Genomic DNA, 137,651 nt, shown 5'->3' with positions numbered 1-137,651 from the left:
GGGCAGGGCTTAAGCTCACTGAATGCTATCAGAATACAGCAGAGGAGGCAATTGCACAGAACACAGAGATCTGTCTGTCACCTTCCCCCAGCTACGGCTGGCTATTGCGGCTGATTGCGCACCGCCACCCCCCCCCCCCCCCCCCCCACCCACCCCCTTATAGTTATGCCCCCTAGTAATAGCTACATCCACCTGAGGAAATAGTCTCTGAATGTCCACTCGACCTATCCCCCTCATCATCTTATAAACCTCTATTAAGTCGCCTCTCATCCTCCTCTGCTCTAAAGAGAAAAGCCCTAGCTCCCTCAACCTTTCCTCATAAGACCTACCCTCCAAACCAGGCAGCATCCTGGTAAATCTCCTTTGCACTCTTTCCAAAGCTTCCACATCCTTCTTATAGTGAGGTGACCAGAACTGCACACAATATTCCAAATGTGGTTTCACCAAGGTCCTGTACAGTTGCATCATAACCCCACGGCTCTTAAACTCAAACCCCCTGTTAATAAACGCTAACACACTATAGGCCTTCTTCACGGCTCTATCCACTTGAGTGGCAACCTTCAGAGATCTGTGGATATGAACCCCAAGATCTCACTATTCCTCCACGTTCCTCAGAACCCTGCCGTTGACCCTGTAATCCGCATTCAAATTTGTCCTTCCAAAATGAATCACCTCACACTTATCAGGGTTAAATTCCATCTGCCATTTTTCGGCCCAGCTCTGCATCCTATCAATGTCTCTTTGCAGCCGACAACAGCCCTCCACCTCATCCACTACTCCACCAATCTTGGTGTCATCAGCAAATTTACTGACCCACCCTTCAGCCCCCTCCTCCAAGTCATTGATAAAAATCACAAATAGCAGAGGACCCAACACTGATCCCTGTGGTACACCGCTGGTAACTGGTCTCCAGTCTGAAAATTTTCCATCCACCACCACCCTCTGTCTTCGATGAGATAGCCAGTTACTTATCCAATCAGCCAAATCTCCCTCTATCCACACCTCCTTACTTTCTTCATGAGCCGACCATGGGGAACCTTATCAAACGCCTTACTAAAATCCATGTAGACGACATCAACTGCTCTATCTTCATCCACACACCTAGTTACCTGCTCAAAGAATTCAATCGAATTTGTGAGGCAAGACTTACCCTTCACGAATCCATGTTGACTATCCCGGATTAAGATGCATCTTTCCAAATGGTCATAAATCCTATCCCTCAGGACCTTTTCCATTAACTTACCGACCACCGAAGTAAGACTAACTGGCCTATAATTACCAGGGTCATTCCTATTTCCTTTCTTGAACAGAGGAACAACATTTGCCACTCTCCAGTCCTCAGGCATTATCCCTGTGGACAGTGAGGACCCAAAGATCAAAGCCAAAGGCTCTGCAATCTCATCCCTTGCCTCCCAAAGAATCCTAGGATATATCCCATCTGGCCCAGGGGACTTATCGACCCTCAGATTTTTCAAAGTTGCTAATACATCTTCCCTCAGAACATCTACCTCCTCCAGCCTATCAGCCTGTATCACACTCTCATCCTCAAAAACATGGCCCCTCTCCTTGGTGAACACTGAAGAAAAGTATTCATTCATCGCCTCTCCTATCTCTTCTGACTTCATGCACAAGATCCCACGGCTGTTCTTGACCAGCCCTAACCTCACCCTGGTTATTCTTTTACTTCTCACATAAGAGTAAAAAGCCTTGGGGTTTTCCTTGATCCGACCCGCCAAGGACTTCTCATGCCCCCTCCTGGCTCTCCTAAGCCCTTTTAGCTCATTCCTTGCTACCTTGTAACCCTCCATCGAGCCAACTGAACCTTGTTTTCTCAACCTTACATACGCTTCCTTCTTCCTCTTGACAAGACATTCCACCTCTTTTGTGAACCATGGTTCCCTCACTCGGCCATTTCCTCTCTGCCTGGCAGGGACATACCTATCAAGGACACGCAGTATTTGTTCCTTGAAAAAGTTCCACTTTTCATTAGTGCCTTTCCCTGACAATTTTTGTTCCCATCCTATGCTTCCTAATTCCCGCCTGATTGCATCATAATTACCTCTCCCCCAATTGTAAACTATGCCCTGCCGCATGGCCCTCTCCCTCTCCATTGCAATAACAAAAGACACCGAATTGTGGTCACTATCTCCAAAGTGCTCTCCCACAACCAAATCCAACACTTGGCCCGGTTCATTTCCCAGTACCAAATCCAATGTGGCCCCACCTCTTGTCGGCTTATCCACATACTGTGTCAGGAACCCCTCCTGCACACACTGCACAAAAACTGCCCCATCCGAACTATTCGACCTATAAAGGCTCCAATCAATATTTGGAAAGTTAAAGTCCCCCATGACAACTACCCTGTGACCCCCCACACCTATCCATAATCTGCTTAGCAATTTCTTGCTCCACATCTCTATTACTATTTGGGGGCCTATAGTAAACTCCTAACAACATGACCGCTCCTTTCCTATTCCTAACCTCAGCCCATATTACCTCTGTAGGCAGATCCCCTTCGAAATGCCTTTCTGCAGCTGTTACACTCTCCTTGATTAACAGTGCCACTCCTCCACCTCTTGAAGGTCCTTGAAGGTGGAGAAGGTGGTGAAGAAGGCATATGGTATGCTTGCCTTTATAGGACGGGGTATAGAGTATAAAAGCTGGAGTCTGATGATGCAGCTGTATAGAACGCTGGTTAGGCCACATTTGGAGTACTGCGTCCAGATCTGGTCGCCGCACTACCAGAAGGACGTGGAGGCGTTAGAGAGAGTGCAGAGAAGGTTTACCAGGATGTTGCCTGGTATGGAGGGTCTTAGCTATGAGGAGAGATTGGGTCAACTGGGGTTGTTCTCCCTGGAAAGACGGAGAATGAGGGGAGATCTAATAGAGGTGTACAAGATTATGAAGGGTATAGATAGGGTGAACAGTGGGAAGCTTTTTCCCAGGTCGGAGGTGACGATCACGAGGGGTCACGGGCTCAAGGTGAGAGGGGCGAAGTATCAGAGGGACGTTTTTTACACAGAGGGTGGTGGGGCCTGGAATGCGCTGCCAAGTAGGGTGGTGGAGGCAGGCACGCTGACATCGTTTAAGACTTACCTGGATAGTCACATGAGCAGCCTGGGAATGGAGGGATACAAACGATTGGTCTAGTTGGACCAAGGAGCGGCACAGGCTTGGAGGGCCGAAGGGCCTGTTTCCTGTGCTGTACTGTTCTTTGTTCTTTGTTTGTTCTTTTACCAGCTACCCTACACTTACTGAAACATCTATACCCCGGAACTTCCAACAACCATTCCTGTCCTTGTTCTACCCATGTCTCCGTAATGGCCACAACATCGTAGTCCCAAGTGCCAATCCACGCCCCAAGTTCACCTACCTTATTTCGGATGCTCCTTGCATTGAAGTAGACACACTTCAACCCACCTTCTTGTCTGCTGGTACCCACCTTTGACCATGATACTGAAGGAGGAAATTTTCCAGAAAACCATATTTGTATCATTAAACATATTTTTATTGGACTAATTGGCACCACTCATAACGGGCCAACAATGCAGAGGGGCACCCCCGGATGGATATTCGATCGGGTCTCCCCCTGCACAGCTGAGAGACTCACGAATTTCAGAAACTACGGAAGATCCCTAATCTGCCTAGCAACAGCACGTAGCTGCATTTTTAAACTGGCCAAGGCAGACATAAAAATCTGATAAACTAAGAGATATGGATAAAAGGTTAAGAATGAAATACCCCAGACACCCAACAGGACAGGATGATATTAACACTCAATCTCACAAGCAGGAAACACAGACACGGAACAATAGGATCAATTTAAATAAGAAGACACATAGAGATGGTAATGGGAAACGCATTTAGACACCGGGGCAGGACCAAGTAATCCCATTAACACAAACACACACCATACAAATGCTAATCCATGAAACTTCCTAGGGACTTTTGAAACTGACAGACCACTTTATACATTGTGTAAAAAAAGGCATAATCAAATGTTCCCGCGTGAATTTTGGATCCCTATAAAGATCCAGAGCTGATGTGATTTAATTGAGATCAACGTGGCCAAGCCACTGTTTCTGAGCTGGCTACGGGGGTCTCCCTGGGATCCCAGTAATTGTACAATAAAGACACGCTTTGAACCTTGATTTGCGACTCAACTTCTATTCTGCACTGGTAAGGGATATTTCCCTACAACAAAATGGCGTAGTCACAGCAGGATTTGATATCTGACTTCTGACTGATGGCCACAGTTTGAAAGTCGGGATCAAATTTAAACGAATCTGATACAAATCCAGAGCAGTCAAAGGCGAGTGCAGGTCTCCGTTCAAAGTGAGGTACCTTTAAGGGTTAGGGTTTGTCTGTTTTAAGTATTGTTGTCTTGTAGAACTGTATAATCTTGCCTAAGTTTTTAAATTGAAACAGAAGTCCGCACTAAAGAGGTACAGGTCAGAACGACCGCGTGGAAGAAGGTAAGTAACTTTTAACTTTAATAGGAGTAAAGGACCAGAGGTAAAGATAACAGGTTTTGGGCTATTTGATAACAGGAATTAAGACTAATATAAAGATAAGTACCGCATGCAGAACTAATTGGTGTAACTAACCCAGGATTGTAAATGAAACCGCTGTCTGTGCCAAGGCAATAGGACAAGGGAGTGCTTGACTCAAGGTGCCCTACCCTAAACTGGACGTTAAGAGGAGAAATCTCCCACGCTAAGGTTGGGTTTTGAAGCGGGCGCTAAGAGGCACAGGCACTCAGGGTGCAAGGCACGGACAGTGTAAATCGGGTAACAACACTGACTCTGAAGGGACGAACAACCTCAGAGTCGATACAGTTACTAACTATAACAGGGGCTTTGATAACAGAATACATGTGTGTAAGTGTTGAGGAAAAGGGGACCCGATCCATCCTGACCAAGAGACACGACGACGGAGGATCCATTAGGGACCCGGGCGGAGTTTGATAACCTTGTTCGTCTGTAGGGAACACCACAGCCCATAGCAGGATACCCGGTTTTGGGGTAACGGATCAACCCTGCTAGTGGGGGCGGTGGCCGAGCGGGAGGCGTTGTACTTAGAGGGGCTGGGAACAGGGGCCGACAAACCCACTAAACAACCAGCACACATCCCAATAAGACAACACAAAATAGTCCAAGCGTGAGGTGTCAGGAATAGTTGGGGGAGCCCAGGGGAAAGAGACCCACTGGAACCTCACTACGAGGACCTACAGCAATACAGACGGTGCTGGGGCAGTATCAGTGACAGGAGATAAGGGAGAGAGTTGAGGCACTTTTACTGTAGCAGCCAGCATACGGGGGTTGCAGGACTGCTAGACAGAAAAATGGCAGACCACGTTGTTAAGGGAGAAACTGCAGTAGCTCTCATTTTGAAGTATCTGTTAGCCAGAGAAGCGATTGTTGCAAAGATGAAACGGAACGGGTGGAACGCATCACAAACTTTAGAAGATCAAAGAAAGTGGGTAGACGGAGTTAAACGGGACAAAACAAAAGTAATGGGAGTAATATTAGTGACCCAGTTAGCTGGACTAATTGAGGAAGTAAATGCCTCAATGGAGGAGAGACACAAAGAGACAGAACAAATTAAAGTATTACAGGAGAGAGTGAGGGAATTAGAACACAGAAGACACACTGCGGAGATAACGCAGAGATCAGAGGAAACGGACCCTCGGCGCCCATACGAGTCAGTGCAGAAACATACAACCGCTCCAGCATCAGAAGAAAACGTAGAAAATTATAATCTAGCGCCAGTCACGAGAGGAGGGACGTTAGCACAACCAAAGGCAACCTATAAGCCTTTTACGCCAGGGGAAAGGCAGCAGATGGATAGGAGAGATCTTAGTTTTTGTATTTCAGTGTGTTTGTGAGATCTGGTAGCTTGTCGAATGTAGGTGGTTGTTGTTGTAATTAGATTGAGAGCAGGGAGCTCTTTGTTCCTGTGGAATGTTTGCTACAGGCAGTGGGTGCAGTACATTGCACCTTGGTTTAGCCTCAGGGGGCTGGGAGAGTGTTAAAACTGTTAAAAATTAAAGTGATAGGATTTCTTGAATTTACTTCTGTTTTGAGTCAATTACAGTTTGGAAGAAAGAAGAATAAAAGCGATTGTCTTAATCAATGTTCTGTATTCTCTTTGAATGTTTTACACTCATCCCAGTCTGAAATGATAAGTTTGAATGAAAAAGGATGTACTGTGGAATGACTTTTGGAAGCTTCCATGTGTGTGTGTGTGTGTGTTTAAACAAAGTGGTTGCGTGGATGCTTTGTTGTTGTTTGTTTTAATGTTAAGAAAGGATTTAAACCTTTCTTGAAGTAGAAATTATAAGAGTTAGTTGAGGAGTTAAGAGAAGAAAATAAGTTATTTTGTGGAAAGGTAGAAAAGCAGGAACAAAAGACTGAGGTCTATGAATTAGTTTAAAGTGTATCAAGTCAGTGAAATACAGTATTAATCGCAGAATATCGCGATTTGCGAACGTCAGATAGTTTAGTATTCTGAACTAGTTAAAATTATGTACTGCCGTCGGAATTTCATGAGCCATCAAGGTTCAAGGTTTGCCAAATATAAAAGCACTGCAAAGCTTAAAACCTAGTCAGTTAAGAAACCAAAATGTTCCTAATCAAATAACTGGTATGTATTGTACCTGCTTTGATTTTGATTCGGCGCCTGTTACTTTTCCTAGAGTGCGGGGGTTTCGATCTGGAGCTCAGTTTAAAAAAAGAAACGGCTTAAATTAAAAGGGTTTGGATATCACGGGTACGATGTGTAAAGTGGTATGATACAACTGCCGCTTGATTATTTTTATTATACAGTATAGCACTGCCATATAGACACAAGAATAACATCAAATCCTGAAAAGCCTTAACCAACTTTGTATGATATATTCATATACTATATTGAATATTGATAAAGACATAATTATTTTGTGAAGTACTGTGGTGCGGCACTTGCACGCAAACAAATGATCAAATTAGAGATAATGTAAGAGTACATCATATAAAGATATGGCATGTGATTTTAATGGGGAAAGCGATGTCTTTTGATAAGATTACAGACAAATGAATGGATGTCCAATTGCAGCCAAAAAAGGCCAGTACAAAGTGTTATTTAATTCACACTAAGCTTGCTATGGATGGGGGATGCCAATTCAAGTTGATTCGGACCAGGGAACACATTTCACAGGAAAGGTTCTGAAAAACATTTGCCAACTATTAGGAATAAAACAAAAATTTCACATCCCCTATCACCCACAAAGTTCCGGGATGGTGGAGAGGATGAATCGGACTCTAAAAATAACAATGGCAAAAGCAATGCAATCCTCAGGTAGAAATTGGACAGAAGTCCTACCTGCAGTTCTGATGAGGCTTAGGGCGACCACAAATCGAACTACCGGCTTGACTCCATACGAGCTGATGACCGGGCGAGCAATGCACTTACCCGAAAACATTATTACAGGCTGGACAGATGTGGGTCCGATAAAAGATAGGATCCGACGATACATCCGAGACCTTAGCACCCAATTGAAGGGGATGCGCCGGTCCGTAATTTCTAATCAGGCACAGGTCGACGCAGAGGGGGACTCAGAAATATTACCAGAAGTCCCAAAAGCCGGGAGCCGGGTATTAACAAAAGTGCTTCCTGCAAAACCAGGATTTGCCCCAAGATGGCACGGACCTTACGAGGTCATTATTAGCGGAGATACCTGTGCCTGTATAGATATAAGGGGACAAGGGGTCTGGAAACACTGGACCCAATTGAAACTATATGAGGACAAATGAACTAAAAAATACCGTTTTGCTCATTCAACTTCCACAGGAACCAGGACCAGATCTATCAAGACGTCGGAACCAACTACTTTTAATTTAATTGCCTGTTTATTTTCTGTATATACTGTAATTGTAAAATACTGTTGAAAAAAAAAAGAGCGATATGGGAACAGGGACATATCTGATAATAACCCTGACCATTGTAAATACACTCCAACATATGGGGGTTAGGGGAGCAGAACCACCAATCATGGAAGGAAACCTATTCCTGAAAACACACATCCAGATCTATGGGAATAGGACCGCTTGTTACCCCTCAGCGCGATCAGTAAACTCCCTATTCATCGCAACACCAGGGTGGCTCCCACAAGAGTTATTCACTATTGACACATCGGGGGCACCCTGCAAAGAACATATTGGGTACTTTAAGCAAGGGATACAAGGAAGGTGTGTAGAGCTCACTGAGCCGGGAATTCTAAGGGGGACGGGACCCCAACCGGAGGAGACACTTGGGAACTACCCACAATGTTTTAAGGGAGAGGGATGGGGGTGCGTGCATGCCTTTGTCCCTAAAAATGATTCGTGCGCTGAGGCACATTGTGCTCTCCAGGAGTGCCGGGTCCGGGAAGGACACTTCACTTGTGACTGCAAGCAACAAAAATGCATTGCAGTCACCGCGGGTAGGCAGCTTATGTGTGGCAAGTGCAACAGCACCCACGTAAGCTCAGCCTCAGGGACATATCCATTTGATTCTCACCAAGAGGTACAATCAAGTGGACAGTCCAGGGGGAGGGAAGGTTCCACAAGATGGGGCCATGCGGTCAAACGACACCGGGGTAATGCATGTTATCGGGTTAAAGACGGGTACGTGTTTTTATTTAAAAATGTATATATGACGGCCACAGACAGGCCTCCAAGGTTCTTTTCCGTAGGGACAATCAGACCTCTCACGGTTCCATGCCCAAGTGAAGGGCATGTCCAGAAACGCATAGTGACCAGGGCCATCAGCGCAGAATTTTGCTCCGACTGGCAGGCCCCTGTCACACTAGGGTCTTCTTTAGGATATGGATTTCTGGGGACACTATCCCTGGGAGGCGCCGCAGGGGTGATCAGTGCCAGTAATAGGAACTTCTTCATATGTGGACTGACCATTTTAGGAAACAACACCCTACAAGCATTAGGCGCAATTGACCAAGAACTCGCAGAACTCAGACTATACACACAACAAACGAGATATGCGGTGGACTATCAGCTAGCCAGACAAGGGGGGGTATGCACCATCATCAAGGAAAAATGCATCACATACGTACACGACGAGACACTAAACATAACAGCAGCCATGTCCGGGATACAAAAGCAATTGGATAACTTTAAACAGGGGTTAACAGGGACTGATGGGTGGTTAGGATGGCTGTTTAACACAGTTTGGGGAGCATATATTATGAAGGGATTAATCCTAGTAGTAGCCATCCTGTTCACACTCTGCCTTGGCCTAACCTGTATTAAAGTGATATGTGCAAATATTACATCAAGAATGCTACCCACTGCCAGTATCCAGATGCAAGAACTTAGCAACGACCCAGAAGAGGAGGAACAACGGCAAGGACAACAGCTGTACAAATCACTGTTCCTCTGAAGGTCGTCCATGGGGGGTCAGCCATGAATGGCACCCCCTGGACGAGAGGAGGGACTGAAGGAGGAAATTTTCCAGAAAACCATATTTGTATCATTAAACATATTTTTATTGGACTAATTGGCACCACTCATAACGGGCCAACAATGCAGAGGGGCACCCCCGGATGGATATTCGATCGGGTCTCCCCCTGCACAGCTGAGAGACTCACGAATTTCAGAAACTACGGAAGATCCCTAATCTGCCTAGCAACAGCACGTAGCTGCATTTTTAAACTGGCCAAGGCAGACATAAAAATCTGATAAACTAAGAGATATGGATAAAAGGTTAAGAATGAAATACCCCAGACACCCAACAGGACAGGATGATATTAACACTCAATCTCACAAGCAGGAAACACAGACACGGAACAATAGGATCAATTTAAATAAGAAGACACATAGAGATGGTAATGGGAAACGCATTTAGACACCGGGGCAGGACCAAGTAATCCCATTAACACAAACACACACCATACAAATGCTAATCCATGAAACTTCCTAGGGACTTTTGAAACTGACAGACCACTTTATACATTGTGTAAAAAAAGGCATAATCAAATGTTCCCGCGTGAATTTTGGATCCCTATAAAGATCCAGAGCTGATGTGATTTAATTGAGATCAACGTGGCCAAGCCACTGTTTCTGAGCTGGCTACGGGGGTCTCCCTGGGATCCCAGTAATTGTACAATAAAGACACGCTTTGAACCTTGATTTGCGACTCAACTTCTATTCTGCACTGGTAAGGGATATTTCCCTACAACAATACCCTTCCCAGTACCTCACTACACTCACTGACCTCCGGACTACAACTCCTTTTCCCATCCCCCTGACAAATTAGTTTAAACCCCCCCCGAAGAGCTGTAGCAAATTTCCCTCCCAGGATATTGGTGCCCCTCTGGTTCAGGTGCACCCCGTCCTGTTGGTACAGGTCCCACCTTCCCCAGAAAGTGTTCCAATTATCCACATAGCTGAAACTCTCCCTCCTACACCATCCCTGCATCCATGTGTTTAACTGCACTCTCTCCCTGTTCCTCAACTCGCTATCCCGTGGCACCGGCAACATACCAGAGATGACAACCTGTTTTGTCCTGGCTCTCAGCTTCCACCCTAGCTTCGAACTGCCTTTCTGCAGCCGTTAAACTATCCTTGATTAGCAATGCTACTCCTCCACCTCTTTTACCACCTTCCCTACTCTTACTGAAACATCTATAGCCCGGAACTTCCAACAACCATTCCTCTCCCTGTTCTAACCATGTCTCCATAATGGCCACAACATCGTAGTCCCAAGTACCAATCCATGCTTCAAGTTCACCTACCTTATTCCGGATGCTCCTTGCATTGAAGTAGACACACTTCAACCCACCTTCCTATCTGATGGTACACTCCTGCGAACTTGATTCCCTCCTCAGTACCTCACTACACTCAATACTGGCTTCTGGACTACAGCTCGTTTTCCCATCCCCCTGACAAATTTGTTTAAACCCCGCCGAAGAGCCGTAGCAAATTTCCCTCCCAGGATATTGGTGTCCCTCTGGTTCAGGTGCACCCCGTCCTGTTTGTACAGGTCCCACTTTTCCCAGAATGTGCTCCAATTATCCACGTAACTGAAATCCTCCCTCCTACACCATCCCTGCAGCCACATGTTTATCTGCACTCTCTCCCTGTTCCTCAATTCGCCAGCACGTGGCACCGGCAACAAACCAGAGATGACAACATGGTTTGTCTTGGCTCTCAGCTTCCACCCTAGCTCCCTAAATTCCTGTTTTAAATCCCCGTCCCTTCTCTTACCTATGTCGTTGGTACCAATGTGTACCACGACTTGTGACTGTTCCCCCTCCCCCTTAAGGATCCTGAAAACACGGTCCGAGACGTCACGGACGTTGGCACCCGGGAGGCAACATACCATCCGTGAGTCTCTTTCACTGCCACAGAACCTCCTATCTATCCCTCTATTGAGTCCCCAATAACTATTGCTCTCCTGCAACCCCCCCCCTTCCCTTCTGAGCCACAGGGACGGACCCAGTACTGGAGATCCGGTCACCGCGGCCCACCACTGGTAGGTCGTCCCCCTCAGCAGTATCCAAAGTAGTATACTTGTTGCCGAGGGGAACGACCACAGGGGATCCTTGTACTGACTGCTTCTTCCCAGCCCCTCTCACCGTTACCAATCTATCTTCATTCTTCGGAGTAACTACATCCCTGAAGCTTCTATCTATGGCCATCTCTGCCTCCCGAATGATCCGAAGTTCATCCAGCTCCCGCTCCAGTTCCCTAACGCGGTTTTTGAGGAGCTGCAGATGGGTGCACTTCCCACGGGTGAAATCAGCAGGGACACTGATGGCGTCCCTCACCTCAAACATTCTGCAGGAGGAACATTGCACTGCCTTCCCTGACATCCCCTCTAGATAACTTGCGGAAACGAAAGAGTGAAAAAAAAATGCTCTCACTCCGGGTCTTTTTTTTTAGGTTAGAGAAGGGGGAGGGTGGGAGACTCTACAGGTGTAGTGTCTCAAGTGTAGAGAAAGTCTGGATGCCACAGCTAAACTATAGCTCTCCGTGTTTTGGGAAGAGGAGAGGCAGGGGACAATAGCACAATGAGGCTGCCAAGGATAAAGCATATGGGACCCACGGCATTAGAAACATATGAAGCAAGGAAGTTATTCTCACCTTCATGAACCATTAGTTAAGCCTCAGGTGCAGCCACCAGTTCAGGTACTGGCACTGTGTGTATTTTAGAGAGTCCTATAGAGAGTGCACATGGCGGGTTGAATCTAGTGCATGTGACATGGCTCACATCGGTAACACTGAAAACAGGTGTTGTTACAATACAAGTGTGGCCATCTGACCATGATCAGATGGCAACCAGTCAATTAATAGCTGGAGGCATGGGACCCCTCCAATGCCCAAGCAGGGGCAGACCACAAGGCACTGATTTCAGCATTACCTGAGGTGGAGGCTGCCTGCCAGCCCTGTAATCAGTCCTGTCTTGTAGATTATAATCATCGTCGCCCCTCACCTGATGTGTCAGTACACCTCCAGATTGTACACCATTTGGAAGAAGCAGCGGGTGTAACAAAGTAGAATTTATTCTTGGTGGGGTCTTCAATGTCCATCAGCAAGAGTGATTTGGTAGCACAACTACAGATCAAGCTGGCCGGGTCCTAAAGAGACAGATCTGTCAGACTTTGCCCGTGGCTGGTAGCGAGCAAACCAACAAGTAAATCTCCTTTATATTCTGTATTATTATTTCGTAAGCTCATCCTCTGTTGGTGTCTATTTCATTGTCTCCATTGGTAACAAATGGAGGTGAGGTAGATTTTCAGTATGTCATTTCTGTCATTACCTGTGGGTTTATCATACTCATTCTTTGGTGGCCATGTGCCTATTTTACTTGTTGTTTTGTTAATACAGTTTTCTACAAATCCACTTTTTTTTTACGCCATGATAATTTGATTTTGCAACTTTTATACCTTGATGATTTTTAAAGATTTGCTCCCAAGTTCTTTTTATTTCCTTTTGCCTTCCTCTTTAGTAAGTGCACTTCTTTTATGCATTTTGATTTAGATACGATTTTCCTTTTAGTGCTTTGCTCTTGTAATTTTCAGCCGTTTAAAACTCAAATGTGGCATCAACTAATTAGTCCCCATTTATCAACTCTTCAATCTTTGGTCTTGATGCTTTATCTCAGTTTTTCAGAGAGAAAATTCTTACTTACTATGTATTTTACGGCTGGGCAAAATTCAACATCATGAAAATAAAATAAACATGAACAACCGTACATTGTACCATTAATTGCATTTCAGAGTGCCCGACCACTTATCTTTTTGGTCCAGTCCATTCTAATCATTTCACCGTGCAACCACATGACTGAACAAAATTGCAGTTTATTTTCTTCATGTTAAAATGAAGCATGAACTGTAACCCAAAAGCTAATTGGAACTGGAGTTTGTCTTGTGATTTTCTTAAATTGAATTTCGAATTTTCAGAAAAAAACCACAACCAGCTTACCATTCAAAACAAAATAAATTAAAAAGCTTGGAGCTGGGGGATGGAAAAGAGCATCCTTTGAAGCCAACAATCGCTTGAGCAGAACACACAGCATTAAAATTCATCACCACCACAGCATCATGTACTGACATACAAGAAAATACCAGTACTGCCTGAAAATTATAATCTTAAAAACCGTCTTAATCTCAAAGTAAAAAGCTAAACAGATTTTATTTTAAACTTTGGAGAATGATTACACACAGAATTGCAGCTATCCACAATTAACATTCTAAGAATCAATATTCTGACCAAGTATAGCAGACATTTTACGAGAGATCCAATCACTGCATTAGTATTGATTTCAGTCGTCTAATCAAAATGAAAGCCCTGCAGAGTGTAATTGCTCTCAAAAGATACTCCACATGCATGTTGTATTGATGCAGTGATAAAGTTCTGCTTAAAACAGAAAAGGTTGTGATTCATATTAATGCCCCAGCAATTTTCTGGGTTTGATCTCCAATTTCACTGCCCTTTTAATGCCTATATGGACACTGCCACTTTCCGTAAAAAACTTAGTTGGTCCAGTTAAATAAAGACCGTGGCTACATGAGCAGCTTAAGAGCTCGAAATTCTGTGGTGAATGACTCACCACCTGACTCAACAAGAACCTGTCCATCATCTACAAGGCACATGTCAGAGGTGTGATAGGATATTGCCCACATGCCTGCATGATTGCAGCTCCAACACACTCAAGAAGGTCAACATTATAGGACAAAGCAGCCCACTTGATTAACACCCCATCCAACACTGACTCAGTGGCAGTAGTGATTATCAACTACACAATACAGCAATTCCTCCAGGCTAACACAAGATCCCTACCAATTAAAAGGGCATAGGCAGCAGGCGCATGAGAACACCACCAGCTGCAAACTCCCCTCTAAGTCATTTTCCATCCATATATGAAAATACATTGCTATTCCATCATCATTGGGTCAAAATCGTGCAGTCCAAAGATGTGCGGTTAGGTTGATTGGCCAGGTTAAAAATTGCCCCTTAGAATCCTGAGATGCGTAGGTTAGAGGGCTTAGCGGGTAAACATGTGGGGCGTAGGGCCTGGGTGGGATTGTGGTCGGTGCAGACTCGATGGGCCGAGTGGCCTCCTTCTGCACTGTAGGGTTTCTATGATTCTATGAACTCCCTAACTAACTGCAATGTGACAGTACTTTCAATACAGACTACAGCAGTTTTGGGAGGGCAGTTCACCACCTTCTCAAGGACAATTAGGGATAGGTGATAAATCTAAACCTTGTGAGCCACAACTGTATTCCAATCAAAAAAGTGGGATAGATCACCCAACTCCAAATTTGCTGCACTTGAACCAAGAATTACATAACCTCACTACCAATGGAGCATAATGTTGCCAACTCCATTTACACACATTCCAGAAGGCGACTTCCTGCATCGATCCCAATCATATGAGGATTTGGAAAAAAATTGGGGAAGTGACCTGCTGCAGTGTTACAATGAAACTCCTCAACTTTTGACTTGGCATCTGCAAGCTTCCAATTAACAAGGATTTTGATTTGCTGGTTAGATCAGATATATTCTGAAAGCCAAGTCTGTGTCACAGTTTTATAGTTCTTGGTGCTCACATTCCAATACACTGCTTGGTACAGTCCTCAATCACTGATGTTGCTTTAGCACATACATCATAATCTAATCAATGAATGTTTACCCAAACTGTGAAGGCCAATAAGTTTTCTGACTAATGATCTGCAGCTGAGTTTCCACAGTAGTGGCTACATATCAATTATACCTACCATGTTGGCTACATTTCCCATCATTCCTAGAAAAAGCTCTCATATCTATATTTGTGTATTCTAGAGCTATTAATGTATGAATATGAAATCATTTGTTACCCTACATCAGCACTGAACTGAATATCAGGTTTAATGATTTTAGATTATAACTTCTGCTTCAATTTTGTTTCTTTTTTATGCTCAGTTAAGATTTTTCTAATTTCTTTATTCCTTCACTTTGTATGGCTGCTATCAAGCCACTTACACCTCCTCTGGACATACCTTTTGTTTTATTTTACTATACTTTTTTTTACTATACCCATTACCACTCCCTGTGGCTTTTGTACCATGAAACCCTTTGCCATTTAATCTCTCGTGCTCTCCACCCTATCACAGATTTTCCTTTTTGTTCTTCCATTCTCCCTTTCACTTGCTCAGAGCCTGTTACATTTTTGTAGTTCTGTGTCAGGGATGGGTGAGGAAGAGAGTGTTCAGCAAGTTTAGCTTTAAAAACAATTTGTAGAAGAAGACCTTCCCAATACAGCTTCTATCATAAATCATTTCCCATGTTGGTGCTGCGTCGGAGGTTAATTTTATGCAAAATAGTGAGAATTCCTGGGCAACTTCACAGTGGGTTCAATGTCCGGCAGCACAGTGGTTAGCACTGCTGCCTCACAATTCCAGGGATCCGGGTTTGACTTTGGCCTTGGGTAACTGTCTGTGTGGAGTTTGCATGTTCTCCCAGTGTCTGCGTGGATTTCCCCCAGGTGCTCCGGTTTCCTCCCACACTCCAAAGATGTGCAGGTTAGGTGGATTGGCCATGTTAAATTGTCCCTTAGCGCCAGGGGGATTAGCAGGGTAAATATGTGGGGTTATGGGGATAGGGCGAGATTGTTGTTAGCGCAGGCTTGATGAGCCGAATGGCTTCCTTCTGCATTGATGGGATTCTATGACTGTCAGAAGGTTCCATGCAGTTCATCTCCACCCACTTTAAGGTTCACCATGCATGTGTGCACATTGAGGTTTCCTCTGGGTATCAGTGCGCAACAAAAGCCACAGTCTCAAAGCTCCCCGATACTTTAATCAGAAGATCTGGCCCATTGTGTGAAGATCATGGCACTAAACAAGTTTATGGGCGGCACGGTAGCACAGTGGTTTAGCACTGCTGCTTCACAGCTCCAGGGACCTGGGTTCGATTCCCGGCTTGGGTCACTGTCTGTGTGGAGGTTGTACAGTCTCCTCATGTCTGCGTGGGTTTCCTCCGGGTGCTCCGGTTTCCTCCCACAATCCAAAGATGTGCGGGTTAGGTTGATGGGCTATGCTAAAATTGCCCCTTAGTGTCCTGAGATGCGTAGGTTAGAGGGATTAGCGGGTAAATGTGTAGGGATATGGGGGTAGGGCCTGGGTGGGTTGTGGTCGGTGCAGACTCGATGGGCCAAATGGCCTCTTTCTGCACTGTAGGGTTTCTGTGATTTCTATGATAAATATTGCTGGCATTGCAAATTGCATCAATTCACCACCCAAGTGTAGGTTAGTTCTTGTATTCAAATTGTGTAATTCTCATCTATGTAACAACAAATCAGGGTTTAAATAGATACACAAGTTATCACTAAAAAATAAATGCTCCGTCCAATCTTCAACACCTTATAACAGATGTTAATTAACAGTTGTTGGAAAGGGCGGTAAGGAATTGCTGGTTCTTCAGTCAATAAATTGTATAGAGGGGGAGATGATCCTTTTCTCCTCCCCAAAAAAGTTAACAATCCTTTCAAATTATGAAATGCATTAGGATGCACACAGCCTAACCAGAATCCTAAGGGAACTTGATTCTAAACGCAGGGAAATAAAAAGATAAATATAATTTAACTATCATTTAGTCTTTAAAGAATGGTTAATTTACAGAACAGATTGCTATACAGCACACTGATTTAGCTAAATAATTTCAATGAAGGATGGGCAGCTTTCTGCTTTTGGAATTAAAGAAAAACACTGCTGAAACAAGAGGAAACTGAAGACAGTCCAAGCAAATATTGGACATACATAGAAAATAGAAGCAGGAGTAGGCCATTCAGTCCTTTGAGCCTGCTCTGCCATTCCTAATAATCAAATTCAGTATCCTGATCTGTCTTCTCCCCCACCCCCCCAATATTGCTGGAGACTTTTAGCCCCAAGAATTTAATCTGATTCCTTCTCGAAATCTCACATTTTGGCCTCAACTACTTTGTGTTAAGTGAATTCCAGATTCAACGCTCTCGGTGAAGAAATTTTTCCTCACCTTAGTCCTAAAAGGTTTACCCCTTATCCTCAAACTTTGATCCCTAGTTCTCTCCCACCATCAGGAACGTTCTTTCTGAATCTACCCTGCCTATTTAGGTTCCTACGAGATTTCCCCTCCTTACGCTTCTGAACTAACCGACTTAAGTCTCTCCTCACAGGACAGTTCTGCCATCCCAGGAATTAGCCTGGTAAATCTCCCTCTATAGCAAAATCAGATAAGGATACCAAAACTACACACAATGCTTCTGGTGTGGCCTCACCAAGACCCTGTAAAATTGCAGTAAAACATCCGTATTCCTATACTCAAATCCCCTCGCTGTGACATAGAATCAATGGAATATTCAGCTGTGTTAAATGATCTTTTCCCATTCTCACCTTCTTTGTGTTAGAAATCAAGATAACTTCACAACAGTTAAAAATCTTATTTGGTGATACAAACATATTTTTAATTTTTGCTTAATGTGAGTTAGCACTGCATTTGGTTGTCTAAAATTATAATTTAAAAGGTCACCAGTTGTTAAACTGGCTTGAAGAAGAATCAACTCAAATGTAAATTTCCCCATTGAAGTAATATCCCTTTTAACACTTAGGGGACGATTCTCTGGCCTTACTTCACCTGGGGCAGATCGCGCTGATCTCAAAAAATTGCATGCAGGTCCAAAAATTGGTTTTGCGACCAGTCCCAAAGAGTTTGCGAGTCTCCCCAGCCATTTACTAATGATGCGAACCGGATCTTACCCAGAAAGGATGAGTCTGATTAGCATATTTAAAGTAGTATTGAAATATGCATGGCCCATTCAAATTCCAGCGCCTGGAAGGCTCCGAACTTCAAGTGTGGCGTGGTAACAGTGAGAATCACTACTGATCTCCAGTAGCGTAGACATGGAGTGACAGTCAACCTGGGGGGCTCGGAGGCCATTGAAGCTCGGGTGGTCACTGGACACCCCAACAGTGGCCACCAGACAACCTGGTAGTGCCAGTTGGGCACCCCAGCAGTGCCAATACCAAAGGAGTGGGGCCTGAATGGGGTCTATGAAAGAGGGGGGTCATGCAGGGGTAGATCATGTCTGGGGTCGGGGGATCCATTTGGAGGGCCCCGATACCAGTGCCCCGTGTCAGGGAAGGGGAACATGCTGTCAATGGAGGAAGGGAGGGGGTCTCCCATTGCACTGAGGTCGGGATGCCCAAGCGCTCTGAAACCAGGCTCACTTCCGCTGCGCAAAACTCCCAACTTTCCAAAGAAGTGACTGAGTGTGGGAGGATTGCAGTGTGGCACATGCCTGAGAGACTGGCACAGATCACTCCATTATTCTTGCTGTTATGGCACTTCCACCCCTTAGTCTGCTACAAATGATTTTCTACCAGTTTTTTTGAAACAGATTTTCAGATCAAAAACATCTATAAACTCCTTAATTGGCTTTTCTATAAAATCAGATATTACAATAGTTTAAATTTCTGACATTAGAATTTAAACATGCTACAAATGAATTGAGTGGCATGTTTATTTATTTGTGGATGTGGGTTTGTAGAAAAGACAGATTGACTGATTATGTATCTGATCTAGGATACCAGTCTTTTAATACAAGGCTCCAGTATCAATAGCTTCACAATTCATTGAAAAGACCGTGTGCCATCACCTCCCTGCTATCTGGTCCATCTAAATGGTAACTGAATAATAGAATTCAAATAATCCATACTATTAAATATGTTCCTTCAACCGTTAGTGATTTTGGCTCAGTGACAGTACAATGTTCAATTGCTACAATCTGTCTTGAAGGAAGCTAGGATGAGGGATTTAAAAAAATGTTCTCATTCAAGGATGGAAAAAGTGTCTAACACCTGAAACATAAAAAGACTGCTCAGTGAACTCCCATTTACCTCACTTGATTAATAAAAACAGAAACACTCCCAAATCACGACAAACAAGTTTCCAGCAGGTTGAGCCATGGATATCAACATGGAAAATGGACAAGTGTATTTTGCCAAATTTTGTGAAAATAAAACTATGCTGCAGAAATGTTTAAGTATTCATCTTCATGAACCAGATAACAGTGAACTGTAAAGTTCTAGGGCTCATGCAAAGATGAGAATTTCTGCTAGGTTGCACCTATCAGTGCAGTTCACCCAAAAATCAGTCAAACTAGAGTAAAAAAGGTTGAGGATAAGCACAAATTTCATCCAGCATCAATAGTTTTCAAATCTTTTGTGCTAATTGAAGAAACATGGTGCAAGAAGCTGACCGTACCCACAAAACTCACAAAACCACTAGAACAAATGAATCATGATTGCAGTTTCTGCTAGTTGTTCCTGTTTTCTGACCTTCAAGTTCTTAAAAATAAGTTGGCCCTTTTGGCGAGGTTACTAATGGACATGCTTTAAAAGCTTTTGAATAGATTTTTTTTTTAAATCAAGAAACTGACTATTACACATTATTATAACCAACAAATGGCTCCAGATAGCCTTTTAGTCATTTGAAAATCAGATTACACACAAATACTGGACAAGACATTCAAATTGAAATGTCATTCAAATTTAAATCTCGTCATTAATCAGTTTTCAGCTGTACTAATCAAAATACAAAGTTACCATTTCTATTAAGAAGGAATATATTTATATATTTTTTAAATCTCTAAAACGTTGTCTAATTGTGCTGGGTCATGGCAGATTGTGTATGGCGATATGCAAATGAGTATGGAAACAAAAAAACATTTCAAACAGTGCAATCTGTACCTGGATTACCGATTGCACAGTAAGTGGCAACTCTACCGCAGAAAGTTTAATTTTGTGTTCCTGCTAATTTAAACATATATCTGCTGCTACAATGGACTTTAGAATGTGTCATCAAGGAGGCAACAGTACTAAAACCTCCTTTTCAAAGATTTAGCCAGACAAATTTCAAACAGGATAAATCAACAAATAAATATAAGCTCAAAAAGATCTATGTTGCAGGGTTTTAAAGACAGGATTGTCAGGAGCTGCCATTGTACAATTGCCATTGTACATTATGAGCAAATAAATTCAAGCTTAGTGTTCATTAAAGGCTTTATGTTCTGAAGTAAACACAAAACAAATAGAACACGAGGTAGAATAAAGGGGCAATCTGGTGGTTAGCACTGCTGCCTCTCAGCACCAGGGAACTGGGTTCAATTCCAGCCTTGGGTGACTGTGTGGAATTTGCACATTCTCCCCGTGTCTGCGTGGGTTTCGTCCAGGCGCACCGGTTTCCTCCCAGTCCAAAGATGTGCAGATTAGGTGGATTGGCCATGCTGAATTGCCCCTTAATGTCCAAAGATGTGTCATTTAGGGAGATTAGAAGGGTAAATTTGTGTGGTTATGGGGATAGAACCTGGGTGGGATGCTCTGTCGGAGAGTCAGTGCAGATTCAGTGGGCCAAATGGCTTCCTTCTGCACTGTAGGGATTCTATGAAAGATAGGATTAATTAATAGCTCTTTCCAACAGCCAGCACAGATATGAACTGAAGGGATCTCTCAGTCCTATATGATTTTATGATCTCATTTCAGGCCTTAATCTTAAGACATTTACATAAGATGAGTTGTCACCAGTGCTCCAAATCTGCCACACACAGTGAACTTTGAGATTCCAGAGTACTAGCAGCCTAGGTAAATAATCAGCTCCTTTTCATAGAATCCCGACAGTACAAAAAGAAGCCATTCGGCCCATTGAGCTTGCACTGACTACAATCCCATCCAGGTCCTTTCCCTGTAATCCCTTGTATTTACACTGCTAGTCCCCCTGACACTAACGGACAATTTAGCATGGCCAATCAACCTAATCCGCACATCTTCAGACTGTGGGAGGAAACTGAATCACCCGGAGGAAACCCATGTAGACATGGGAAGAATGTGCAAAATCCACATAGACCCATGGTTGGAATTCAACCTGGGTTCCTGGTGCTGTGACGCAGCAGTGCTAACCACTGTACCACCCACAAATTGGTCTGTACGGTATAAGTGATAGAACAGTAATCACATTAGCAGGAATAGAATATCTTGGGAGCACTGATTTGGCAACAATCCCATTTGGATTTTATATTGCAGGCAATGTTACTTAGATAACTGAAAACATTCCAAGGTTTTATTTTCATAAAACACACTTTTCATGCCAACGTGATTTCATCAACTTTCTCCCAAAAAATTGCATTTTGACAAATGCCAACTCCAATCTGGTTTGTTCCATGCAGCAATCATGAAAAACTTGGCAATAGATTGTAGGCGTGTAGTAGTTCAATGTCATATTGAATGCTCAGAATATGGTTTGCTATTCCATACATGTTACAATCCTGTGGGGGTGGATGGGGTTGGGGAATGGTGAAGAGACAAACAATATCAACTGATTACTGCATTCTCTGCAACAATTCCAATTTTCACTGAACCATCATGGGGAGGAATGAACAGAAGAAGCCTTATTTTCCCAAAGGGAGAAAATCTCAGGCTCCCCAGACATTTCCTTATACTGTGACAGAAGCAAAGCAACATTAGTAAAGCAAACAAATTTTGATTCAATGATGTTGACCCATGTTCAAACAACTTCCAAAGTCCAGACACAAGTCTTTGCATCCAACCATCTGGATGGCAAATGCCCAATTGCTTATAACACCTAGCTGTGGAGCTAAATTCAATGCAGAAATAACAGACTCTTGGATATAGCTCAATCAATTCTGGCCAGGTTCTTGCCTAGAATTGGATGCATAGTATAACGGGGAAGTTGGAAAATAGAGATTCATTGTTTGATAATTCTCATTTGCAAATAATCTGTTCAATGCTCAACAGCAACAGTGAACCCAAGGATGGAGATGTGAACTGAATGTTTTAATTCACTCAGAATATAAACTGGTAGGATTTAATCCTCAAATGTGCCAAGAAGTTCATTCGTAAGTCTATTTTTTCCCCAATAGTATTCTGGCTGACTGCCATTCTTGGGCTTATATTTGAACCAATGAGTTTAAAAAATATATTATTTACAAAGCTTACCTGGAGCCTAGAGACACAGCTACATCAAATATTTTATGCAGAATGTTCATTTACATACATCATCACAAGCCCATCTTCAAATGGCATGGCTCTATCAGGAAGTCATTGACAATATTAAGATAAGACAAAATGTCTCAACTTATTTAAGTAAAAATAATGCTTCAGAGTCACGATAGATATAATGCACCTGAACAAATGTTTCTCCTTCTGTGGGATTCTTTTGATGCATGGAGAAAAACAAAAAAGGGTAGCAGTAGTAAAAAGGAACCTTTGGTAATGTAAAAGTCATTTTTTATTTGTGTTTACATTATTCTTCATGTTCCCAACTCAGTTTTCAGGGCACCTAACAAGTTTAATAGTTAAAAATCATAAAACATGCAATTTATGACAAAACGAATAAATAAAGGCAATATTTTAGAAACAGCTAGTAAAAGGAAGTGTAAATGCAGAAACTTAAGTTATTATTTATTTTCATTTTACATATTAAAACAAATTTATACGTACATATCTTGAATGCATGATACAAACCAAAAAAAACTGCATGGAACAGGTTACCATGCACTTGGTTGACTCCCATAAACCGAAGTAAATAAATATTGCATCACACAGTCAGACAAATCCAGTTTTCTTTTCAAGTACCAAAAGAACTTAAAAGTCACAATATGCACTGTACCGACAGGAGCTTAAATAAAATTAGTCGATGTATTGCACATCTAGCAGACAAGCAAGGATTCATCATCACTGGCTTCACTCTTCAGTGTTGCTTCGAGGCACTCTTCAGGTATCTGGGCTGTATGGACTATTCCACAGTGCTCACAAGGCCCATCTCTATTGTTGGACTGTTCTCTGTGAGGAGTTGAAACATAATGTTGTCTAGTTCCCTGTACCCTATTGGGGCTAGGCTCAGTTATTGGTCTGCAACGGTCCCTCGCATCCATATCTGACGCGGCTTCAGAAATTGGAATCAACAATTCAACATCATCATCATCATCATCTCTTCCATGCACTCCATTATCAAGCTGTCGCAAGGGACTCTGGTTCTGACCTGTTGAACTGTATCGCCCAATAGAAAACCGCACCCAGCGCAAACTCTGAGTTACCCTGCTCAGGGCACTGCTCAACTGCTGTCTTGCGGGACTAATGCTTGGCTGCTCTGAGCTTCTCGATTGTGAGGGAACTACTTCAGTGGCAATATTAGTGTGGCAGCCAGCAGAAATTCCTGTTGCTACTACACCAGCTTCTACTGCAGAGGTTGGTGCAGCCTTTTGAGGTAGAGGGGCTGCTACACCACCAACTGCACCTGGCATATCTCTCTGCTCACCATCTCTATCTGCTTCATCAGAGTCGAGTGCCAGAAGACTTCTGTGCAGACTGTTCCTTTCTGGTTCCCTTGTAACGTTTTGCTCACCAGCAGCATCACCTCCATCTGTTGACACAAGTGCCAGAGATCCCGAATTCCTGGATCTTGCAAAGCTAAAGACACGGTTCCACAGGTTAGATCGCCTACTGGATGTATTGGATCGAAAAGAGGTCAATCCAAGTTGTGACCGCACTGCCAATCGGAGGTTTTCCAAAATAGATGCCTAAAAAGTAATTGAACAAAATTAGGTTCAGAAGTAAATCCTTAAAAACTTTAATTTATAAGGCTCCACATTACACCTCTCAAAATCCTCAAGCAACTTATTGCATCAAAAATAATAAAAATTCATTTTGCAAACATTAATGTACCAAAAAGTAGTTAATTTATTGTGGTTCTGTTGAGTGAAGGAAGAACATTAGGTTATATGTTAAGACATTTACGACAACAAGTCCGATGAATCCAAAACCTTTTTTTATGCTAGGTGCCGACTGGGCTGTTGTATAACATCTAGCACTTCCTGCCTCCTATCCATACACACTGATTGACGGTTTTCAATGTGCTTCTTTTTAAACACAGTATGTCGTCTCACAACACCAGGTTAAAGTCCAACAGGTTTATTTGGTAGCAAAAGCCACTAGCTTTCGGAGCGCTGCCCCTTCGTCAGGTAAGTGGGAGTTCTGTTCACAAACAGGGCATATAAAGACACAAACTCAATGTACAAAATAATGGTTGGAATGCGAATCTTTACAGGTAATCAAGTCTTAAAGGTACAGACAATGTGAGTGGAGAGAGCGTTAAGCACAGGTCAAAGAGATGTATATTGTCTCCAGACAGGACAGTTAGTGAGATTTTGCAAGCCCAGGCAAGTCGTGGGGTTACAGATAGTGTGACATTAACCCACGATCCCGGTTGAGGCCATCCTCATGTGTGTGGAACTTGGCTATCAGTCCCCCTCTGCTCAGCGACTCTGCGTTGTCGTGTGTCGTGAAGGCTGCCTTGGAGAACGCTTACCCAAAGATCAGAGGCCCCCAGCTTTCAGAGTTAACACTTCAAAACACTAGATCATTTAGCAAAGTGCTTTCAAAATTAAAAGATAGTGTAGTTAAAAAGAAAATTTATATAGAATTTAATAAAGAACAAAATGGATCCCAATTACACCAACATTTTCAGTATGGTCACGTTTTAGAATAGGGTTCAAAACTGACTTCCAATGCTGCAGGTTAATGTGGTGGTGATGGTTATCACGTGAAAAGTTTACAATTTTCCAGATTCACATAATTTCAATCCCTACATTAAACTGTGCACATGTCACATCAGGGAAATTACAGTGTAAGTTATGTAATGGAGATGGCAGTCCACTAGACATTTGTATTATTTTATGAACTGAAGTCTTCAAAAGAAATACAGTACTAGCAAAACAGTAACAAAATGAATTGTATTTTTAAATCATATGTTTCCAATCAGAGAATATGCAGAGGATGACGCAGCAGAAACTAGCAAGTTACTGGGAATTAAACAGGCAAAACTCATGTGGTGGTGGTGTTGTGTTACAGATCACTCGGAGTCAGAATTGCTATTGCAACATACACTTACACGCATGTTGTAGTCTAGAGCTATGGATAGAGATGGTAGAGGTGCCAACTTACTTTCCATCTCATGGATGACCAGAAATATGTCTTGCTCTTACCCTGCTATTGGTGTGTGTTGGAAGGATTTGCAGGTTGATAGTCTATTTGGCTGCAGTATAAATGTATCTTCCATGGCCTCAGGATGGCATTTGACCTGGAGTTTCTGATTCAGATGCACTGCACCACAAGACCTTATAAAAACTCATGTTCATGCATCTGAAGGCTGAAAACATGCAAGGATGACTCTGGGCATCCAACTTTCAAATCCCAGAGCACTTTCCTGATTGTTGAGGTAAAGTGAACTATCAAGCATTCATACACAGCTATTAATCCTGAACAATGAACAAAACCCTTTTTATTTATGTTGAACAGCTGAAGTGCAGGTGGCATTAACTTATACTACACTGCTATCTTCAGGCTTTGCTTTGATAAATGAAATTTCACACCCACGAGACACTGAATAAAAGAACAAACATGATGCAGCACCACAGGAGTTTAAACTAATATTGTAATTACTGTATCTATAATTAACAGGGAAAAGAAAAACACTTTGAAACAACTACATATCAAAGGGAAATGTGTGCTGTACTGGGAGCTCCTGTATTAATCTATTGTAAATGTTGAAACTAATTTGGTGAGTTTCAAAACTAATCTGCTGAATTCATATAACTGTAATTACTGGTTATTACCTGTTTGTAAATCTGAAAGTAGCTGAAATTTATAATTAGTTTTTTTTTAATGGCTTACATTTTCTGTACTATCCCAACTAATTTGCTGTATCTGAGAAGCATGCTATTTTATCCAAATACTCTTGATATATACTTTTTACTTCCTATGTGCATGACTTTCAAAAATATTGTCTTTCTTTCCTTTCTTTGATCCAGCTGCCTGGCGTACCATGCTAGATTTTTCCTCTCCCATACCTTGCAAAATTAGCTCTAGAAAATTAAGAGTTGTGAAATCGGGTTGTGAGCCCCACCAGCTGTACCTTTCCCTCCTCCTCTATCCCAGGGATACAGTCTCTTAAATCTTGTTCACCATGTTGCATTTAAATGTTGGAGGGAGCAGGACCCAGGAACCTTCCCGATTTCCATATCTCTATGAATGCCAACTATGAATTCCCAGGAGAGAGGTGGCAGCAGGCCTCAGGACAGCAGTGCCAAAGATGGAAGGGGTTGAACCAGAGGGAACTTTACCTTGTCCTTGGAGAACTGCATTAATTGAGAACCCCAAGTTTTAAAAGGGTCAGCTGGCAGAGTATTTGCCCCTTTAACTTACGTTCTGCTGCATCAGATGTCCTGCACTTTTGTTTGGTTGCAGTTACAGGGTCTTTCAATGATCATGATCCTGTTCTGCTGGTGAAATGACTGCAATGCAAGTAGTGTTTCTTCAACAGGGCACGAAAAATCCAATCAAATTGCCCAGCTTCACTCTGATCCAGAGTGCTCCCTTCTGATAGATTTCAGGCAGGTGTACATAGTTAATGTTGGGGAGTCGGTTAGCTCAGTTGGCTACACAGCTGGCCTGTGATGCCAACAGCGGGGGTTCAATTTCCGTACCGGCTGAGGTTATTGATGAAGGCTCACCTTCTCAACCTTGCCCCTTGCCTGAGGTATGATCCTCAGGTTAAATCACCACCAGTCAGCTCTCCCCCCTCAAAGGGGAGAGCAACCTATGGTCATCTGGGACTGTGACGACTTTACTTTTTAACCTATTTTACATAATTAATAAGGAAACACACACTCCACAAATTGGTCAAGCTTCATCCAGCTGGGTTCATAATTCACAGAATGGTCATAATTAAGACAAACCCAGAGTGTGCATTTTGTGCCTGCGTGTGTTAGCAGTACAGCTATGTGCTGCACTAATAAACTTGCCATGTTTGAATTTTTGAATGCAAAACACCCAAATGGCAAATACTAATCTTGATTAAATTGAGCTAAAAAGCTCAACTTCACGGAGACACTAATTTTCTCAGTTTGCCAAATCATTCTAAATAATTAACAACTCTAGTTGACATCCTGATCTAATACAAACAATCCATTACAAGAGTTGAACGCTATTGCATTTCATGAGTTGGTTAATCCTCTTGTACTTGCTAATCACAACATTCGAAAAGAAATTTCCAATTGTCTATTAAAACTTGAGTGATGTGCAGTTTTCCATTGCAAAATGTCCTGAAAATTCCTATGCCATACAATCCGAGAGAAAACTCATAACAAAGGTGTCAAAATTTAATCGCAGTAAGTGTTGGAGCTTTTGAACTTCAATAGTCATATAAATGTAGGTGATCAACCAACAATTATAATACAGATCAACAGTTAAATCAAAAATGGTTGTATCTACTTGCAGTTGAAGATTCTGTCCATTGTATCAGAGATTAAAAGGATCTTACAGCATAGAGCGTTGACATTCCATTTATCGCTACAAACATGATATCCAATTAATCCTACTTCCAAGGCTTTTCCAATAGCCCACAAAATTTTCTTTCCTTCGAGTATTTATCCAATTCCCTTTTGAAAGTTACTATTGAATCCGCTTTATCCGCCCTTTGTGCAGTACATTCCAAATTACCATAACTTGCTGCGTAAAAACATGTCTCTCATTCCACCACTTCCTTTTGCCAATTACCTTCAATCTGTGCCCTCTGGTTACCATCCCTCCTGAAGAAGGGGCTTGCAGCTCCGAAAGCTTGTGTGGCTTTTGCTACCAAATAAACCTGTTGGACTTTAACCTGGTGTTGTTAAACTTCTTACTGTGTTTACCCCAGTCCAAAACCGGCATCTCCACATCATGACTACCATCCCTCCTGCCAGTGGAAACAACAAAGAAATGTACAGCACAGGAATTGGCCCTTTGGCCGTCCAAGCCTGTGCCAATCATGAAGCGCTAACTAAAAAAACTTCTGCTCTTGCAGGCATCCACCACTCTCTGTGTGAAAAACTTCCCCTGCACATCTCCCTTAACTTTTCCGCATCTCAACTTGAACCTGTGCTCCCTTATAATTGACACTTCCACCCTTGGAAAAAGCCTCTGACTATCTACCCTGTCTATGTCTCTCATAATTTTGTAGAGCTCTATCAGGTCTCCCCTCAGCCTCCTTCTTTCCAGTGAAAACAATCCTAGTTTATTCAACCTCTCCTCATAGTCAACACCCTCAAGACCAGGCAGCACCCTAATGAATTTTCTTTGCACTCTCCCCAAAGCTTCCACGTCCTTCTGGTAATGTGGTGACCAGAACTGCATGCAATGCTTCAAATGCAGCCTAACCAAAGTTTTATATAGCTACAACATGATTTCCCAACTCTTCTTCTCAATGCCCCAGCTGATGAAGGCAAGCATGCCATATCCCTTCTTGAATCACCTTGGCCACTTTTAGGGAACTGTGGACCTGCACACTCAGATCCCTCTGTATGTTAATGTTCCTAAGGGTTCTGCCATTTACAGTATAATTCACATCTAAATTTGATCCTCCCAAAATGCATCACCTCACATTTATCCGGATTAAACTCCATCTGCCATTTCTGTGCCCAAGTCTCCAATCTATCTATATCCTGTTGTATCCTCTGACAATCCCCGGCACTATCAGCAACTCCACCAATCTTTGTGTCATCCGCAAACTTACTAATCAGACCACTCACATTTTCCTCCAGATCATTTATATATGCTACAAATATAGTTGCTCCTTATTTACTCTATCAACAGGTGTTGATTTTAAACACCTGTATTAAATCTCCCTTTTATCTTCCCAGCACCATGGAGAACAATTGTAGCTTCTCCAATCTCAGCACATAACTGAAGTCCTTCATCCTTGGAACCATTCAAGGAAATCTCGTATCATTGACATATCCTTCCTAAAATGTGGTGCCCAGAATTAGACACAATACTCTGTGGGTGAAGCAGAGATTTATAAAGTTTTAACATGAGGTCCACTGCTCCATTCCCTCTCCCTCAAGAGTTACTTTTGAGATTCAGGGAAAACGTTTTGGTTCTCAGGGACTCCTTATTCATTTTCACAAGTTCAAGATATCATTCTTCCTCGAATTCCAACTATTTGACGCAATGAAACAGGAATCACAAAGCTATAGAGACAGAGCATTGGTGCAAATCTACAGAAAAGGTTTAACAAAGAATAGGATTCAATAACTTCAGTGACAATTTATTTGAGTGTTTCCTCACTATTCAGGATAAATAACATCCTAGCAATTCTGGTTTATGACACCTTGTTAGAAATATCACTCAACATACACATATGCACAGTCTAGGCTACTGCCCACCAGAGCCAGTCATTCCCATCCACGTTTTCAAATCCCTTTATAGCCTTTCCCTCCCATACCTCTATAACCTCCTCCATCGTGGGCCGAAGGGCCTGTTCTGTGCTGTACTGTTCTATGTTCTATGTTCTATCTCCAGAACCCTCCAAGATATCTGCACTCCTTTAATTCTATCCCCAATTTTAATTGTTCCAGCATTAGTGGTTGTATCTTCACTATCAAGGGCCTCAGCTCTGGGATTCCTTCTCCAAACATCTCCTTTCTACCTCTCTTTTCTCCTTAAAGAGACTCCTTGAAATATAACTTTTTGACCAAGCTTTGGGTCATCTGCCCCAGTATCTTATTGGGCTTGATGCCAAATTAAGCTTTGTGACATTCCTGCAAGATGCCTTGGGACTTTTTAATCATATTAGAGGTTCTAGATAAGTATGAGGTGTTGTCATGGCCAAACCTCTCATCAATGCCTTTGTAATACCTGGATTCAACTATTGCAATGTTTTCCTGGCCAGTCTTTGCAAACCAGTGCTCACCCAAAACTCTACTATCTATATCCTTACTGCAGCAAATCGCATTCACCCATCATCTTGATCTTATTGACCTGCATATGAGGATTGAAAAATCCTCATCCTAAATTTTCAAATCCCACCTTGGCCTTGCTTCTTCCCATCTCTGTAAACTCGTTCAGCCCCATTATCATCTGAAATCTCTGCACTCCTTCAAACCTGAACTCTTGTGCAATTTTCATTCCTCCACCATTGATGGCTGTGCCTAGACCCCAAGCGCAAACATTATTAAATCAACATTATACAATATTATGACAGGTTTAGATAAGTTAAACAAAGAAAAGCTGCACCTATTAGCTGATGGTAAAATGACCAGGGGACACATATATACATGAGGAGCAAGGCAAAGAAGGCAATAGTTCCCAACTTCCGCAATGAAATAACAAAACCTATCATGATAAATTCAGTTGCTATAGTGTCAGAGGTGGTGCCTTTCTGATGTGTAGCTAAACAGAAGGTTCATAGATAGCTTATAAAAGATCCCATGGCACTATGCAAAGGAAAGAGAACTCTCCCATTGTCCTGGCTTATCGCTCATCCACCAAATATGGATTGTCTGGTCATTCATTTTGTTGCTTGTGGGATCTCAATGTGCACACTACTACAGTTGTTACATAACAAGCGGTTTCACTTGTAAAGCAATCGAGTTGCTGTAACCTCTTTAAACCTTCTTGAGGTTTCTTAAGCCCTACATAAATGCAACTTTTTCTTGTATTTGCTTCTTTCTTTTTAAACTCTTTCTGACCTACAGCTACAGTCTGTGCTGCAGCTCACTCACTCCCCAATTAAACTTTCATCAGGAGTTTTTTCACAAAGCTCAGTCTCAAAATATTGTCTCTTCTTCCTTCTAGTTATAGACACACGCAATTCAAGCTGCTAGGATGTAGTTATCACTGCTGCCTCTCAGCACCAGGAACCCAGGTTCGATTCCTGGCTTGGGTGACTGTGTGGAGTTTGCACGTTCTCCCCATGTCTGCGCGGATTTCCTCTGGGTGCTCCGGTTTCCTCCCACAGTCCAAAAGACATGCTGGTTAGGTGCATTGGCCATGCTAAATTCTCCCTCAGTGTACCCAAACAGGCGCCGGAGTGTGGCAAATTAGGGAGTTTCACAGCAACTTCATTGCAGTGTTAATGTAAGCCTACTTGTGACACTAATAAATAAAGGAAACCATCTTCACTCAATGATGTGGAGTTGCCGGCGTTGGACTGGGGTACATAGAACATAGAACAGTACAGCACAGAACAGGCCCTTCGGCCCACGATGTTGTGCCGAGCTTTATCTGAAACCAAGATCAAGCTATCCCACTCCCTATCATCCTGGTGTGCTCCATGTGCCTATCCAATAACCGCTTAAATGTTCCTAAAGTGTCTGACTCCACTATCACTGCAGGCAGTCCATTCCACACCCCAACCACTCTCTGCGTAAAGAACCTACCTCTGATATCCTTCCTATATCTCCCACCATGAACCCTATAGTTATGCCCCCTTGTAATAGCTCCATCCACCCGAGGAAATAGTCTTTGAACGTTCACTCTATCTATCCCCTTCATCATTTTATAAACCTCTATGAAGTCTCCCCTCAGCCTCCTCCGCTCCAGAGAGAACAGCCCTAGCTCCCTCAACCTTTCCTCATAAGACCTACCCTCCAAACCAGGCAGCATCCTGGTAAATCTCCTCTGCACTCTTTCCAGCGCTTCCACATCCTGTAGGCACAGTAAGTAGTCTCACAACACAGGTTAAAGTCCAACAGGTCTATTTGGTAGCACGAGCTATCGGAGCGTTGCCCCTTCATCAAGTGAGTGAAAAGTTTGGTTCACAAACAGGGCATATATAGGCACAGACTCAAGTACAAGGTAATGGTTGGAATGTGATTCAATGGATGCATTCCAACCATTATCTTGTAATTGAGTTTGCATCTATATATGCCCTGTTTGTGAACTGAACTCTTCACTCACCTGATGAAGGGGTAATGCTCCGAAAGCTCATGCTACCAAATAAACCTGTTGGACTTTAACCTGGTGTTGTGAGACTACTTACTGAATTGACGATACAGAGGCTAAGAAGATAGTTTGAATTTAAAACTGCAACAAAAGAATTGATATTCAAAAGTTTGCATTTTCTGATTTGTTTCAACATGCACAGACCAGTCATGTATGTTCCTATAGTTAGCTAGTCTGAATTGCACCAAGCAGTGCTCTGGATATCAAAGTACTGAAAGATAAAGGCAAAAATGTGCAATAGTTCTCAACTTTCACAGCGAAACAACAAAATCTATTATAAATTCAGTTGCTATATTGTCAGAGATGGTGCCTTTCTGATGAATAGAGTCATAGACAGCCTACAAAAGATTCCACGGCACCATGTAAAAGGCAGAGAACTCTTCCAAAGGTCCTGGCTTATTTCCCATCCAATAAATATGGATTATCTGGTCATTCATTTCTTTGCTGTTTGTGGGATCTTACTTTGCATTCTATCACGGATGCTACATAACAAACAACTTCACTTATATTGCTTGCAAAGGCACTTGAGGGAAAGCAACTGTAGGCCAAATGCATTGCTCTATAGAGAGCTGGCATGGACTCAATGGTTCAAATAGTCTCTTTCGGAGTCTTAATGGTTCTCTGACATGGTTCCTTTCTAAACCTCTCCATCCCTCTAATTTTCTGATTGAATCATAAAATCTATAATGCAGGAGGCGGCCATTTGGCCCATTGAGCCTGCACCGACAACAATCCCACCCAGGTCCTATCCCTGTAACCCTATATATTCACTCTCCTAATCCCCCCGACACTAAGAGGCAATTTAGCATGGCCAATCAACCTAACCCGCACATCTTTGGACTGTGGGAGGAAACTGGAGCACCCAGAGGAAACCCACACAGATACAGGGAGAAAGTGCAAGCTCCACACAGACAGTGACCCGAGTCCGGAATTGAACCCAGGTCCCTGGCACTGTGAGGCAGCAGTAATAACTACTGTGCCACCGTGTCCTCCTTTAAGATGTTTCTTATAGCCCATTTATTTGTACTACTTCTTATATGGCTTGCTGACAACTTTGCTTGGTAATTGCTCCTGTGAAATGCTTTGGGTGTTTTACAATGTAAACACTAACTGTTCTCTGCGAGAAACTATACTGGTGCAAATAAATAAATCAAGTATGTTTTAAAGTCTGGAAATAAAATGAAATATGTATCAATTCTTTCAGTGTCCAATTGATCCCTTGGGCAGATGTAAGACAGCTTTCCCCTCACAGTGAATCTAATATTTTTGAGCATCTGCCCGTTATTGAACATGCACATCCAAAATTTACTCATTCTCTATTTATGAGCTTTCTCCCCCATGTCCAATAAATCCCTGAGTTGACTGTGACATTCCCCACTTCAACCTGATCAACTTGGGCTCCATAACTTTCCTCCAAGAAGCAGTTATTGGGAACATACAGACAAATCTCTACGCCACCACCATCAACGGTGCATTCTCCATGGCAACGCCTCCACCAGAGTCCACTTGCCAACCAAGCAGCCTTCTCTTCTCAAACAACAAATTATTTTTCCCTTACATTGGTATGCTTGTGAAGTGTACTGATGAGTGCAAGACAAAAAGATTCAACATCTGTTTATTTTCAGCAAATGTTGTACTCTTGTTCATAAAAGAGTGCAAAGATAAACATAGCCACTGCAGTCCAGTAAGCTTACCCTTGGTGGTGGAAAATCTTGTAGAAATGATAATCCAGGCCAAATAGAACTTGCACTAATACAGGTTAATAAAGGAAACCTTGCATGAAAGTTTAACTAAGTTGATTGAGTTATGAGGTAATAATAAAGGGTTGATAAGGGTAATGCAGTTGATGTGGTATATTTAATACCACATAATGCAACATAAAATGCATTTGTGAAAAAGCAAATGATCAGCTTGTCAGAAAAGTTTAAGTCATGGCCCCGAATTTTCCACTCCCGTCAGTGTCAGGCAGGCTTGGCAGAAACTATTGCAAACAGTCCAAAGTTGCAACTTACATCAGCTTTAAAGCTTGCCAGGAAGGGGAGGGGGGGTAAGGAGACGGATGGCCCCGTGCCGGCGAGGGGCAGGCGGCCCAAAAGATTAGATAAGGCTCCAGGTAGCACAAGTGGTGGTGGGGGGGGGGGGGGGGGGGGATTTGGATTACTAACCACCTAAAGCTCTCTGCACCTCCTCATTTGCTCTCTCCATGCTATCCATCCATCTTCCCCAATCTACCTCCTCGCCCCTACCCATCCCATTGCCTATTCTTCTCCAGCTTTTACTTACATTGTGGATGGTATGTATGGAAACATTCTATTCTCCTTTCTCTCATTCCATGTCTTGTGTAGGTCTAAGTGTCCACTCCATCATCTAATCCTGCTCGTTTTGTATACTGCACATGATCCAGGTGCCTTGTTGCTCATTGACTATAGATTTACATTAAAATTGCTGAGTGGGTTGTTGCATTCCATTTCAACATTTTAAAAAAACCTCGGCCACCTCCCCTTTCAGCTTTTTCCATTATGAATATGCCCATTGTCACCTCCAGTAGCTCTGTTATGATAAGCTCATACACTGGAACATTAGTTATAATTTCTGCAAACACCAAAGCCAATAGCTGCACATGCGGAAAATGTTTTCCTGCTCTCCATGTGCCAAATTTTATTTGATTGAAACTGTTACATCCTCAAATCCCAATTTGTGCATTTAATATCTAAACTCCCCCCTGAGTCGATCCCTCCTTCTATGCCATCAGGGTTGTGCCATTCGCAGAATGATCTCAGTATGCCAATGACTCCCTGCTTCACTGTGCTGGCAGAATTCTATCATCCAGTCACCAAGTATTGACCATGTCAGTTCAACACCCTCCCATCCATTATTAACTGAATTCTCTCGCTTATAACTTTTTAAAACCGGTCTTTTCTCTCTCAGTTTAATTATTCCCCCTAACCCGTAATCCTATTTGACCCGATTTACATTTAGTCCTGGCAGCAGATATGCAAAACTATTGATCAGCAAGCAGAAAAAAACCTACCGAAAACAAACTCAGCTGAACACCCTGTGGTTAGGCAAATATGGTTCCAGAAAAAGAGACTGCGGAGTTAAGTCCAGTTCTGTTCAATGACACTGCTGATTATAATCACTGATTGTACACATCCCACTGGTTTACAGCAAGATCATGATTCATTTAATTATAATTATACTGAAGACGACATTTGCAACCCCAAAATCTTACTTGTGCAAAAAAGATAGTCAACTCTAGACATTCGCAGGGATTCCATTCCATCAAAATCTCACAGCGGGTGAAATCGTAAAAGGTGAACTTACACACGCACAAAGACGGTACATACACAGTGTACACTTTCTACGTGGGAACGGTGAGAGTTTAACCTTCCTTCTGCTAATTCTTTAACACATCTAATAAAGTGAGAGTTATTGATGCACTTACATTTCTCTGTGTAGTCCAAGTTAAGCAATTCATTGTAATGTCTCCTGCACTGGTATATGCCAAATCGTGGATGAGTGAACTTTCAGGGGTGTGAAGCACGATTAGATACACAAACAGATTAATGTGGGTAAACCAATTTGTGATAGAGGGGGTCGCAAACAACAGGAGTTGACTGTCACTGAAACAACACAGCTCAAGTATAAAGTAACTCAAGAACTAGAAGGCATTACCTGATTTGATGAGCAAACGGGGAAATCTTCCACTGGGGGAATTAAGCCTTGTGCAATTAACTGGCCATAGGATGGAGGAGCTTCTCTTCGCAGCAGTTCAGCTTCAACTCTTGACAAATGGGTTTCAAAAGACCTTATAAAGAAGGATGAAAACAACAAAGTTCTCCTGATACTGACATAAACACATAGCATTTGTTGAAAAGTCATATTTGACTTGAAACATTGACCGGAATTTTCCCGTCCCGCCTGCCACAGGAATCGTAGCAGGCGGGGAGCGGATCATTGACCTCAGGTGGGATTTTCCGGTTTTGGCAAGCACGGCCGGTAAATCCCACCCATTATCTCTGTTTCTCTCTCCAGATGCTGCCAGGCCTGTTGAGTATTTTCAGGACTTTGTTTTAACTGTATCAATAATTGCTATCTATCCATGATCTTTTTTACAGATCAAAGGGGACAATTTACTTACTGGTTTAAAGATATTTAATTAAAATACCTCAAGCTAAACCAGATAACTATCTCACTGCTTAAGCGTGCAACTGGTAATACAATACACAGAACCCAGCAGTGCTATTGTATCATTGCTTAAGAAGCAACATGACATGTGGCATAAATTCTTCAGCACTGTCACAACAATTTGCATCCAAAATCACCATCTGTCACTCTAAAGTTTTTTTTTTTAACTGGTCGGTGCAACATCGTGGGCCGAAGGGCCTGTTCTGCGCTGTAATGTTCTATGTTGTTCTATGTTTAAAGAGCACCACAGTTTATACAATTTGTAGATGACCAACCACTTTTTCTTCAAAAATACATGCACATATCTGCAGAGAGTATTTTAAAATAATGATAATTGGAAGATGTAATCATTTGTTTATCATAGAAGAAATCATAGAAACCCTACAGTACAGAAAGAGGCCATTCGGCCCATCGAGTCTGCACCGACCACAATCCCACCCAGGCCCTACCCCCATATCCCTACATATTTTACCCGCTAATCCCTCTAATCTACGCATCCCAGGACACTAAGGGGCAAATTTAGCATGGCCAACCAACCTAACCCGCACATCTTTGGACTGTGGGAGGAAACCGGACCACCCGGAGGAAACCCACACAGACACGAGGAGAATGTGCAAAGTCCACACAGACAGTGACCCAAGCTGGGAATCGAACCCAGGTCCCTGGAGCTGTGAAGCAGCAGCGCTAACCACTGTGCTACCGTGTCGCCCAATGGATTATGGTTTATCAATGGATTTCGTCTGCAGAGGGCATTGCTTTCAAGTTTTTTTTTATAGAAACCCTACAGTGCAGAAGGAGGCCATTCGGCCCATCGAGTCTGCACCGACCACAATCCCACCCAGGCCCTACCCCCACATATTTACCCGCTAATCCCTCTAACCTACGCATCCCAGGACTCTAAGGGGCAATTTTTAACCTGGCCAATCAACCTAACCCGCACATCTTTGGACTGTGGGAGGAAACCGGAGCACCCGGAGTAAACCCACGCAGACACGAGGAGAATGTGCAAACTCCACACAGACAGTGACCCGAGCCGGGAATCGAACCCGGGACCCTGGAGCTGTGAAGCAGCAGTGCTAACCACTGTGCTACCGTGTTAACAAACAAAAAGCTCTTCTCCCTGCTTGCAGTTGGATTACAAATGGACTGTCAAGTGAGGAGAGTGCAGGTGGACAGTGACAAGAGAGGAAGTTTCTTAAATGTGAAGCATAGGCAGGACTGAATGATTACCTTTAAAAATCCACAGTTGCAAGCAGATTTCCTCCCACATATCACTTCATACCAATTGTGCTATTCGATGCCAAATAGGAGACATCACAAGAGGGTGGACATCAACACCCTGTGACTGGCAAACTTTAAGATCCATGCTTTATGTGGAAAGAGGGATGGGAAAACTAAAGGGAGAAAAACTATGGTCCTGTGGTAACCTCTGAAATCCTAGTGAGGAGCTTCCTCACCAAGATAGTTCAGATTGGAGACGAGAGAGAAAAATGACCACCATTCCTGACAATTAATGTTGCTGAAAAGAGAGACATATTGCAAAACAAGTTTGTGGTTTAGTTGCCAATCAATCAGTACTGTTTACTTCTGTGGTATAAATTGTTGCCAAATTTCAAATAATCGCATTCTTGCATTTGTCCTGATGAATACAAGACAAAAGAGGCAACATGCCTCTCTTTTCAGAAATATTCTGCATTATGAAGCAACAGGGTATATATTTACATTAACATTACACTGTGAATGAATAGGTTTTTAAAGACATATATACACAGCTTAGGTGTATCCGTAAAATAAGTTAAAAATAAAAAGATAAATACTTTGCTAACTTTTAACCAAGATTTAATTGCATGATAGAGAAGATTAGAGAAGTTCAAGCTCTATAGATTGAACAAGAGGACAGCATTGATGTATAAAAATATCAAATGAGAGTAAAAAGTTAGCAAACTGTAACTTTAAAATGAACGTATATAAAGAATTTCTTTACTCAAATGATTATTGATTATTCTGATGGATAGGCACTGTAATAAAATGTAACTGGATGCAAGGTTAGAAGAGTAAGTGTAAGCAGACAAACGTACGCAGGCTGCATGGCTCTCTCTTATACTTTACTGTTCCTATATAGACTTTCCTTCTCCTCTAAAAAAAGACCTGGATTACTGAAAGCAAGTAACATTCACACCACACAAGTGCCAGGCAGTAATATCTCCAACAAGAGAGAATCTAACCAACCCCCCACACCTTTGGGAATTGGCATCACCAAAGTCCTCCACTGCCAACATCCTGGGGTTACTGTTGACCATAAACTGACTGTACCAGAGAGATACATTCTGTGGCAACAGCAGATGAAGGGCTGGGAAATCTGTGGCAAGTAACTCACCTTCTGACTCTGAAACCTGTCCACTATCTACAAAGCACAAGTCAGGAAGATAAGTGAAACTCCAATGGCACTCAAGAAGTTCAAGAATAAAGGATAAGACAGCCACACTGGATCAGCATCTCATTGCCACCTAAACATTCAGTCCCTCCATCACCTGTACACAGTTGCAGCAGTACCTACCATCTATAAGATGCACTGCAGCAACTTGTGAATGCTCCTTTGGCTGCACCTTCCAAACCCACAACCTGTATCATGTGGACAAGGATAGCAGACATGAGAACACCATCAACTGCAAGTTTTTCTCTTCACCCTCCACCACAAATCACACACCAGGAGATGAACTATGCTGGCCTTGCGAACGAGGTATACCTCCCATGAACAAATAAAAAAAAATACTATCTCTACCTTTTCCCATATGACCTTGTTTCAATAAAGGTACTTGATGCTTGGTAACACCTTGTGCTGAACTACTTTTAGAAGTGTAAACTTAATTACAGGGATAAAGCAATAAGTGTGTTGTTGAGACCTTACTGCATTGCTTAAAGTATTATTTGTGTCCACCCTCTATGTAATTAGTCTCAGGACTGTCAATGGTGTTGCTCATATTAATTTATAGCCCATCCATATCATATTAAAGTTATTTTCTAGCTTTAATAATCACCAGTTGCATCATTCAGTATTTTCTGTCCAAACTGTTCTGTTGCAGAACACCACCCAAGTTACTGCCCTTTATTGTATGAAATGCTTGAAGACTTTGATATGGTTACACACTTTCACACAAGTATTAATATGCAAGTGTATGATGTTTCATACTGCAGACAGTGCATTTTGCCACTTCTGATTATTGTCAATTGGCTAAAATTTAATAATTACAGTAACATTGATTTTACCCGTTAGAAATCTTTACTGGACAGGCAAATCAAGTATTCCAAATTGCTGTTCCTGATCAATATCGATACAGTAAAAAGATCCAAAGATGTGCAGGGTAGATTGATTGGCCATGCTAAATTGCCCCTTAGTGCCTGAAGATATGTAGTTAGGGGAATTAGTGGGATAAATACATGGGGTTATGGGGTTAGGATCTGGAAAGATGCTCTATCGAACAGAGTTGGTACAGACCCGAGGGGCCAAATGGCCTTCTTCTGCACTGTAGGGATTCTATTCTACAAAACACAGTCACCCTTGCACTCCACATTCAGATTGAGATAAGTGGGCTGCTTGCAATAATTCTATTCATTAAATATTGCAAATTCCAAGGTGAGTGGACTATAATCACCCTCAAAAACAGTGACCTACAAATTACCTGAACAAAATTGCAATTTTACATACAACCACATGAAATTCAACTGGCCTTCACAAATGCTGGATTAAGGAGCCCTCAACTTACTAAGCATAGGCACCCACCTCCCTCTTTATTATAAACTTACTGGTACTCTATTCCAAACATCTAAAGTACAAGATACTACCACTCATAATCGATACAAATAAACAATCTTAATTGAGAGAATCCAAGGGTAACCAGTGTGAACATACAGTAATCATTGTTGTTGTAAGGTTAGGATTAAATTTTGTTATCAAGCATAGAAAACAGGGAGCTTTGTTCTGCCACTGGATTGTGCTGTATCTGGACACAGATTACATCATCCTGATACTGGGCATGACAGTGAAATCTACAATAATCTTATATTTTGGGAACATTAAAAGTGGAAACAAAAGGCTATAAATTATTGACTTGTTATTCAGAAGTATTAGGGGCATGACTCTTGTTCAATAATTGCCACCTGCAGATACAAGTGCTATGGCCATAAAATGATCCATCCCCGAGAGTGATTAATACATATATTCAAGTGGTAAATTTCAGACCAGAAATACCTCAACTTTAAGGAAGGGACGGCTTTGTAAGGTTGATAAATGAGAGGCGCAATACAAGAATAATACTATATCAAATCTTTTAGGATTGCAACCTAGCTTCCATACATTATGTAGGAAATGGAAAAGCACAGTATGAATCAATATTTGCTTTACTATTTCTATCACACAGTTTCTTCCCATTATTTACTAGTTGTAGTGTTGACTTACTGCCAGCTGACATTCTATAAACACTGACATTGCAAAATTAGGATTGTAACACAGTTATTATAACGGTGATCATATGCTCCAAGATTTCTGCCTGAAAATATTTGTCCCTCCAGCAAGCCTGCTGACATTCTTGCCAGATTTCCCATCCAACCAAAAAGTCCCTTCCTTGCTTCCAAGCTTCGTTTTTCCTGCACATCAAACATCACTGCTTGGCCAAGATAAGGCCCAATAATTACTTGGGCCGTACTTATTTAATTACTTAATAATTCTTGTTTACTGGGATCATGCAGTGGCTTCGTTCCTATTTTTTCCTCTTCTATTCCTTATGCAGCTATTCCAAACTTCAACTTGATAAACGACCAAAATGTTTAGAACTTAACAGATACAAAATATTTACTCCTTACCCCAATACAAAAAGTATGCCCACTACTATATTTCTTCAAATTGTCAAAAGATACACTTGAAATAAAGAATCTGACAATTGAAATGAAGGGACTGTACTTCAATTTTACAGAAATTAATATTTCATTTTCACATTAATATTTCATCTCCACATTCAATACTTACCTGCGTTCAAACATTCTCAGAGAGTACAGTTTGCAGGTACACCCCAGCGCAATCACAAGGAGTAGTCCACAGATTAAACTGCCAATGACTGCTGCAGTTATCACCCTGGTGGGTACAATCACAGGACAGTGCTCTTCATCACTTCCATCACCACAGTCATCCTGTGCATCACAAACCCAGCTCTCAAATACACAACGGTTGTTCTTGCAGTGAAAGTTACCAGGCTGACAAAAGAAACAGTTCTTCTCATCTGAGCCATTTGGACAATGGTTCTGGTAGTTGCAGCGATCAGACAGAGGGTAGCACACACCATTGCGAGAGCAGGGGAACTCATCCTTCTGACAGGAACTACAATTATGCTCATCTCTGCCGTTTGGGCAGTGCCAATAACCGTCACAGTGCTGTTGCTCTGTATAGCAACCCCAATTGCCTCCGCAAGGAATCTCCCATGGAAGGCAAAATCCTGCAACTTGGTAGGTTGCATTAAAACCTCTGGCTGCGTTTACTTTGTCAGCATAAAAATGTACCCGCACCTGTCCAGAAGAGGAAATGACCGTGATTGGTGGTTGGGAATCAAAAGACGTCAGGACACGTAGCAACTTGAGAGAGTTTTCCTCCAGGCCATCGTACACTTTGACATAATCCCCATAGCCAGTGCCATCCAGCTTAAAGTCAGTGATACGCAAAATGATTTTCCGCCGATCTCCAGTATCTATTAGCCATGTGCAGTTGCTTCCAGGTGGATAAAATGCAGGATAGTTTGGAGAACTAAATGTGCCATAGAAGTTTCTCAGCCAGTCCCCACAACTAGGGGCATCACAATCTATTTCGTCTTCCAAATCAAGGCAGTCAATATTGCCATCACAACGCAAGGCCTCAGGTAAGCACGTATAAGCAGCAGTATATCTTGAGAGACATTGGAATTGATCATAGGTGCAAGGTTGAAATGGAAAGGCAGTCGGGGGCATTGATCGCTCACATAACTCTTCATCAGAATTGTCACCACATTCATCCATTGTGTTGCATTTCCAAATATCGGGGATACATTTTCCATTATCGCAGTGGAACTGATCCCAGTCACAGCCTGCCTCATCAGATTTTCCTGAAAAGAAAATATATTCATAAGTCACATTGTGAAAAGCAGCATTGGTTCAGGCAGCTGGCTCACTTGCACCTTCATCAAACTGGAGGAGCATTAAATGTCAATCTTTTCATCAAAGTATACTTTCTTGTATCATAACCATTTCAGGAAAAATTCTCAGCAAAAAATATCTCACACAGGGCCAAGCTTTCAGCTCGAATTGCTACAAATACCGATGGTACTGTGGCATGCCTCTTACTGAAATGGCTTACTGCTTTCCGATATTCGAAATGTACTTTATGTCTCTAGATAGGTATGGTTGCGAACACTAAGGATGTGATATTTAAGGTGAGAAGGTACAGAATGGGCAAGGTTATTTTCAATTCTTTCCCAATAAAGTGTGGGCGCAAAACGCTGCAGGCAGAAATGTTAACTGCAAAAATTAAAGCCTTTGATTTAATATAGACCACTCCTTCTTTCCTACTGTTAAAAATTTCTGATGGCAGGCACCCCTCACCTTCCCAAAGTAACCAGTATTGCTTCTTCCTCCCACATCATGCTTCTTTTGTATTCAAGGGGCAAGACAAGCTACCAGCTTTATGGTCATAATCAATTCAACTGCTATTACTTTAGGAAATACAAAAGAATAGCCCTTTGGAGATTATCTCACTTCTTTCTCCATCAGGTCACAATCTCAGGTAAAAAAGGTGTGGGGGAGAAAAATCAACATCTGCCATGGTGCGTTAACCCTCCAATTGGCAGTGTCGCTGGACATTGTGAGCCACACTCCTCTTAAATTTTGATGCAAAAATACTGTAAGTGTTCAGGACTGCAGATCTACAGTCAGTAACTTGTTAAAATCTCAGTGACAGCAACATAATCAGAAAGATAACATAAGAGAGGTTTCTTTAGAAATCTTAGTGGCAAAAAGATGTTGTATTTGGCCAGCAATGAGTGAAGGAATTTGAGCAACATGGAAGTAGAGGAAGATTTTAACCCTTCATGTTATTTTTGTATTTCCAATTACACCTACAGCAATTGACATTCGATAATGAGTATAACGTATCCGTTCATTCATTTAATATGATACATATAATTGCTAATTAAATTAGATATGTTAGATGAGAAGCAACAGCTATTTTGACACAAATAAGAAATTAAGGAAGTCTTTCCATAGGAGGAGTAGTGCTATGTTAATTATACATAGGTTTTTAACAGGTGTTCAAAAAATGACTTAATATTGCAATAAACACCAGACTGAGGGTAAGAAAGTGGCAGTTAAGTTGAAAAAAAGCAGGATAAAAGATAGCATCTCGACCTTCAAAATTAACTAACAGGGCCTCTGATTAGGAATGCCAGCTATGACAGCCATTAACTCCTATTCACGTTATCACTGTGGTGATAACAAATAATTCATCCGGATTAGTTTAAAATGCTTTCTTTAATATTTGGTCTAGAGTACTTGCAACTATTAGTTCAGAGTTTAATAATTCTATAAAAATCCTATAAAAAAGGTGTTAATCATTGGCTCCAGTGCACTGTTCTCTTTGATCTAAACAAACTCAATGAGCTGGTGCTCAAAGCCCTCTAAATTCTAATGAAAGGTTATGATCCTAAAACACAAACTGCTTCAGTTTGCACAGATGCTGTTTGGCCTGCTGAGTGTTTCCAGCACTCTGCTTTTATTTCAGATTTCTGCTTTTGTTTTTCTAACCTTAAACTTATTTTTTGGTCAAAAACCAAACACCAATTCATAGTAAATTAGACTGTGTTATTTTGCGAGGTAAAGCAGTCATTTTCTGCATTCATCGATTTCTTTCTAAAGGACAGCATCAATTTCAATGTGAGAGAATGATCAGCATGCATGCTGATCGACTCCAGCTAAGTAGCTGCTTTCAGTATGTCTGCACTATTAGTGGCAATGGATTCAGATGCTTCACAGATTGATTCCAGGATTTTTTTCAACCTCATTTTTCAACCTCAATTTGTCTTCTTGAAAATGTATTCCACTTTTCTCTTTCTTCCATGTCACAAACCTCTGGGTGAGGAGCAAATGCATCCTCCAGATTGCTGAACATTTTCATTATGTTTAACACTAACTTGAGCTCAGTATTGCTAACAGAATTGAACCACTGAAACAGACTCTTTATATATAGAAAACGTACATTACCTGGATGTTGTACATCAAATTATTTCTTACTGTTAAAAAAAAATCAAAAGTCTTATTTCAGGACAGTGCAGAATAGTTAAATTACATGGATGGTAGAAAAATAAGACCTTCAACTTATGTCCGTGTCAGGAGAAGAGAATGGGTTTTCATGACAGTTGAGATTTCTTTTGATATATTTATTGAAAATTTTCTTATATTTTACACAGCAAACAAACACAGATACAGATCCACGCAGTACTCGCGTATACATTCCAACGCGACTGGGCTCAGGGCTCCCCGTGGCCAGGGGACAAGCCCCTGGTATCCCCGGCACCCACTCCACCCAAGTCCTGTCTAATTGCACCGGGAATGACAGTGATAATATGAAAACAAAAAGGCAGAGGGAACATCACTGGAGAATCAACTGGGGGGGCCTCTAACCTTTGTCTCTTCACTGGACACAGGTGAGGTCCCAGAGGATTGGAGGATAGCAAATGTAGTACCGTTATTTAAGAAGGGTAGCAAGGACAACCCGGGTAATTATAGGCCGGTGAGTTTGACGTCCGTAGTAGGGAAGTTGTTGGAGAAGATTCTTAGAGATAGGATATATGCGCATTTAGAACTGAATAATCTCATTAGCGATAGACAGCATGGTTTTGTACGAGGGAGGTCATGCCTCACAAATTTGGTTGAGTTTTTTGAGGAGGTGACAAAAACGATTGACGAGGGAAGGGCCGTGGATGTCGTCTATATGGATTTTAGTAAGGCGTTTGACAAGGTCCCTCATGGCAGGCTGGTGCAAAAGGTTAAATCTCACGGGATAAAAGGTGAGCTAGCTAGATGGATGGAGAACTGGCTTGGCATAGAAGACAGAGGGTAGCAGTGGAGGGGTCTTTTTCCAGTTGGAGGTCTGTGACTAGTGGTGTTCCGCAGGGTTCTGTACTGGGACCTCTGCTGTTTGTGATATATATAAATGATTTGGAGGAAGATGTAGCTGGTGTGATCAGTAAGTTTGCGGACGACACGAAGATTGCTGGAGTTGCGGATAGTGATGAACATTGTCAGAGAATACAGCAGGATATAGATAGGCTGGAACATTGGACGGATAAATGGCAGATGGAATTTAATCCAGATAAATGCCAAGTGATGCATTTCGGTAGATCTAATGTAAGGGGGAGCTATACAATGGCAGAACCATCAGGAGTATAGACACACAGAGGGACCTGGGTGTACAAGTCCACAGATCCTTAAAGGTGGCAGCACAGGTGGAGAGGGTGGTCAAGAAGGCATATGGCATGCTTGCCTTTATTGGACGGGGCATAGAATATAAAAGTTGGCATGTGATTTTGCAGCTGTATAGAACGATGGTTAGGCCACATTTGGAATACTGCGTCCAGTTCTGGTCGCCACACAACCAGAAGGACGTGGAGGCTTTGGAGAGAATACAGAGAAGGTTTACCAGGATGTTGCCTGGTATGGAGGGTCTTAGCTATGAGGAGAGATTGGGTAAACTGGGGTTGTTCTCCCTGGAAAGACGGAGGATGAGGGGCGACCTAATAGAGGTGTATAAAATTATGAAGGGCATAGATAGAGTGAACAGTGGGAAGCTTTTTCCCAGGTCGGAGGTGACGAACACAAGGGGTCACGGGTTCAAGGTGAGGGGGGCAAGGTTCAACACAGATGTCAGGGGGACGTATTTTACACAGAGGGTGGTGGGGGCCTGGAATGCACTGCCAAGCAAGGCGATTGAGGCGGACAGGCTGGGATCGTTTAAGACTTATCTAATTAACCACATGAACAGACTGGGAATAGAGGGATACAAAAGAATGGTCTAGTGGGCACATGAGCAGCGCAGGCTTGAAGGGCCGAAGGGCCTGTTCCTGTGCTGTATTGTTCTTTGAGTGCCCAAACAGCCCAGGCTATAAATTAGCGAGCGGAGAAAAGAAAGAGAGAGACAGCAAAGGAGAGGGAGGAAAGAGAGTGAGAAGGAAATTTTTTTTAAAAAGAGAAAAGTTCTCATGTTGGTCCCACACCTCAGCAGGGCAGCCGGGCGTACTCAGGTAAAGGGCCAGGGCACGTCCATCAATCAGAGGGGGGCAGTTTCTGTGGAGCACCCAGGGTCCTGGGCCATCGGGTATCTACTCACCCAGCTCCAACTGCAATGTCCCAACATGCGCTATAACTGGTTGCCAGTTATTATAGAACCTAGCAGTGGACCCATGTAGCTTGCAACTCATCTTCTCTAGCTTAATGGTGAGATTTTGAATGTGTGATTTTGACTTTTCAAGTGAATGCAAAGAAGAGCGGGAGAGTTCTCAGTAAGTTTTCACAAACGACTGCCAAAAGGAGATCAAACGGAGGGTAACCTATTGACATGGATGGGAAATTGATTCAAAGGTAGAAGACAAAGTTGGGTCAATGGACATGCACTACAACTGACAAGATTTGATTAGTGGTATCCTCACGGACCCGTACTAGAGCTCATGATTTTGCTATATTTGTAAAGGACTTAAGATAGAGAGTTTAAGATCTAATTTTTCTGACTACACAAACTTAGCATAGCAAATGACATAGATGGGAGCAGAAAGTTGCAAAGGAACACTGACAGATTAAGTGAGTGGACAAAACTGTGGAAGATGGGAGTTAAGTGTGGGGAAATGCAAGGTCGTCCACTCTATACCCAAGAAAGACAGACTGGAATTTTGTTTTAACATTTATTTATGGGATGCTGGTGTCATTGGCTAGTCTAGCATTTATTGCCCATTCCTCATTGCTCTTTAGAAAGTGGCAGTGAGCTGCCTTCTTGAACTTCACAGTCTAAGTGATATAGGTACACCCACAGTGCTTTTTTGGAGGGAATTCCAGGATTTTGACCAGCGACAGTGAAGGAACAGCGATATATTTCCAAGTCAGGTTAGTGTTTGGCTTGGAGGAAAACTTGCAGGCGCTGGTGTTACTATGCATCTGTTGCCCTTTTCCTTCTACATGGAGTGTTTGTTGGTTTGGAAGGTGCTACATAAGAAGCCTTGGTGAGTTCCTGTATTGGTGTGATTGTATTTACAAATAGTGAGAAGCTAGGTAGTGAGGAACAGAACAATTTAAGAATCCAAACCAACAGGAATCACTAAAAGCTAGTGGACAGATATAAAAAAAATTTATAAGGCTAATGAAATGTTGGCCTTTTTCACAAGGGTACTAGAACACAAGGAAGCGGAAGCTAATCTATAACTATATCGAGTCATAGAGGTTTACAGCATGGAAACAGGCCCTTCGGCCCAACTTGTCCATGCCGCCTTTTTTTTTCAAAACCCCTGTTAATTAATCCCAATTGCCTGCATTTGGCCCATGTCCCTCCATACCCATTTTACCCATGTAACTGTCTAAATGCTTTTTAAAAGACAAAATTGCACCCGCCTCTTCTACTACCTCTGCGGCTTGTTCCAGACGCTCACCACCCTGTGTGTGAAAAAATTGCCCCTCTGGGCACTTTTGTACCTTTTCCCTCTCACCTTAAACCTATGCCCTCTAATTTTAGACTCCCTTACCTTTGGGACAAGATATTGACTATCTAGCTGATCTGTGCCCCTCATCATTTTATAGACCTCTACAAGATCACCCCTCAGCCTCCTACGCTCCAGAGAAAAAAGTCCCAGTCTATCCAGCCTCTCCTTATAACTCAAACCATCAAGTCCCAGTAGCATCCTAGTAAATCTTTTCTGCACTCTTTCTAGTTTAATAATATCCTTTCTATAATAGGGTGACTAGAACTGCACACAGTATTCCAAGTGTGGCCTTACCAATGTCATGTACAACTTCAACAAGACGATCTGGTTAGACTCCCATTTAAAGTACTGCATTGGTCCTGGGCACTGCAGCTCAGGAAGGATATGGACAGATCCAACAGAATGGTACCAGGGTTAAAAGGGTTATGTTTTGAGAACAACTTGCGAAAACTGTATTTCCTCAAGCAAAGAAAAATAAGGAGCCATTTACTTTGTGCTTAAGATGACGATTGAAGATTTTAATAGGGCAGAGAGGGGAGAGAGAAAAACAGAAAGTGTTTACGCTGGTGGGGAAATCAGGACAGTGGGCATATAATCAGAGTTATGTCATTCAGGATATTGTCAAGAAGCACTTCTTCACACAAGTAACGGAAATCTGGCACACGCTCAGAGTCATAGAGGTTTACAGCATGGAAACAGGCCCTTCAGCCCAACTTGTCCATGCGGCCCTTTTTAAAAAAAAACCCCAAAGCTAATCCCAATTGCCCGCATTTGGCCCATATCCCTCTATACCCATCGTACCCATGTACCTATCTAAATGCTTTTTAAAAGACAAAATTGTACCCGCCTCTACTACTACCTCTGGCAGCTTGTTCCAGACACACCACCCTCTGTGAAAAAATTGCCCTTCTGGACACTTTTATATCTCTCCCCTCTCACCTTAAACCTATGCCCTCGAGTTTTAGACTCCCTTACCTTTGGGAAAAGATATTGACTATCTAGCTGATCTGTGCCCCTCATTATTCTATAGACCTCTATAAGATCACCCCTCAGCCTCCTATGTTCCAGAGAAAAAAGCCTCAGTCTATCCAACCTCTTCTCATAACTCAAACCATCAAGTCCCAGTAGCATCCTAGTAAGTATTTTCTGCACTCTTTCTAGTTTAATAATATCCTTTCTATAATAGAGTGACCAGAATTGCACACAGTATTCCAAGTGTGGCCTTACCAATGTCTTGTACAACTTCAACAAGACATTCCAATTCCTGTATTCAATGTTCTGGCCGATGAAACCAAGCATGCCGAATGCCTTCTTCACCACTCTGTCCACCTGTGACTCCACTTTCAAGGAGCTATGAACATGTACCCCTAGATCTCTTTGTTCTGTAACTCTCCCCAACGACCTACCATTAACTGAGCAAGTCCTGCCCTGGTTCAATCTACCAAAATGCATCACCTTGCATTTGTCTAAATTAAACTCCATCTGCCATTCATCAGCCCACTGGCCCAATTGAGCAATTGGAGATAATTTTCTTCACTGTCCACTGGGCCACCAATCTTGGTGTCATCTGCAAACTTACTAACCATGCCTCCTATATTCTCATCCAAATCATTAATATAAATGACAAATAACAGTGGACCAGCACTGATTCCTGAGGCACACCGCTGGTCACAGGCCTCCAGTTTGAAAAACAACCCTCTACAACCACAATTGGCTTCTGTCAAGAAGCCAATTTTGTATCCATTTAGATACCTATTCCTGGATTTAATCTTGTGCAACAACCTACCATGCGTACCTTGTCAAAGGCCTTGCTAAAGTCCATGTAGACAACATCAACTGCACTGCCCTCATCTACTTTCTTGGTTACTCCTTCAAAAAAACTCAATCAAATTTGTGAGACATGATTTTCCACTCACAAAGCCATGCTGACTGTCCCTAATCAGTCCTTGCGTCTCTAAATGCCTGCAGATCCTGTCTCTCAAAATACCTCCCAACAATTTACCCACCACGGATGTGAGGCTCACTGGCCTGTTGTTCCCAGGCTTTTCCCTGCAGCCCTTTTTAAACAAAGGCACAACATTTGCCACTCTCCAATCTTCAGGCACCTCACCCGTGACAATTGATGATTCAAATATCTCGGCTCTCCCTCAAAACTGTTGTGGTTTGGTCAATTGAAAATTTTAAAAGAGAGAATTAATAATGCTGTTGTAAAGGTTTTAAGGACTATGAACCGATGTCAGCAGATGGAGTTAAGTTACATATCAGGAATGATCTGTGATGATTATTGGGGAGGTGGTGGTGTAATGTTAATGTCACTGGATTCACAATCCAATATACGTCTGAGGCCCGCAATTACTAATTTGGGCAATTTTATATTTTTTGAATTTTATTTCTTTGCTTTCTTTTATTCATTCATGGAATGTGGACTTTGCTGACTCAGCCAGCATTAATTGCCTATCACTTGTTGCCCTTGAGAAGGTGGTGGTGTGCTGCCTCCTTGATTTTAAGAGAACCTGTATTAAAACCATATTGAATTTTTGAAGTTACTTTGTAGATTTTGATTTAAAACCAAATGTATTTTATTTTACTTGCTTTGATTAAGTAAAATAAGTAATCAATAGTAATTGATTAAAGGGGCAACACGGTGGTACAGTGGTTAGCACTGCTGCCTCACAGCGCCAGGGACCCAGGTTCAATTCCAGCCTTGGATGAATGTCTGTGTGGAGTTTGCACATTCTGTTCAAACGTTCAAAGACTATTTCCTCGGGTGGATGGAGCTATTACAAGGGGGCATAACTATAGGGTTCGTGGTGGGAGATACAGGACGGATATCAGAGGTAGGTTCTTTATGCAGAGAGTGGTTGGGGTGTGGAATGGACTGCCTGCAGTGATAGTGGAGTCAGACACTTTAGAAACATTTAAGCGGTTATTGGATAGGCACATGGAGCACACCAGGATGATAGGGAGTGGGATAGCTTGATCTTGGTTTCAGATAAAGCTCGGCACAACATCGTGGGCCGAAGGGCCTGTTCTGTGCTGGACTGTTCTATGTTCTATGTTCTATTCTCCCCATGTCTGTGTGGGTGCTCCGGTTTCCTCCCACAGTCCGGAAATGTGCAGGTTAGGTGGATTGGCCATGCTAAATTGCCCCTTAGTGTCCCAAGGTGTGTAGGTTAGATGCATTAGCCAGCTAACTGTGTGGGGTTACAGTGATAGAGTGGGGAAGAAGGTCCAGGTAAGATACTTTGTCAGAGTCGGCGCGGACTCGCCTGCACTGTAGGGATACTATTCTAAACTGGGGACTTGTTTCTCCTCAAGGTTTTGTTTTCATCTGGTCAGACTACATTCATCGTTGTTTGTTTTGTCCAAACTACTTTCTTTCCTTTTTGTGCTATATTTACTAAAATAAAAATGGTTTTCTATTGTTTAACAGGAATCAATTCTTATTGCATTTAATGACCCTTGAACAAGGTAGGAAATGAACTTGCGCATGCGATGATTAGTTATGGTGTGGAATCAGGAGATGGAGTTTAATTAATGGACAGTATAAGGGCGGCACGGTAGCACAGTGGTTAGCACTGCTGCTGCACTGCTGCTTCACAGCTCCAGGGACCTGGGTTCGATTCCCGGCTTGGGTCACCGTCTGTGTGGAGTTTGCACTTTCTCCTCGTGTCTGCGTGGGTTTCCTCCGGTTTCCTCCCACAGTCCAAAGATGTGCGGGTTAGGTTGATTGGCCATGCTAAAAATTGCCCTTAGTGTCCTGAGATGCGTAGGTTAGAGGGATTAGTGGGTAAATATGTGGGGGTAGGGCCTGGGTGGGATTGTGGTCGGTGCAGACGCAATGGGCCAAATGGCCTCTTTCTATACTGTAGGGTTTCTATGATTCTAATGGCAGGTTGGAGACACCATTTTTTATTTTAACACAGGGAAAAGTGGAAAGCATGGAGATATATACTACTTCAGAAATGGAGTCAATGTCTAACTCAGGGCAGCTGCATTATTAGCTTCACATGATCAGTTCCTGAAGAGGCACTAAAATGGAGAATTCAAACCTGCAACAGGAATTCAAGGACGACTCAAGCCATCTAACACAGCTAGAGACAGAGACATTCAAAATGAAGGAGGTCCTGAAGCAACTGCAACATAGCATTGAAGACGAGGCTCTGGCTCCTGATGAACAGATTGACTTAATGGAATGAATAAAAAAATGGAGACACCATCAAAGAAATGTATAAACAGCCTGAATACTGCCAAGTCTGTAAATCTTGCAGTGTTCTGAAAAGAATCTGATAAGGATTCATGGTTGCTAGACTCTTGTTTTGAGATTGTCTGGATAGAGGACTCAGAAGGCTGGAATGAAGCCAGAAATTAGACTTAAAGGGGTAAACACCCATATTTAGGGCTGCAGCCAGAGTGGAATAGTCAACCTCTGAAGGCTACAGACAAGGGATGTGAAAAAGTGACTGACCGCAGAGTCCATCTCAGTGCTGGGTTATTCGGAGACTTGCTGATGTGTGAGCCAAGGAGAATTTCACCATTCTAGGGAACAGTCTAATTAGGGATAAGACCATAAGAAATAGGAACAGGAGTAGGCCATTTGGCCCCTCAAGCATTCTCTGCCATTCAATAGGATCATGGGTGATCCAAAATTCCTCACACCCACTTTCCTGCCCTTTCCCAGTAACCCCTGTTTTCCTTAAATCTATCTCAATCTTAAATGTACACAAGGACTCTGCGACTACAGCTCTCTGTGGAATTTCAACCCTCAGAAGAAATTCCTCCTCATCTCAGTCTTAAGTTGGCTCCCTTTTATTCTGAGACTATGCCCTCTGGTCCTAGACTCTCCCATGAGGGGAAACATCTTCTCAGCATTAATCCTGTCAAACCCCTTAAGAATCCTATATGTTTTAATGAGATCACCTCTCATTCTTATAAATTCCCATGAGTCGGATCATAGAATCCCTACAGAGCAGAAGGAGTCCTAAACTGTTTAATTTTCCTCACAAAATAATTCCTCCATACTGGGATTCCACTTTATGGAAGAATCTTGAACAGAACAATTTGGAATTACCATCTGTGCTACAATAAAATTGTCTTTCTTCCTTTCTTTATGTTTATACTTTAATAAAGTGATTTATTTTGTTTATCATTCATAATTGTTCAATAAAAATTGTTGCCTTCACACATTATTTGGTATCGAGTCACTCATTACTGTTACGTCCAGAGTATGGCTCCGAACCTAAGTGAGACTCTACAAAGAAAGGACTCTCAGACCTCTATATCAGAGGCCTAGGAAAATTCTCTGGGACATTGGTTCAAATCCCACCATGGCAACTGATGGAATTTACATTCAAATTAACAAAACGAAATCTAGAATTGAAAGCGAGTCTCAGTAATGGTGACCATGAAATGATCATCGATTGTTGTGAAAATCTATCTGGTTCACTAATAGCCTTTAAAGAAGGAAATCTGCCACCCTTACCTAGTCTGGCCGACAGGTGACATGCCAATGTAAGTATGCACACGTTAATTTGTTTTTGTATAGGTCATTCCACAATCTAAAGTGCAACTCAACCATCTCATTTCCTTTGAAGTCTAATTACTATTCTGCAGGTAAAGTATCCAGCCAATTTGCATAGAGCAGGTAACTGCTACGCTATACAACTTTAGATTGTTTTTATATAGTTCATTCCATAAATTCAGAATTTGCTGATGATGGTGACCCATTAATGTGTGCACACATACATTGGCATGTCACCTGTAGGCCAGACTAGGTAAGGATGGCAGATTTCCTTCTTCAAAAGATATTAGTGAACAAGACAAATGTTCACAACAATCGATGATCGTTTCATGGTTACCATTACTGAGACTCACTTTCAATTCTGTGGCCTACAGGTGACTCCAGATCCACAGCAATGCGGTTGACTCTTAACTACCCTCTGAAATGGCTTATCAAGCCACTCAGATCAGGGGCAGTGAGGGGTGGGCAACAAATGTTGGACTTGTCAGAGATGTTCATATCCCATGAAAGATTAAAGATTGAATTAAATGCCAATAGGTTCAAGATCGAATGAATAACTTTGTTGCCAATGCGAAGGGCAATATTCATCACTCAGCCAACACCACCAAAACAAATGATTTCACCATCTTCTATGGGACCCTGCTCTATGCAAATTGGCTGGATACTTTACCTGCAGAATAATAATTAGACTTCAAAGGAAATGAGATGGTTGAGTTGCACTTTAGATTATGGAATGAACTATATAAAAACAAATTCAGAATTTGCTGAAGATGGTGATCCATTAATGTGTGCACACATACATTGGCATGTCACAGATTTGCCAGTGCAGGTTAAAGATACTGTTCATGATGCTGAAGGAACTGAAATGCATCTTTCTGCAAAACACATATAGAGTCATAGAGGTTTACAGCATGGAAACAGGCCCTTCAGCCCAACTTGTCCATGCTGCCCTTTTTTTTAAAACCCCTAAGCTAGTCCCAATTGCCCACATTTAGCCCATATTTGGAAGAAATAATGTAGGGAGGAGTTATACAATAAATCATTTTGGAAGAAATAATGTAGGGAGGAGTTATACAATAAATCATTTTGGAAGAAATAATGTAGGGAGGAGTTATACAATAAATGGCAGAGTCATCAAGAGTATAGAAACACAGAGGGACCTAGGTGTGCAAGTCCACAAATCCTTGAAGGTGGCAACATGGGTGAAGAAGCTGGTGAAGAAGGCATATGGTATGCTTGCCTTTATAGGACGGGGTATAGAGTATAAAAGCTGGAGTCTGATGATGCAGCTGTATAGAACGCTGGTCAGGCCACATTTGGAGTACTGCGTCCAGTTCTGGTCGCCGCACTACCAGAAGGACGTGGAGGCGTTAGAGAGAGTGCAGAGAAGGTTTACCAGGATGTTGCCTGGTATGGAGGGTCTTATGGAGGAGAGATTAGGTAAACTGGGGTTGTTCTCCCTGGAAAGACGGAGAATGAGGGGAGGTCTAATAGAGGTGTACAAGATTATGAAGGGGATAGATAGGGTGAACGGTGGGAAGCTTTTTCCCAGATCAGAAGTGACGATCACGAGGGGTCACAGGCTCAAGGTGAGAGGGGCGAAGAATAACTCAGATATTAGAGAGATGTTTTTTACACAGAGAGTGGTGAGGCCCTGGAATGCGCTGCCAAGTAGGGTGGTGGAGGCAGACACGCTGACATCGTTTAAGACTCACCTGGATAGTCACATGAGCAGCCTGGGAATGGAGGGATACAAAGGATTGGTCTAGTTGGACCAAGGAGCGGCACAGGCTTGGAGGGCCGAAGGGCCTGTTTCTTGTGCTGTACTGTTCTATGTTCTTTATATCCCTCTATACCCATGTAACTATCTAAATGCTTTTTAAAAGACTAAATTGTATCCGCCTCTACTACTTGTTCCAGACACTCCACCCTGTGTGTGAAAAAATTGCCTTTCTGGACACTTGTGTATCTCTCCCCTCTCACCTTAAACCTCTAGTTTTAGACTCTCCTACCTTTTGGAAAAGATATTGACTATCTAGCTGATCTGTGCCCCTCATTATTTTATAGACCTCTATAAGATCATCCATCAGCCTCCTATGCTCCAGAGTAAAAAATTCCAGTCTATCCAGCCTCTCCTTATAACTCAAACCATCAAGTTCCAGTAGCATCCTAGTAAATCTTTTCTGCACTCTTTCTAGTTTAATAATATCCTTTCTATAATAGGGTGACCAGAATTGCACACAGTACTCCAAGTGTGGCCTTACCAATGTCTTGTACACCTTCAACAAGACGTCCCAACTCAATGTTCTGACCAATGAAACCAAGCATGCTGAATGTCTTCTTCACCACTCTGTCCACCTGTGACTCCACTTTCAAGGAGCTATGAACATGTACCCCTAGATCTCTTTGTTCTGTAACTCTCCCCAACGACCTACCATTAACTGAGCAAGTCCTGCCCTGGTTCAATCTACCAAAATGCATCACCTTGCATTTGTCTAAATTAAACTCCATCTGCCATTCATCAGCCCACTGGCCCAATTGAGCAATTGGAGATAATTTTCTTCACTGTCCACTATGCCACCAATCTTGGTGTCATCTGCAAACTTACTAACCATGCCTCCTATATTCTCATCCAAATCATAAATATAAATGACAAATAACAGTGGACCAGCACTGATTCCTGAGGCACACCGCTGGTCACAGGCCTCTAGTTTGAAAAACAACCCTCTACAACCATCCTCTGGCTTCTGTCAAGAAGCCAATTTTGTATCCATTTAGATACCTCACCCTGGATCCCGTGAGTTTTAACCTTATGCAACAACCTACCATGCAGTACCTTGTCAAAGATCTTGCTAAAGTCCATGTAGACAACATCAACTGCACTGCCCTCATCTACCTTCTTGGTTACCCCTTCAAAAAACTCAGTCAAATTTGTGAGACATGATTTTCCACTCACAAAGCCTTGCGTCTCTAAATGCCTGTAGATCCTGTCTCTCAAAATACCTTCCAACAACTTACCCACCAGGCTCACTAGTCTGTAGTTCCCAGGCTTTTCCCTGCAGCCCTTTTCAAACAAACAATTACCACTCTCCAATCTTCAGGCACCTCACCCGTGACAATCGATGATTCAAATATCTCGGCTAGGGGACCCGCAATTTCCTTCCTAGCCTCCCACAATGTCCTGGGATACATTTCATCAGGTCCCGGGGATTTACCTACCTTGATGCGCTTTAAGACTTCCAGCACCTCCTTCTCTGTAATATGTACACTCCTCAAGACATCACTATTTATTTCCCCAAGTTCCCTAACATCCATGCTTTTCTCAATAGTAAATACTAATGAGAAATATTCACTTAGGATCTCACCCATCTCTTGTGAATCTGCACATAGATGACCTTGTTGATCCTTAAGAGGCCCTACTCTCTCCCTTGTTACTCTTTTGCCCTTTATGTATTTGTAGAAGGTCTTTGGATTCTCCTTTGCCTTATCTGCCAAAACAAACTCGTATCTCCTTTTTACCCTCCTGATTTCTCTCTTAACTCTACTCCTACACCCCCTATACTCTTCAAGGGATTCACTTGATCCCAGCTGCCTATGCATGTCATGTGCCTCTTTCTTCTTCTTGACCAGGGCCTCAATGTCCTGAGCCATCCAAGGTTCCCTACTTCTGCCAGCCTTGCTCTTCACTCTAAGGGGAATGTGTTTACCCTGAACCCTGGTTAACACATTTTTGAAAGCCTGTCACTTACCAGACGTCCCTTTGCCTTCCCACAGACTCCCCCAATTAACTTTTGATACCATCAATATTGACCTTGCCCCAATTTAGAATTTTAACTTTTGGGCCAGGCCTATCACCCTCCATAGCTATCTTAAAGCTAATAGAATTATGGTCACTGGTCCCAAAGTGATCCCTCACTAACACTTCTGTCACCTGCCTGCCCTTATTTCCCAAGAGGAGTTCAAGTTTTGCCCCCTCTCTAGTCGGGCCCTCCACATACTGAATGAGAAATTCCTCCTGAATACACTCAACAAATTTCTCTTCGTCCAAACCTCTAATACTATGGCTGTCCCAGTCAATGTTGGGAAAGTTAAAATTTCCGACTATTACCACCCTATTTTTCTTGGAGCTATCTGTAATATCCTTACATATTTGCTCCTCAATTTCCCGCCAGCTATTTGGGGACCTATAATACAATCCTATCAAAGTGATTAATTCCCCCTTCTTATTTCTCAGCTCTACCCATATACACTCAGTGGTCGAACCCTCGGATATATCCCCTCTCAGTACGGCTGTGATGTTTTCCCTAATCGAAAGTGCAACTCCCCTCCTCTCTTACCTCCTGTTCTATCTTTCCTATAGCACCTGTACCCTGGAACATTGAGCTGCCAGTCCTGTCCCTCTCTTAGCCATGTTTCAGTAATTGCTATAATGTCCCAGAGCTGCGTACCCATCCATGCCCTGAGTTCATCTGCCTTGCCCGTCAGGCCTCTTGCATTGAAATAAATGCAGTTTAATCTGGACTTCCCTTGCTCTCTGTCTTGCTTTTGCCTGATACTAGGATTTCTGATACTGCCTTTATTACTTAATGTGCTCTCTTTAACTTCTGTGCTGTCCTCAAACTTCTCGTGTCTCCCTACTGCTTTGGATCCCACTCCCTTGCCAAACTAGTTTAAATCCTCCCGAGTGGCTCTAGCAAATCTCCTCGCCAGGATGTTAGTGCCCCTCCAGTTCAGGTGTAACCCGTCCCTTTTGAACAGGTCAGCCTTTCCCCAGAAAAGATCCCAATAATCCAAAAATCTAAATCCCTGCCCCCTGCACCAGCTCTCAAGCCACACATTAATCTGCCTAATCTTCCTATTCCTATTCTCACCAGCACGTGGTAGTAGTCCTGAAATTACTACCTTTGGGGTCCTGCACATTAGCCTTCTGCCTAACTCTCTATATTCACACTTCAGAACCTCATCCCTTTCATATAGTCTTATCTTTCTTTAGAAACCAGGTTCAAAAGGTTAGCCTAGAATATAATAACCATGTCAGAAAAGAAACTTGCTGCCTAATACCGCTTGGTCATTTCTGAAGCTGGAAGGTGGTCAACAATTTGCACTTGTACAGCACATTTACAGGAGTGTTATCAAATAAAATCTGACACTGAACCACATCAGCAAAAACAAGACAGGTGAGGGAGCTTTTTCAAAGTGCCTTAAAGAAGGAAAGAGGGCAAGAGATGGAAAAGTTTTAGGGAGGGAATTGTAAAGGAGTGATTAAAATCAGGGATGCACAAAAATCCAAAACTGAAGGAACACATAGATCTCAGAGGGCTGACGGGCTGAAAGAGATTAAAGAAATAGGGAGGGGCAGTAGAAAAGACATTAGATTCCCCTTTATAAAAAAAAATACACCAATTCTATACATACCTGTGATATAAGAGAGCCGGAAGCCTTTTCCAGTGTACCTGTCATCTGAATGAAACTTAATCCAGACATGGTCTTTTGAGGATATGTAAGGTGCTGGAATGGAAGAACCACACACCCGAGTTCCTTCAACACTTTTGTATGTTCCTATAGTTAGCCAGTCTGAACTGCACCAAGCAGAGTTCTGGATATCAAAATCCTGAAAGCTAAAGACAAAAAAAGGTAATAGTTCCCAACTTTCACCGCCAAACAACAAAATCTATCACAATAAATTCAGTTTACAAAGATATGTAGAGGGACAGGTAGTATTGAGGAAGCAGAGGGGCTGCAGAAGGATTTGGATAGGTTAGGAGAGTGGTCAAAGAAGTGGCAGATGGAATACTATGTGGAAAAGTGTGAGGTTATGCACTTTGGAAGGAGGAATGGAGGCATAGACTATTTTCGAAATGGGAAAATGCTGAGGAAATCAGAAACACAAAGGGACTTGGGAGTCATTGTTCAAGATTCTCTTCAGGTTAACGTGCAGGTTCAGTCGGCAGTTAGGAAGGCAAAGGCCATGTTAGCATTCATATCGAGAGGGCTAGAATACAAGAGCAGGGATGTACTTCTGAGGCTGTATAAGGCTCTGGTCAGACCCTGTTTGGAGTATTGTGAGCAGTTTTGGACCTCATATCTAAGGAAGGATGTGCTGGCCTTGGAAAGGATCCAGAGGAGGTTCACAAGAATGATCCCTGGAATGAAGAGTTTGTCGTATGAGGAACGCTTGAAGACTCTGGGTCTGTACTCGTTGGAGTTTAGAAGGATGGGGGGGGGATCTTATTGAAACTTACAGGATACTGCCTGGCCTGGATAGAGTGGATGTGGACAGGATGTTTCCACTAGTAGGAAAAACTAGAACCAGAGGGCACAACCTCAGGCGAAAGGGACGAGCCTTTAAAACAGAGATGAGGAGGAATTTCTTCAGCCAGAGAGTGGTGAATCTGTGGAACTCTTTGCCGCAGAAGGATGTGGGGGCCAGGTCATTGAGTGTCTTTAAGACAGAGATAGATAGGTTCTTGATTAATAAGGAGATCAGGGGTCATGGGGAAAAGGCAGGAGAATGGGGATGAGAAAAAAATCAGCCATGATTGAATGGCGGAGCAGACTCGATGGGCCGAGTGGTCTAATTCTGCTCCCATGTCTTAAGGGCTTATGGTCCTATGGTTGCTATATTGTCAGAGGTGGTACCTTTCTGATATGTAGCTAAACAGAAGCCTCATTTACAGCCTAAAAAAAAAACGGCACGATGCAAATGGCAGAGATCTCTCAGTCATCCACCAAATATGGATCTTCGTTTCCTTGCTGTTTGTGGGATCTTACTTTACTCAAATTAGTTACCACAGTTGTTCCATAACAAGGGACTTCATTTGTAAAACAATCAATTTATTGTAAACCTCTTTAGGGCCTGAGGGCATTAAGCACTTAGGCCTGAACTTTACACAACAGCAGGTTTATAGCTGGGGGGTGGGCGCAAAATTCCTTGGATGGGCTTCCCTTTGGATTCCTGCCGTCCTCAACCTCACTGCAGTTTTACCATGGAATGGACGGGGCCTCAGAAGGCCACCCATCCTTGCCCCGTTGAGGAGCTATAGAGGCCAATTATTATCCATTTAAGGACCGTTTCTGCCCAGTCTAAATCTTCAAGGTGGGGAAAGCCCGAAAATAATCAGATTCAGGCCTCAGGCAGAACAGGGGAAGGGGGATCACTGCCTCCATCAGTAACCCCTTTTAACTTCAGGTGTCCTCCCCTCAAGATCCGGTAACTGCAGGACTGTCACTCCCCAACTCCCACAACACCCCAGTCTCCCACTATCCATTTCCCCAGGGCTCCATTACCTTCCCCGAAACCCAAAAGCTCACCTCTTCCTGGAATTCACCATCTAAGGTTCCAGGGAATGCATGCAGTCTCGATCCTGATGTGAAGATGCCGGTGTTGGACTGGGGTAAACACAGTAAGAGTTTTAACAACACCAGGTTAAAGTCCAACAGGTTTATTTGGTAGCAAATGCCATTAGCTTTCGAAGTAAAACTTGATTAGTTGTAAGGATTCGCATTCTAATCAGTATTCTGTAACTTGATTTTGATTTTGTGTCTCTGTATGCCTTGTTTGAGAGCCGATATTCACTCCATCTGACGAAGGAGCAGCGCTCCGAAAGCTAATGGCATTTGCTACCAAATAAACCTGTTGGACTTTAACCTGGTGTTGTTAAAACTCTTACTGTCTCGATCCTGCCCAGTGCAGTTTCTGCCAATGCAGGAACTAGTGAGCTACTGGCCAGATTGGTGGGCAGCTCTCTAAGGTGGGAAATTCTATAAGGTGGGACTTCCTCCCGAGTGAGGGGCAGAAGTCCAGTCTACAAACGATTAACTCTCAGTAGGAGTGTGAAATGACTGTGGGGCAGACAGTGTCAGCGGGGATGTGTTCCCCACTCACTCTTTGGATGCCGGGACAGGAAACCCTGCCATCCTAAATATCCTGGCCTATGTAAATGCAAGTTTTCCTTATAATTTCTTCTTTCCCTTTAAGCTCTTTCTGATATTTAGCTCCAACTTGTGCTGCAATTCACTCCCCAATTAAAAAGGTCACCAGGTACTCTAAAAAGTTTTCCACAAAGCTCAGTATCCAAATATTCTTGCTGTCTCTTCCCTTTTAATTACAGATACCAAGCAGATACGCTATCTTCATTAGATATAGAGGCTAAAAAAAGTTTGCATTTAAAACTATAACAAAAAAGAGATATTCAGAAGTTTGCATTTTCTAATTTGTTCCAACATGCACGGGTCAATCCTGTATAGCATTAATGTTAAGTATTGTATCACCTGGCAATTTATTGAAGAGCTTCAGGAAATGTTGCAAATTGAGATATTATCCTCAATTTTGATTCAAAAGCAAAACACTACAAATGCTGGAAGCCTGAAATAAAAACAGAAAATACTGGATAAATTCATTAGGTCTAGCAACATTCTTTTTGCAGGAGAGAGAGAAACAGTTTGGAGTCCATATGACTCTTCAGCTCTGCAGAGGAGTCATACAAACTTCAAATGTTAACTCTGTTTCTCCTCCCACAGATGCTGCCAGAGCTGCTGAATTTATTCAGCATTTTCTGTTTTTATCCTTGATTTTGAGTTGATTCCAATTCCATTCACAGCATTTTGAAAATTAATTCATAGAAACATAGAAAATAGGTGCAGAAGTAGGCCATTCAGCCCTTCGAGCCTGCACCACTATTCAGTATGATCATGGTTGATCATGCACTTTCAGTATCCCACTCCCGCTTTCTGCCCCGTTATCCCTTTAGCCACAAGGGCCACATCCAGCTCCCTCTTGAACATATCTAATGAACTGGCCCCAACAGCTTTCTGTGGTAGAGAATTCTACAGGTTCACAACTTTGAGTGAAGAAGTTCTTCCTCATCTCAGTCCTGAATGGTTTACCCCTTATTCTTAGACTGTGACCCCTAGTTGTGGACTTCCCCAACAATCGGGAACATTCTTCCCACATCTAGCCTGTCCAATCCCATCAGGATTTTATATGTTTCATGAGATCCCCTCTCATTCTTCTAAATTCCCGTGAGTACAAGCCCAGTCAATCCAGTCTCTCTTTATATATATATATATATGTCCTGCCATTCTAAGAATCAGTCTGGTGAACCTTCGCTGGAGTCCCTCAGTAGCAAGAATGTCCTTCCTCAGACTAGGAGACCAAAACTGAACACAGTGCTCAAGGTGTGGCCTCACCAAGGCCCTGTATAACTGCAGCAAGACATTCTTACTCCTGTACTCCAATCCTCTCTCTATGAAGGCCAGCATGCCAATAGCGTTCCTCACCGTCTGCTGAACCTGTATGCTAACCTTCAGCGATTGTTCCACCATGACACCCAGGTCACGTTGCACTTCCCCTTTTCCGAAACTGCCACCATTCAGATAATAATCTTGCTTCCTGATTTTGCCACCAAAGTGGATAACCTCACATTTATCCACATTATATTTTATTTGCCAAGTATTTGCCCACTCAGCCACCTGTCCACATCACCCTGCAGCCTCTTAGCATCCTCCTCACAGCACAAACTGCCACCCAGCTTAGTGTCATTTGCAAATTTGGAGATATTGCATTCAATTCCTTCGTCCAAATCATTCATGTATATTGTGATGAGCTAGGGTCCCAGCACTGAACCCTGCAGTACCCCATCAATCACTGCCCGTCATTCTGAAAAGGACCTGTTTATTCCCACTCTCTGCTGCCTGTCTGCCGACCAGTTCTCTATTCATGTCAATACATTACCCCCAATACCATGAGCTTAATTTTGCTCGTTTGTCTCATGTGGGATCTTGTCAAAAGCCTTTTGAAAGTCCAGATACACAACATTCACTGGTTCACCCTTGTCACATCCTCAAAAAATTCCAGAAGATCTGTCAAGCACAATTTCCCTTTAGTGAATCCATGCTGACTTGGACCGATCCTGTCTCTACTTTCCAAATGCTCAGTTGTTACATCCTTAATAACTGACTCCGGCATTTTCCCCACCACTGATGTCAGGCTAACCGGTCCATAATTCAATTCCCGGTTTCTCTCTCCCTCCTTTTTTAAGAAGTGGGGTTACATTAGCTACCCTCCAATCCACTGGGACTCTTCCTGGATCTATAGGATACTGGAAAATGATCACCAATGAGTCCACTATTTCTGAGGGCCACTTACTTGTGTACTCTGGGATGCAGAGCATCAGACACTGGGGACATATCAGGTTTCCCCAATACAATTCATGGGATGTGGGTGTTGCTGGCTAGACCAGTATTTTTCCCCATTCCCAATTGCCCTTGAGAAGGTGGTGGTGAGCTGCCCACTTGAACTGCTGCAGTCCCTGAGGTGTAGGTATGCCCAAAGTGCAGTTAGGAGGGATTTCCTAGGCAGTGCCAGAGGTAGGTCCTTTGGGAAGCCCCATGGGAGAGGTTCCCCTTGTGTGTGTTGGGGAGGGCTGATGTCTGAGAGGGGGGAATAGTGCTCCCGAGCCAATAGTGGTGGCGGTGGAGGGTGCCCTGATGTTGGCTTTGTGTGCATGTGTGTGGAGGTGGAGGGTTATAACCGCTATATGGCGTTGGGGGCTGGAGACCGCGATGCTTGCTTCTCAGCAGGGGGTTCCTAACTTTTACTGGGGGGGTTCAGTTTCAGTGCTGATTGGGGCAGCCTTTAAAGATAACACCCCAATCTCTGAGGAGACGACCTTGCCCCATCAGACTGATGGCATAAACTGCACCCACTTATGTTTTTTTCTCTGAAGAAACCCAAGATCTGGAGTAAAACCTCAGCAGTGCTACTGGAAAGCTACATGCCGGTTTTCAGTGCCTGACACTTTGAAATAAAATATGGTAAAATTCCACCTGGTAAATCTTAAAGGGAGTTGCAATCCCTTTAAGAAAGGTTGTGTGCAGAGGCTATCTCTTGTGGTTGTATGGCTGCGCTGGAATCCACCTGTTTGATAGATGATCTGATTAGGTTCAATACTGAAGAGTGCACCTTAATGAGGCCAATGGCAAGTTAGACAAGGAGAAGGATTTGGTGGCACACACACTACAATTAAAGTTCAAGACTAAAATTTGTTTTCTTTTCATACTCTTTCCATGGAGGAGAATATGAAATAGTGAAAGGATGTGCAGACTGATGAGCTCCAATTTGGTGGAAAGCAGAGAGGTCTGTTCACTATATTAATTGATGTTAAGCCTATGATTCAAATAGCTGTGGGTCTGCAGACCTTTTGTGTTCATTACTTTCTGGACATCAGATTGTTTCAATACATTTTTCACTTTGGGATAATGTGACTGATCTCAAATGAGGGATCTGCTGGGATGGAGGTACTGTGCTTGTACCATTCACTCATAGCTCACTCACAGTTATCTTTGGTTTAGTTGGTCTTTTTGGGTCTAACGTGGTCTCCAAGGGATAATGATCATTGCGATTTTGGATTGAAGTTCTATTATGGATATTGATGAGTGTTTGGACCCTTCGTATTTAACAACCAAGTCTGAAGAAGGGAAATCCTTGGCATTGCAGATTCCAAAGCAACTTATTACAATTAGCAGGGAATACATCGTTTCAAATGTCCTTTTGGTAGAGCCAGTAATAACTAATCATACAGATATATCAGGTAGTGCAAAATGTGCAAATTGTTTATGATAGGAACTTATAGCACAATGGTCTCTCAATACTTGTTTCATTGATACACAGAAGATTTCAAAGGTTAAATTAAAATTCATAGAATCATACAGTGCAGAGGAAGCCATTTGGCCCATTGAGTCTGCATCTACACTCATAATACCTGACCTCCCACCTAATCCCATTTACCAGCACTTGGCCCATAGCCTTGAATGTTATGTGCTCATCCAGGTACTTTTTAAAGGATGTGAGGTGAGGCAACCCACCTCCACCACCCTCCCAGACAGGGCATTCCAAACTGTCACCACCCTCTGAATAAAAAAGCTTTTCCTCACATTCCCCTGAGCCCTCACCTTGAACCTATGTGCCCTCATGACTGACTCTTCAACTAAGGGGAACAGTTGCTCCTTATCCACCCAGTCCATGCCCCTCAATCTTGTACATCTTGATCAGGTCGCCCATCAGTCTTCTCAGCTCCAACGAAAACAACTTAAGCCTATCCAACCTCTCTTCAAAACTTAAATGTTCCATCCCTGGCAGCATCCTGGTGAATATCCTCTGCACCCCCTCCAATCACATCGTTCCTCTAATGTGGCGACCAGAACTGCACACAGTACTCTAGCTGTGGCCTCACCAAAGTTATATAGAACTCCAACATGACCTCCCTGCTTTTGTAGTCTATGCCTCGATTCGTTAAAGGCAAGTGTCCCATATGTCTTTTTCACCACCCTACTAACATGCCCTTCATTTTATTTTGGTGGCTTTAGTTCAAGTGTGCGTAGCAATGAAGGACGCTTAGGGATCTAAAGACATTCTGCCGTTCTGCGGTCCAAAGTGCATGGGCTTTCTTTTCTGTGGTACTATCCAGACCAATGGATGCACCTTCTGTGGGTGGGTGGGGGAGGGGTGACCTGCCGGCCTGGGCAGTGTCCACTTGAAAAGCCTAACTGAAAAGGAGACGTTGTTGTTTTTGGTAATTCTTTGTCCTCTGGCAACATTCCTTGAGAATAACTCTTGACCTTTGATTTTTTTTGTTTCTCTGTGTGCGCGTGCATGATAGAATTGGGGACGCTTGGCTGAAAAGAGGACAATTCCTTTGCCACCAACGAGAATACCTAAGAAAGAACTCACCTTGGCCTATACAAGTAGTAAAGATAGTGAAGAGAGCGAGAAAGCAAATGCTGACCGTCCTTGTGTGGCAAAACAGGAAGAGGAGATACAGGCTAGCACAATGAAAAGAAGGTAACAGTTTACTAAGTGTTTCACTTATGTTGGAAGATAGATTAATGAGATTATTGTGTATGGTGTGCCAAATATGATGCATTGTCATCTGTAAAATTAGGAAACCATGGTTTTCACTATTGTCAGTAAGATGTCTCACAACACCAGGTTAAAGTCCAACAGGTTTATTTGGTAGCAAAATCCACTAGATTTTGGAGCACTGCTCCTTCGTCAGGTAAGTGGGAGTTCTGTTCACAAACAGGGCATATAAAGACACAAACTCAATTTACAAAATAATGGTTGGAATGCGAGTCTTTACAGGTAATCAAGTCTTAAAGGTACAGACAATGTGAGTGGAGACAGCGTTAATCACAGGTTAAAGAGATGTGTATTGTCTCCAGACAGGACAGTTAGGACATTTTCACTATTGTATCAGGGCAGTGGGATTGGCGTTTTAAAAAAATATCCATTATACTGCCAATTTTGTCACAATGAATCCGGGGGCTCGTGATTCCAGGTGGACCTATTGGACTTTGACCCTCGTGTTGTGAGGCTTCTTACTGTGCCCACCTCAGTCCAACGCCAGCATCTCCACATCATCGTCTTAGTGCAGCAGCCATGCTGCACTATGATAAAGATCCAATTTGTTGAGTCGGTATAACTTGTTCGGTAATAAAATGCCCCAGAAGAGGTGGCACTGTGGCACAATGGGTTGGCACTGCTGCCTCGCAGCGCCAGGGACCCATGTTCAGTTCCGACCTCGGGTGGCTGTCTGCGTGGAGTTTGCACGTTCTCCCGTGTTGACGGGGTTTCCTCTGGGTGCTCCGATTTCCTCCCGCTGTCCAGGGGTGTGCGGGTTGGGTTGATTGACCATGCTAAATTGCCCATTAGCGTCGGGGGACTGGTTTCAAGTTTAAAGTTTATTTATTACTGTCACAAGTAGGTTTACATTAACACTGTAATGAAGTTACTGTGAAGATCCCCTAGTTGTCACACCCCGGCGCCTGTTCGGGTACACTGAGGGAGAATTTGACATGGCCAAGGCACCTGGCCGGCGCATCTTTCGGGCTGTGGGGGGGAGGCCGAAGCACCCGGAGGGGACACACGCGGACTCCGCACAGACAAGACCCAGGCCAGGAGTCGGGCCCGGTCCCTGGCGCTGTGAGACTGTGAATGTTGGCCACTGTGACACTGTGCTACCCTGACTAGCAGGGTAAATATGCAGGTTTACGGGGGATAGCGACTGGGTGGGATCTCCAAAGATGTGCGAGTTCGGTTGATTGGCCATGCTAAATTGCCCTTCGTGTCAGGGGACTGGGGCGGCACGGTAGCACAGTGGTTAGCACTGCTGCTTCACAGCTCCAGGGACCTGGGTTCGATTCCCGGCTTGGGTCACTGTCTGTGTGGAGTTTGCATATTCTCCTCGTGTCTGCGTGGGTTTCCTCTGGGTGCTCCGGTTTCCTCCCACAGTCCAAAGATGTGCGGGTTAGGTTGATTGGCCATGATAAAATTGCCCCTTAGTTTCCTGAGATGTGTAGGTTAGAGGGATTAGTGGATAAAATATGTAGGGATATGGGGGTAGGGCCTGGGTGGGATTGTGTCAGTGCAGACTCGTTGGGCCGAATGGCCTCTTTCTGCACTGTATGATTCTATCTATCTATGACTGGCTGGGGTAAATACATAGGGTGATGGGGATAGGGTTTAGGTGGGGTTGTGGTCGGTGTGGACTCGATAGGCAGATTAGCCTCCTTCTGCACTGTATGATTCTATGATTCCACATACAGCTGGAGGGGCAGTTATTGGTTGATTATTTGAGTTCATGCACACATATAAATGAACACTTGCTGACAAGAGTAGAGTGGAGTCAAGAGCAATATAGCTGCAATGTTTCACCTTGTGAATAAATCTATTCCAAATAAAGGCCAGTTCTGGTTTCTTCTTTCAACAACTGGCTGTCAAGAGTACATAACAAGGTCATCGACTTCTACCAGTTACAACTGTCCTTACAAGATGCTAATGCAGAACTCAGAGCACCAGTCTTTTCTTGCCAACACTATCTGGAGTGGGGTTTAGTCTAAGAGGCACAAATGCCAACACTAAGACAAAAGTTTACTTCACTAATTGAGATGATTTCCACATATTGTAGACAATTGAATGTGGTTGTGTTTTGGGTCCCTTCCTTCTCTTGTGCTCCCCTGCCTTTGAAACATTTACTGCACTTGACGTTGTGCTCCACATTTTGCAGACCATGGATGTAAACAATTTGCTCAAATCAATGAATAATTCTTCATTGTACATGGAAAGGGTTCAGGCTAATGCAGCCCTTCAGTTTGCCTCCCCCACTCAATTCCCTTTTCCATTGAGAAACTGCTTGTTTACTGAGCATCTCATTTGAGATTTAGAAAGTAGTAGATGTAAAGAAACAATATTTTTTTCATCCAATGAAAAATGAATAGAGGCAAGGTTAAGAAAAGGGGGGGGGGGGGTCGTGGAATTCTCTAGTCATACACCACACTGTTTAACTTTGTAACAGTTCAGGTTTCTTTAACATTACATCCTTTTAATTCACATTTGCTCCAAATTCACAACATTTCAACATTTGATCTGGTTATGTAACACTGCAATGCAAACAGAGCCTCAACAGATGTAGTGGAAAAACATAACTCCTCATCCCGTATTTAGGTCTGCTCTTCAACAGTTTATTCAATTTCTGCCTGTGTAATCTGTAGGAAGAATCACAGATGGAAATCAAAAGCTGAAGGAGCAGGACTTTCCTTTCACTTCACCACCGCCACTCCATTGATCATTTAAATACTGCAGCTGGCAGTATGGTTGTTTGAAGCCTGATCTAACCTTACAAGAAAGGAAGGGTTTGTTACTGTTTATAATTTGATTCAATTGAATTGCCACCTGAACTCTTAAAAGGGCATTTTCTGCCAGCCTTTTGACTTGAATAAATCTATCCGACTTCTACAGGAGACACAGTCACGCTGTGGAATTCAAAAGCAGTATTCTGCCACACAACATGAGATTAAGTATATCCAACATTTGAAAATATAACAGCTTTTGCATGTTGCGTCTAGATAATATCTTTACTGTACAGAATTTGAACTTTATAGATTCATAGGGCATTTACTGCAATGAATCAAAATTCTCATTAAAAAGAAAAGCACAACCAAACAGTAATGAATGAACTAATATGTAACTACACATTTGTATGAGGCTTCCTATTACTTCTACCATGCACAAAATGACCCTTATGTCTCAGCATGTTTATCTACTGAGAAGCTGAGCTATACAGAGTAGAAAGGTCCCACAATCAATTGCGAGTTACCTGATCTCAAAGAGGATAGCAGTACATGTGTTGACAACTGGCCTCAAGTGTCCCCGGGTTAGAGAACAGGAAAGGAAGAAAGACAGCTAGCTGCCCATTCCTACCACAATAGAATCATAAAATCTTAGTGTTAAAGGAGGCCATTCAGCCCATCATACTTCTGCCAGTTTCTTGGAAGAGGTATTCAATTAGTCCTATTACATTGCTCTTTTCTAATAGCCCTCAAATTTTCATCCTTTCAAGTACTTATCAAATTTCCTTTTGAAAGTTACTATTGAATATGCTTCCAATATCCTTTCATGCAGTGTACTCTAAATCATAACTTGATACATAAAGCATTTCTCCTATCCCCTCTGCTTTTTTTGCCAATTGCCTTCAATCTGTGTTGTCTGTTTATTAACATTCCTGCCAATAAAAACAGGTTCACCAGACTTAACAGTGGTTAGCACTGATGTGCCAGGGTTCCGGGTTCAATTCCAGCCTCGGGTGTCTGTCTGTGCGAAGTTTGCACATTCTCCCAGTGTCTGCGCGAGTTTCCTCTGGGTGATTCAGTTTCCTCCCACAATCCAATGATGTGCAGGTTAGGTCAACTGGCCACAATAAATCGTCTTTCAGTGTCAGGGGGATTAGCAGGGTAAATACATAGGATTGGGGTAGGGCCTGGGTTGGATAGTTGTCAGTGCAGGCTCGATGGGCTGAATGGCCTCTTTCTGCATTGTAGGATTTACGATTTGATGATATATTAGCTAAAGCAGTAAATAAATGTGATACAACTTGTAAAATTACAGCAGTGGCAAATTACGAAAATCAGCTTGTTCAAATTTTGTTGGTCTTGAGTGGCAGATGCAGTTTAAGTTAGATTGTGTAAAGGGGTCAATTTTGTGAAAGTACCTGCATTATTGACTCACTTGAAGTGTACTGAAGGCAGAGCAGGAGACATATTCAGACTATTAATGAGAGATTATTCACACCATTGGTCCAGTGATCAAGGTAGCAAATAAAATGTTAGGCTCCACCGTGGATAAAGATATAAATCAAGAGGGGATTTTAAAATTGTGCGAGAGTGGGCAAGACTATGTTTAGAGCATTATGTCCAATTTAGTTTCCAACTTTGTTAGTATAATTCCCTAGCCATGGATCTGCCACTTTGTTGTCCTCTCTTTCTATTCAGCACTGTACGCAAAAGCCCTCTAGTATCTCCTTCAAGTTCTCTTCATTTTGAGCATAGACATTTAATTTTGGGCAATGAGGCAAAGTTTAAAGCCAACCCTTAACCTGTTCGCATCCAATGTCCACAAACATTCACTTCCAGCAAAAGTCACTGCACTACAAGCAGAAATACAAATCATTTCTCTTTCTTAGCCTTGAGACACTGATGCCAATTATAATGTGGAGATGCCGGCGTTGAACTGGGGTAAGCACAGTAAGAAGTCTCACAACACCAGGTTAAAGTCCAACAGGTTTATTTGGTAGCAAATACCATAAGCTTTCGGAGCGTGCTGCTCCTTCGTCTGACGAAGGAGCAGCACGCTCCGAAAGCTTATGGTATTTGCTACCAAATAAACCTATTGGACTTTAACCTGGTGTTGTGAGACTTCTTACTGTGCCAATTATAATGCCATCAGTGCAATCACAGTTGAGATTCACCAACACCGGCCAGGGGTTTGAACCCCAGACGCTCCTGGCCAGATGAGTAACACACCATGGGCAATTATCCCCCCAAAAAAACAAAGTGCCCAACAGGTAGGAAAACAGGAGGTTTACCCACCTATTTTTTGGGCATACTTAGTTGAACGAATCCCTGGAACTGTGCTCCAGAGTGGGCCACTGCGCACATGCTGATGTGTCAGTGGGAAGATTGACACACATACACTGCCCCCCCCTCCCCCAACCACCAGCCTTCTCCACCCTCGCCTGATCGTTGGCCTACCTGACCCCATCCCTGGCTTCCCAACAACCCCCCGCCCTTACCCCCAAAATCACCAGAATACCATCCCGGGTTCGCTAATCATATGGAAATGTGGATTTTCATATTGTAATCAGCCTCACACTGATTTGCGGTGAGAGACTGATTACTTCAAAAAAATGGGCCTGCGAGACTTGTGATCGGCCGGACGCGAGTCCCTCTACAAGCCACCCGCTGATGTCCAGCAGAGCAGCAGGCCAAGAGAATCTCCCTCTCCCCGCATATATTCAACCACCATCAGGGACATCCATCACCATCCTGTTTTGTTTCCACATGCTAAATAGCCAAAGGTTTCGGCAAAATATTTGGTCCTGAATCTATGCTGGGTATTGCACACAATGAGATACATTATTTGTTCCCAGTTGTTCATGCTTACCTGATGGTGATGACTTCCTCCCGATTAGCCTGGATGTGCCAACTACAGTTCACTCTAGTTTGATAATGGAAGGGCCAACCTGGACTTGTAATTATCCCACTTGGAGCCCTGAGCTGTTCTGGTGCATCGCCACAAGCTAAGAGAAGGACAAGTTGGACAATTATAATTAATGCAGCTAATACTACAGCGCAACTTTGTCTAATAGAAACATCACTGCATTAATAACATGGAATTCAGTTATTTTTTAAGTTTGAAAGCGACATACTCCATTCACAAGCAAAAGTTAAACTTAAAACTAAGGTTTGAGGGGGAGAACTGACAATGATTAATTGGGTAAATAAAATAAATAGGTATGGTGGTAAATGAACAGTGGGCAACATTTAAAGAAGCAATTCAAAATGTTCAACAAAAATACATTCCATTGAAAAACAGAAATTCAACAAGACCATCTGCGGCTCATGGAGGAAGTTAAGGATAATTATTAGATCAAAAAAGGTTGCAAAGACTGAGAATTTGAAATGTTTAAGGAAGCAGTGTAGGGCCACCAAAAAGTTAATAAAAAGGGAAAATAGAATATAAGAGCAAACCAGCCAGGAATACAAAAACTGAGTTTTTACAAGTATATAAAAAGGAAGAAAGTAGCTGAAATAGATGGTAGTCCCTGAGAAACAAAGATGGGAGAAATTATTATGGGGAACGAGGAAATCACAGAGACAGTGAACAAATATTGTATGTCTATCTTTGCAGTGCAAGATGCAAGTTTCATAACAGAAACAGAGGGTATCTTAGTTGCTACAAATTAATATCAGCAGAGATAAAGGACTAGAGCAACCAGAGGGGCTAAAATTCGATCAATTTCAAGACCTGATTGCCTATGTATATCCTTGAATTCTTAAATGAGATAGCTACAGATGTTCTGGCAAAGACTTTCCAAAATTTCCTAGAGTCTGAAGCAATCCCAGCAGATTAGAAATGAGAAAATGTGACATTGTTATTCAAAAAAGGAGAGAGAAAACAGGGAACGACAAGCCAAACCAAACATAGTTGCCAAGAAAGTGCAGAAAACTCTTATTAAGGACGTCTTAATGATGCACTTAGAAAATCAAAGCATGATGAGACAAAGTCAACATTTTTTTTAAATGAAAGAGAAATCCTATTTGAGAAGTTATGTGTTTTTTGAGGATGTAACAACAGGCTGGACAAAGGGGACGAGTCGACGTATTTCTACTCAATAAGAATGCACAGAAGTTAAAGGGCTCATGGAGTTTGGGGTGATGTTTTAAGATATTATATACAGAGGATTAAACAAAGAGTAGGCATAAATGGAGCAGTCTCAAGTTGGCAGGCTGTGCTGCAAAGATCAGTGCTGGGGCCTCAGATATTTGCAATGATTTCGACAGACTAGCAGTAATGCGTCTAGATCTGGTAAGATACAAAGCTAGGTGAAAATGTAAGCTGTGGGGAGGACACAGAGGCTACAAAGAGATATAGATAGGTTAGGTGAGTGGGCTACAAGATGGCAGATCAAATATAATATGGTCATTCATTATGGTCGTAAGAATAGTAAAGCAGAACATTCAAGGAAAGGTGCAAAACTTGTAAACGTCCACGTTCAAAGAAACTTGGATTTACTCATACAAGGAATGCAGAAGGTTAGCATGCACATGCAGCATGCAATAAGGAAGGCAAATGACATGTTGGCCTGTATTGCAAGGGGACCTGCTTACAAGAGTAAAGAAGTCTTGCTGCAATTGTACAGGGCTATGATGAGACCACACATGGAGTACACTGTGTAGTTTTGATCTCTATATTTAAGGAAGGATACACTTGCATCGGAGCAGCACAAAGTTTCCTAAATTGTTTCCTGTGATGTGACGGTTGTTCTATGCTGAAAAACTGAGCAAATTGGAGGTTAGAAGAACTGAGGCTTGGTGGGGTACATACTGGGAGGTTGTTTCCATTGACCGGGGAATGCACAGTCTCAGAATAAGGGGCCAATCATTTAGGACAGGGTGGAGGAGAAATTTCTTCACTCAAAGCATAATGAATCTTTGGAATTTTCTACCAGAGAAGGTTGTGGATTCTCCATTGTTGACTATATATTTTTTCTTTACCCTTTAATGGGATGTGGATGTTACTGGCAAGGCCAGCATTTGTTGCCCACCCCTAATTGTCCTTGAACCAAGTAGCTTGCTCGGCAATTTCAGATAGCAGCTAGTCAAGCATATTACTGGAGATCTGGAGTCATATGTAGGCCAGACCCAGGTAAAGATGGCAGGTATCCTTCCCTAAAGGGATTTAAAATTTCATTCACAAAATGACATTACTGAATCAGATAGGTTTTTACAACAATTAATAATAATCTCATGGAAACCATTACTGAGACTAGTTCTCAATTCCAGATGTTATTAATTGAATTTAAATTCCACCAGCTGTTGCACTTGGATTTGAACTCGTGTTCCCCCATAGCATTATCCTGGGTGTCTGTACTAGTCCAGCGAAATTACCACTACACCATCATCTTCTAAAGGCTCGGACAGGCAAATCTTTGCTCTCTCGGGGAATCAAGGAATGAGGGGAGGAAGAGGGAAAGTGAAGTTGAAGCCCAATATCAACCATGATCGTATTGATTGGCGGGGCAGGCTCAACAGGCCATATGGTCTCCTCCTGCTTCTCTCTCTCTCATATTTAACGATGGTAATCATAGAATCCCTACACTGCAGAAAGAGGCCATTTAGCCCATCAAGTCTGCACTGACACTCTGACAGAGAATCCCACCCAGGTCCCTTTTCCGGTGACCCCACGTATTTATCCCACTAATCGCCCAATCTACACATCCTTGGACACTAAGAGGCAATTTAGCATGGCCAATCCACCTAACCTGAACATTTTTGGACTATGGGAGGAAACCAGAGCACCCAGAGGAAACCCGCACAGACATGGGGAGAACGTCATTGAATGTCAAAGTGCAGGGATGATCAAATTCTCCTTTTCTGTAAATGGTCATTGCCTGACATGGCACAAATATTACGCCACTTATCATGCCAGGTCTTGCTACATTTTTTAAAAATCCCTAGTTGCCCTAGAGGTGTGGTGGTGAACTGCCTTTTTAAACCACTGCAGTCCCTGAGGTTTAGGTACACCCATAATGCTATTATGGAGGGAATTCCAGGATTTTGAACCTGCAATAGTGAAGGAACAGCGATATATTTCCAAGTCAGAATGCTGAGTGACTTGGAGGGGAACCTCCAGGTGGTGGTATTCCCAGATATCAAGGCTCTTGTCCTTCTAGATGGCAGGGGCCATGGGTTTTGAAGGTGCTGCCTATTGAACCTCAATGAGTTCCTGCCGGGCATTTTGTAGAGAGTACACACGGCTGCCACTGTTCGTCGGTAGTGGAGTAATTGAATATATGTGGAGGAGGTAGCAACCAAGCAGGCTGCTTTGTCCTGGATGGTGCCAAGCATCTTCAGTGTTGTTGGAGCTGCACTCATCCAGGCAAATGGAGAGTATTCCATCACACTCCTGACTTGTGCCTTGTAGATGGTGGACAGGCTTTGGGGAGTCAGAAGGTGAGTTACTCACCACAGGTTTCCCAGCCTTTGACCTGCTCTGCTAGCCATACTATTTATCTGCCTTGTCTGCCTAAGCCTGGATATTGTCCAGGTCTTGCTGCATTTGTACATGGACTGATTTAGTATATCAGGAGTCGCGAAAAGTGCTGAACATTGTGCAAACATCAGCGAACCTGTCCACTTCTGACCTGATGATGGAAAGGAGGTCATTGATGAAGCAGCTGATGATGGTTGGGCCTGGATCTTCACTGATGATTGCAGTTCTGTACTATTCACGATTTCTCAGCTGATGAAGCAGTCCAAGTCCGTATGGGCAAGGCCTGAATTCCAGAGGTGAGAGTGACTGTCCTTGACATCAACGCAGCACTGACTGAGTATGACATCAAGGATACGTCCTTGTGGAACTCCTGCAGTGATGTCCTGGAGCTGAGATGATTGACCTCCAATCACCACAACTATCTTCCTTTGTGTTGGTATGACTCCAATCAGCGGAGGATTTTCCCCCTAATTTCCATTAACTCCAGTTTTGCTGGGGCTCCTTGATGTCATACTCAGTCAAATGCTGCGTTGATGTCAAGGACAGTCACTCTCACCTCTGGAATTCAGATCTTGCCCATACGGACTTGGACTGCTTCACCAGCTGAGAAATTGTGAATAGTACAGAACTGCAATCATCAGTGAACATCCAGATTCTGGCTTTCAGGGAAGGTCATTGATGAAGAAGCTGAAGATAGTTGGGCCTCAGATACTACTCTGATGAACTCCAGCAACAATATTCTGAGACTGAGATATTTGGATTCCAAAAACCACAACCATGGCGATGGGCATTGAACACCCCCAGCCACAATAAATTCTACTCCCAAGTTATCCTTAGTACTTCTTCTAAGTGGTGTTCAACATGGAGGACTACTGATTCATCAACTGAAAGAGAGTTGGAAAGGTTAATTGCAGGTTTTCATGCCTATTTTTGACCTCAAGTCATTGGAATTCATGGGATCCAGAGTCAATGTTGAGGACTCTCAGAGCAGCTGAGGTACTGCCACCTTTGCCAGATTGGCCTTGCCAGAGGGATAGAACATACCCAAAAATGGAGGAGTGTGGATCATTGGCTGCAAAGAATGATTTGGTACATATGACTATGCCAGGCTGTTTGACTAATCTAAGAGAAGCTCTCCTAATTTTGGCACAAGACCCAGTGCTAATAAGAATCCTTACTCCAGGGTCAACTGGGCACAGTGTCGTTACCTTTCCCAATGTCTAGGATGATGTCTGGAGGTCCATCCAGTTTTAATTATTTTTTGATTTTTCTGTGATTTGGTACAACTGGTGGCTTGCTCAGCCATTTCAGAAGACAGTTAAGAGTCAACGCATTGCTGTGGGTCTGGAGTCACACGTAAGCCAGACCAAATAAGAACGGCTGATAGCCCCTAAGGGCAATAGTGAACCAGATGGGTAAAAGACAATCCAATAGCTTTATGATCACCATAACTGAGATTAGTTTTTAATGCCAGATTTTATTCATAAATTGAATTGAAATTTCACCAGCTACCATGGTGGGATTCGAAACCCTGCCCCCCAGAGCATTAGCCTGGGCCTCTGAATTGCTAGTCCAATATCATTGCCATCACCATTGTCCTTGGATTATGAAGTTTCAAAGGGTCTGGTTCAGCATAAGACTGCGATCAGGTAGGAGAATGTGATTGCTATTGAAGATATAATGTTTCTGCCAGGATGATCTTCTTGACAGCTAGCAGAAATTATAGTTCATCCAAGACTGGATGTCAGCCAAGGGCTCTGAAAGAATGGAGACTGGGAAGCTATCAAAGTGGAGGCGAATAGATATGTATCTGAGCTGACTGTGTGTGGTAATAGCTCAAGGTTGGTGCATTCATAAGAGGAAGGGAAGGGCCGAGGATGGATCCTTGTGGGTTACCACAATGATGGCGCAGGGTTGCAGAGTTTCTGTGACAATGGCTAGATAGGCAAAGGTATACCAAGTGACGACTGTCCTCCCAAACTGCACAATGAAGATGTCAGAGGAAGATGGGATGATTCGTTAAAAATCAGGGTTTTAAAGAAGTACAAAAGAGATAATGCACCATGGTGAAAGTATGTGTGATTTATATAGAATCGTAGAATGGTTACAGCATTTTAATTTGAAAAGGGAGCTCTAACTCCACTCTCCCTGAATTGCTGGTCTATCAATGCCATGAACTGAGAAGCTGTGAATTAATTGACACCCTGGCACACAGAGCAGGTTGAGACCACAGATTGGGGAGAAAGATTCCTTGTAAGCAGCTACTAGCCAAATTTTGAGTGCCACTGGTATATAACTATCGCTCATGAAGTGTTTTCTTCATTTCTATAGTTAATGCTGGATAAACAGATTCCCAAATTAGATTCTAATTAATAAAATAATGTTGTTTGTTACCAACACCTTGGTCTCACTTTAGTTTCATACTGACCAGTGTGGGTCTTGATGCAACTAATGCTGGTATCAAGAGACCCTTCAAAAAGTTTTAAAAATGTAAACTTCACAATCACTGCCACTGTTGGGAAAAGTCTATTAGTTTGTGCAGTTGTTATTCTACTTTAAAATATTGCAACAATGAAAACTAATGTTTTTCTTTACTGATCCAAGTGAGATTGAAGGCTACAATAAAATCAAGAGCCTTACATATAGAGGGGATTTTCTAAATACACAATTGAAACATGTTCTTTGGCATGTAACAAGAGAATAAAAAGTTCCTGCAAAATGAAATATAATCATCATCCCTAATCCATTAGGACCATCAAAGCACTTTGGTACGGCTTGTTCAAATGGACTTAATGATACCAAAAACATTGGGTCATATGAATCAAACAAACTGCTATTTATAACGAATGCGGCTTTAGATGGCATCTGGAATGTCCATTAATTGTAACAATGCAGGGTAAAATACTTCAGCAGAGAAACTCTTAGGACAGTGTTATGGATGAGTCTAATGCATCTTTCTCAATGAATATGCTCACAGTGAGCTGATTACTCCACCAATATCAATCTCACTCTGATCTAATAACTCACTTCTATAACCACCAACATAAACTGCACAGCATTTGCACTTATAACGTACATACTGAATTTATTGACTCTCCACTGCCAAAATTAAAATAATCCCTTAAATTATCATAGTCTCATATATCAACTTCTACATCCATTGCTAACTTCCTTTCAACATCTGTCATGCAGCCCAACAAACACAACACACTTGGAAAACTGCCAAATAAAATTGCAGCTGAAATCCTTGAACCCTAGAAGAGAAAGACTTTTACCCAATGGTAGCTCACTCCCAGAGCAATCAATCATTTGAAAAAAATAGAAATATACCAGCTGAGATCTGTGAAATTTGTGCATTTCCTGATCCATACTTTCCTCCTAGAACACTGTCTCCTGAAACAAAAGTAAAAAAGAATAAATTTAGCACATTAATAACTTCAGCAAGCAAATCTTGTTTACTTCAATTTTTTAAAAAAATTTTGTAATTGAACTAGAAATATGTATATATTTGTATGCCAATGGTTTGCTATCCAAAGTATGTTACAAATCACATCACCCAAAATAAGTTAAAATGAAAACATCTTAGCAAGAAATGATGATCAGTAACAGCATTTTAACTATACAGTGTATGGCTAATATTACATCTGAAGTAGTTAAGGCAGTGAAAGAATAACTGATCATTGCAAATCATGTGACCAGCTACAATTACTTCTGCTAAATTTAAAGTTATACAAAAATACTGCTCCGACAGCAATAAAACTATTGCAAAACAGGACATTCCCTCTAATGCAAGCAGTGTGACAGAGCATGTTGCTAAAAACATGAGAGCTCAAGCAAGGTCTCAGAATTACAAAAATCGCAGGAAGGCATTCAACCCATCGTGTTTGCACAGGCTCTTTGAATGAGCAATTTATTTAGTGCCATTCTCCCGTCTTCTTATAACCCTGCACATTGACTGTCCAATTCCCTTTTGAATGCCCCGATTAAACGTATTTCCACTACTCTCAGGCAGTGCATTCCAGACCATAACCATTCGCTGCATGAAAAAGGTTTTTCTCATATTTCTTTTGCAAATTACTTTCAATCTGTGTCCTCTCATACATGACATCCAGAAGCCACACCACAGACTTGTGAGCAAAGTTAAAGCTCATGGAATGAAAGGGACAGTATCTACACGGATATGAAATTGATTGAGTGACAGGAAACAATGATCCTTTCATGAGTGGAAACAGTTTCTCTTTATCTATTTCATCCAGGCCCCTCATGATTTTGAATACCTACCCAAATACCCCCCTCGGCTTTCTTTTCTCCAAGGAAAAACAGTCCTAATTTCTCCAATCTAGTTTCATAACTGGTTCTAGGGTTGAGGAACTTCATTCTCGCGTATCTTTTCCTGCACTCTCTGCAATACCTTCACATTTTTCTTAAAGTGCGGCACCCAGAACTGGAGGTAATGTGCCATCTTAGGGCAAACCAGTAGCTTATACAAGTTCAACATATTAATAAGCTGAGGATACTGTATGCTTTATTAACTGCTCTCTCAACTGGTCCTGCCACCTTCAATGACTTATGCACCATGTTCCTCTGCTCCTGCAACTGCTTTAAAGATGTAGCCTTTATTTTTTATTGTCTCCCCATGTTCTTCCTACCAAAATGAATCATTTCACGTTCCTCTGCAGTGAACTTCATCTGCTACCTGTCCACCCATTCCACCAACGTATCTGTGACATTCGACAACGTCCTCTTCACAGTTTACAACACTTCCAAATTTTCTATCATTTGCAAATTTTGAAATTGTGCCCTGTACATCAAGGTCTAGGTTATTAATATATATCAGGAAAAGCAAGGGTCCCAATACAGACTTCTGGAGAACTCCACTACAAGCATTCCACCAGCCCAAAATCACTACTCTCTGTTTCCTGTCACTTAGCCAATTTCAGTTGCTACTTTCCCTTTCACTCCGTGAGCTATAATTTTGCTAAGTCTGTTGTGTGCCACTATATCAAATGCCTTCTGGAGGTCCATGAAAACCACATCAACAGCATTGCCCTCATCAACTCCAATCTCATTCTTCAAAAAGCTCATGCAAATTAGTCAACATGATTTTCCCTCAAGAAAGCCATGCTGTCTTTCCTTAATTAACCTGCATTTGTCCATGTGACTATTAGTTTTGTCCCAAATTATTGCTTCTAGGATTTTTTCCACCACCAAAGTTAAACTGACTGGCCTGTAGTTGATGAACACATATTTACTCCCTTTTTTGAACAAGGTCATAATGTTGGCAATTTTCCAGTCCTCTGTCACCACCCCCGAGTCTAAGACTGGAAAATTATGGCCAGTGCCTCCACAATTTCCATTCTCAGTTCCCAGTATCTTAGATGCATCTCATCCATTCCTGGTGCCTTATAACTTTTAAGTGCAGACAGCCTAACTCATACCTCCTCATCACCCTTTCTAGTGTCTAACTGACCTCTTCCAACACAGTGGCCTGGGTAGCATCTCTTTCGTTGGTAATGATAGATGCAACATATTCATTTAATATCTCAGCCACGCCCTCTGCAAATCTGTCAAGTTTAGATATAAATGATCAAAGATAAACTCCTCTCGCTAAAAGTAGCTGTGAAATTTTTGAGAAGGAGCTGAACTTTCTGAGTAATCTGTCAAGGGCTCAAAGATAATTTTATATTAGGGTGGCCTGATAATATTTTCAGCATAATGTTAGTCATGGTTTTAACTATATCTACCCTTCCCAGAGACCATTGCAACATTGTGGAATTTCGTATCCTATTGTAGGCTGCAAAGAGACATAGATAGGATGCAAAGCTGGGCTGAAAAATGGCAAATGGAGTTTAACCCTGATAAATTTGAGGTGATTCATTTTGGTAGGACTAATTTAAATGTGGATTACAGGGTCAAAGGTAGAGTTCTGAGGACTGTGGAGGAACAGAGAGATCTTGGGGTCCATATCCACAGATCTCTAAAAGGTTGCCACTCAAGTGGATAGAGCTGTGAAGAAGGCCTATACTGTGTTAACTTTTATTAACAGGGGGTTGGAGTTTAAGAGCCGTGGGGTTATGCTGCAACTGTACAGGACCTTGGTGAGACCACATTTGGAATATTGTGTGCATTTCTGGTCACCTCACTATAAGAAGGATGTGGAAGCGCTGGAAAGAGTGCGGAGGAGATTTACCAGGATGCTGCCTGGTTTGGAGGGTAGGTCTTATGAGAAAAGGTTGAGGGAGCTAGGGCTGTTCTCTCTGGAGCGGAGGAGGCTGAGGGGAGACTTAATAGAGGTTTATAAAATGATGAAGGGGACAGATAGAGTGAACGTTCAAAGACTATTTCCTCGGGCGGATGGAGCTATTACAAGGGGGCATAACTATAGGGTTCATGGTGGGAGATATAGGAAGGATATCATAGAACATAGAACAGTACAGCACAGAACAGGCCTATGGCCCACATTATTGTGCCGAGCTTTGTCTGAAACCCAGATCAAGCTATTTCCTCCCTATCATCCCGAAGTACTCCATGTGCCTATCCAATAGCTTCTTAAATGTTCCTAAAGTTTCTGACTCCACTATCACTGCAGGCAGTCCATTCCACACCCCAACCACTCTCTGAGTAAAAAACCAGAGGTAAAATATAAAATATCAGAGGTAGATTCTTTACGCAGAGAGTGGTTGGGGTGTGGAATGGACTGCCTGCAGTGATAGTGGAGTCAGACGCTTTAGGAACATTTAAGCGGTTATTGGATAGGCACATGGAGCACACCAGGATGATAGGGAGTGGGATAGCTTGATCTTGGTTTCAGATAAAGCTCGGCACAACATCGTGGGCCGAAGGGCCTGTTCTGTGCTGTACTGTTCTATGTTCTATTATATAGGATACTTCCTAGTGTACTTCTGAATGAATTTTTATATAGTTACAGTGTACCTGCAAACTACATGGTCACAAAGGAGGTAATATGCAAGGCCAACACAGGAAGCCTAGACTCAGAGGTGTTGGTATCTATGTTGGACATCAGGGAATGAATCATAAGCATATCTTCCACAGTGCATAGTCATCAGTACCCAAGAACAGCCCATTTCAGCATCTCCCTGAAATTCCCAACATTTTATGCCAGTCTTCAGCTAATTCAATTCATTTCACTCAAAAAAATGCTGAATATGGTGAAGGTCCTGACAACATTTCACCTGTCGTATTGAAGGTTTGTAGCTCCAGAACTAGTGTCTCTAACAGAGCTGTTCCAGTATAGCTACAATGCTTACATCTATCCAGCAAAGTGGATAACTGCCCAGGTACACCCTGCCCATAAAAGCAGGACAAATCCAATCCAGCCAATTACCACACCTATCAATCCAACCACTCTCAGCCATTAGTATTATGAAAGTGTCGCCACTCTTACCTATGCTCGTTTTCATTTCTGCCAGGACCACTCAGCTTTCATTAAGAATGTGAAAGGTAAGGTGGGAGTGACAGCCCTTGACATCAAAGTAATATTTGACCTATGACATTAAGGAACCCTCATAAAGTTAATGTCAATGGAAATCACTGAAGAAACAGTTTACTGATTGGAGTCTTCAAAGCAAAATGATTGTGGTTCTTGGATGCCAATCACTTTGGTCCTAGGACATGGTCACAGGACTGTGATTTCGACCCAACCATCTTCAGCCACTTCATGAGTGACTTTGCCACCATCACAAGGTCAGAAGTGGGAAAGTTCATTGCAATTGTACAGTGAACAGCCATTCACAACTTCTCAAATACTGTAGCAGTTCATACCTATTTGCAACGATACAACATGGACCAATAAATGGCAAATAACAGTGTGACACACAAATGCCAGGCAAACACTATTTCCAACAAAAGCGATTCTAATCACCTCCTCTTCACATTCAATTGTACGACTATCACTGAATGGCCCACCATCTGATGGGCACTGGCCATAAACTGAACTGCACCAGCCATATAAATACTGTGGATACAAGAGTAGGTCAAAGGCTGGGTAACCTCTGGAGTGCAAGTCACTTCCAGACTCCTCAATGCCTTTCTACCATCTATAAGCTACAAATTAGGAGTGAGAGTGCACAGAGTGTTGTTGGAGCTGCATTCATCAAGTAGTTCAATTCCATTCAAGTCAAAGCAGTCAATTGAATCCCGCACTCGCCACCTTAAACATTTATTCCCATACACAGTAGACATAGTGTATACCATCGACAGGATCCACTGCAGCAACTTGCCAAGACTTCTTTGGCAGCACGTTCCAAACTCATGACCTCTACAACCAAGATGATCAAGAGCAGTAGACACATGGGAAGATTTGCAAGTTCCTCTCTAAATTACACACAATATATTGTCATTCCTTCATCACTGATCAGTTAGGAACTCCCATCTAAAACACAACATTACAGCGCAGTACAGGCCCTTCGGCCCTCGATGTTGCGCCGACCAGTGAAACCAATCTAAAGCCCATCTAACCTACACTATTCCAATATCATCCATATGTTTATCCAATGACCATTTAAATGCCCTTAAGACCATAAGACATAGGAGCGGAAGTAAGGCCATTCGGCCCATCGAGTCCACTCCACCATTCAATCATGGTTGATTTCAACTCCATTTACCCACTCTCTCCCCATAGCCCTTAATTCCTCGAGAAATCAAGAATTTATCAATTTCTGTCTTGAAGACGCTCAACGTCTCGGCCTCCACAGCCCTCTGTGGCAATGAATTCCACAGACCTACCACTCTCTGGCTGAAGAAATTTCTCCTCATCTCTGTTCTAAAGTGACTCCCTTTTATTCTAAGGCTGTGCCCCCGCGTCCTAGTCTCCCCTGCTAATGGAAACAACTTCCCTACGTCCATCCTATCTAAGCCGTTCATTATCTTGTAAGTTTCTATCAGATCTCCCCTCAACCTCCTAAACTCCAATGAATATAATCCCACGATCCTCAGACGTTCATCGTATGTCAGGCCTACCATTCCTGGGATCATCCGTGTGAATCTCCGCTGGACCCGCTCCAATGCCAGTATGTCCTTCCAGAGGTGTGGGGCCCAAAATTGCTCACAGTACTCCAAATGGGGCCTAACCAGTGCTTTATAAAGCCTCAGAAGTACATCCCTGCTTTTGTATTCCAAGCCTCTTGAGATAAATGACAACATTACATTTGCTTTCTTAATTACAGACTCAACCTGCAAGTTTACCTTTAGAGAATCCTGGACTAGGACTCCCAAGTCCCTTTGCACTTTAGCATTATGAATTTTGTCACCGTTTAGAAAATAGTCCATGCCTCTATTCTTTTTTCCAAAGTGCAAGACCTCGCACTTGCCCACGTTGAATTTCATCAGCCACTTCTTGGACCACTCTCCTAAACTGTCTAAATCTTTCTGCAGCCTCCCCACCTCCTCAATACTACCTGCCCCTCCACCTATCTTTGTATCATCGGCAAACTTGGCCAGAATGCCCCCAGTCCCGTCATTTAGATCGTTAATATATAAAGAGAACAGCTGTGGCCCCAACACTGAACCCTGCGGGACACCACTTGTCACCGGTTGCCATTCTGAGAAAGAACCTTTTATCCCAACTCTCTGCCTTCTGTCTGACAGCCAATCGTCAATCCATGTTAGAACCTTGCCTCGAATACCATGGGCCCTTATTTTACTCAGCAGTCTCCCGTGAGGCACCTTGTCAAAGGCCTTTTGGAAGTCAAGATAGATAACATCCATTGGCTCTCCTTGGTCTAACCTATTTGTTATCTCTTCAAAGAACTCTAACAGGTTTGTCAGGCACGACCTCCCCTTACTAAATCCATGCTGACTTGTCCTAATCCGACCCTGCACTTCCAAGAATTTAGAAATCTCATCCTTAACGATGGATTCTAGAATTTTGCCAACAACTGAGGTTAGGCTAATTGGCCTATAATTTTCCATCTTTTTTCTTGTTCCCTTATTGAACAGTGGGGTTACAACAGCGATTTTCCAATCCTCTGGGACTTTCCCTGACTCCAGTGACTTTTGAAAGATCATAACTAACGCCTCCACTATTTCTTCAGCTATCTCCTTTAGAACTCTAGGATGTAGCCCATCTGGGCCCGGAGATTTATCAATTTTCAGACCTTTTAGTTTCTCTAGCACTTTCTCCTTTGTGATGGCAACCATATTCAACTCTGCCCCCTGACTTTCCTGAATTGTTGGGATATTACTCATGTCTTCTACTGTGAAGACTGACGCAAAGTACTTATTAAGTTCCTCAGCTATTTCCTTGTCTCCCATCACTAGATTACCAGCGTCATTTTGGAGCGGCCCAATGTCTACTTTTGCCTCCCATTTGTTTTTAATGTATTTAAAGAAACTTTTACTATCATTCCTAATGTTACTGGCTAGCCTACCTTCATATTTGATCCTCTCCTTCCTTATTTCTCTCTTTGTTATCCTCTGTTTGTTTTTATAGCCTTCCCAATCTTCTGACTTCCCACTACTCTTTGCCACATTATAGGCTCTCTCTTTTGCCTTGATGCATTCCCTGACTTCCTTTGTCAGCCATGGCTGCCTAATCCCTCCTCTGATAACCTTTCTTTTGTTTGGGATGAACCTCTGCACTGTGTCCTCAATTACTCCCAGAAACTCCTGCCATTGCTGTTCTACTGTCTTTCCCACTAGGCTCTGCTTCCAGTCGATTTTTGTCAGTTCCTCCCTCATGCGCCTGTAATTACCTTTATTTAACTGTAGAACCTTCACATCTGATTCTGCCTTCCTTCTTTCAAATTGCAGACTGAATTCTACCATATTATGATCACTGCTTACTTACTTTAAGATCTTTTATCACGTCTGGCTCATTACATAACACTAAGTCCAGAATAGCCTGTTCCCTCGTGGGCTCCATCACAAGCTGTTCCAAAAAGCCATCCTGTAAACATTCAATGAATTCCCTTCCTTTGGGTCCACTGGCAACATTATTTACCCAGTCCACCTGCATATTGAAATCCCCCATGATCACTGTGACCTTGCCTTTCTGACATGCCCTTTCTATTTCGTGGTGCATTTTGTGCCCCTGGTCCTGACCACTGTCAGGAGGCCTGTACATAACTCCCATTATGGTTTTTTTGCCTTTGTGGTTCCTCAACTCTACCCACACAGACTCTACATCGTCTGACCCTATGTCGTTTAGTGCTATTGATTTAATTTCATTTCTAATTAACAAGGCAACCCCGCCCCCTCTACCCACCTCTCTGTCTTTTCGATAGGTTGTGAATCCCTGGATGTTTAACTGCCAGTCCTGAACCCCCTGCAACCACGTCTCTGTGATGCCTACCACATCATACCTGCCAGTCACAATCTGGGCCACAAGCTCATCTACCTTGTTCCGGACACTGCGGGCATTTAAATATAGCACCTTTAATTCCCTATTGACCGTCCCTTTTTGTTTTCGTAGTGTGGTGGACCTTGGTTTACTGAGCCTTTCCAGACACTGTGTCATATTTTGTGAGATGGGGACTATCGTAACCTCTCCTGAGCGCTGTCTTTTCGTGATTTTTTGTAATCCTAAGCAGCTACGCTTCCCACTGATTCCTTCACCTCTCGGTTCCCTGACTTTCCCTTCCCCCCCAATCTCTAGTTTAAAGTCCTATTGACCACCCTATTTACTCTCTTCGCCAGAACACTGATCCCAGCTCGGTCCAGGTGGAGACCATCCCAACGGTATAGGTCCCCCCTGCCCCAAAACTGATGCCAGTGTCCCATGAAAAAGAACCCCTCTTTCCCACACCACTCTTTCAGCCACGTGTTAACTTCCCTTATTCTTGCCTCCCTATGCCAATTTGCACGTGGCTCGGGCAGTAATCCGGAGATTATGACCCTTGAGGACCTGTTTTTTAATTTGAATCCTAGCTCTTTATAATCTCTAATCCCTTAATGTTGGCGAGTCCACTACTGCTGCAGGCAAGGCATTCCACGCCCTTACTACTCTCTGAGTGAAGAACCTACCTCTAACATCTGTCCTGTATCTATCACCCCTCAATTCAAAGCTATGTCCCCTCGTCTAGCTATCACCATCCGAGGAAAAAGGCTCTCACTATTCACCCTATCTAATCCTCTGATCATCTTGTATGCCTCTATTAAGTCACCTCTTAACCTTCTTCTCTCTAACGAAAACAACCTCAGGTCCCTCAGCCTTCCCTCATAAGACCTTCCCACCATACCAGGCAACATCCTAACAAATCTCCTCTGCACCCTTTCCAATGCTTCCACATCCTTCCTATAATGCGGCAACCATAAGTGTACGCAATACTCCAAGTGCGGCCGCACCAGAGTTTTGTACAGCTGTAACATGACCTCCTGGCTCCGAAACTCAATCCCTCTACCAATAAAAGCTAACACTCCGTACGCCTTCTTAACAACCCTATCAACCTGGGTGCCAACGTTCACGGATCTATGCACATGGACACCAAGATCTCTCTGTTCATCCACACCACCAAGTATCTTACCATTAGCCCAGTACTCTGTAATCCTGCTACTCCTTTCAAAGTGAATCATCTCACACTTTTCCGCATTGAACTCCATTTGCCACCTCTCAGCCCAGCTCTGCAGCTTATCTATGTCCCTCTGTAACCTGCAACAACCTTCCACACTGCCCACAACTCCACCAACTTTAGTGTCATCCGCAAATTTACTAACCCATCCTTCTACGCCCTCATCCAGGTCATTTATAAAAATGACAAACAGCAGTGGACCCAAAACAGATCCTTCCGGTACACCGCTAGTAACTGAACTCCAGGATGAACATTTCCCATCAACCACCACCATCTGTCTTCTTACAGCTAGCCAATTCCTGATCCAAACCGCTAAATCACCCTCAATCCCATGCGTCCGTATTTTCTGCAATAGATTACCGTGGGGAACCTTACCAAATGCTTTACTGAAATCCATATACACCACATCAACTGCTTTACCCTCCTCCACCTCTTTGGTCACCTTCTCAAAGAACTCAATAAGGTTTGTGAGGCACGACCTACCTTTCACAAAACCGTGTTGACTATCCCTAATCAAATTATTCCTTTCTAGATAATTATAAATCCTATCTCTTATAATCCTTTCCAAAACTTTGCCCACAACAGAAGTAAGGCTCACTGGTCTATAATTACCAGGGTTGTCTCTACTCCCCTTCTTGAACAAGGGGACAACATTTGCTATCCTCCAGTCTTCTGGCACTATTCCTGTGGACAATGACGACATAAAGATCAAAGCCAAAGGCTCTGCAATCTCCTCCCTAGCCTGCCAGAGAATCCTAGGATAAATCCCATCCGGCCCAGGGGACTTATCTATTTTCACACTTTCCAGAATTGCTAACACCTCCTCTTTATTAACCTCAATCCCATCTAGTCCAATAGCCTGTATCTCAGTATTCTCCTCGACAACATTGTCTTTTTCCTGCGTGAATACTGACGAAAAATATTCATTTGGCGCCTCTCCTATCTCTTCAGAATCCACGCACAACTTCCCACTGCTGTGCTTGACTGGCCCTAATCTTACCCTCGTCATTCTTTTATTCCTGACATACCTATAGAAAGCTTTAGGATTTTCCTTGATCCTACCTGCCAAAGACTTCTCATGTCCCCTCCTGGCTCTTCTTAACTCTCTCTTTAGGTCCTTCCTGGCTAACTTGTAACTCTCAAGCGCCCTAACTGAGCCTTCACGTCTCATCTTTACATAGGTCTCCTTCTTCCTCTTCACAAGAGATTCAACTTCTTTAGTAAACCACAGTTCCCTCACTCGACCACTTCCTCCCTGCCTGACAGGTACATACTTATCAAGGACACGCAGTAGCTGTTCCTTGATCAAGCTCCACATTTCAACTGTGCCCATCCCCTGCAGTTTCCTTCCCCAACCTATGCATCCTAAATCTCGCCTAATAGCATCATAATTTCCTTTCCCCCAGCTATAACACTTGCCCTGCGGTATATACCTATCCCTTTCCATCGCTAAAGTAAACGTAACCAAATTGTGGTCACTATCACCAAAGTGCTCACCTACCTCCAAATCTAACACCTGGTCTGGTTCATTACCCAGTACCAAATCCAATGTGGCCTCGCCTCTTGTTGGCCTATCTACATACTGTGTCAGGAAACCCTCCCGCACACATTGGACAAAAACTGACCCCTCTAAAGTACTCGAACTATAGCTTTTCCAGTCAATATTTGTAAAGTTAAAGTCCCCCATAACAACTACCCTGTTACTTTCGCTCCTGATGTGGAGATGCCGGCATTGGACTGGGGTAAACACAGTAACTTTCGCTCCTATCCAGAATCATCTTTGCAATCCTTTCCTCTGCATCTACATGGTCTACAGAATTCATGAAGGTGGATCACCACCATCCAATGAGCAATTAGGGATGGGAAATTAATACTGTCCTTGCCAGTGAATACAAAAGACAATGCTTTGATGGTATACATATTAATTAAGGCTTTGCCTATGGTTCTAATGTGAAACACAGATGTCATTTTCCTCCTTTTTCAATGTCATCATTAACCAATAAGATGATGACTGGTACCATAGAGCATCACCCTGTACAAGAATCAGCAAGTGATATTCTTAATTTCATTCCCTGGAATAAAAGGTAGCATATACAAAAACCCTTTCCCTCCAAGTGCACAACACAATAAAAGCTGAAGTGAACCTGGATGTGGGCAGTCCTCCTACAACATTTGCTAATGTATACTGAACTAGTGTTGAAATCTGCCGTGATTCATCAGAACTCTTGGCAAATGAGTCAACTTAAATCATGAATACAATGTACTCCACGTCAACTGTTTTTAGCAACAGTATAAAACCTTTTGACTTCCAGCAGATTGCTTAAAGCTGCAATCTTCTAATCCTAAAAAATGACAGGCAGATCACTTGGGGGCAATCTACCTCCCTCCCTCAATGACATTTCTTGCTGAACTCTATCTGCACCCTTTGCAACTGGATTCTCTTGTGTGTTAAGTGCTCGCTCAGCAAGATTAAAATGAAATCAGTCTGCAAAGGATCAAACTTTAGGATGACTACAAAGCAAAGTTTGGGTTAATAAAACATTAGAAGCTTAGTTGACTAATTTCAACTGAGGAAGTATTTATTGCATTGAATGCCTGCTCTCCAATTGTTAAGTGGTTGTCAGGTGGAAATGACCTCAGCCTGAATATATAAAAAGTTGGGCTGAACAGAATGATCACATAACAAAATATCAGTACCAAAGTAGGTTATCAACTACTAGTATAATGTGAGTAGCCCATTTGGTTGTTAAAATAAATTATCCTTGACAATGATGAGACCATACATTGCATTCAACACTTTCAAAAACTGCCATTTTTATAGAAAACGGTCCAAAAACGCAAGCCAAAGAGCAAGAGATAATGGAAAAAGATTAAAAGCCTGGTTAGAATCTGGACAGGGTTTAGGGAGGTGTATGAGGTCTAAGAAATTCACGGTATGGTGATCACATTGGAAAAGCACAATATTAGATGTCATGATGTACCAAACAGCACTGTTATTATGCTTTAGAGAATGACAATCATGAGCATGCAAAGTTCCCCTATTTCCAGGTGAATATATAAAACACTTAGTAATACATGGTTGGATTGCTGGTTCGTGGCACAGAGTGACACCAACAGCGTGGGTTCAATTCCCGTATTGACTTAGGTATTCATGAAGGCTTGCCTTCTCAACTTTCCACCATATCTGAGGTGTGGTAGTACTCAGGTTAAATCGCCTTCAAAGGGGAGAGCAGCCTATGGTCATCTGGGACTATGGTGACTTTAATTTATAGATGCTGGTCATTTAAACATAGGTTGTATCAGGAGAGAGAGCTTTGAGCCACAACAGAATGAAGTTGCAGGTGGCTATAAGGCAATATTGTTAATTTATGGCAATTATTTAAACATATTTAAAGATAATGTTTCATTAAAACATTCATGAACAACTTATTCTTCATAAACTGCAATTGTACCAATATGTTAAATCTGCCCAGGAACCATACAAGCTTTTTCACTGTTGCTGCAAGGATCACCATACAAATTAGCTTCAAGTTGCAAGCTTCCAATCAAGAAAACTGAATGAAAATTCTAGACATGTACATGTTGTGCTTCCACAGTCTATGGGTCAGGTAGGTAATTTAATATAATCTGCACATAAATGTTTCAATATCCCAACGGAATATTTTTAAACTGCATTAGTCTACCACATTAATTAAAGGCATACTATGGGCAGAGAGGCAAAATCAAAAAATTACAACAAGAACAAATCTCAAATAGAAAACGTTTCATAATTTTAATATACTTTCAACAAAAGGGTGGGGGTAAGAGGAGACATGCACGCCACACCAGAAGAAGAAATACAGATTCACAGCCACAACCCATGGCAGATTCATGATCCCAAACTGCTTCTTAAGGGGAATATCAAGTGGAGGCTCTTCCCCAATAATAGAAAACAAAAAGCAGGAAGGTCAACCCAGACTAATCAAATATTGTCCAGCATCTGCTTATAGAGCAGATCTCGAAGAGAGACCTTGAAGCAAGTTAACTAATAATTGTCGGCTCAGACATGGACACCTAAACATAGAGACGAGAGAAAATAGCAAGGGATTAAACCATCTACTATCTGTAATGTTCACATATTATCACATGAAATCACTCTCTTTGTTTCCTCATTGAAGAACATCAGGCGGATCTGATCTTACAAATTTTAAAACTTCAAGTCCCCCTTTGTGTGCCAGAGTGTGTGTGTTTACATGTGTGTGCATGCCTCGAGATCTCACAGGGTTTACATTGAATACAAAACAGAATAAAAACCAATCCAGAGAGACTGATTTAGCAGCTGGAAAATGAGCAGGATACAACAGCGTCGGTGTCCTCTCTCCCTGAAGTGGAACAAGACAGAACAATGATCTCTCTCTGTGTCTCTGGGTGAAATGGAATCAGATTAAAGCTCAGTACTCACCAGTGAAGGTGAAGAGAAGAATGATGAGCGTTAATGTCCCAATCCCCAGAGTCGGACAGGGGGATAAGAGAGTTCTCTGGCCGCAGCGGCTAAGGGCCATAACCAGGGGCTGGGAGGGCAGTGAGGGGCCTGGAGACAGGGAGAGCTTCACAACAACTGGCAGCCGACAGCGGCTGCCCTCCGCCCGCCGCACACAGACAGCATCACCCCTGCCGGCCCTGCAACCGCCCCCCCCCCCTAACACACCTCCCCTGCCCGGCCCCAAACACACCTCCACTCCCCGGCCGCACAAAGCACTGCGGCTCCGGGCCTCTCCTGCCCCCCAACCCGGCGGTCCCGGAGCCCAGATACAGCCCGGCACAGAGCGATCCTTCTCTCAGGAATCACTCTCCGTTGTCCGGCCTTCCACACCGCAGGCTGTCTCTGTCTCTGTCTCTCCCTCCCTCTTCCTCACAGTCTCCTCCGGATCCCCACTCACACTCTCCCCCTCCTCCTCGCTCCCTGGCAGGGGCTCCGCCGGGGGTGAAATGTCAGCAGACGGAGAACGTCAGCAGCAGACAGAGGGGGCGGGGCTGTGACTGCCCCGCCCCCAACGCACATCCCAACTCCAAGCCCTCCCCCCACAGCCCTAACACAACCCCTCAACCGCTCACTCCCCCCCACCCCATCAGACCCTCATCCCCTCACTCCCCCCCACCCCAACACACCCCCCCCACCCCAGCACAGCACCCTCACTCCCAACACACCACCCCCAACACATCATCCCCTCTCCCCCCACACCCCCAACACATCATCCCCTCTCCCCCCACACCCCCAACACATCATCCCCTCACACTACGCCACCACCTCATGCCCCACCACCCCCTCACTCCCCCCCACCCCAGCACAGCACCCTCACTCCCAACACACCATCCCCAACACATCATCCCCTCTCCCCCCACACCCCCAACACATCATCCCCTCACACTACGCCACCACCTCATGCCCCACCACCCCCTCACTCCCCCCACCCCAGCACAGCACCCTCACTCCCAGCACACCACCCCCACACTCCCAACACAGCATCCTCATTCCCCCCACACCCCCAACACATCACCCCCTCTCCCCCCACACCCCCAACACATCATCCCCTCTCCCCCCACACCCCCAACACATCATCCCCTCACACTACCCCACCACCTCATGCCCCACCACCCCCTCACTCCCCCCCCACCCCAGCACAGCACCCTCACTCCCAACACACCACCCCCACACTCCCAACACAGCATCCTCATTCCCCCCACACCCCCAACACATCATCCCCTCTCCCCCCACACCCCCAACACATCATCCCCTCACTCACCCCCACCCCCTCACTCAGCCCAGCACAACACTCCCACTCCCCCCCACACTTCCAATACAGCACCCTCACTCCCCCCCACAACCCCAACACGCCACCCCCACATCAACGCAACACTCCACCCCCTCACTCCCCACACCCCAACACAACACTCCACCCCCTCATTCCTCCTACCCCCTCACTCCTCCACATCCCCCAACACAGCACCCCCATCCCCTCACTCCCCCATCCAGTACACAGTATCCCACCCCCTCACTCACCCCACACTCCCACTCCCCCTTCCAACAAACCACTCACCCTTTCCCTTCCATCCACACTACACCCAACTTCCAACCCCTCAATTTACACACAGTGACAGCCCTCTTCCCTGTTAACTCAATCCCAGTGACAGCCCTCTCCCCTCTAAACAAAATCTACACTCAGTGACAGCCCTCCCTCCTCTCCATTCAGTCTACACTCAATCTCTTTATCCAGGCTTTGTTGGTATTCACTTATTCATCCAAGGCTTTTCAAAATCCAAAATTGCAGTTTTTTTATTCTCATAACATTTGAAATGGGGATTTTCAGAACCTTATTCCTCCTCGATGCTAATTGAATTCTAGTTTAGTTTTCAAGCAGCTGTTGTATCTTTTCATTGGAACAAATAATAGGATTTGTTTGAAGATAGTACCTGCAACTTGATGCAACAATGTAAGATAAATTTGTCAGTGAGTAACAAAGCCAGTGCTTTAGTGTAACATTTCAGATCACAAACTTTTAGTGTGGTTTTAACTGGCTTAGGAACCTGATCAGGACCCTTTCAAACATATGTCATATATTGTCATACATATTGTAATAACAAGCTCTTCCTGCTTACATTTTGTTGGCATTATAAATAGAAAGATGGAAAAAAACTTGCATATTGTGCCTTTAATGTGCTCAGCTCCTTAAATTGTTTTCCAGCCAATGAAGTACTTTTGAAACAGTTGTAAGAAAACACAGCAGCCAACTTGTGCACAGTAAGCGCCCGGAAATTGCAATGAGATCCTGAGCAGATAACCGGTGTTAGTGATGTTGATTGAGGGTTAAATATTGGTCGGGGCACTGGCATTAATCCCCTGCTCTTCTTTGACTAGTGCCCTGGGGTCTTCCACATCCATATGAGAGATTAGGTTTAATGATCTAAATGATAACGCTGCCAACAGTACTGAACCCCTGATTATTCACTCAAGTGTCAGTCAAGATGAAGTGCTCAAGTCTCTGGATTGGAAATTGAGCATGCAATCTTCTGATTTAGAGGCATTTGCTACCACAAAGAGAGATTTGACACCTTTATGTAGCAGGAGGACTGATTGTCAGATAATCTTTTCTGATGTTTAGAATGACTTTCTGGAGAGGAAACTGTTCAAATAAGAGGGTTGAGAATATTTTTAAGTTGGACAAAGTGAAACCAGTTTCTCTTTAATAAAATAAATTACTTCAGTTTGTTTAGTGACATGTGTGACTTCTAATGCCAGAGTGAAGTGTGATAAGCATGCAGCATTCCAAATATCTGGTTAAAACATTTAAGTAAAAGAAAGATTTTGGATTTTGTTTTACTTTGCAATTGTTCCAAGTATTGGGTTGTTCAGAAACTTGATGAAATAAATATAAATTCACAACAAAGTAATGTAAATGGAAAAATGATTCATTTTCACAGTCACAGTAAACCCGCCAGGAGGCAAGCTGTGAGGGTTACTGATAGTGTGACATAAACCCAACATCCCGGTTTAGGCTGTCCTCATGTGCAGAACTTGGCTATCAGTTTCTGTTCAGCGACTCTGCGCTGTCGTGTGTCGTGAAGGTATCAGTAACCCCCACAGCTTGCCTCCTGGACTTGCAGAATTTCACTGGCTGTCCTGTCTGGAGACAATACACATCTCTTTAACCTGTGCTTAATGCTCCCTCCGCTCACATTGTCTGTATCTTTAAGACCTGGTTGGTTGTAGAGATTCGCATTCTAATCAGTATTCTGTAACTTGACTTTGTGTCTCTGTGCCCTGTTTGAGAGCAGATTTCCACTCCATCTGACAAAGGGGCAGTGCTCCGAAAGCTAATGGCATTTGCTACCAAATAAACCTGTTGGACTTTAACCTGGTGTTGTCAAAACTCTTACTGTGTTTATAATCCTGGTAAGAAGTCTCACAACACCAGGTTAAAGTCCAACAGGTTTATTTGGTAGCAAATACCATAAGCTTTCGGAGCAATGCTCCTTCGTCAGATGGTCCATCTGACGAAGGAGCATTGCTCCGAAAGCTTATGGTATTTGCTACCAAATAAACCTGTTGGACTTTAACCTGGTGTTGTGAGACTTCTTACTGTGCTTACCCCAGTCCAACGCCGGCATCTCCACATCATTTATAATCCTGGCCAGCCTCCCATCCTCCTCTTTCTGTAAATTTCAGCTCATCCAATGCTTTGCTGTCTGCATCCTAATTTACACCAAATCCTTACCATCACCCATGTTCTCACTGATTTACATTGATTCCAGCCCAGCAATACCTCACATTTACAATTCTCATCCTTCTGTTCAATGACATGACATTACCCCTTCTTTCTGTAACCTCCATCAACTATACAATCTGCCGAGAACTCTTGTGTTCCTCTAATTCTGCATGTGCACCTTTGCCCCAAAATTTGAATGTTGACTTCAATTGTCCAGGTGACAAACTCTGATATTCCCTCCCTTAACCTCCCAATCTCTCTCTCTCTTTTAAGACATTCTTCAAAGCCCTCCACTATAAAGCTATTTGCCAACTGTCAGAGTATCTCCCCATGTGGCATGGTGGCAAATTTGAACTGCTAATGCTTCTGTGAAAATCCCTTGGGACATTTCACTATGTTGGACATGTTATATAAATTTAAGTTGTTATTGGAAGATTTTCTTACAAAATGCCATTACAGCAAAAATAATGTTAACGGCCATTAAAATGAGTGCTGAAAGGTTATTGATTAAACGGCATAGAATGTGTATTTATATTACACATTTACCAGAGAAAACATCCCTACTCAGCAACAAATGTCAAGCAGTAGAAGAGTAAGAAAAGATGAATGAATGCATGATTTAAAAGATAGAGTTTGATAAAGTTTCTAAAGGTCAGAGGGAAGTAGCAAAGGATAGGGGGTAGGGTGCTAGAGAGTAGGGTCAAAACGCTGAGCATTGTGCTTTCAAATATGGAGCAGACTAATGGCACAGGGTGGGACCATGGGTTTTTCTGCATCACCTGGTCTGCAGAGTTCAGGCAGCTCACCACCACCTTGTCAAAGGTAATTAGGGATGGACAATAAATGCCAGCCTAGCCAGTGATGCCCACATCCCATGAAAGAATAAAAAAGGAATCCATATTGGAGCATAAATTACACAGATTGGCATGTAAGGTGAAGGAGTTTGCAAGGGTAAGTTGGGGCCAGGTCCTGGAGGGATTTGCAAACTCTAATGAGGATTTTGAAAGATATGAATGACAGATAAGGAAGCCATAGACCAGGGCAGGATTTGGGAAGCTTTGGATAAGTGAGAGTTTGGTTGAATTGAGCTGAGGAGAATGATAAGGAGGGCACTGGAGAAGTTAAGTCTGAAAATAATAAAAGCAGAGGTAAAGATTTCAACGCAGACATAGTTAATGTCACAGAGGTAGGAGGAAACAGTTAATGATTGAATCATAGAATAGAATATCTATAGTGTAGAAGGAGGCCCACTGAGCCTATCCTGACAACAATCCCACCCAAACCCTATCCCCGTAACCCCAAATAATTACCCTTCTAATCCCCCCGATGCTCAGGGGCAATTTATCATGGCCAATCAACCTAACCCGCACATCTTTGGAGTGTGGGAGGAAACTGGAGCACCCGGAGGAAACCCACACAGACATGAAGAAAATGTGCAAACTCCACACAGTCACCTGAGCTGGAATTGAACCTGTGTCCCTGGCACAGTCAGGCAACAGTGCTAACCACTGTGCCACCAAGATACTGTTCAACATCCAATTGGAGATTGAGATTGTGAAGACCCAGTTCAGCCAGAGTAAACAGACAGTTTGAGAGGTGGAAATTAAATCATAGAATCCTACAGTGCAGAAAGAGGCCATTCGGCCCATCGAGTCTGCACCAACCACAATCCCACCCAGGCCCTATCCACATATCCCTACATATTTACCCACTAACCCCTCTAACCTATGCAACCCGGGACACTAAGGAGCAATTTAGAATGGCCAATCAACCTAGCCCGCACATCTTTGGACTGTGGGAGGAAACCGGAGCACCCGGAGGAAACCCACACAGACACAGGGAGAATGTGCAAACTCCACACAGACAGCGACCCGAGCCGGGATTCGAACCTAGGTCCCTGGAGCTGTGAAGCAGCAGTGCTAACCACTGTGCTACCGTGCCGCCCGCATCAGGAATCAGGAATGAAGTGCAGTTTTGCTGAGAAAGCACTGGGCAATGAAGACTGGGGTGAAAGATGGACTAGATAATTTGACAACGCAACCCTTTGCAGTCCGGAAGGAGCAGTAGTGCAAAGTGCAGGTGCTTGAGGCAGTAAGAGTCACTACTTGTGAGCCAATTTCTTTCAGATGCAGGATATCAATAAACTTTTTCAAAATGAGGTACTGGATAGTTTTATTTGCAAGAGAGAAAACATTCTGGAGGGCAAAATGGAGTGAGGCAGTGATTGAAAACCTGCAAAGGGGTCAGAAAATGGATAGCGGAAGATGAAAGAGGGATGGGGAGAAGATTAGAGGAATTAACTTACGGGAATCTGTGATGCAAGTGATGGATATGGTAGTTTGGATTGTTACTGTAGGAGACTAACTGATGATTGCCAAAACTGATAGAAAGGGACGTTAGGATTTAGGATCCACTTGACCTTGGATGACAGCAGATGATGTGATGTCCAGGTAACATCATGTAGAGTGGAAGACAGAGAGGGGTTACTACTGAAACCAATCTATAAAATATTACTCCCATCAATAACATAATACTAAAACTTAATTTTCGAAAGGAAATAAGTGTCCTATAATCAGCATACAAGTTAGGGCTAGTTGAGACAACAGAATCACACATTGTAGGGAGTTGATATTAAGGTTACGGTTTAATCTTCAGAATTCCATGATGTCATAAATAAGAGCAGATAAGATTAAACAAAGCTCTATTACTAATTCTTTATCATCCATTATTTTCTGTTGAATTATCATTAGTTATTTTTAATTTAATTATTGCCACTTGATCCAGAGACACTTCAAAAACTTTGGTATCTAGGTCCATGCCTAACCCAGAGTGAAGAGTTTGAACAGCCTGAATACAGCTCCTTGTGGGCATTGTCCTACAATTCAAAACCTCCTCCAACCTGACACTAATTGGCACAAAATCTCTTGGAAGCCACAAGCCTATTGTAAAAGATTAGAAAAAAAAACGCACTAGTGTAAGTGAGAGTGCTCAACTGGAGTTGGGGCTGAGGAAAATTATTCAAACATGGTAAAGAGAGATTTTACTCTGCATCTCACCTCATTACACTTGATCTAAATATACTTGACGCTCACAGTGCTTAATTAACAAGTTTTTCATTCCTCAGTACAAGTGTCCTTTGCCTTGAATTGCAAAGAAAAATATTTTCTCATAATGATACTGACCACTAATTGACAACCTTGGCTAGTGAGTGGGTTGCATGAGTGGCCCTCCTTCATCTCAGCAGGCTGCAAGATTGAAATCGAGCTCATTGACTAAGCATGACTTCATAAATAAGATGAAGTACTCGCCAAATATTTCATAGTTATAAAAAATGCTTAACCTTTCATAGAATCATAGAAACCCTACAGTGCAGTGCCATTCGGCCCATCGAGTCTGCACCGACCACAATCCCACCCAGGCCCTACCTCCACATATTTACCTGCTAATCCCTCTAACCTACGCATTTTAGGATTCTAAGGGGCAATTTTTAACCTGGCCAATCAACCTAACCCGCACATCTTTGGACTGTGGGAGGAAACTGGAGCACCCGGAGGAAACCCACGCAGACATGAGGAGAATGTGCAAACTCCACACAGACAGTGACCCGAGCCCGGGATCCTGGAGCTGTGAAGCAGCAGTGCTAACCACTGCGCTACCGTGCCGCCCACTGCTTCATATATGTCATCAACTTCAAATGGTAAAAACAAAAGAAATATTTACACTTCGGAAACAGAAAGAAAACACGGCTCTCACAGTCAACGTTGTGTGAGATCAGCACGCACTTCGCTTCACTTACCTTTGCTTTATGTGGGTATCACTGCAGTCATACTGGTAGGAAGGTGGAAACCTTGCGCATGGACAACGTTCACCAAAATGACTCATGGGCCACACTCAGAATCCAGATGAGCTGTAGGTTGACCAACACTGCTACTGACAGATTTAGCTCTGAACTTTGGTTCTGTGGTAGAATTCCTGATACAGACATTTTGTTATTCATTATTCCCTAATTGGATCATGGTAAGATCTAATTCAACTCTGTGACTGACAATTACAGTGCTACAGAACCCCTTGGTGTACTCACTGAGAATGTCTCATTTAGATTGTTTAATTTTGTCCTACGCTGGGGGCTGATGAGACTAACAGTTTAGATTGAAAACATTAGATAAGGATTACAATTACATGTTTAAAAAAATGTATCTTTCCCCAAAATTGAGAGTCGTGGGTAGAATTTTCCATTTTTCAGATGAAATGCAAAGCATATTTCGCTGCTCAGAATGGCGGGAATTCATGCCTAGATTCCACGCTTGGAAGTTCATTAATTATGCACAGCTGAGCATCCCTCCAAATCACCTGCAAGTCTTGAGCTGTTTCGTCCACCCACCGTTAGCTGTCGAGACATCAGGCTGAGCCTCCTGTTGAAACTGCACTCTGCAATGCCTCCCTTCCTTCACCTCCTTCATTGCAATAGGATCCTCCAAAAGCCAGCATTGAGCCCTGGATCCATTTCTGCTTTTACTTTCCCTTTGAAATGCAACATTGACATTAATGAGGACAAGTTTAAGATAGCGAATCTCACAATCTGCTACCTATTGGAACTGTACTGGTGTACAGTGATTGGTATGAAAAAGTTTGAATGACAAGTGCTACCCAACCTAGTTCAGTGCTCCAATCTCTGATCTGGCATTGTAATTAGAATAAATTGTTGATGATTAATTTTCTCTTTGTTCAATTGCCTCACAGCATCACTGTCTGTGTGGAGTTTGCCCGTTCTCCCCATGTCTGCGTGGGTTTCCTCCAGGTGCTCCGGTTTCCTCCCACAGTCCAAAGATGTTTGGGTTAGGTTGATTGGCCATGCTAAATTGACCCTAGTGTCAGGGGGATTAGCAGGGTAAATATGTGGGGTTACGTGAATAGGGCCTGAGTGGGCTTGTGGTCGGTATAGACTCGATGGGCCAAATGGCCTCCTTCTGCAATGTAGGGATTTTATGATTCACGGGATGTGGGCATCACTGGCTAGGCCAGTGCTTATTGCGCATCCCTAATTGTTCTTGAGAAGGTGCCGGTGAGCTGCCTTCTTGAACCGCTGCAGCCACGTACTGTAAGTACACCCACAATGCTGTTAGTGACGGAGTTCCAGGGTTTTGACCTAGCGACAGTGAACGAACAGCAACATATTTTCAAGTCAAGATGGTGAATGACTTGAAGGGGAACTCCCATGTGTCTGTACCATTCACAAAAGCAGCCGTCCATCATCAAACACCCTTTGCTTCCTATTAACAAAGCAATATTGGATCCAATTTGTCAACTTGCCTTGGATTCCATTGGTGCCAATCTATGTCTTCCATGTGGGACATTGCTAAAAGCCTTACTGAAGTCCATGTAAACCGCCTCAACTGCACTACTCTCATCAATATGTTTAGTTACCCTTTCAAAAAAATCTCTTAAATTAGTTTGACAGGATCTCCCACCACCAAATCCATGCTGACAATCCCTGATCAATCCTTGCCTTTCCAGGTGTTGATTAATCCTGTCCCTCAGAATTTTTTCCAATAATTTTCATTAGACTAACTGGCCTGTAATTATCTGGCTTATTATCCCTGCTGCCCTTCTTGAATAAAGGTACCACATTAGAAATTCTCTGCTCACCTAGCACTTCACTTATGGCCAGTGAAGATTTAAATATCTCCATCAGGGCCCCTGCAATCTCCAGTCTTGCTTCCCATAGCAGCCTGGGATACATCTCATCAGGGCCTGGGGATTTATGCATCTTTATGCCCATTAAAACATCTAATACCTCCTCCTTACTAATCTTAAACAGCAAACATGACGTCACCATTTAGAAAAGGAGGTAGACAAAAGGCAGGTAACTATAGGCCGGTTAGCTTAACTTCTGTAGTAGGGAAAATACTTGAATCTATCATCAAGGAAGAAATAGCAAGACATCTGGATATAAATTGTCCCATTGGTAAGACGCAGCATGGGTTCATGAAGGGCAGGTCATGTTTAACTAATTTGGTGGAATTCTTTGAGAACACTACATGTGAAGTGGACAATGGGGAAGCTGTGGATGTGGTGTATCTGGATTTCCGGAAGGCATTTGACAAGGTGCCGCACCAAAGACTGCTACATAAGATAAAGGTGCACAGTGTTACGGGTAATGTATTTGCATGGATAGAGGATTGGTTAACGAACAGAAAGCAAAGAGTGGGGGTAAATGGGTGTTTTTCTGGTTGGCGACCAGTGACTAGTGGTGTGCCTCAGGGATCAGTGTTGGGACCGCAATTGTTTACGATTTACATAGATGATTTGGAGTTGGGGACCAAGTGTAGTGTGTCAAAATTCGCAGATGACACTAAGATGGGTGGAAGAGCAAAATGTGCAGAGGACGCTGAAAGTCTGCAAGGGATATAGATATTCGAAGTGAGTGGGCGAGGATCTGGCAAATGAAGTACAATGTTGGTAAATGTGAGGTCATCCATTTTGGCAGGAATAACAACAAAATGGACTATTATTTAAATGGTAAAAAATTGCAGCATGCTGCTGTGCAGAGGGACCTGGGTGTCCTTGTGCAGGAATCTCAAGGAGTTGGTTTGCAGGTGCAGCAGGTAATTAAGAAGGCAAATGGAATTTTGTCCTTCATTGCTAGAGGGATCGAGTTTAAAAACAGCGAGGTTATATTGCAGCTGTATTACGTGCTAGTGAGGCCACACCTGGAGTACTGTGTACAGTTTTGGTCTCCTTACTTGAGAAAGGATATACTGGCACTGGAGGGGGTGCAGAGGAGATTCACTAGGTTGATTCCGGAGTTGAGAGGGTTGGTTTATGAGGAGAGACTGAGTAAACTGGGGCTATACTCATTGGAATTCAGAAGAATGAGGGGAGATCTTATAGAAACATATAAGATTATGAAGGGAATAAATAAGATAGAAGCAGGGAAGTTGTTTCCACTGGCGGGTGAAACTAGAACTAGGGGGCATAGCCTCAAAATAAGGGGAAGCAGATTTAGGACTGAGTTGAGGAGGAACTTTTTCACACAAAGGGTTGTGAATCTGTGGAATTCCCTGCCCGGTGAAGCAGTTGAGGCTACCTCATTGAATGTTTTTAAGGCAAGGATAGCTACATTTTTGAACAGTAAAGGAATTAAGGGTTATGGTGAGCGGGTGGGTAAGTGGAGCTGAGTCCGCAAAAAGATCAGCCATGATCTTATTGAATGGCGGAGCAGGCTCGAGGGGCCAGATGGCCTACTCCTGCTCCTAGTTCTTATGTTCTTAACATGCTCCAGAACTTCAACATCCCAGCTGAAATCTCCAGCTACAATATCTTTCTCTTTAGTAAATACAAATGAAAAATATAGGCCCATAACGTCCGTCCCGAATTCCAATTTATAGGGATTGTGTGCGCACATGCGTGTCAGGATAATATGGAAGTCCCAGTTCATGGCTGAAAGCATGCCAAGTTTAAACGCCCAGTTCTGTTTTTTAAAGCTGTCAGGATTCAAACACTGTCCCTCCTTAACTTGGCTTTCTTGCCCCATTGCTAGGGAACATTTGCATTTATTTATCTGCACCCTTTTTTCTGCTCTAGTTGAGGAGAGTAGAAGCAGCAGACATTCCTTGCGTGCGTAGTGGTCCCGGTCTGTCAGCCTCCTGTTTGCAGGCCGACTTGATCATTGGCCAGCCCGGGATCCCGGCAGTGCTGCCCCTACACTCCCAGCCCATGTGACCATTCCTGGGTCAGCCCCAACACTCCCCCCCCCCCCCCCCCCCCCCCACCGTCCCGCAGTGCCTCAATCTCCAGCTCTCCCCCCAGCAGTGATAATCCACCCCCCTCCCCCGGCAGGCAGGTCCACCCCTCTGCCCGTCCCGATCGCTGGCCTCTCTCCAGCCCCGACCGATCCCCATGCAGAGTGGCAGTGGGACCCCCCACTCCCACCAATCACCCCGCCCACAATGGGCCCCGCCCCCTTGGCACTGCACGATGCCTGGTGGGCAATGCCAGGGACACAGGTTGGCACTGCTAGGGCCCATGCCCAAGGGGCACCAATGCCCAGCCGCCCAACCATCTGGGGGGCCACGATTGCCCCCCTTCACTCCAGCGGGGTCTCCCACTAGTTCCTCAAATGTGGGGAGCTACTCTAAACCCCCCGGAGTGAAATATACCTGGCAGGGTGAGAATTGCAATCGGGCCCAGAGAATTCAGCCCTGGGCCTGATAATGACATTTAAATTAAATGAAAAATAGATTAAAATCACTTACCCAGTTCATCCCGCTGGTTTCCAATGTGGTCTCGGCCGCGCCTGCTCTCTGGCGGTGCGAGATGCACATGCATCGGGAATGCATGCGCGAATCCCGCGCATCTGACACACGCATCACCAAAAAATTAGTGCTTCACAATGGGAGAATTGGGCTCATAGGGTGAAATGAGTTTTACATTTACAGTGGGAAGTATGCACCTTAGCTATTTCAAATACTTTAGGAGAGTGTATTTCTTAAGATGACATATACAAGCTGATGTGAACTATCTCTCTTACAGGGTGGAGTCACAGGTAGATAGGGCCATGAGGAAGGCTTTTGGTATGCTGGCCTTCATCAGTCGGGACAATGAGTCTAGACATTGGGAAATTATGTTGCAGTTGTACAGGACACTGGTTAGGCTGCACCTGGAGTATTGTGTTCCATTTTGGTTGCCTTGCCATAGGAAAGATGTTATTAAACTGCAGAGAGTGCAGAAGAGATTTACAAGGATGTTGCCAGGACTCAAGGGCTGAGTTATAGGGAGAGATTGGATGGCTAGGACTTTTTTCTTTGGAGCGTATGAGATTGAGGGGTGATTTTATAGAGGTGTATAAGATCATGAGAGGCATGGATAGGATGAATGCACTCAGTCTTTTTCCCAGGGTTGGGGAATTGAGAACACAAGAGCAGAGGTTTAAGTTAAGAGGGGGAAGAATTAATGGGAACCCGAGGAGCAATGTTTTTACACAGAGGGTGGTACGTATGTAGAATGAGCTGCCGGAGGAAGTGGTTGAGGCAGGGACACTGACAACTTTAAAAGGCATTTGGACAGATACATGGAAAGGAAAGGTTTAGAGGGATATGGGCCAATGCAGGCAAATGGGATTAGCTTAGATGGGCTTTTTGGTCGGCATGGACCTAAAATGTGAACTCTGCATTGCTCAACCTCATATTGGTGAAGTTGAAATCCCCTACTTCTATAACCCTCTCACACTTCTCTGTGAGTTGCCTACATCTCTGCTCCTTTATCTCCCTGTTGCAGTTGGAAGGCTTGTCGTATAATCCCAACAAAGTGATCGCCCCTTTTTTATTTCTAAGCTCTACCCATATGGCCTCATCTGTAAAGCCTTCTAAGACATCCTCCCTCATTACTGCAGTGATGGTCTCTTTTATCAATAGTACAATGCCCCCTCCACTCTTACATACTACCCCCATCACGCCTGAAACTTCTGTACCCTGGAATGCTGCCCTGTCCTTCTTTCAACCATGTCTCAGTGATTGCAACAATATGGTATTTTGACATGCTGATCAATGCTCTAAGTTCATCTGCCTTACCAGACAGGCTCCTTGCATTAAAGTAGATGCAATTTAGCCTTCCAATCCCCCATTCATACATATGGTATTCATTTCACACCTTTGTTTGCATTTTAATTGCGCTTGTCGAACTCCAGCTTTCTACTCCTCAGCCTACCCTCTGCCTCCCATTGTTCCCTCTCCTCCACTACCTGCCTTGCAAACCTCTCCCCAGACAAGTGCAGCTCAGGAAACTGTGTCTGAACCTGAGAGTTTTATGAGTGGGGGAATTTAATATGTCAATTTTGCTGTTAAAATCTAATCTAGTCCGTAATTAGCAGTAACAGGAAAGTACTAAGTAACTAGATTAAGGTCCTTCCTTTCTTGCAGTTTAGGCAGCATAAACCCACTCTGCTGTGAGAGCGGAGTAGTTTATTAGCTAACTGGTTGAATCTGGTTTCTGACATTCAGCCTCCGATTTTCAAGTAAGCGTTATCCAGCCTTCAAGACACATGACAACGCAAAATTGCCAAGCAGAAACTGATAGCCAAGTTCCGCACACATCAGGACAGCCTCAACCGGTATCTTGGGTTCATGTCACACTACATGTAACCCCCACCATTTGGCCTGGGCTTGCAAAATCCTACTAATTGTCCTGGCTTGAGACAATTCACACCTCTTAAAGCTGTGATTATCGCTTTCTCCACTTGCACTGTCTGTACCTGTAAAGGCTTGATTATCTGAAGTCTTGCATTCCAACCATTATCTTGCAATTGTGTTTTTGTCTATATATGCCGTGTTTGTGAAACCTACCTCTTGACTCACCTGATGAAGGAGCAGCGCTCTGAAAGCTCGTGATTCCAAATAAACCTGTTGGACTTTAACCTGGTGTTGTGAGACTTCTTACTGTAGAAAAAAGAACATTAAAACAATCCACTTAAACATAAACAGCAATATACATATATCTATAGCATACTATCATCACGGCAGCCTAAAATGATACTTGTACATGTTTGTATGACATTCTGCTACTGTAAGCACAGGCATTAATTTATTTAAAATGAAAAGTGCCATTACAATGCATTACGTTGTCCACTAATATGTGCAACAATTACTTCTGGGCTCTTACTTGGAAACAGTCATTCAAACTTGGAGTAAGCCATTCAATTGTTCAAACTTGTTCCATAGTCTTGGCGGCACGGTAGCGCAGTGGTTAGCACTGCTGCTTCACAGCTCCAGGGACCTGGGTTCGATTCCCGGCTTGGGTCACTGCCTGTGTGGAGTTTGCACATTCTCCTCGTGTCTGCGTGGGATTCCTCCGGGTGCTCCGGTTTCCTCCCACGGTCCAAAGATGTGTGGGTTAGGTTGATTGGCCATGCTAAAAATTGCCCTTAGTGTCCTCAGATGCGTAGGTTAGAGGGATTAGTGGGTAAATATGTCAGGATATGGGGGTAGGGCCTGGGTGGGATTGTGGTCGGTGCAGACTCGATGGGCCGAATGGCCTCTTTCTGTACTGTAGGGTTTCTACGATTCTATGTTTCTATGACATGGATCTCAATAGCAGGGGTGGCACAGTAGCACAGTCATTAGCACTGCTGCCTCACAGTGCCAGGGACCTGGGTTTGCTTCCTGGCTTGGGTCACTGTCTGTGGAATCTGCACGTTCTCCTGTGTCTGCATGGGTTTCCTCCAGATGCTCCCGTTTCCTCCTGCAGTCCGAATGACATGCTGGTTAGGCGCACTGGCTATGCTAAATTCTCCCTCAGTGTACCCGAACAGGCGCCGGAATGTGGTGACTAGGGGATTTTCACAGTAACTTCATTGCAGTGTTAATTTAAGCCTACTTGTGACATTAATAAATAAATTAAATTTTTATCTGCCTGTGCTCCATATTTCTGTGTTGTATTAGTGTGACCAAGCTGTGTTCCCTTTATGTAATAGCCTTCCACGTTTTTAAACTTCTCCTTTCAAATCAAAATGAACCCTCCCTATGAACTCAGTTGAGATAGTCATAGTACGAACTTCTGAAAAAGGAAATAAAGCTAAAAATGCTGTGCTTGATTATGTGTTATTTTCTCATATAAAGTATCCTTAAACAATTTTCAAAGATGATCATTTTGGGCTCGGCACAATTAACAACAGAATTACATCTTTACAGTGCATCTTTGGACTGTGGGAGAAAACCGGAGCAACTGGAGGAAACCCACACAGACATGGGGAGAACATGCAAACTCCACATAGTCAGTCACCCAAAGCCGGAATTGAACCCAGGTCCCTGGTACCGTGAGGCAGCAGTGCTAACCACTGTGCCACTGTGAGAAATAAGAAGGAGGAAATCACTTTGATAGGGTTGTACTATAGGCCCCCAAATAGTCAGTGGGAAATTGAGGAGCGAATATGTAAGGAGATTACAGACAGCTCCAAGAAAAATGGGGTGGTAATAATAGGGGATTTTAACTTTCCCAACATTGACTGGGAAAGCATAGTATTAGAGGGTTGGATGGAGAGAAATTTGTATTCAGGAGGAATTTCTCATTCAGTATGTGGATGGCCCGACTAGAGCGGGGGCAAAACTTGACATCATCTTGGGAAATAAGGAAGGGCAGGTGACAGAAGTGTTAGTGAGGGATCACTTTGGGACCAGTGACCATAATTCTATTAGTTTTAAGATAGCTATGGAGAATGAAAGGTCTGGCCCAAAAGTTAAAATTCTAAATTAGGGCAAGGCCAATTTTGATGGTATCAGGCAGAAACGTTCAAAAGTTAATTGGGGGAGTCTGTGGGAAGGCAAAGGGACATCTGGTAAGTGGGAGGCTTTCAACAGTGTGTTAACTAGGGTTCAGGATAAGCACATTCCTCTTAGAGTGAAGGGCAAGACTGGTAGAAGTAGGAAACCCTGGATGACTCGAGATATTGAGGCCCTGATCAAGAAGAAGAAGGAGGCACATGATATGCATAGGCAGCTGGGATCAAGTGAATCCCTTGAAGAGTATAGGGGGTGTAGGAGTAGAGTTAAGAGAGAAATCAGGAGGGCAAAACTGAGACACGAGATTGTTTTGGGAGATAAGGCAAAGGAGAATCCAAAGAACTTCTACAAATACATAAAGACCCAAAAGAGTAACTGGGGGGAGAGTAGGGCCTCTTAAGGATCAACAAAGTCATCTATGTGCGGATCCACAAAAGATGGGTGAGATCCTAAATGAATATTTCTCATCAGTATTTACTGTTAAGAAAACTATGGATGTTAGGGAACTTGGGGAAATAAATAGTGATGTCTTGAGGAGTGTACATATTACAGAGAAGGAGGTGCTGGAAGTCTTAAAGCGCATCAAGGTAGATAAATCCCCGGGACCTGATGAAGTATCTCCCAGGATATTGCGCGAGGCTAGGGAGGAAGTTGCAGGCTCCCTAACAGAGATATTTGAATCATCCATAGTCACAGGTGGGGTGCCTGAAGATTGGAGGGTGGTAAATGTTGTGCCTTTGTTTTAAAAGGGCTGCAGGGAAAAGCCTGGGAACTACAGGCCAGTGAGCCGCACATCTGTGATAAAGCAAGAATACCTTGTTGGAAGGTATTCTGAGAGACAGGATCTACAGGCATTTAGAGACACAAGGACTGATTGGGGGCTGTTAGCATGGCTTTGTGAGTGGAAAATCATGTCTCACAAATTTTTTGAAGGGGTAACCAAGAAGGTAGATGAGGGCAGTGCAGTTGGTGTTGTCTACATGGTCTTTAGCAAGCCTTTGACAAGGTACCGCATGGTAGGTTGTTGCATAAGGTCAAATCTCATGGGATCTAGGGTGAGATAGCTAAATGGATACAAAATTGGCTTGATGACAGAAGCCAGAGGATGGTTGTAGAGGGTTGTTTTTCAAACTGGAGACCTGTGACCACCGGTGTGCCTCAGGGATCAGTGCTGTTATTTGTCATTTATATTAATGATTTGGATGAAAATATAGGAGGCATGGTTAGTAAGTTTGCAGATGCCACCAAGATTGGTGACATAGTGGACAGTGAAGAAGGTTATCTCGGATTGCAACGGGATCTTGATCAATTGGGCCAGTGGGCTGACGAATGGCAGATGGAGTTTAATTTAGATAAATGCGAGGTGATGCATTTTGGTAGATTGAACCAGGGCAGGACTTACTCAGTTAATGGTAGGGTGTTGGGGAGAGTTACAGAACAAAGAGATCTAGGGATACAGGTTCATAGCTCCTTGAAAGTGGAGTCACAGGTGGGCAGAGTGGTGAAGAAGGCATTCAGCATGCTTGGTTTCATTGATCACAACATTGAATACAGGAGTTGGGACATCTTGTTGAAGTTGTACAAGACATTGGTAAGGCCACACTTGGAATACTGTGTACAGTTCTGGTCACCCTATGATAGAAAGGGTATTATTAAACTAGAAAGAGTGCAGAAAAGATTTACTAGGATGCTACCGGGACTTGATGGTTTGAGTTATAAGAAGAGGCTGGATAGACTGGGACTTTTTTCTCTGGAGCATAGAAGGCTGAGGACTGATCTTATAGAGGTCTATAAAATAATGAGGGGCATAGATCAGCTAGATAGTCAATATCCTTTCCCAAAGGTAGGGGAGTCTAAAACTAGAGGGCATAGGTTTAAGGTGAGAGGGTAGAGATACAAAAGGGTCCAGAGGGGCAATTATTTTACACAGAGGGTGGTGAGTGTCTGGAACAAGCTGCCAGAAGTAGTAGTAGAGGCGGGTACAATTTTGTCTTTTAAAAAGCGTTTAGACAATTACATGAGTAAGATGGGTATAGAGGGATATGGGCCAAATACGGGCAATTGGGACTAGCTTAGGAATTTGAAAAAAATAGGCAGCATGGACAAGTTGGGCCGAAGGGCTGTAAACCTCTATGACCCTATGACCCTTTTGCCTTCTTTTTACTTCTGTTGCTAAATTGGCAGCAGCCTCTGTGTAGGTCAATGGAGTCATATACAAAGGCAATTGCAGAGACCAGTAAAAAAGCTGCCTATCTTTGCCTGGGCAGAATTTTATGGCAGTAAGACTTTGCAGTCCCGCCAAAATCCATGGAATTTTGAACAGCTTGCTGCATTTTACAGCATTGCTCCTGTCATGGCGGGTCATAAAATTCTTCCCACAGTTCTGAATAAGTAGCACATTTAAGTGGTATTATTCATATTGTGCTGTGGAGTTATTTTCCATGATGGCATCTTCAGTCATGCTGAGATATCCTGCACAGGCTTTGATTGACAATGAAAAGTAAAAAGTTGGCAGGGTATAATAATAGGACAGTAAAAAGTCAGGTTTAAATTTCATTTACTCGAAATTGTAAGAGGCAATTGTAAAGCCATTGCTAGTGAGCAACATTGTCCCAGAAGGTACAAAATAATGAAATGTCAGAGCTCATATACTGGTGTTTTTGGAGCTCCCAGGAAATCTTGAAACATCAGTTTCCAATACCAAGTGCCATCATGTGTACTATGTATTCAAAGACAAATATTTTATTTCATTAGAAATTAAGATAACATTATATTTAAATGCAAATTGCGCCTGTTTATGAACTTCAACTCAGTTACTTTGCTATAATTTAGTGTGCCTATGCATCATAATATTTTATTTACTGTAGTATCCATTCAGTTATCAAATTGAATAACAAACAAGTACATTTAAACAAAAGTAAAATACTGCACATGTTGAACGTCTGTTACAAAGACACTGCAAACTCTCAGCAACTTGGGCTGCATCTGTGGAGAGAAAAGTATGTAGCCTTCATTGGAACTGGAAGATATTACAGATTGTGCATTTAAAAAGGAATGCAACAAGGGAAAATGAGGAAAAATACCCCACCATACGGGTGAAAAGGAATAGAATGATGTGCCATGCGCGTAGACTTGAGAATATTACAAATTGTTAAAAATTGCATTTTCTTTCAAAAATGGATATTATTGAACTTCAAAAATAGCTGCCACAGATCACCCAACTTTTAGAACTGCAAGTTGGTCAATCTTCTGGAAGCTTCTAAAGTGGATTACATTGACCACAGCCTTGTGTTAAGGCCCAAAGCCAGAAACTCTAAGGAGTTTTGTGAAGTTAGGTTAGACCCAAGGTTTCACATTTGATTTTGGCATGGGTGAGCATAAGGTGTTTCACTCCAGGTATGATTCAAGTGACCCACTGGGACACAGTTAGAACATAACAAAAGAATTAGCATAATTTTACCAATTACATGATATAGTATAATTATTAGCAGCTAGCTATCTCTGTTGTTCCAATTTTAAAGCAATACCTCTTAGTCATACACCCTTCTTCAGAATTAGTTAGCACTAAAACAAGTGTGCTCACATGATGCTGGGTTTCCAGCTTTTAACACCTGTGGACAGAACTCCACACAATAATTTTCAGAGAAGGATATATATTCAAGACAGGAAAAGAGAAGTAAATCTAGTCTCCAGCCTTCAGACTTCAGAGACAGGAAAGGATACGTCTCTCTTTGCAACTTTCAAACAGCAACACTCAACACAGCACAATCTCCAACTTCAGAGAGGGGAAAAAGAGAGACTGCTCTCTCTCTCAACTCTAAACAACATCTGAAAACAACTAACTGCTTCCAGTCATATTACCTGGCCTATCTATCATCTCAATCAAGCTCTACTCTGCAATCCCAGGGAACACCAAAACAATAGAGCACTGCATTAGTTCAGATTAAAACCAACATGAGATTTGTACCGATAGAGGGGGGCGGTGCCTAAGCTTGTCAGGGAAACCAGCTTCAGAGTACTTGGGCACCATTGTGCAGGGCACCCTGCCCTCCCCCCCAAGGATATCGGACCCCATCATTGGCGACATGTTCTCACCCCACGCCTACACAGGTCACCAGAATCAGTACATCAGGATCCACTCGATGAGTCCCTTGGTGGACCTCCTATGCCCGCCCATGCTTGCACCCCCTCTTGTATAACCCTCCCCCACCCGCATATGCCCCCGTCATTGTGCATATCCCCTCCCCCTGGTTATAGTTCCACCCCCACTTAGGCCACACCCCTCTGGCACTGCCCCAGGACGGCACTGCCAGGGTGCCGAGTGCACACTGCCAGGCTGGCTCTGCCCAATGGACACTGTCCAGCCATGCCTCTGACCACCTGGAGGCTTCAATGTCCTCCGATTTCCACCCCACCCCCCCCGACTCCGGTGTGGCCATGTGGTCATCACGCCTGGTCTGCACTGGTGGCGACCAGCAGTGATTCTCGCCTGCTTGACCAGATGCCAGCAAGGGGGCTGTGGGGTTGGTCTTTGCTACTCGTTTGATATGATCTGCCAAACAAGTTATATTTTCCGAATCATCTGGGATATACGTGCAGCATTCGGAGAGCACGTTCCTCCCTGGAAAGCCAACACATAATCAAGTGTCAATTGGTTCTGTAAAGCAACAGTCCGGATAGCTACAACCTCGGCTGATACTTCAGAGAAGGCTGTGCTCACCTCCTCGAACCTGTCTCTAGTTTCATTCGCAATTCTCTCTAAGGTCGAGTCCATATGTATAAGTTCCTGAGCTGCCTTTGCTGTCCCATAAAGTGGGAAAGCTATCATGAATAACCGTTCTGTCTCACTAATGGTGAATATAGGGTACCACATATGCTAAATAACACGATCCTACCCAACCCCAAGGAAGCCGTGGGTAGGGATTGTTTCCACAGACAAAACAGGTACCATTATATGCAGTCATGCCCCTCATATAAGTAGAGGAGAGACTGACCAGGACATCAGCAGTGGGGCAACGGACTGTAATCTGTTGCACCAAAGCCCAGGCACCACTGGTGACATTAACCTGCTGGGTACAGTAACTACGGCCAACAAGTATGGTTCCGTTTCTAGATCCCTCCATGTTTGTTTTTCAACACATGCCTGATGGGGTTTTAAATGTCACTTTCCTTGTCCCGTCTTGGGTTCCATTCTGATTCAAAATCCCCTCTACCATACCCGGAGTTGACAAAGGGATAGGGAATAAAGGACTTTCCCCCCTTTCCTCCGTGCATGGGAATATGTAAGCAGACCCAGCACTTGCTCAAAATTTGACTATAATGCATACAAGTGAGACATATACATGAAAGTGTTCACGTGATGGGATCTGATTTTAGAGGATTGGTACAATGATCGCTTGGATCGGCCAAATCTCGTGTTGATGTACTCACCCTCCCGAGCCCTCTGCTGACGCCGGGTACAGGTCCATTCCGGTCCCTCAGCTAAACACCGAAAATTCCAGTTACATCAAGTTACATTGCATGGGAGACCCCAATCACCTCGCCCCTCCAACAGAGTTGGCAACATGACATGGTTAAGGAATCCCAAGCAGCGATCCCTACGGGTTACCTCCCAGGGACCTATTCCATGTGTCAGAAGGTTACAATAGATGGAGCCATCGTTACAGAGATGCTTGCGATGCTCTGTCCCCAAGTCTACACAATTCCATCTATACTTCCCCTCTGTAACTAATAGGGTAAGGGTCATGAGAAGCAGCAAGAAAATCATCCTATCACTTAATTATAACCCGCGCGACCGTTATACAATGGTCCAAAGGCTATACCGCCCGCGCGCCACTGCCCGCGACCCCGTTCAGCTTGCTTGGAGGTCAACCATCTCACATATCTGTGAATTAAGCACACTACACAATTTTTAACCTCATAGGGCCCTTCCATTTAGGGGCGAACCCAGGTTTGCAAGTAGTGCTTTTACTAGGACGCAACTTCCCGGCCGTCAGGGAGCATTTCAAGCTCTCTCTCTCTCTGTCTCTTTGTTCCGGATTGTCTTTTACCAATTTGCGCGTCTCTTTTAGTTGGGTGCTTAGTTCCAAACATATCTCCTGAATTCATCTTTTAGTGAACCTACATCATCGCCCATTCTGTCATTAATTCATAAGGGTTAATCCGGTTGTCCGGTTTGTGGTAACTCTTAACCTCATCAATATAGTGGGCAATATCTCTGTCCACATTTTCCCGATGTCTGTATGGCTTTAGCTAGTACATTATACAGTTAACTACACATTCCCCCTTCCATAGAAAGCTTAGTGTGAATTAAACAACACTTTACACTGGCTTTTTGGCTACAGTTGGACATCCATTCATTTGTATATAATCTCATCAAAAGACATCACTTTCCCAATTAAAATCACATGCCATACAGCTCCAATCTTTATATGATGTACTGTTACATTATATCTAATTTAATCATTTGTTTGCGTGCAAAAGCCGCACCACAGTACTCCACAAAATGCCACTATCCTTCCTACAAAGAAGTGCATTCAAATACCTAGCACCAACATTTAGCAGCGTTGTGCAAGTTATTACAAATTATGGATTTTACTCTCGGGTCTATATGGCAGTGCAATATTGTATAATAAAAATTATCAAGCGGTAGTTATATCATGCCACTTTACACATCAAAACCGTAATATCCAAACCCCTTTTAATTTAAGCCATTTCCATTTTTAAACTGAGCTCCAGATCAAACCCCCCGCACTCGAGGAAAACAACAGGCACCAAATCAAAACCAACGTAGGTACAATACATACTAGTTAATTAATCAGTAACATTTTGGTTTGACTTTAACTGGCTAAATTTTAAGCTTGACAGTGCTCTATATTTGGCAAACTTTGAACAATAGACAGCTCATAAAATTCCAACGGCAGTACATAATTTCAACCAGTTACAGAATACTAAACTATCAGACATTCGTAAATCGCTATATCCTGCAGACCTTAATACTGCATTCTAAATGGGCAATTTGCATTGGCAACTAAGATTTAATTGATTAATCTCCTGCTGGAACTTGAAATAAGCAAAATTACGATTCATCTCACTAACTTAATATATTTTAAACTGACTCATAGACAGTACATTTACCTCATTCTTTTGTTCTTGCTTATCTACTTCTCCATAAAATTACTTATTGTCTTCTCCCAATTCTCAACTAACTCTCTCATAATCTTCACTTTGAGACAAAGGAGAGAGCACATGGTTCCCTCCAAGGTTTAAATCCTTTCTTAACAAAATTCAAACACAGGTTTATTCAAAATTCAAATTGGCTATTTCAAACTTCAATTTATGTACTTTGATTTTGAAATCTCAGTTTACTTTCCAATGTTATTTAAACTCTGTATCAAACCCACTATTGTAAAATCACAACTAGGGGAAAACACCAAAGCAAACAATTTTGTTAAACACACACATAGAGACACAGGAAGCTTCCAACATTCATTCAAACTTAACATCTTAAACTGAGATGTAAATAAAACATTCAAAAGAATACAGAAAGTTGATAAAAACAGTCGCTTTTATTCTTCTTTCTTCCAAACGGTGATTAAACTCAAAACAGAAGTAAATTCAAGAAATCTTATCACTTTAATCTTTAACAGTTTTAACACTTCCCCAGCTCCCCTGAGGCTAAACTAAGGTACAAAGCATTGCATTTATTACCCTCAATAAACACTCCACAAGAACAAACAGGCTACAACCACTCCGGCTCTCAATCTAATACAACAACAACCACCTACATTCGACTAGCAACCAGATCACACAAACACACTGAAATACAAAAACTAAGATTTCTCCTATCCACCTCCAGGTATGCCATTAGCCCACTCTACCAACTCATTGTAATCCTGGGACATAATCACCCCCAATTTTAGGATGTTTTGGTGAACACTGAAGAATTCATCCTTAAAAGCCTGGATGAACTCTCGATCTCCTCGATCTGGATTTCCTTGTCCTGAGCACTCCTGATGTACCTGGAACAACCATTCCCCATATTCAGAAGCTCCTTCCCCTTTTAACTGTTTCGTTGTGGTTATTCTGCTCCAGTTAGTAGGAGCATTCCGTACCACTCTCTGAATTTCTACCTTAAACTGGGCGAAGGGTGTCTGTTGGGCATCTAATTTTGATGTTAGGGCGACTACATGTGTCCACCATCCCCCACTGTGATCCTGTGCTGGAGGAGCGGCGGGTCCACCTGCTACCTGCCTCCACTTACCCGCTGGACAGGCTGCCCTTACCAACTGGTGTACGTCTCTCAGGTGTAATTGGTGTCCTACCCAGATTGTGTCTAATTCTTCCCAGAATTTAGTGTTTGCGCTTCTAGGCTGTAATTTACCCAGGGAAGCCATTATCTGCTGCCTCTCAGCTGGGGTGAAGGGTTCATAATTTACCTTTGGCTGCGCATCTGTTGCCCCTTGGATTACTCACCACCTGGAGTCTTCTATTCTCCCTTCTCGCTCTCCCACTCCTTGGCTGCTCTTATCGGAGTCCGGTGTTACCTGTCAGGGGTGATCAAATCCCTCCGTACCACCGCCTACACCACTTAAGTTTACACTATTAAGCCTATACCATTAAGCTGGCTTCTACTCCGGTGATCACTCAGACAGTCTCTCTCTCACTCACGTCTGAACATCACTCCCCAGGCAACTTTTCTCCAGTCTTTATACCTAAAAGGCTGAGTATAAAAGACAAATGCTGCCTCCTTGTCCGTATGTGTTCAGTTCAGACGTCTTTCACTCTCACACTCTCTCATCACATATGATCACCTCACTGTAGTTTGACTCACCCCATTAGGTTCAGAATTCTATTCCAGTACCCAGGTTGTGACCATTCAACCTGAGCCCGCAAACAGAGTCCCTGCAAACAGATCTCCGCAAACAGATCCCGGGGTCTCCCGGGTTTCGGCACAAAATTGTTGCAAGGTAAAAAAATATCTCTGAGACTAGTCTGAGTCAAAATACAGTAAGGCTTTATTCTCAAAAGCTTTTGGGAGAGATCTGGCAACCTTAACAGCGATTCACCAGACAAGCTCTTTAATAATATTTATTCACGGTGAAAGGCATGGAAATGAAGGAAGGACAGAAGCTGCTAACTTCACTCTCCACCTAATAGGGAAATGTAGGAACCCTGGCTGATCATTAGTTTGATGATAATGTGGCTATGCATAGCATCAAAGCAATGCAGTTAGAAATAATATCACCAAATATGTAATTGGTCTGATTTGCCCCACCACATACCCCCTAATCTACCCACCCACCACAACATCATACTGTCTCTGCCCTGCCCTGAAGCTCGCCAATCTACCTGAGAACCTGAAACTTTGCAGCTCCACAACATGCTCCATAAGATAAAGGATAGTGAATGGGTAAGAGACTGGAAAAGGGCTTGTGGTGTAGCTCGTGTTGTAGGTAAAAAATACCTCTGAGACTAGTCTGAGTCAAAATACAGTAAGGCTTTATTCTCAAAAGCTTTTGGGAGAGATCTGGCAACCTTAACAGCAATTCACCAGACTTCTCACTGAACACAAGAAGAGTGGACATTTATACATTATGGCTCCCAGAACCAGCCACGACACAAACACTGGTCTGGTCAGGAATTAAAGTCCAATTGACAGTCCTTGATCATGAAGCACGATGCATCTGACCATAAACCAGAGTGTATCTGGCATTCCCAGGTCACGAAGCACCAGTCTCTGGCAGCTGTAGTCACGATGCAGTCCTGCTCTTCCGCGGCTTTCCCTTTGAAGTTACCGGCGCAATTGCAGCTGTCCCAGCGGGGAGTCTTCCTGTCAAACGTCCGTATCGCATCCTATCATCTGTAGCTGCTTCTTCCATTTACATTTAACACACAAGCCTGTAGGAAAGGTAAGACTTGCAAGTCTGCAAACAACAACAGTTTGTCTTTATAAGAATAAAAGTAAACCATGAATAAATAACTTATATTGATGCCAGGAGCAGTATAAACAAGGGGAGATTAGCCATAATGAAGGGTTATGTTTGTGATGCATTCTAGGTACAAAATCCATTAACCCTTTAGGTACAAAATACATTGAGTACAAAAAACATTAACTCTTTCCCTTCTTCACCAGCTACAGTTCATTGCTTAGCAGCAGATAGTAAGTACAAACTAAACTGCATCTATATAGTGCTCTTCATATGTTCAGAGCATCATAAAACGTTTCACAGTCAATAAAGCACTCCAAAAGCCGTAGCTAAGTCCCACAAACAGAAAAAAGATGAATGGCCAAATAATCTGTTTTTGTGTTATCTTGGTGGAGAAGTACATAGAATCATAGAATCCCTACAGTGCAGAAGGAGGCCATTTGGCGCATCGAGTCTGCACCAACCACAATCCCACCCAAGCCCTATTCCCGTAACCCCATTTATTTCCCTGCTAATCCCCCTGACACTAGGGTTAATTTAGCTTGGCCAATCAACCTAACACGTACATCTTTGGACTGTGGGAGGAAACCAGAGCGCCCGAAGGAAACCCACGCAGACACGGGGAGAATGTGCAAACTCCACACAGACAATTGAACCGGTACCTGTTGACCAGGATATCAGGCCAACTCCATCTCCCTCCCCCCACTATTCTTACATTCATGCAATTTTAAAATATAATTTACCTGAGCTTGCAGACTTGGTTATCACATTTCATCTGAAAGATGTGCTGCCCCATCTGACAGTGTTGGGTATCCTTTGTACTGCATTGAAATGTCTGCCTAGATTGCATTCTTAAGTCTGTGAGGTGGGCCTTGCACCCTCAAACCTTCAACTGGAGTAAGAATGTTGCCTGTGAGCCAAGACAGAATGGTTATTTGTGCTGTAATTTCTATGATTGCATAGTTATGTAACTGTGCGTTATCCTGTTTAGAGTAGCGTCCCAGATATTTCAATATAATGTTCCAGCTAGTAGTGTGAATATTAGGGCATTAAGGAGGGAAAGGATATTATGCAACATTTTACCATGGGCAGGCCAGTCATTAATTTTTTAAAAACACTATAACCTATTCTATGACCTTATTTAATTCTATAGCCTTATGATAGATTCATGTAAAAGTTGTTCAGAAGCTAAAATAAGAATTCCATTTACAACAGCATGTACCGGTAATAAATTAGTCTCGTCCTCGTTGCATTAGCTCTTTTTCCCAAATGTCTATAATTCCATTATTAAATGAATTGCTGTACTCTTTAAGGTCAGTGGAAGAGCTTTATGACACCCATGTAAACTGGTAGCTTATTTCCATAGTAGCTATGGAAATAAGAACCACGGCGGCACGGTAGCACAGTGGTTAGCACTGCTGCTTCACAGCTCCAGGGTCCCGGGTTCGATTCCCGGCTCGGGTCACTGTCTGTGTGGAGTTTGCACATTCTTCTCGTGTCTGCGTGGGTTTCCTCCGGGTGCTCCGGTTTCCTCCCACAGTCCAAAGATGTGCGGGTTAGGTTGATTGGCCAGGTTAAAAAAAAATTGCCCCTTAGAGTCCTGGGATGCGTAGGTTAGAGGGATTAGCGGGTAAAATATGTGGGGGTAGGGCCTGGGTGGGATTGTGGTCGGTGCAGACTCGATGGGCCGAATGGCCTCCTTCTGCACTGTAGGGTTTCTATGATTTCTATGATTTGAAGGGTTGTTTGGTTATTAGGCAGCGCACCAACATTATGTCTGCACAACATGTAAAGTAACTGATGAAATGGACCATTAATGAATGGCCAGGATGAAATCACAGGCAGCAATAGTAAAGTGGCATATTAAATAAACATTTTGATTTTGTATTTACCAGGGAGACAGAACAAAATGGACATGACATCAAGATTAAGAATGATATAACCACATTTAAAATAAAAGGAAGAGAAATATTAAATTAATAGAACCATAGAGCCTCCACAGTGCATGGCCTCTACAGCCCATCGAGTATGCATCGACTCCCCCGAGCATCTTATCCAGTGTCTCACCCTCATTTCCATAAGAGATACTAATAGATTAAATGAATGAGCAAAACTATGACAAATGGATTTCAACATATTTAAATGCGAGCTCACCCACCTTGGTCCTAAACAATGGGGATCTGGTGTTGTGGGAAAATTCTCAAAGTTGCTGTTCAAAAAGACTTTGATGTGCTTGTACAAGGAACACAAAGCTGGCACGCAGTTTGCAACAAGCTATTAGGAAGGCAAAGGACACGTTGGCCTCTATTACAAGGGGATTGGACAGTAAGTGGTCTCACAACACCAGGTTAAAGTCCAACAGGTTTATTTGGTGGCATGAGCTTTCGGAGCACTGCCCCTTCATCAGTGAGTGCCTGATGAAGGAGCAGCCTTCTGAAAGCTCGTGCTACCAAATAAACATGTTGGACTTTAACCTGGTGTCGTGAGACTACTTACTGTGCCTACTCCAGTCCAACGCCGGCAAATCCACATCAAGGGGATTGGAGTACAGGGATTAAGAGGTTTTGGTGCAATTGTGCAGGGTTTTGGTGAGAACACATCTGGTGCAGTTTTGGTCTCCATATTTAAGAAAGAGCATACTTGCATTGGAGGTGGTAGAGTGAAGGTTCACTAATTTTGTCCTTGGGATGAGGGGATTGTGCTATGATAAGAGGGTGAGTAAATTGGGCTTATATTCTCTGGAGTTTAGAATAATGAGAAGTCATCTCATTGGAACCTATAAAATTCTAAGGGGCTTAATAGGGTAGACACAGAGATTGTTTTGACTGGTTGGGGAATCTAAAACACGGGAGCACAATCTCAGGATAAAGGGCTTGTCATTTAGGACTAAGGTAAGGAGAAAGTGAGGGGGGCATGGGATCCAAGGGGACATTGCTTTGTGGATTCAGAACCGGCTTGCCCACAGAAGGCAAAGAGTGGTTATAGATGGGTCATATTCTGCATGGAGGTCGGTCACCAGTGGAGTGCCCCAGGGATCTGTTCTAGGACCCTTACTCTTTGTGATTTTTATAAATGACCTGGATGAGGAAGTGGAGGGATGGGTTGGTAAGTTTGCTGATGACACAAAGGTTGGAGGTGTTATGGATAGTGTGGAGGGATGTCAGAAGTTGCAGTGAAACATTGATAGGATGCAAGACTGGGCGGAGAAGTGGCAGATGGAGTTCAACCCAGATAAGTGTGAGGTGGTTCATTTTGGCAGGTCAAATAGGATGGCGGAATATAATATTAATGGTAGGACTCTTGGCAGAGTGGAAGATCAGAAGGATCTTGGGGTCCAAGTTCATAGGGCGCTCAAAGCAGCTGTGCAAGTTGAGGCTGTGGTTAAGAAGGCATATGGTGTACTGGCCTTCATCAATCAAGGAATTGAGTTTCGGAGTCGTGAGATAATGTTGCAGCTATATAAGACCCTGGTCAGACCACACTTGGAGTACTGTGCTCAGTTCTGGTTGCCTCATTACAGGAAGGATGTGGAAGCCATAGAAAGGGTGCAGAGGAGATTTACAAGGATGTTGCCTGGGTTGGGGAGCATGCCTTATGAAGATAGGTTGAGTGAGCTCGGCCTTTTCTCCTTGGAGAGACGAAGGATGAGGGGTGACCTGATAGAGGTGTATAAGATGTTGAGAGGTATTGATCAAGTGGATAGTCAGAGGCTTTTTCCCAGGGCTGAAATGGTTGCCACAAGAGGACACAGGTTTAAGGTGCTGGGGAGTAGGCACAGAGGAGATGTCAGGGGTAGGTTTTCACTCAGAGGGTGGTGGGTGCATGGAATGGGCTGCCAGCAATGGTGGTGGAGGCGGAGTCGATAGGATCTTTTAAGAGAATTTTAGATAAGTACATGGAACTTAGTAAGATAGAGGGTTATAGGTAAGCCTAGTAATCGCTAAGGTAGGGACATGTTCGGCACAACTTTGTGAGCTGAAGGGCCTGTATCGTGCTGTAGTTTTTCTATGTTTCTATGTTTCTAAATGGTTTTACGCCAATGGCTGTGAATCTGTGGAATTCTCCAGCCTCGCGGGTCATGGATGCTTCATTTTTGAATACGTTTAAGCCTATGATGGACACATTTTTGGTCTTTCAGAGAATTAAGGGAATTGGAGAGCAGATGGGAAAATGTAGTTAACCCCAAGACCAGCCACGATTGCTTTGAATGGCGGAGCAGGCTCGAAAGACCATAGGGTCTACTCTTGCTCCAATGCCTTGTGTTCTTGTGTACCAGCATTTCTATGTCTTCTCTTTTTCTCAGCTGAGGATTCCACAACCTTTACCCTCCTTACCCATCCCCCATCACTGTTGACAGGGCACTCGACTATGTCCAACCAATTTCCTAAACTTCTGCTCTCGTCCCTACCCCACCCTCCCAGAACCATGATAGGATTTCACTTGAGCTCACCTTCCTCCTCACCAACCTCCATATTCAGAGGATCACTCTCCACCTTCTCTGCCACCTCCAGTGTAATGCAACCACCAAACACCTCTTCACCGCCCCTGTCTGTATACCAAAGGGACTGCTCCTTCCACCACGCTGTGATCCATTCCTCATCACCACCCTCCCTTTCCTACTGCACTTACTCATGCAAGCACATGAGATGTAGCAGCTTCCCTTTCATTACTCCTATTCTTAGAGATAGGATCTATACAGATTTAGAACTGAATAGTCTCATTAGTGATAGACAACATAGATTTGTACGAGGGAGATCATGCCTCACAAATTTGGTTGAGTTTTTTGAGGAGGTGACAAAAATGATTGACGAGGGAAGGGCCGTGGATGTCGTCTACCTGGATTTTAGTAAAGCATTTGACAATGTCCCTCATGGCAGGCTGGTGCAAAAGGTTAAATCTCACAAGATCAAAGGTGAACTAGCTAGATGGGTACAGAACTGGCTTGGCCATAGAACAGTAAGAAGTCTCACAACACCAGGTTAAAGTCCAACAGGTTTATTTGGTAGCAAATACCATAAGCTTTCGGAGCAATGCTCCTTCGTCAGATGGAGTGGTCTCTGTTCTCAAACAGGGCACAGACACAGAAATCAAATTACAAATTACAGCCTTCAGGAGAACAGTGACCACGACACCACACAACCCTGCCACAGCAACCTCTGCAAGACGTGCCGGATCATCAACACGGATGCCATCATCTCACGTGAGAACACCAACTACCAGGTACATGGTACCTACTCTTGCAACTCGGCCAATGTTGTCTACCTGATACGCTGCAAGAAAGGATGTCCCGAGGCATGGTACATTGGGGAAACCATGCAGACGCTACGACAACGGATGAATGAACACCGCTCGACAATCACCAGGCAAGACTGTTCTCTTCCTGTGGGGGAGCACTTCAGCAGTCACGGGCATTCAGCCTTGGATCTTCAGGTAAGCGTTCTCCAAGGCGGCCTTCACGACACACGACAGCGCAGAGTCACTGAGCAGAAACTGATAGCCAAGTTCCGCACACATGAGGACGGTCTAAACCGGGATGTTGGATTTATGTCACATTATCAGTAACCCCCACAGCTTGACTCCTGGACTTGCACAATTTCACAAGCTGTACTGTCTGGAGACAATACACATCTCTTTAACCTGTGTTGAATGCTCCCTCCACCCACATTGTCTGTGCATTTAAGACCTGGCTGGCTGTAGAGATTTGCATTCTAATCAGTATTCTGTAATTTGATTTCTGTGTCTGTGCCCTGTTTGAGAACAGAGACCACTCCATCTGACGAAGGAGCATTGCTCCGAAAGCTTATGGTATTTGCTACCAAATAAACCTGTTGGACTTTAACCTGGTGTTGTGAGACTTCTTACTGTGCTTACCCCAGTCCAACGCCGGCATCTCCACATCTTGGCCATAGAAGACAGAGGGTAGCAGTGATTGGAGGTCTGTGACTAGTGGTGTTCCACAGGGCTCTGTACTGAGACCTCTGCTGTTTGCGATATATATATATAAATGATTTGGAAGAAGATGTAGCTGGTCTGCTTAGTAAGTTTGCGGACGACACAAAGATTGCTGGAGTTGCGAACATTGTAAGAAGTTTAACAACACCAGGTTAAAGTCCAACAGGTTTATTTGGTAGCAAAAGCCACACAAGCTTTCGGAGCTGCAAGCCCCTTCTTCAGGTGAGTGGGAATTCTGTTCACAAACAGAGCATATAAAGACAGAGACTCAATTTACATGAATAATGGTTGGAATGCGAATACTGATATTTGGGTAAGCGTTCTCCAAGGCGGCCTTCGCGACACACGACGGCGCAGAGTCGCTGAGCAGAAACTGATAGCCAAGTTCCGCACACACGAGGACGGCCTCAACCGGGATATTGGGTTCATGTCACACTATTTGTAACTCCCACAGAGTTTCACTGGCTGTCTTGTCTGGAGACAATACACATCTTTTTAGCCTGGCTTGATGCTCTCTCCACTCACGTTGTTTTGTTTCTTAAAGACTTGATTAGTTGTAAGTATTCGCATTCCAACCATTATTCATGTAAATTGAGTCTGTGTCTTAAAATGCTCTGTTTGTGAACAGAATTCCCACTCACCTGAAGAAGGGGCTTGCAGCTCCGAAAGCTTGTGTGGCTTTTGCTACCAAATAAACCTGTTGGACTTTAACCTGGTGTTGTTAAACTTCTTACTGTGTTTACCCCAGTCCAACGCCGGCATCTCCACGTTGCGAACATTGTCAGAGAATACAGCAGGATACAGGTTGGAAAATTGGGCGGAGAAATGGCAGATGGAATTTAATCCAGATAAATGCGAAGTGATGCATTTTGATAGATCTAATGCAGGGGACAGCTATACAATAAATGGCAGAACCATCAGGAGTATAGACACACAGAGGGATCTGGGTGTGCAAGTCCACAGATCCTTAAAGGTGGAAAAGGTGGTGAAGAAGGCATACGGCATGCTTGCCTTTATTGGACGGGCATAGAATATAAAAGTTGGCATATGATGTTGCAGTTATATAGAACGTTGGTTAGGCCACATTTGGAATACTGCGTCCAGTTCTGGTCACCACACTACCAGAAGGATGTGGAGGCTTTGGAGAGAATGCAGAAAAGGTTTACCAGGATGTTGCCTGATATGGAGGGTATTAGCTATGAGGTGAGATTGAATAAACTAGGGTTGTTCTCCCTCGAAAGATGGAGGTTGAGGGGCGACCTAATAGAAGTTTATAAAATTATGAAGGGCATAGATAGGGTGAACAGTTGGAAGCTTTTTCCCAGGTCAGAAATGACAAACACAAGGGGTCACAAGTTCAAGGTAAGGGGGGCAAGGTTCAATACGGATATGCGGGGGACGTATTTTACACAGAGGGTGGTGGGGGCCTGGAATGCACTACCAAGCAAGGTGGTTGAGGTAGACATGCTAGGATCATTTAAGACTTATCTAGATAGCCACATGAACAGACTGGGAATAGAGGGATACAAACGGATGGTCTAGTTAGGAACACATGATCGGAGCAGGCTTGGAGGGCCGAAGGGCCTGTTCCTGTGCTGTATTGTTCTTTGTCCTCCTCTCCTCACTTTCCAAGATCCCAAACACTCCTTCCAGGTGAAGCAGCTATTTACACGTACTTCTTTCAGTTCAGTCGACTGTTTGATCTTCTTGCAATGCAGTCTCCATTACATTGGGAAGATCAGATAGGTGACCACTTTGCTTCACATCTCCATTCAGTCTGTAAGCATGACCACGAGTTTGCTGGCTTCCCATTTTATTTATGCACCTTGTTCTCATTTTAACATCTCAGTTCTCAGCCTCCTTCTGTGACCTAATAAAGCTCAATGCAATCTTGAGACACTTCACAACTTTCTTGACTCAATATTGAATTCACCAATTTCAATCGTAAACTCTGGCTCTCATTTTGTTTCCGTTGCTTTTCATGTGTCAGCATAATCTTGGCAGCTGTTCTGCCATTCATACCTCCTCCGGGCCAAGCTTTGTTACTGATCCCACTTTATATCAATTAATTTCTCCCATTTTCTGTCTTCTTACTGATCTTCCCTTTTGTTCTTTTTCCACCCTCCCCCATTTCACCCATGTAAAAGCTAGTGTATTTCTAACTTCTTCCAGTTCTGATCATAGAATCAAAGAATCTCTACTATGCAGAAGGAGACCATTCTGCCCATCATGTCTGCACCGACTCTCTCACAGCATACCTTACCCAGGCCCTTTCCCCCACCCTATCCCTCGAACCCCATACAATTACCATGGCTAATCCATCTAACCTACACATCTTTGGACTGTGGGAGGAAACCAAAGCACCCAGAGGAAACCAACATAGACACTGGGAAAACGTGCAGACTCCACACAGATAGTGACCCAAAGCTGGAATTGAATCCGGTCACTGATGCTGTGAGACTGCAGTGCTAACCACTGTGCCACCATGCCACCCATTGTACCACAATGTCACCCAAATGATGAGAGGTCACAGAGCTGAAATTCTACCTGTTTCTCTCTCCACAGATGCTGCCGGAATGGATGTGCAGCTGTCCCACGGGAGGGACGATGGTGAAATGGTCCCAGGGCAAGTACAGACATTTCTCAACATGTCTCATCTACCGCTCCCTATCCAATCAATGTCAAACATGGTGGGCAGAATTTTAGCTGCAAGGTTGGGCACCAGACAGCCAGAACATTTCCCAGTCTTGACCTCATACTTTGCCAACAGCAGTGAAAGGCACTAATTCGCCTGGAGACAAGTTTGGTGCCAAGGAATATTCGCCATGGTCAGGGGATGATTTAAAAGGCCAACAGTAGCCATGACTGGACTTGCCATTGCCTTTGCCAATGGGTGAACAGGGAAAGTAGAGGGTCAGCTATTTATTGGGCAGCTGTCCGCTGGGTGACACTACATTTTTCTGCTGTCCAAAGCCAGATTGAGGCTGTGGCAGACAGGAGAGTTTTACACTGTCCTCTATCTGGGAGAAAAGCTCCAGTGAGTTAGCAGTCCAAAGCATGGTTAGAGATGACCACTGAAGTCAGCAGCCAGGGGGTGATATAAACAACATGGATCCAGTGTTGAAGGGGGTTTAATGAGGTCTGGCAAGGGGGTGCCAAGCAACAACTGGGAAACAGACCTTGTACTCTGTATACACCTGGGGGGGGGAGGGGGGGGCGTAACTTCTGGTTTCCCCAGTGTCAGACTTGGCAGGTACCCCAAAGATGCACAGCATCTCACAGCGTCCCAGGTAAAGGATCGGACAGCAAATGTCCAGGAGAAAGGAACCATCGAAAAATGTGATTTAAATCGTGAACTTCAATGGTTCTGCCAGTGTTACTGTTATGATGTCCACAAAGTTGATCGATAGATTTCCCGGTGGGCATCGTGGAGTTTGAACTTCCATATTGAACAAGCAGAGGCTGAGCCAATGAGGAGCAGTCAGTGGAGGTTCTTAAACTGTCACTCAACCCGACCAGTTTTGTAGGTCCCGAGGTGTAGGCTGTCTAGCTGTAAACCGCAGCTGCGTCCCTTTCCTTTGGTGCATAATAAAAGGTGTTGGAAAACTGGCGTTTGGCTGAATTACTACATTGGCAACAAGGCGAAATTGAAACTGGTAGTGTGGCGACCAGAACTGGACGCAGTATTCCAAATGTGGCCTAACCATCATTCTATACAGCTGCAACATCATATGCCAACTTTTATATGCTATGCCCCGTCCAATAAAGGCAAGCATGCCATATGCCTTCTTGACCACCCTCTCCACCTGTGCTGCCACCTTTAAGGATCTATGGACTTGTACACCCAGGTCCCTCTGTGTGTCTATACTCCTGATGGTTCTGCCATTTATTGTACAGCTCCCCCTTACATTAGATCTACTGAATTGCATCACTTCGCATTTATCTGGATTAAATTCCATCTGCCATTTCTCCGCCCAATGTTCCAGCCTATCTATATCCTGCTGTATTCTCTGACAATGTTCATCAATATCCACAACTCCAGCAATCTTCGTGTCATCTGCAAAATTATTGATCACACCAGCTACATCTTCTTCCAAATCATTTATATATATCACAAACAGCAGAGGTCCCAGTACAGAGCCCTGCGGAACACCACTAGTCACAGACCTCCAACCGGAAAAAGACCCCTCCACTGCTACCCTCTGTCTTCTATGGCTAAGCCAGTTCTCCACCCATCTAGCTCGCTCACCTTTTATCCCGTGAGATTTAACCTTTTGCACCAGCCTGCCATGAGGGACCTTGTCAAACGCTTCACTAAAATCCATATAGACGACATCCACGGCCCTTCCCTCGTCAATCGTTTTTGTCACCTCCTCAAAAAACTCAACCAAATTTGTGAGGCATGACCTCCCTCGTACAAAACCATGCTGTCTATCGCTAATGAGATTATTCAGTTCTAAATGCGCATATATCCTATCTCTAAGAATCTTCTCCAACAATTTCCCTACCACGGACGTCAAGCTCACTGGCCTATAATTACCCGGGTTATCCTTGCTACACTTCTTAAATAAAGGGACCACATTTGCTATCCTCCAATCCTCTGGGACCTCGCCTGTGTCCAGTGAAGAGACAAAGATTTCTGTTAGAGGCCCAGCAATTGCATCTCTCACCTCCCTGAGGAGTCTAGGATAGATGCCATCCGGCCCTGGGGATTTGCCTGTCTTAATGTTTCCTAAAAAACCTAACCCTTCCTCCCTTGTAATTGAGATTTTTTCTAACGGGTCAACACATCTCTCTGAGACACTACCAGTCAACATGTCCCTCTTCTTTGTGAATACTGATGCAAAGTATTCGTTTAGATTCTCACCTACTTCCTTTGGTTCAAAGCATAATTCCCCTCCTTTGTCCCTGAGAGGTCCGATTCTTTCCCTAACAACCCTCTTGTTCCTAATGTATGTATAAAATGCCTTAGGATTCTCCTTAATCCTGTCTGCCAAGGACATTTTGTGACCCCTTTTTGCCCTTCTAAGTCCCTGTTGAGTTCTTTTCTACTTTCTCTGTATTCCTCCAGTGCTCCATCTGTTTTTAGCTGCCTGGACCTCATGTATGCCTCTTTTTTCTTTTTGATTAGACCCACAATTTCACTGGTTATCCACGGCTCTCGATTCCTACCTTTCCTATCCTTCCTCTTTACAGGCACATGCCTTTCCTGCAGTCCTATCAACTGCTCCTTAAAAGACTCCCACATGCCAGATGTGGATTTACCCTCGAACAGCCTCTCCCAATCACCAGCCACCAAATCCTGCCTAATCCGGCTGTAGTTAGCCTTCCCCCAATTCAGCACCTTACCCATAGGACAACACTCAGCTTTTTTCATTACTATCCTAAAGTTTACAGAATTGTGGTCACTATTTGCCACATGTTCCCCTACTGCAACTTTGATGACCTGACCGGGCTCGTTCCCCAGTACTAGGTCCAGTATAGCCCCCTCTCTAGTTGGACTGTCAACATATTGTTCCAAAGAACCTTCCTGTACGCATTTTATAAATTCTTCCCCGTCCAGGCCCCCAGCCCTAAGCGATTTCCAGTCTATGTGAGGGAAATTAAAGTCTCCCACTACAACAACCCTATGTTTTCTGCACCTGTCCAGAATCTCCTTACATATCCATTCCTCAATTTCCCGTGGGCTGTTGGGAGGCCTGTAGTATACCCCCAGCATAGTGACTGCACCCTTCCTGTTTCTGAACTCCACCCACAGTGGCTCGTTACCTGGCCCTTGCATATTGTCCACCCTCTGTACCGCTGTAATATGCTCCCTAACCAGCATTGCTACTCCCCCACCTGTCCTCGCCCCTCCTCTGTCTCGCCTAAAACACTTGTACCCCGGAATATTCAGCTGCCTGTCCTGTCCTTCTTTTAACCAAGTCTCCGTCACTGCAACCACATCCAAGTTCCGCGCAAGCATTAAGGCTCTAAGCTCGTCTGTCTTGCCCGTGACACTCCTTGCATTGAAGCAGATGCACTCCAGACCTCCAGGCCCACTGAGGTAATCCTCCCCCAGAATGCTCTTCCTCTTAGATAGCCTTGTCGTGGCCCCAACCTCGTCCCCAGCTTCTGTGCTTATTGACCTATTGTTCTGATCCCCACCCCCCTGCCACATTAGTTTAACCCACCCGAACCACACTAGCAAAACTCCCAGCTAGGATATTCGTACCCCTCCAGTTTAGGTGCAACCCGTCCTTCTTGTACAGGTGCCATCCTCTCTTGAAGACTTCCCAGTGATCTATGAATTCAAAACCCTCCCTCCTGCACCAGTCCTTTAGCCACGCGTTCAGCTGTGCAGTCTCCCTGTTCCTAGCCTCACTAGCTTGTGGCACTGGAAGTAGTCCAGAGATCGCTATCCTTGAGGCCCTGCTTTTTAGCCTACTACCCAACTCCCTGAATTGCTCTCTCAGGACCTCACTGCTCTTTCTGCCTACGTCATTTGCACCAATGTGGACAATGACGTCTGTCTGGTTACCCGCCCCTTTTAGGATGCTTCCTACCCGCTCAGAGACATCCAGGACCCCGGCACCAGGGAGGCAGTCTACCATCCTGGAGTCTTGTTCACGCCCACTGAACCGCTTGTCTGTGCCTCTAACCATTTCATCCCCCACTACTATTGCTCTCCTGGTTCCCCTCTTTCCCTTCTGAGCCACAGAGCCCGATTCCATGCCAGTGATCTGGTCATCGTGGCTTACCACTGGAGGGTCATCCCCCCCCCACAGTATCCAAAACGGTATACTTATTTTAGAGGGGGACAACCACAGGGGATCCCATCACTGGCTGCTCTCTCCCCTCCTCTCTCCCGTCTGACACCCATCCCTTACTGTTAAGGGTACAACCACCGGGATACTCTCTGGTACGTGACCTTTACCCTTCCTAACCATAACCCACATGTCTTCCTTCCGTGGCCCTGGTGTGATGACCTGCCTATAACTTCTATCTATTAACTTCTCATTTTCCCTGACTAGACTAAGGTCATTGAGCCACAGCTCCAGTTCCCTAATGTGGTCTCTCAGGAGCTGCAGTTCGATGCACCTGGCGCAGATATGGACTTCCGGGAGGCTAGGCGTCTCCATAAACTCCCACATCCGACACCGACAGCAAAAAATTGGCCTCCCACTCATAATTACCCCTTTCTTTAAATTACTGGATGAACGAAGAACAGTACCTACCCTGCCTCTGCCTGTTTACACCAAAGCCCGATGAGCCAAAGCCCTTTAGCTCTCACTCTGCTACCTGCTCACTCCGCTGCCCGCTAACGATGCTGCCCGCTGGATAGTGCAGCCTGCTTTTAAACCTCCCGCGCGCTAAAAAAAACTACAAAAAACCTTCCCAGGTCACCCCGCGGTCGGCCTACTTCCGTTTTTCCCTTAAAACTACTAAACTAAGAAACGCCGCGAAAAAGTAAGTAAAATAAAGTAAAATAAAGCTTGACGCGTGGCACTTCCCCATATGGGATTGGTAAGGTGTTGGTTCATTGCTGGAAAGACAGGATGGAAAAGCCAATCGCCTATGCCTCCTGGACCCTTACAGATTTAGCACAAAGTATTCTCAGGTTGAAAAAGGAGGGTTGACAGTCATATTTGGTGTGAAGTTGCATCAATGTGTTGCATCCATGGTAGATTTTTTTTGTAGTTATTGATCATAAACCATTACTGGGCCTTTTCAAAGAGGACAAGACGAGCCCCCTACCTCCACCCCCCCCCCCCCCCCCACCCCCTTCACATCTGCTCGGATCCCACAGTTCAAAGATGTACAGGTTAGGTGGATTGGTCATTTTAAATTGCCCCTTAGTGCCCCACGTTGTGTAGGTTAGGGGGTAATTGGAATAGGGCAGGATATGGAGGAGGTGGTTAAGAAGGCGTATGGTGTCCTGGCCTTTATCAATCGAGGGATTGAGTTTAGGAGTCTGGGGATAATGATGCAGCTATATAAGACCCTCGTCAGACCCCACTTGGAGTACTGTGCTCAGTTCTGGTCGCCTCATTAGGGCTAACGGGAGGACTTTGAATAGTGTGGAGGAGCAGAGGGATCTAGGTGTATGTGTGCATAGATCCCTGAAAGTTGGGAATCAAGTAGATAAGGTTGTTAAGAAGGCATATGGTGTCTTGGCGTTTATTGGTAGGGGGATTGAATTTAGGAGTCGTAGCGTTATGTTGCAACTGTACACAACTCTGGTGCGGCCGCACTTGGAGTACTGTGTGCAGTTCTGGTCCCCACATTACAGGAAGGATGTGGAGGCTTTGGAGAGGGTGCAGAGGAGGTTTACCAGGATGTTGCCTGGTATGGAGGGGAGATCCTATGAGGAGAGGCTGAGGGATTTGGGATTGTTTTCGCTGGAAAGGCGGCGGCTAAGAGGGGATCTTATTGAAACATATAAGATGATTAGAGGTTTAGATAGGGTGGATAGTGATAGCCTTTTTCCTCTGATGGAGAAATCCAGCACGAGGGGGCATGGCTTTAAATTGAGGGGGGGTAGTTATAGAACCGATGTCAGGGGTAGGTTCTTTACCCAGAGGGTGGTGAGGGATTGGAATGCCCTGCCAGCATCAGTAGTAAATGCGCCTAGTTTGGGGGCGTTTAAGAGATCCGTTGATAGGTTCATGGACGAAAAGAAATTGGTTTAGGTTGGAGGGTCACAGTTTTTTTTTTTAACTGGTCGGTGCAACATCGTGGGCCGAAGGGCCTGTTCTGCGCTGTAATGTTCTATGTTCTATGTTCTATGTTCATTATGGGAAGGATGTGGAAAAGATTGAAGGGGTGCAGAGGCAATTTACAAGGATGTTGCCTGGATTGAGTGGCATGCCTTATGAGGATAGGCGGAGGGAGCTCGGTCTTTTCTCCTTGGAGAGACGTAGGATGAGAGGAGGCCTAATAGAGGTATATAAGATGTTGAGAGGCATAGATCGGGTGGACTCTCAGAGGCTTTTTCCCAGGGTGGAAATGGCTGCTACAAGAGGACACAGGTTTAAGGTGCTGGGGGGTAGGTACAGGGGAAATGTTGGGGGAAGTTTTTCACACAGAGGGTGGTGGGCGAGTGGAATCGGCTGCCGTCAGTGGTGGTGGAGGTAAACTCAATAGGGTCTTTTAAGAGACTCCTGGATGAGTACATGGGACTTAATAGGATGGAGGGTTATAGATAGGCCTAAAATGTAGGGATATGTTCGGCACAACTTGTGGGGCCGAAGGGCCTGTTTTGTGCTGTAGTTTTCTATGTTTCTATGTTTCTCTATGCATAAGATGCTCTGTCAGAAGGTTGGTGCAGACTCGATGGGCTGAATGGCCTCCTGTACTGTAGGGATTCTATGATTCTAATGTTGAGGACGAGATCATTCTTTGGGGGTCCTGAGAAATTATTCCACACCCAGCACAATTCCCAATATTAATGGAACTACAAAATGGCCACCCGAGAATATCCCAATTGATGATGCTGCTGAGGAGTTGGCTGGTGGCCCCGTCTTGACTCTGACATAGAACATAGAACATACAGCACAGAACAGGCCCTTCGGCCCACGATGTTGTGCCGACCTTCATCTGAAACCAAGATCAAGCTATCCCACTCCCTACCATCCTGGTGTGCTCCATGTGCCTATCCAATAACCGCTTAAATGTTCCTAAAGTGTCTGACTCCACTATCACTGCAGGCAGTCCATTCCACACCCCAACCACTCTCTGCGTGAAGAACCTACCTCTGATATCCTTCCTATATCTCCCACCATGAACCCTATAGTTATGCCCCCTCGTAATAGCTCCATCCACCCGAGGAAATAGTCTTTGAACGTTCACTCGATCTATCCCCTTCATCATTTTATAAACCTCTATTAAGTCTCCCCTCAATCTCCTCCGCTCCAGAGAGAACAGCCCCAGCTCCCTCAACCTTTCCTCATATGACCGACACTCCAAACCAGGCAGCATCCTGGTAAATCTCCTCTGCACTCTTTCCAGCGCTTCCACATCCTTCTTATAGTGAGGTGACCAGAACTGCACGCAATATTCCAAATGCGGTCTCACCAAGGTCCTGTACAGTTGCAGCATAACCCCACGGCTCTTAAACTCCAACCCCCTGTTAATAAAAGTTAACACAGTATAGGCCTTCTTCACAGCTCTATCCACTTGAGTGGCAACCTTTTAGAGATCTGTGGATATGGACCCCAAGATCTCTCTGTTCCTCCACAGTCCTCAGAACTCTACCTTTGACCCTGTAATCCACATTTAAATTAGTCCTACTAAAATGAATCACCTCAAATTTATCAGGGTTAAACTCCATTTGCCATTTTTCAGCCCAGCTTTGCATCCTATCTATGTCTCTTTGCAGCCTACAATAGGATATGAAATTCCACAATGTTGCAATGGTCTCTGGGAAGGGTAGATATAGTTAAAACCATGACTAACATTATGCTGAAAATATTATCAGGCCACCCTAATATAAAATTATCTTTGAGCCCTTGACAGATTACTCAGAAAGTTCAGCTCCTTCTCAAAAATTTCACAGCTACTTTTAGCGAGAGGAGTTTATCTTTGATCATTTATATCTAAACTTGACAGATTTGCAGAGGGCGTGGCTGAATCACCTCACATTTATCAGGGTTAAACTCCATTTGCCATTTTTCAGCCCAGCTTTGCATCCTATCTATGTCTCTTTGCAGCCTACAACACCCCTCCACCTCATCCACTACTCCACCAATCTTGGTGTCATCAGCAAATTTACTGATCCACCCTTCAGCCCCCTCCTCTAAGTCATTAATAAAAATCACAAAGAGCAGAGGACCAAGCACCGATCCCTGCGGCACTCCGCTAGCAACCTGCCTCCAGTCCGAAAATTTTCCATCCACCACCACCCTCTGTCTTCGATCAGACAGCCAGTTACCTATCCAATCGGCCAACTTTCCCTCTATCCCACACCTCCTTACTTTCATCATAAGCCGACCATGGGGGACCTTATCAAACGCCTTACTAAAATCCATGTATATGACATCAACCGCCCTACCTTCATCAACACACCTAGTTACCTCCTCAAAAAATTCTATCAAATTTGTGAGGCACGATTTGCCCTTCACAAATCCGTGCTGACTATCCCGGATTAATCCGCATCTTTCTAAATGGTCGTAAATCCCATCCCTAAGGACCTTTTCCATCAATTTACCAACCACCGAAGTCAGACTAACCGGTCTATAATTACCAGGGTCATTTCTATTCCCTTTCTTAAACAGAGGAACAACATTTGCCACTCTCCAGTCCTCTGGCACCATCCCCGTGGACAGCGAGGACCCAAAGATCAAAGCCAAAGGCTCTGCAATCTCATCCCTCGCCTCCCAAAGAATCCTAGGATACATTTCATCAGGCCCAGGGGACTTATCGACCTTCAGTTTATTCAAAACTGCCAGGACATCCTCCCTCCGAACATCTATTTCCTCCAGCCTATTAGCCTGTAACACCTTCTCTTCCTGAAAAACATGGCCCCTCTCCTTGGTGAACACTGAAGAAAAGTATTCATTCATCACCTCGCCTATCTCTACTGATTCCATACACAAGTTCCCACCACTGTCCTTGACCGGCCCTAACCTCACCCTGGTCATTCTTTTATTCCTCACATAAGAGTAAAAAGCCTTGGGGTTTTCCTTGATCCGACCCGCCAAGGACTTCTCATGTCCCCTCCTAGCTCTCCTCAGCCCCTTTTTCAGCTCGTTCCTTGCTAACTTGTAACCCTCAGTCGAGCCATCTGAACCTTGTTTCCTCATCCCTACATAAGCTTCCCTCTTCCTTTTCACAAGACATTCCACCTCTTTTGTGAACCACGGTTCCCTCACTCGGCCATTTCCTCCCTGCCTGACAGGGACATACCTATCAAGGACACCCAGTATTTGTTCCTTGAAAAAGTTCCACTTTTCATCAGTGCCTTTCCCTGACAGTTTCTGTTCCCATCTTATGCCCCCTAATTCTTGCCTAATCGCATCATAATTACCTCTCCCCCAATTGTAAGCCTTGCCCTGCCGTCCGGCCCTATCCCTCTCCATTGCAAAAGGACATCACAAACATGTGCCAGGAACATCAAACCTCCCTCCCTCAGCCTCAGGGAGTGGCCTCGCAGACCATGGGTGCATGCACATGTGGACTTTGCAGGGTCCTTTATGGGTTCCATGTTTTTAATCATGGTGGACACACACTCCAAGTGGTTGGACGTGCACTGCTCCATGGCATAGGCTACAATCGAGAAATTATGACAAAGCTTCAGTACACGTGGAGTACTGGAAGCCCTGGTTTTCAATAACGTATGGCATTTACTCGCGGTGATTTCCAGAACTTATGCTGTCAACAGTATCTGACATGTTTCAACTGTGCCTTATCACTCGTTGTCAAATGCACTGGCAGAATGGCTGTTGAAACCTTCAAAAATGGCATGAAGAAACAACTGGTGGCATCCATGGAGACTAAATTGGCATGGTTTCTGTTCGATTATAGGACCACTAGCACACAACAACAGGTGTTGCCCCAGCTGAGCTGTTAATGGCAGGACGATTTTGTACCAGATTGTATCAAGTCCCAAACTTGGTGGGGAGGGTGAAGACCCAACAAGAAAACCAAAAAAGGCATTATGATTCTCCAAGGACAGAAAGAACTTTTGCAACGGGTGATTTGGTTCATGTGAGAAACTTTGGGCATGTTCCCAGTTAGATGCCTGGGGTCATTGTGGAGAAAATGGGACTAATATCTTACAAGGTCAAAGTCCAGGGTAAAACCTTAAAGAAACATTTGGACCATCTCAGAGCCAGGGAGT

At 43.5% G+C, this 137,651-nt stretch overlaps 1 protein-coding gene across 1 annotated transcript; it reads right to left on the bottom strand.

The window, feature by feature from the left end:
• Positions 1-22,785: 22,785 nt before the first annotated feature.
• On the bottom strand, positions 22,786-93,422 carry lrp12 (low density lipoprotein receptor-related protein 12). The gene is made up of 7 exons (XM_078216664.1): positions 92,877-93,422; positions 79,239-79,301; positions 72,297-72,432; positions 59,216-59,418; positions 41,547-42,648; positions 36,011-36,143; positions 22,786-24,093 (listed from the first exon to the last, which is right to left on the bottom strand). Exons 1-7 carry the CDS (start codon positions 92,974-92,976, stop codon positions 23,224-23,226), a joined length of 2,607 nt encoding a protein of 868 aa, XP_078072790.1. The 5' UTR covers positions 92,977-93,422; the 3' UTR covers positions 22,786-23,223.
• Between the last annotated feature and the right edge of the window lie 44,229 nt (positions 93,423-137,651).

This window comes from Mustelus asterias, chromosome 7 (genome assembly GCF_964213995.1).
Source record: "Mustelus asterias chromosome 7, sMusAst1.hap1.1, whole genome shotgun sequence".
Lineage (NCBI taxonomy): Eukaryota > Metazoa > Chordata > Chondrichthyes > Carcharhiniformes > Triakidae > Mustelus > Mustelus asterias.
Note: the sequence above shows the minus strand (reverse complement) of the source record. Positions and strands in the feature narration are given on the sequence as shown.

Bases quoted from the DNA above. Each gene is read 5' to 3' on its own strand.
- lrp12 (XM_078216664.1), bottom strand. From the start codon at position 92,976: ATGGCCCTTAGCCGCTGCGGCCAGAGAACTCTCTTATCCCCCTGTCCG. The intron at 72,433-79,238 runs GTATATTTCTAT...TCCTTCTCTTAG, and splicing joins AATTTCACAGATCTCAGCTG to CTTGTGGCGATGCACCAGAA. The intron at 36,144-41,546 runs GTAAGTATTGAA...CTTCTTTATAAG, and splicing joins CTGAGAATGTTTGAACGCAG to GTCTTTTGAAACCCATTTGT.